A 144,179-nucleotide genomic window follows, 5' to 3' on the forward strand; every position below is an offset into this window, starting at 1 on the left:
AAATGCATCTTGTTTACATATGCACTTAAGAATTCATAGGATCCATTTACTAGTGTAAACATGCACTTGGCAAATCCATTACTTGTTGCCTTTAAACTTAAACCGAATTCTTAGGACCGACATACTGAATACTTGTATGTGATTGCAGGGGGCAGTCCATGGACAGACTACATTTTCTATTCAGAAAAAGAAATTCACTTTTCAACTCTTTATAAGAATATGTTGTTGCCAAGCAATTTACAACAAAGGCATAAATATATGATATCCTAAAATTTTCTGACAAATCAACTGGTATCATAAACAAGGTAGCCAATCAGGTGTTATTTATCAAAATTCATGGGTAGGTTTTGATTGGTCAAAACTCTTCGGATACCATGTCTTTCCCGTGTCATAGATTGTCCCAAGTATATACATGTAATTAGTAAATCCCACCCTCATCCCCACACAAAAAAACAAATAAATAAATAAGAAAAACAAGTATATAAAAAGGAAACTTGGTTATTCTAGTACATCAGACAAACCGGCTAATTTTCATTGATGAAGTGAAGAGTAAGATTCATTTCAAATTTAATGAAAATAGTGAACAGTGTACAAGTACTTTTGAAAACAAGCTAGGCAGTTCTATGGGATTTCTGTTGTACAACTACAGCATATGTATATTTCAATATGGTATGTCTCCAAACTGATTCAAATTTGTGATAATATTAATTCTGTTTACACTTAAAAATAAATTTTGCACAAGAAAACGAGAGGGGGAAATATAATAGTATGGGAAAATGATCATGTTTTCAACCATTTTTCGAGATAAGTATTAAGCAATCCCCATGCGTTTAGTAACCCAAGCATATATTTAATTCAAATTATAGGTTTTATCCTGAATTGTCAGAACCGATAGAGAGAAGGTGTGGTACAGTCTATAAAAACAGAGGAAAGTGCAAAACAAATGTAAAAATTGTCTGAACCATGATTTGCTTAACTGTTTGAACCATGATTCCTGGTAATGATGCATGCCTGGAATATGTGCTGAAATGTTTAAACATTCAATAACCATAGTTAAGCAAGATTACTTGTAGTGGAAATGTGGAATGCAGAGGTAAAGACTAAGCATACATCAGAGTGCTCCAGAACCTAAATTGTATCAAAACAAAACCACAAGGTTGTATCCTACATCAATATATAGTTACATACAAAGAAATGTATGATGGGCACCAAGTCAAACAAACATGGATTGCATTAGTAGCATTACAGCCCCATCGTGTTATGATTCCCCACGACCTCCCAAAACACAATAAATTTTGCTTTTTCTCAATTCTCATCAATCACGAATCTACCATCTAGATTTCTTCTTAAAATGTAGGCCCAGAGGCCAAATTTCAAATGAACCATATATTGGATTCTTAAGACTTTGTTGTTACAGTCCCCCAATGTACGCTCTGGATGGTCAATATAATCTTATACGTGCCTGCTACAAATAAAGCAACAGAAAGATGGGCTAAACACAATATTTTGTATGCACTTTCACTCATCAGCCCCGCAAGAAATATCAAAGACATATTTATGAGTAATTTCAGACACAAATGAAGAAGAACTATAGACCAAACAGATGAACGATGACAATTTCTACTCGGTGCATGGAAATCCTGAGTAAATCCATATAGATCTTGAATTACGCTTATAGTTATAATATAGGAGGACAGGTATTAATCAAGTGAAACACGGAATAATCAGAAGTCGCGACTCATTCATTGGCATCATATCAAGGATGCATTACTGGAAAACTGAAGTTAAACATAAATAAAATCACATTCCGATTGATAATGTCGTAAAAAGCATCAAAACAACCAAATGCATCAAAAAACTTGAAACAGATTACCATCTACTGTTCATCCTTGCTGCCTAAAGAAAACACCAAGAAAGAGAGGGGGTAAAATGAAACAGAAGAAAAAACGACCCTGAAGGTCGAAAGTGCAACAAGCAGTTCTCAAGTTCTACTTGGATCGCTGCCTCATCTTTCGGCGTTTCCTCTTCAATCTCCTCATGCGCTTCTTCTTCCACTGTAAATAAAAATGCGCAATGGAATGAATGACGACCGGATCGATTGCTATCCCGAACGAATAGCAGATAATTAATGGAAAATAATCTAAGTAAAAATAAAGTAGAAAAATAGATATATGGAGATTGAATGGTTGAATGAGAAAGGAGAGACTTCGAACAGACTCGTTCTTACCTTAGCCCTCATGGTTAGTGTAGCAAAAACCCTTTCTGCAGCTATTCACCAATCCAAGAAAGAAACCCAAGACAGGGCAGGAGAAAAAGAGGGCGTTGCAATGATTTATATCTCGTCATCTCCAACCCTAACAATTAGCTGGAGGAGGTCGTGAGTTCGAACTTTTGTCCCTCCTTTCCCGCTCGTGAAGCTAGGAGTGTCCACGGTTCGGTGGCATATTTTTCAAACCGAACCGGTACCATCGGTTTTTGTATCAATTCAAATCGAAACAAGCGGTTAATCGGTTCAACGGTTAAATCAATTAACTGGTTTTCGGTTTTTGATTTTTTTTATTTTTTCATTTTTATTAAAAAATGTTTTTTGTCTTAAATGAGAAAAATAACAAAGGAAAAAACCTTATTCAAGCCAAATAGGTATCATTAGACATTCATAATTTAAACAAATTTTATATCAATTATTTTAACTAAAAAAATCATTTACCTGCAAGTCTACCACTATTGAAGTAAGGGAGAAGAAAACCAATGCCCAAAGATTCAGGTTCGGAGAATGAGAAGAATGGGGGAGAAAGAAAACCCGATGACGGCGATTGGAGAGGAGAAATGGTTTGGTTCTGTCTAAGAAGAAGAAAGAAGACTATAAGAGGCCAGAGGCGATGGCGACAGAGAGAAATAGATAACCGGCGGACCAGACGACGGCAACGGAGGAGAAGAAAGAAGAGGCAACAGCGACTGCGTCGAGAGAGGAAGGGGCGGCTTACTTGCTAGGGTTTATGGCAAGTGGCTTCTGCTGTTCAAACAAGAAGAAATAATTCAAGAGGAGTTTGTTTTGGGGTTCCAATGAATGAAAAACATTCATTTTGTTGGGCTTGGGCCGAGAGAGAGGGGCACCGGGGGCTGGGCTGGGTTGGGCCGCTGGGGTGGGGAAACATATTAAAATAAAATAAAAATATATAATATATAAAAAATTATCGATTTAATTAATCGCTGGTTTTTTGATAGGTTAACCAGAAATCAAATCGATCATTTGGTTTTTTAAAAAAACTAAACTAAAATCGAACCAACCGGTTCGATTAACCAAATTTTTTGGTTCGGATCAATTTTCAGTTTTTGGTTTCTTATGGACACCTCTATTGAAGCATACACGCAAACAGAAAGAGGCCCTTGTAAGATACGTGGTTTCGAACTTTCAACCTGAGGCCCTTGTAAGGTTATCATGGGCCGGGCCTGGGACTATAGGCTTTGGGCATTTGTCATTAAAATTATTTTTAATGACATATAATGCATGTATAAAAGTGAAAATTTATGGTATCGGAAGAGTTTTCACCAATTAAAGCATATGGTGAATATCATTGGATTGGTCACTTCTTCTATGATGCCGCCATACCAGTTGATTGGCATAAATAATTTTGACATTTTGAAATGTTATTTTATTTTGGCCCTTCATGAAAAATTGGATTTCCACCCTCGTAGGGCTGTAAATGGATTATGATACATTCCGATCCTATTTTGTATAATTCGGATCACCCTTATTTGGATCTTTAGATCGAATAATAGAATGATTTGAATCATCCCCTCCAGTTCGAGAAGATTCGATCCAATATATATTATATAGTTATAAATAAATATATATAATACATATATATGTTATTTATTTATTTATATATATATATATATATATTATATTTTTATAAATTTGTTATATTAATTTCTTTTATAAAGCATGTATATATATGACATAAATAATTATAAATACTTGTATTTTTTTGTTTTCACTTTATTTAAATTAGTATATTTTATTCTTCTTTTAATAATTTATTAATTTTTAAAGAAAACAAGTCGGATCGAATCGGATCCAAAGATTCGACTCACCAATATGATTTGAATCCAAATCGAGTCCTATCAAATCTGATTTGATCAATTCAAATCAAGTTCTATCAGATCCGATCAGATCTTCGAATTGAGTCAAAACTAGCATGAACATTGTTGAATTGGATTCAAATATACTCTGATTCGAATCTGATCCAATCCGTTTGCATCCCTACCCTTGTCGAACTGTTAATGTATGTCGAATATCAACTTTTCATAAATAATCAATGAAATGCAGAGAGAGAGGCTTTAGCAGGGATTCGATGGGGAGACCCCTTTGTCTCCTTTCCTTTTCATTATAGCTTCTCAAGTTCTCTCAACAACCATCTCCAAAGCTTTAGAATTGAGAAATTAAAAAAGGGGTTCAACTATGATATCGAAAAAAAATGATATCTGAAAAAATTTTTACCAGTCAACTGGTATCTTAAACATGGCATCCAATCAGGTATTATTTATCAAAATTCATGGGTGGGTTTTGATCGGTCAAAACTCTTCCCATACCATATCTTTCCCGTATCATAGATTTTCCCATTAAAAGTATTAAAATTTTCAAATAAGCCCCACCCATTCAAACTTTTTTTTTCTTTATTGATGATTGTATCCTATTAAATCTGAAGTTTATTTCAATCGTAATACCCAAGATGATTGCTCCAAATCAAGGAGATTAGTGTTGCTTCGAAATAATTGGGGTTGAATGTAGTTGGGGAGTCAAGATTTTTCTTTTGGGGGGCAAGTTAAACAAAAAATGATACAAGGAATAAAAGAGGTAGGGTATGGAGAAAAATGGCCTGAGAAGGTTTGGATCTATTAGTATCTTATACTTTGGGGCTAGTGCTACTTTGGTCCCCAAACTTTAGGGATGCAAATAGATCGGATCAAATTCGAATCAGGGTATATTCGAATATGATTTGACACTGCTTATGTCAGATCCGATCTGGTCGGATCTGATAGGACTCTATATGAATTCGAATCCTAACATATATATACATATTTTTTATAAGAAAATATAACAAGTTTATAAAAATACAATATAAATAATATATTCATAAATAAATAACATATATATGTATTATATATATATATATATATATATTTATAAATATATAACACATCGGACCAGACAGGGGTGACCCTAATTTGAACCAATTTATGATTGGACCATAGGATCCAATTTGAAGATCCAACCAGGGGTTATCCGAATTCGACCAGATGGGATCGGATCGGGGGGATTGGATCCCCGATTCGATCCGATCCATTTGCACTCCTACCAAACTCTAAAATGCGACAGTTCAATACCTGGACTTTCAAGATGTGTCAATCCATTACCTACCATTAACCAGTTGTTAAGTAGTCGTTAAGTGGCATTTGAAAAAAGACACAAAATGCTCTTCGAGTGTCATCTAATTTTTTTTTTCAAACATCCAAATGTTGATAAAAAATTAACAAATTGGATGGTTGATAAAGAAAATTAGATGACACTCGAAGGTCATTTGTGTCTTTTCGAGTGCCACTTAATGGCTAGTTAACAGATGGTTAACGGTAGGTATTGGATTGACACACTTTGAAAGTTTGGATATTGAACTGTCGTATTTTAAAGTTCGGGGACCAAAATGGCATTAGGCCCAAAATACAAGGTACTAATCAGGAATTTGCCCTTTTCAGGGAGGAGGGATGAGGACGCACTTTATTATGTTTTTTACCATACAAATAATGGTTTTAACAAAAGATTTTTGGGGGGAGGGAGGCAAGGACAACCACCAATATACTTGGCTCTGCCCTTCCTTTAATGGAGTCCGGATCTCCTATTCACATAACATCGATCACAGTCACACATGGAGAATATTTGTTCTCCTACATAGTATTCTGCAGGGGGAAATGTTCCCAATTCACGAGGATAATGTAACGTGAGTAGACGTGGGGAAGAGTTCTCATAGGCAGGACATCCCGTCCCTTTAATGCTTTTACAAAAGGTTTTTGGGGGGTCCAGGGAGGTAAGGACAACCACCAATATACTTGTCTCCGCCCCTGGCCGAATGTTTAGATGGGAAGAAAGAAAAAAAAAATAGTACGTTGTGGAGATGTTGAAGACCATTTCCATTAAAGAGGTAGTCACAGCCACCCCTTCCCATCTTATGAACCATTTAAAAAATAAAAATCCCCCACCATTCGAACCGTTTGGTTCAATAATTACTTAACTGTTGATCTTCTTAATCTGTCCCATATGATCCATTCACCATCTCACTAAATTGAGGTTCATTGATCCATTAAGGTTTTATTTATTTATTTATTTATTTAACTTTTGGTCTATAGTGGCCCATGCTCGGTTTAGCCTATAAGGCAGTTGGATGATCCATTAAGGTTTATTTATTTATTTATTATTTATTGGCACTATTTTGGTCTATTTTTTGGATGTCATTATGATTGACCCATTGAGATCTCTTGTTGGCCCATTTTCAATTTGACCCATGTTGGCCTATTGACAGTTCAAAAATCAATCCATAGTCTCTCTCTGGAAGAAACAACAGCTCATCATCTCATGTCACTAGTCATTTACTACTTTCCCTGCCATCGTTTTAGATAGCAGGTTACATCATTATCACATCCGACTTGGAGGATGTTTATCAAATACATGGAGATCAAATGCTTATCAAATACATGCAGATTTTTTTTCTCCATGAGTTTGAGGGGTGTGTTAGGGAATTGAGATGATTCAATTGTTATGATAAGTACCAAGTACCAAAGAGAATAGAGTCTAAATTGATTTAGGACGTCCGCTTTATAAACATTGTTGTATTTATGAGATCCAAGTAATGCAGTATTCATAATGTTCTGAGTTCTAACTTCAGACGAAAAAACCCCATTTTGTCTAGTATTTGGAACGTCATTGTATCATTTACACCGAAATTCCCTACTTACATTATTACAAGTATTACTCTAAATTCTAAAATCTCATACTGACCCAAGTCAAAAGGACCCATCATCCAATGATGGTCCTGGTCATCTGGTTCTTGGGTGGGGACCTTGGGGTTGGGGTAGGTGAAACGTTGTTCTAACTTTTAATTCTTCGCTGCCCCCCCTCACCACACCATTCCATCAACCCATGAGGCTCAGTTTGGTACAAATGCAAATACGTATAGCGTAAATACATATAAAATATAAGGTTTTGTATTCTATATATTCGCACTTGTACTCCTTTCAACTTCAGCCTCATTCACAAAGTATATATAGGGAATTTCTCGATTAGTGTCTTGTACTTTGGGCCTAGTGCCATTTTGGTCACCAAAATGCGACAATTCACTACCCGAACTTTCAAAACATAATAATCCAGTACCTACTAATAATTAGCCGTTAAATGGCATTTGAAAAAGATACAAATGTCCTTCGAGTGTCATCTAATTTTTTTTATCAACCATCCAAACATTGACAAAAAATTAATAGCCTCAAATTCTTGTCTCTTCTGTTCAATAAAGTTGGGATCACCGGAATGCTCACTCAAATGTGACACCAACTTTCTTGAATGGAAAAGGTAAGGATTTGGGACAGTTAATTTTTTGTTAACGTTTAAGTGGTTGATAAAGAAAATTAAATAACACTTGAAGGGCATTTGTGTCTTTTTCAAATGCTACTTAACAGTTAGTTAACAACTATTTAACGACAGGTACTGAATTGTCACATTTTAAAAGTTTGGATATTGAATTGTCGCATTTTAAAATTCAGGGGCCAAAATGACATTAGACCCAAAATACATGGTACTAATCGGGAATTTTCCTTAAATAAAAAAAATGAGAAAAGTACCGAGCCAATACTGAAGGGCTTAGCAAACATAATATTAACACCAGAATTATTAAACATGGTGCTATCCAATGTGATTTTGTATTGTCACTTCTAAAAAGCAAAATAAAACTAACTGGTTTGAAAATATATTGATTCTTAAAATAAAAAAATACAGAAAATATGTTATTTGTTATGTATGTATTTTTTGTTTTCAAAAATCAAAACTGAAACAAAAAAATGCATTATTGAAATCCTCATTAATTTGTAGAATGTGTTTTCATATGATTATTTAATATCATATTACATAAATCATACAATCTTTATATTTCACAAATTGTTTTTGTTTTAAAAAAACATTTTTTTTTTTATGGTTTCAACAGCATGTATCGCTTTCAGAACAAAACCATCTTGTTTTAGTTTTTAAAAACAAAACCACATTTCAACATGTTTTGTTCTTTTACTGATGTGACAATTTAAAAAAAAAACATATGAAAATAAAAAACATTCATATTGTAGAACACCTCCCATGACTTATAAACAAGAAATTCGAGAACATTTTTTGGTTCCAATGTCAATTAATGAACAACACTACCCAATCAAAGCCGTGCATTTCTCTTTCTTTCTGGTTGATTAACATGTTTAAGATACCGGTTGAGTGGTCACAACTGGATTAATTTTTTTTTTCTTTTTTTTTTTCCAGTATCAAAACCCTTAAAATGAATAGTGGAGGGTGGAGTCAAGTTTCATATCGTTAATCATTATTCTGGTATGGAAGGATTAACATCTTTTATTTTTTAACCCGTGAGCATGCAATTAATGTACCAAATTCATGCATGAATATAGGTAATAATATATGAGTGCTCATTCATTTGGGAGGGCTTTTGGAACATAAATAAAATGATTTTTTAGGGTAAAAAGTTTAACCCCATTTTAGTTTTATAAGAATCTACAATGCATTATGAAGAAATCTGGAATTTACGGTGCATGGACCAAGAAGAGACCTCTTCTCTCCCATGTCCCACCCAAGGTCATGGCTCCCCCCTCCCCCCAATGTATTAAAAGTGAATGTTGATGGAGCCATGGGTCCACTTTACTCTGGTATTGGAGTTATTATCAGAGAGAAAATTTTTACATGGTCAGAACCATGAACATTGAACGTAGTACCTCAGTACATATCAAAGCTTTAGCTTTCCTTGAGGGTATTAACGTGGCCATTGAATTATAGATCTCTTCCTAGAAGTGTAAATCGGGTCGGGCCGTCTGTGGCCCGACATGATTTTGGACCGGCCTGATATGTTATGGCACGACGACTAACGGGCTGTGCCAGGCCCGGCACGAAGGTCCGTGTCGTGTTGGGCCAGGGGTTCGAGGCCCATGGGCCAACACAACACAGTACGAAGCACGATCCGCCACGGCACAATTCGCCCGGAAATATAGCTGTTGGGCCCCCCTCCCAAAGGGGCCCAATGGCTAGTTTCAACTTTTGGGGGTGGGTTTACAGAAATACCCCCAACAGCTATAAACAGCCATATTAGGGGGTATTTCTGTATTTTGCTTATGGGGGGTTGAAAAAATGACATAAATGCCCCCCCAACAGCTATATACCAACTAGTTTAGGGGGTCATTTTGAGTAAAGTTATAAGTAACTTTATAATGACCAAAATACCCCTCTCAATAACTAAATAACAGATAGTTTTTTGGGCAATTGAATTATGCTCAATTCCTATAAATAGCCCCATCCTCCACCATTCTCATCACACCAATTCAACAATTCTTTTAATTCTCTATCTCTCTCTCTCTCTCTCTCTCATACTCATACATTCTCAATTATCTGCAATCTGAGAAATTCTGATTAGTTGATTGTCTGATTCACCATTCTCCAATTCTCAAGTCTCAACTTTATCGAAGTTTCGACTTTCAACAAGAATAAGGCTTGTTCAACCAGCTTAAGTATCTCAATTCGGGAGGCTTGAACATTGAAAGGCTTCAACCATTGAAATCAAGTTTGGATTTTGAACTAGCAATCCGGATAAGTCGAATTAGATTAATTTTTATCTTTTTATAATTAAAAAAAAATGGCCGCCCCTTCTCAAAACCGATCCCCCAACATGTTCACCATTGATGACATTCAATCACATCACGATAGTATTAGTGTTAACATTGATGTTGATGCGTTTGATGTTGATGGAAGTGGAACTTTCACCCCCGGCAGTAGTTATACTAGGGGAAAAAGGAGGGCTTCTAAGCTGAGTAGCCTAGTTTGGAAAGTTTTCAAAGTAGAGGATATTGAGGGGAAGGGTAAAATGGTCATTTACCAAAAATGTAGGAAAGGCTTTAGTTATTGTAGCAAGGGTGGTACGGGTCATTTGAGCAGACATCTGCTCACACATGAGCGAGAGCAAGATGAAGGGAGAGAAACAACCCAAACATAGATTGGGAGGGAGACTAATTTTGGTACTTTTAGATATTCACAAGAAAAAAAATGAGATAAGAACTTGCTAAGTATATCGTATATGCAGAACAACCATTTATGTTAGCTGAAGATCCAAAGCTAGAAAAATGGTTGCGTAGTTCTGTAAACCCACAATATAAAAAAGTTTATAGGAATGCTATAAGAATTGATATTTTAAAAATTTTTTATTCATATAAACAAAATTTAATATCTTTGTTACCAAATCTTAATTCTAAAGTTGCAATTACTTTGAATGTTTGGACATCCAAATTTAATATTAGTTATATTTGTGTTATCGGCCATTTCATTGATGAAAATTGGCTTTTGAATAAAAGAATTTTAAGTTTTACTAGGCTTGAATGGCCACATAGTGGCCCAACTATTGCTGCAAGTATTTTAAATACTTTGCATGCTTAAAGAATTGTTTTCTATTAGTTTTGATAATGCTAGCAATAATGATTCTGCAATAAATATTTTAAAATCTCAATTAAAACCATGCTTAAATGGTAAATTATTTCATATTAAATGTATATGTCACATCTTAAATTTATATATTCAAGATGCATTGAATATTATTTCAAATCATATTTCAAAAATTAGAAATTGTATTATATATATAAAGTTTAGGGGCAAGAAAACAAGAATTTAAAGATTTATGCCAAAATTATGGTTTAAAATATAAACATTTTATATTAGATGTAAAGCATAGGTGGAGTATGTTAGAAAGTTGTATATCTCATAAACAAATTCTTTTTGAATTTTATAATTTAAAAATGCCTAATGATATGGTATTTGAGGAAGACTAGGAAATGGCAATCTGTATAAGAGATTTTTTAAAACATTTTTATGATGCAACAAATGAATGATCTGGAATTTATTATCCAACTAATTGTAATTTACCATATCAATTAATGGTAATTAGTGATTGTTTTGCTAAATATAGAAATAATCCATAATTTCAATGTATTGTTGAAATTATGGAAAATAAATTTAAAAAATATTGGGAGAACATTTCTCCTTTTTATTGTTTAGCTACAATATTAGACCCTAGGATTAGGAAAGATGGTTTAGATATTTTACTTGAAACATATTATGAAAATATAAATATTGATATAGGAAATAAAAAAGATGAAATTAATAATTTATTATTTGAAATGTATAGTTTGTATGAATATGAAATTAATAATTTATGAAATGTACCTTTTTATTCTTCTCCTTCTGACTTTAAGCCCAGTAGTAGAAGAAAAAAGCTTTTTTATTTAATAAGTAGAATGTAGAAATCTGCTAGTTCTACAACAAGTCATTTACTGAACTTAATTTTTATTTGCAATCAAAATTTTCTAATTTAAGTGAAGTATCAAATAATTTTGATATTTTAGCCTGATGGAGTGAACACTTGAAAAATTATCTGGTTCTCGCCGCTATGACACGTGATCTACTAACCCCTCCAGTGTCTACAGTTCTATCGGAGTCTTGTTTTAGTGTAGGTACCAGGGTGCTGGATGATAAAAGAAGCTGCATGAACGATGAGAGTATAGAGATGTGCATCTGCTTCAAGGATTGGCTAGGTGCAGAAGATAGATTACAAGACAAGGGAGGGCATGATACAACACCGGACATTTCACCCGAAGCAGATGATGAAAGTCATGAATGATGATTCATGAATTTGACTACTTGTAGAAATTTTCATATTTTCAAATTATTGTAAAACTTTTAAATTTTATTTAATTTATTTGATATATATATATATATTTTAATTTTTTAACAATGTAATTTTGTGTTTTCAATTTGTAACCATATTGTATTTTTTATATTTTATTAATTTATTCCATTTTTATATTTCATTCATCCAAGTATGCAACGATCCAATCATTGTATTTTTAATTCACTAATTTGTACCATTCAAATTTAAATGAAATAAAATTCCTATTTTTCTTCCAATTTGTTATTCCATCATTCTTATTTCAATTTGGTTAAGTATTTTTTTTCCAGTTATGTATTAAATAACTTAAATTTCTCATTTATTAAATTTTTTAAATAGTTCATGATTCTCAAAGTTCATAGGAAAGTTGAATATTTTAGTTTTACAATTTTACTTACAAAAGAAATAAAAAATTAAAAAAAAAAAAACAATGCAACTCGGTTCAGCGTAGGCCTAAGGCCCGCCCTGTGGCCCAGCCCGGCACGATCCAAGCCCACGGCACAGCCTACAATCCGGCCTGGCCCACGTGTTGGCATGGCACAGCACGGGCCTGCTTAGGCCTGGGCCGTGGGCCATGCCGGGCTAACACCCAAAAGATAGTCCGGGCCGCCCACTTTACACCTCTATCTCTTCCATAGTTTTAGAAGGAGATGCGCAAAAGATAGCCTCTCACCTATTGAACCCTCCTTAGTGGTTCCCTGGCGCATTCACCACTTGATGGCTGAGTGCAGGAGTCTTTTACAAATGTTATCTCTTTTTTTCTCTCTCATTTGTTTGTACAGTGTGGCTCATACAATTGCAAAAAGGGCTTGTTCTTTGTCTAGGCCAAATACTTTGTCTATCCCACCTGATTTTCTACTACCTGTACTATTGAAAGATGCAATGAGATGATTCAGTCTATAGGCTTTTCAAAAAAAAAGGGCTTTCCGACCTACGCCTCATATGGGAAGAAATTGTATTTGGCAAAAATAAAAAAAAACTCAATATGAACTTTCCAATGCCCAAATCACTGCTATAATAAAAATTAATCTGAATAACTTTTCTGAAATAGATCACTTAATTGTTCTAGATAAAAACATTATATATTTTTGTTAGACAGTTTTGTATGCCCTTAGCTTCAATCAGAATGATGTACTTTATGAATTTATTGTAAATGAATAAAGATACATATTTGATTCATGTCCCCTTGGTATGTTTCTGTGTAATACCCTTAAACTGGACACTTAATGAGACTCGTGTTAGTTTAGAATGTTCACAGCCAGTGGGTCGGTCTGGAGAGACCTATCATGACAAGGCTGACACTGTAGTGCCACCAAGTCGGTTGGGGTGGCCTGTCTCAGCTGCCGGGGTGAGACCCTAGGCACATACAGTGTAGGATTAATTGAATCTTTGAACTGGACTAGATTTTCAGTATTGCCCTGGACCTTGGAGATTGATGGGCAAAACTGGAAAGTTACACCCGACCCCTAGACTCGATTATGATACTGCACTAGGTGTTGGATTGGGCTATCTTTGATGTACCAATCAGTGAGATCCTTAGCGGGGGTCAAAACCTGGGTATGTTGGGACAGTCCGAGAATTCATTTGAGTGGGTGATCATAGTGACAGGATCAGCCCCTTTGTCGGACAAAGGTAATGATCATGGATGCACTCTCACTGATGGAAACCAAGACTGCCGGCAGCCGATTTCAACCGTTGAGATTTGTTTTGCAAAATATATTTTATATAAGATATAAAAGTATATATATGGTTTCTAAAATGTTTGCAATAAGGTTTTAATTCTCGGGATCCATATGAGTGGAGAGTGCAACACTGTTCCTTGCAGCCGAGGGAGAGGTCCTCTCTTGTCGGGCAGTGTATGATCATTATGGGCTGAGAGGTTAAGTGTAAGACCATTGAGGATAATACCTGATGGGCTAATCTTGCATCTGCCCACAGTCCCTGGGTGTTACAAGGTGGCTTGGCCCAGGGACCTCTTAGGGTAAGTGTTGGGCCCGTAGAGCCCATTTGATGGGTTTCAGGGGGTGCACTGTCTTTAACAGTGTATTCGGCCAGGCCTTGTAACAAAGGCTGGGCCGAACCCATGTGGCTGATGTGTAGATCAATGCTTGGGTCCCACACCATACAAGGAAGCCCAACTGGGCAGCAGTTAAGAGGGTTAAGTGAGCACATAAGCTTAATGGGCCTAAAACCCATTTCGAACTGGGCTGTTTATTTAATTAATAAAGGGGCGAAATCTGAAGTGGATCAGCTAATAGGATTGGGCTTAAAACCTATTCACTTAGAGAGTCCAAGATCTAAATCTTATTTAGATCTGGAAACCTCCTAATCAGATTAGGAGATGGCTGATCTGATCTCCAGATAAGATAAGGATTATCCCTTATCACTTAAAGGGACTTCTAACCCAAATGTGATTTGGATTAGCAACTCCTAATCCGATTAGGAGCTGATCCCTTTAAGATTATAAAAGAAGAAGGGGGCGGCAGCCTAAAACACACATAGATCATCAGGTTTTCTTTAGTGCTGAAATCAAGAAGAGAGAATTCTGCTCCCTGCAAATACTCTCTTGCCGCCTCCCTGTTCTTGCCGCCCTGTTTGCCAGTTCGATCTCCACTTGTGGGAGAAGTCAAGATTGGATCTTGACATCAGTCCTTTGAGAAAGGATTGAAAGGAAGTTGTGCTCACGTACCATCTTGCTGACTCTTGCGAAGGACAGAGTTCTTGGAGAAGAACACTGCTGATTCTGCTCCACCTGTACTGCGCCATCTTCAGTGGGAGCAGTTTTTGGATCATTCCTTGGGCGTGAACACCTTCGTTGGGAGATATTACTTCTCCGTATCAGGTATAATCCTTCCCACTCCTTTTTGGTTCAGATCTGGTTCAGTTTATGGTTCTGAATTGATCATTGAAAATATGATTTTCTAAATGGGGAATACGATTCCCAGTTGAAGGGAGAGAAAAATTTTTGAAATTCGCCCCTTATTCCGCAATCTTTTGGGCGTCCATAGGATGGATCTCTCATCCCTTCAATTTTAACAAAACGTTATAGATAGGCCATTTATTGCTATAAACGTTTATTTGTTCAATCTTACTTTAAATGTTTCTTGCTTTTTTTTTTTGTTTGGTTAGGCATTATTTTAAATGTTTTTTTACTTTCTTATCTTTTTTTGGTAAGAAACAGGAGGAGCTATACAAGATAAGGGTAACTCAGCCCCAAAACGTTTTTTACTTTCTTTTCTTATCTTAAATGTTTTTTTACTTTCTTTTTTTATCTTTTTTTTTTTTTTTATAATAAACAGGAAGAACTATATAAGACAAGGGTAACTCAACCCCAAAAAGTTTTTTACTTTCTACCTCAGATTAATACCCCATAAAAATATATCACATAATTAAATGATCTATTATGTGGTAAACGACAATGCCCCATATCAATACCCATGAAACCAAACACTCTCATTATTCATACCATGAATAAAAGAGATGGAAAGATGCTCAAAATCAAACATTAATAATAATATAATAGTTTTAATTAACATCAATAATAAAAGTAATGACAAGTGACAACATCTGCATATTTCTGGCACTGTTGCAAAATTGCAATAAAACATAAAAACTATGGATCGAATTCGAGGCGGCCTTATTTCTTGGGGGTGGAATCTGGTCCCCTCTCTCTGACATGTCCCCTCCTGTTACAGGTTCTCAAAACATCCCGATCGACACTAGAATCCACTACCATACAAAAAGCATCAGATTCTTCTTCTATCTTAAGGTATGAAGATTGAAGGTCCCTCATCCCCACAACACATTAGAATCCACTACCATCCAATTCAACAAAGTCTCTAAAATACTAACCGTCATGAACAAAAGGCATTTGCTTATGACGCCGCGGCCAACTTAGCGCCAGGTTGGACGGCGACAGTGTATGTCCGGCTTTCAGTGAAATGGGATGTGTTCCTTAGACAGGGCGCCTCACACTGAACTCACAGGCATATCTTATTATGTATTGGAAACATTTTCAAAAACATATAAATACGAGAAATAATATCAATGCACGATGGAATATACCTGTGAGATCTTTGTGGGGCGCCCAACTGTGTGAGGAGCAGATCCTGTCTTGCTTCCAATATCTTGTTTTCGTCTTTATATTAAAATATATGTTTATTGAGTTTGCATGCATCAACCTTGCCTTTATTTTCTTCAGTTTTTTTTTTGTTCTTAATTTAAAACTCCACACCGATTACACTGATTAGTGAATTTGCTAGCATCATCATTTGAGTGATGAAATCATTCACCATTTTATTTTTCTAATTTCAATTATAATATATAATAACCACAGATTAAGCAATATATAATATATAATCTCAAAAATCCCATAGGTTAGGTGATACAACTGTTTCACTGATTCAACTTTCTAAATCTTCCAAACGCACCTTGATTGGTGAATCTTCGTGGACTGTGACATGGGCAGCCCATCGGCCATTTAGACCAAAATAATTGGTTAAATAAAACCACGATTCTCTACTTACGTTCAGAACAATACTCTATTTACGTTATATAAGTTGTTAATTTTTTTTTCCTTTGTCTTAGTCGCAGCCCATATGAACGAAGTCCAAAAAGCACGTATGGGCTTGGAACGATAGTGGAAGGCCTCATGAGGTCATTGAGGTACGTATCCACTATCCAGTGTGCAGTGTCCACGCACTATTGCAACTTCGCAAGAGATTCGCTGAATCAGCGTCTTTTTGCTTCAAACGTCAATCCCATTATCTTTTTTTTGCTCGCTAATTAAAGATAATGCCTAGTATGGCGACAAAGTGTTTTAAGTTTAACCTTCCCCGGGTTTCCCCCCTACTCTCCCTACCCCGGCACCCGTGCGAGGTCCCTCTTATTTACCTTTCTCCAGCCTTCTCTCTCTCTCTCTCTCTCTCTCTCTCTGAGTTCTAAATCTCATTCTTTCAATCTAATTCCTATTTCTTCATCCACAGAAAAAAGAAGATACCATTGTATATACTTTTACAGATAAAGCATTAAGAAAACCTAGGACAAGGGGGACAGAACACAAGCAACGACCCCCATATTAATTTGATCCTGAAACGTGAAACTAATTTGCAGACACAAGGTAAACTATGGGAACAGGTGCTTCCAAGAACCCTGACAGCTCTCACGGCGGCGACCGAGATGATTGCCTGGACCATGATGGTGGTCAACTCTACATCAGTCTGAAAATGGAGAATTTCAAACTCAAAGGCGAACTCATCCCTCACATTTATGGCTCCGTCCCCCTTGTCGGCTCTTGGGATTGCTCTAAAGCTGTAATCAATTCCCATTACCTAATTCGATTCGGTTCAATTGAACTCAAGCATCTATTTTTTCTTAATATACTCCTTTCTATCTTTATTTCAAATTCATTGATTTTCTTTTTGTTTTCCCCCTTTATTGTGGATATGTTCAGCTTTCGATGGAACGAGAGTCCAAGTCGATGTGGGAATTGAGCTTTGTTGTCCCCCCTAATCACGGTAATGATGTTTATATTTCTGCTGCAAGTTTTTTTCTTAAACGAAAAATTTTATGTTCAGGAGTTTGGTTTGGGCTTAATGTTCTGTTTGACTCTCTGGTACCATTATAGAAACTTTGGATTTCAAGTTCCTTTTGAAGCCAAAGCACAGTAATGTCCCTTGTATTGTTGAGGAGGGTCCGAACAGGCTCCTCACAAGGGGAACCTTGCAAGGTGATGCTAGGCTGGCTTTATTTAGGCTTAATGGTGATGAGGTGCTTGAGTATCGTGTGTTCATCAAAGCTGATAGGGTCTCACCATTTGATCTCGCGGCTAGTTGGAGAGCTTATAAGGAGAACCTTCAGCCTTCAACTGTTCGTGGAATTCCTGATGTTAGCATCAATGCAGCACCGGATACTGGTGTTGAGGTATGAAATAGGTTCTCTTTGCTCACAGTTAAGCGTTTGAAGTTGTTACATTGGGATGGGATCTGCATACTCCATGCAAGAAAGCCTATATTAATTATCAAACTACAAGAGGTGAAAGACAATTAGGGGCATTTGAAACTGTGTCCAATGAACCCATCTGAAAGTTTTATTTTGACATTTGGAATCATACTTTCATAATATAAAATTTTACGTTACAGGAATTGCTACTAAAAATAGAAATAAGTTGTTTAAGGATTTCTATAAATGAACTTACTTCTTCATTTTGTTAACAATCCCATATTGATTATGATTGATGTCCACTTTAGTTGATGTATCAATCAAATACACCTTAGATGATGGACCCATGCTAAGGCTTCACTGTTTCTAATTACTCGTAATTAGCTTACACCACTAACTTCCATTTTTCTTTTCTTTTAGAATGGCTCTCCAGTAACTTTGGAGCTTGATTTAGAACATTATGTCATTCCGGCTCCCGTGACTTCTGCAAACTCAGCCCTGGTTTATGCTGCTAATATGACGGAGAATCCGAGATCATTAACTTGTGGTGGAACCTGGTCCAATAGTTATGGCTCAAGTAGTGCTTCGTATTCCAATAAGGCTGGTAGTGCCTTGGTTGATCAATCTCAAAGTAAAAAGGTTTACCTTTGTAGCTTTTCCTGGAAATTTGTAAGCTATATTAATGGAATATATAACATGTTCTATCAACTGATTTTATTAGATATTCTTGGTATACTTTTTTTTTTGATAGGAAACAGTAACTTTCATTAGATAATTGAAAAGATTAAAGGCTTACCACCCACAAAATGGATGGAAAAAGAAAATCAAAAACTTACAAACAGGCCTAAAACAAAGCCTCCCTAGTAACTCCTTGCTTAGCTAAAGTGTCAGCCATTCCATTTGCTGACCTTCTTACCCAATTAAAGTGCACCCCAATCTCCCTTGCTAAGCTAATAGTCTCTCTTAGAGGCTCTCTAAGAGACCACACTCCCAGGTTTCCAGTTAGCATCCACCCTATTACCAGCTTGGAGTCTCCTTCCACTTCTAATTGCTGCATGCCCCATTGTTTCATCAGTTTCAAACCTTGAAGTAAGGCCATTACTTCTGCCCTTAATGAATCTCCCACCCCAATTGGGCCCGAGTAAAGGGCCAAAACTTTTTCTTCCTTGTTTCTGTACACACCCCCAACTCCCAACTGACCTGGATTACCCAAGGAGCTTCCATCAAAGTTTAGCTTCACCTTGAACTGAGGCAGTGGTACCCAACAATCTCGTACCAAAGGGGAGGAAGGTGAGGTATAGCTATAACACCCCAATTTCTAATTAAGTTCGCTGAGGAGAAATCCTTGAAGAGATGATGTACTTTCAGCCAGTACATAACCTTGATGGTGACAACCTCCACAAGTGCTTCCTTGGATTTTTCTTGCCCTATGAAGATCCTATTGTTTCTCTCTTCTCAAATTGACCATAGGATGGCAGCTCTTGTTATTCTCCACATTGGTTGTTGGAAGAAGCTAGAGTCAAAAAGATTCAACACACCCGAGGGGGGGTTCCATTTGTAACCAAACAAAGAAGAGAACCAATTCCACAAATAATAAGAAAAAGGACAAGAAATCAAAAGATGAGTTGCCGTGTCACAATTTCTTAAGCAAAGGTAACAGACATGTGGGGAAAGGCACCAATCTAGCTTTTTTCTTTGAAGTACATCCATAGTATTGATTTTTTGAAGAGCCACTTCCCAACAAAAAGACCTAACTTTTGGCGGCACAGGAGAATACCGGATTTCTTTAGCAGGAAAAGAGAAACACTTAATGAATCATGATCTTTAATGATACTGAATGCAACAAAAGTTCCTGCAATTTGATGCATCTATAAATCGATTGTTTAAACTTTATTTATTTATTTATTCATTGTTGTAACCGCAAACTTTTGTAGGCAATAATACCATTTTATTGTAGAAGAAACCTGATATAAAACTGTATATATTTTAAATAAGATAACACATTTTTGAATGTGTAATGAATAAAAAGTCATCAGGAAAACTTCCAAGTTTTGTAGTCTTGAGGAGCTTTCTAGATGATTTTGCTATCCAAATGGTTGAGCATGCACAGGGAAACAGGATCTGTCATTCATTGATCAAGGTTTTGTTTCTCTAAATTGGATATTTGGATCAAGCAAGTTTTTTTTTTTTTTTTTTAACTTGATATTAGAGCATAGCAGAGGAAAAAAATGTTAAAAAAAGACACGTATGCTGGATTTATGGCCCAAGCAAAAAGGAAGAAGCAAAAGGAAAAAAAAAATAGAGAAGAAATGAAGAACAGCAAAACAAGGAATGAAAGAAGAAGGAACCAAAATCTGCTGCCCCCTGTCTTTACACAGTATGTGCAAAAACAAGGCTACAGATAAATCGCTCCACAGTTCAACACAGCCAGTCAATCATGTTAGTGTGAAAGACAAAAAAGGAAGCAGCACCATCACAGATAGCCAGCAAAAACACCAACACACCAAAATAAAGTGGAGAGCAAAACATTCAAATCCACCATGAAAGCATACCACTCTTCAAACCAACTGACCAACATGGGTTAACCCACAATAGCTAATCTCACTTTTTCCCTTTACCACCTCTCCCCTTACCTCAACAACTTTTGGATGAACTCTTCTCATATTCTTTTTCTCAGTTTTCCCCCAGACACCTTCAATGTAGTCCTGGAGTTTTTCCTTGAACATCTTCTGGTGGTCTATAGCTCCATCACATACTGACTGGCAACGATAAGAACTTCCATGTTCTGAGATTGAGAATCTTTGGATTTAGCAAATTGCCTATTTTTCTAAAGCAAAATAATTTGCCACTTCTTTTGTAACTTCTTTTGTATCTTTTGTTGGCACTGTTTTTATTTTGTTGATCTTATGCATTATGCAGTTGATATTATTAATTGGCTTTGTCATATAGGAAACAGAGGTCATGGTCACAGATTCTTCCAAAATTTATTCTACTTCTGGTATGGTTGAATCAAAGTCAGTTGGAACATTTTCACCATTGCAAAAGCAAGATGGTCAGAGGGGACTCTTTGTCGATAGGGGTGTAGGATCTCCTAGGCTTGTGAAATCAACTAGTGCAACTACCTTTGCTACTGAATTAAAGCTGGATACTGAATCCAAGGTTGGTGTACTGCTGATGGGTGTCGCTGGTTCTATTTCTTTTTCCTTTCAGTACTTCTTTTTGATAATATTGGATTCAATTGTTATATCTTCTTATTAAAGTCACCTCCGTTCCCCATGATGGTTCTTATATTTTGTTATTTTCTAAATTGTTAGAATGCCATGCCAGCAGCTGCTGGAGCTGTTGCAGCCGCAGCTGTAGCTGATCAGATGCTTGGGCCAAAGGAGGATAGACATTTGGCAATAGTTCTGGTATTTTTCCTTTATGACTGATTAGCCAGTTCTCTTCAGTAGTTTGATGCTTTCTTTCCTTGTCATTTCTCTTTTGTATCCTTTCATTAAGTGACAGACTTAATAAGTGGAAAAATATGGTGCTATATCCCTTAGGGGTTAAAGGAGGCTAGGCATTTGGCAGTAGTTGTGGCATTTTTTCTGAATGTACGATTAACAATAGTTGCTCATTGAGAATTATGCCACTTGCTGTCATGTGGAGCCTTTGGAAGAAGAGGAATTGGAGGATCATTGGAGCATTTTGAAAATTGCTTTCATAGAATTTGCGAAGCGCCTCTTTTTTGTTATGGATTTTGCATTAGTCTAAAGGAGTTTAAGACATGAATAAGATTTTGTTTTCATAGGAATTATTAGGAAATTGTATGAATTGAAGTAATTTTATTTTGTTGTATTTGCAAGTTTGTTTTGTCTTTTCTCTTGGGTGACTTCTGCTCACCTTCCTTGTGACATTCTTTTTCTTTTAATAAATTTTATTTTATTACCAAAAAAATTATTTTATTGGAGCTCTTTGTGCCCTCCTCTTTTGTATGTCACTTGTATTTATAATTAATGAAATCTTTGATTAAAAAACATAGTTCCTCAGTAGCTTAATGCCCTTTTCCTTCTCTTTTTATTTCTTTTGCTGAGTAGACGACTTGGTGAGAATGGAAAAAATTGATGTTAGTGTGCCTTTCAAAAGGATTTGAAACTGGGATTTTAGAAGCATTCGGCATGTTGATCTTGTACTTCATGAGTGGACTCCTGAAATCCAATAGGACACGACTTAATTTAATATTTTAGTGAAAAATTGATATTGAGCTTGCTGTTTAGTCCGTCTATCTTTGAATGGCACACAAAGAGAGGAAGAATTATGTGGAAGTGCATACGAGCAGCTTTGTTGTGAACAGTTTGGGAAGAAAGGAACACAAGAATTTTTTGTGAAAAAGAAAGGAGCTTTTCGGAAGTTAAAGAATGCATTCTGACAAGGGCAATTCAGAGGCTGAAAACTCTGAATCCCTTTGATGCATACACTTTTGATGACCTATGGAGAAGCTGGTTAGAAGTGGCTAATACTTCTTCCAGGAAGGACAAACATGTGGTTGAATGGATGCCACCAGGGGAGGAGTTTATTAAGTTGAATTTTGATGGAAGTAGCCGAGGTAATCCAGGACCTTCAGGCATAGGAGGAGTGCTGAGAAACAAAGATAGTAGAATTATATCTTTGTACTCCGGTCTTGCAGGTGTGGGAGACTCTTTAAGGACTGAATTACTTGCTGTTGTACAAGTAATTCAGCTTGCAAATCAGCTAGGCATAGAGCATTTGATTATTGAAGGGGACTCCCAGGTGATAGTGGGTTGGTTGGAGGATCCAAACTCTGTGATCTGGGGTTTTAGAGATCTTCTCAAAAAGGGTAAATGGATAACAAGGAATATGACAATCAGAGTTCAGTGGGTAGGCAGATCAGCAAACTCAATAGCTGATTCACTTGCAAAACAGGGGGTTCTTCAGGCTACTTTATTTTGGGCTTCTGTGTAATTTCTTTTGTACTTATCTGTAACAAGTCGTAAAGGAAAGGTCGCATCTCGTGCCTTTCCATGGGTTGCATGTAACTCTTATTTGCTGGCTTAATAAAATCTTACTCATTTGTCAAAAAAACAAAAGAAAAATTGATATTGAGCTATCCACAATAAAAGTTTGCATAGAAATATATTGTATGAACCAAATTATTGAGTTGTTTTCTGAAGATGGATAGTTCTAACAAGTTGTTTATATTTTAGGTTGGCTTACCAGCTCGTGGCAAGACTTTTACTTCAGCTAAGCTCACAAGATACCTCCGCTGGTTGGGTCATGACACAAAACACTTCAATGTTGGGAAGGTGATTCATTGCTATTTGCTGTTTGTTTTTCTAGCATAGTTATGCATCCTTCACCTTATTGCTTCAGTCAGGACTATAGTAAAGTCTGATATGACTCAACTCTTGGTTGTAACAGTATCGTCGCCTCAAGCATGGAACAAATCAGGTATGCTTAAATATCTATACTTTATCATCACAAAATAACTACGTATTTGTTAAAGTGCACATTCTTATGAGGATTTGAGTTTCTTAGAGGAACTTGAATTTCATACTTTTGCTAAAAACTTAAATCAAAGTAGTTGTTAGCATGTATATAATCTAATAAAATAAGTTTTCATTGATTTAAAAAGGAGGAAAAGATCATGCATTACCTCTTAGTTGAAAATATGGCAAAGAGGAAAGAGACAGAGGGTTTGGGTTTTAATTATGTCTATTTTAGGTATCTAAGAGGAAATTGTAATATGCAGTAGAATGAAAATAAGTAGGAGAGTTTTAGGTTTTCCGACGACGATGGTGCTCTCGGCAGCGGGAGGTTTTTCTGGCGGTGAGTTTTAGGTTTTAAGCGTTTCTGGTGGTGTGACTGTGGAAGGGGTGTGTCCAGATGTTTTGTAGGGGGTTCGCAGAGAGATCTTTGAAGGGGAGAAGGAGATGGGAGGCGGAAAACTGGTATTATGGGGGGGGAGAGCAGATGTGAGAGTTAGGGAAAAATTTCCTTATAGTAAGGCTACTGCAGCAATAGGAGGAGACTTCAATGCTATATTATCAGTTGAAGAAAAGAATGTCAGAAGTAGAAGGACTAGAGGTATGAACCTTTTTGCCGATTTTGTTAACAAATTTGACCTGCTTGATCTTCCTTTAGTGGGTGGTTCCTTCACTTGGACAAACAATCAAGAATCCTCTAGTTAGATTGGATAGGTTCTTGGTTTCTTCAAACTGGGATGGATTTCTTCCCGAATTTCAGACAGGTGATCTTACCTTGACCAGTGTCTGACCATGCACCAATTCAGTTGATTAGTGGTGAACGAGAAAAGGTGAAAACCCCTTTTAAATTTGAAAGTGGTTGGTTTGAAGAAGTAGAAGTTCAGGACTGTTATCAGTCTTGAACCCTAATGGATTTCAGGATCGAAAATAAGAAGAAAGGTAAGAGGAAAGAAGAGGAAGAGGGAGGAGAAGCAGTAGAACACAAGAGTTGAAAGGAGGAGCAGAAGCTTAATGTTTTGCCGCCGCCACTTTAATTAATATTTATAGGGTATGCTCATTACATGAAAGGACAGATCTGCCCTTAGTCTTTACATAACAAATAGAGCAAAAAATAAAACTGAAATAAATAACTGAAACAACTAAATGACCAATAGCTAACCCTAGGCAGACTAGAACATCTTCTACCCTACGAACACAGTGGGACCGTAGCTGTGGGGCCCACATCAGTGTTCTCTACACTCCCCCTCAAGTTGGGAATAAATGTTTATCATTCCCAACTTGGATAGATTTGCCTCTAGCTTCTTCCGTGGTACAGCTTTGGTGAGGATATCTGCTAGCTGCATGTTGGAGGTGATGTATGGGAGACACACTTCTTGTGATGAGACCCTCTCTCGTACAAAGTGTCGATCAACTTCAATATGTTTAGTCCTGTCATGCTGCACTGGGTTGTGTGCTATATTAATAGCCGCTTGATTATCACAATACAACATCAGGGGCTTCTCATACTCAATACCCAACTCCTCAAGTAGTGATCTCAACCAAAGAATTTCAGCCACTCCATTTGCCATTGACCTGTACTCAGCTTCAGCACTGGATCGGGAGACAACACTCTGTTTCTTACTCCTCCAAGAGACCAGGTTACCTCCCATAAGAGCACAATATCCAGAGGTAGACCTTCTGTCATCAACACTCCCAGCCCAATCGGCATCCGTATAGACTTCCACCTTCATGTGGTCATTGTTCTTGAACAGTATACCTCTACCCGGGCATCTCTTCAAGTATGCTAGTATTCTTTCTGCTGCTAGAAGGTGCGTGGTTCTAGGAGAATGCATGTACTGACTGACAACATTAACGACATAACTAATATCTGGCCGGGTGAGGCATAGATATAGGAGCTTTCCCACTAACCGCTGGAACATAACTTTGTCTTCAAGCAGCTCCCCACTCTCTGCACTAATCCTGTGGTTTTGTTCAATGGGTGTATCTGCAGGTTTGACACCCAGCTTTCCAGTTTCAGCCAAGAGATCTAAAACATATTTCCTCTGAGAGACAAAGATCCCCTGTTTAGATCTAGCAACCTCAATACCCAAAAAATACCGTAGTGTACCCAGATCTTTCACCTCAAACTCTTGATGAAGGAGCTGTTTGAGGGACTCAATCTCATGGTTGTCATCTCCTGTCACCACAATATCATCAACATATACTGCAAGTAGTGTCAGTGACGACTCCACCCTCTTGATGAACAGTGTATGATCTGATTGGGCCTGTACATAACCGAACTTCCCAAGGGCTAGTCTGAATCTGTCGAACCAAGCTCTAGGTGACTGCTTCAAACCATACAATGCCTTATTGAGCCGGCAAACCTTCTTACCTGCCTCTGTATCATAGAATCCAGGAGGCAACTGCATGTAAACCTCTTCCTGCAAGTCCCCATTCAGGAAGGCATTCTTAACATCCAATTGGTACAAAGGTCAAGTGTAGCTTGCTGCAAGAGATAATAGAACCCGAATGGTGGTCATCTTGGCTACCGGGGCAAATGTCTCCAAGTAATCTATACCATAAGTCTGAGTGAACCCTTTTGCAACTAGCCGAGCTTTGTACCTCTCAATGGAACCATCCGCATTGTGCTTCACAGTAAATACCCACCTACATCCAACTGGTTTCTTTCCTTTGGGCAAGTCAACTAGCTCCTAGGTATTATTTTTCAACAGGGCATCCATTTCAACGTGCATTGCACCTCTCCATTTCGGGACTGATAGGGCTTCTTGCACTGTTCTCGGAATAGGGACATCAGCAACGGAGGTGAGATAGGACCTGTAGGAGGGAGATAGGCGATCATAGGACAAAAACTAGGAGATGCAGTGGGCTGTAGATGTGGTGCAATGCCGTTTTCCTTTACGGAGGGCAATGGGAAGGTCAAGGTCATCTGCAGAGGGTGAGGTAGCAACAATGGAAGGAGTCTCTGTGGGCCCTGGGACTGTGATATCTGGACTTGGAGCCGCAGAAGAGGTTGGAGCTGGCCGGGACTGCTGATGACCGAGATCAACCTGCCTGCATCGCCTGTGATAGACTCTCAACTCCTGATCCCTCTGACCACCCTCGCTACTGCAGCCCTCATCACCAATTGGAATAGGTAAGGGAACAGCCCCAAAAGTATTAACTCTGTCCTCACTGCACTCCCCCTGAAGAAAAGGACCCAAATCTCCACGCTCACTACTCTCCCCCTGAGGAGAGACCCGAGAATAGTAGGGTGTCTCCTCAAAGAAAGTGACATCCATGGATACAAACTTCTTCCCTGAGATAGGATCATAACAACAATAACCCTTTTAAGTTTGTGCATAACCAAGAAAGTTGCATTTGGAGGCCTTGGGTTCAAACTTGGAGTGATGGGGACCGAGAAGCTGAACAAAACAGGTACAACCAAATGTCTTGAGGGGAATAGTGAACAACTCCTCATTGGGGTATAGAAGGGAAAAAGGAGGTTTCATATCAAGAACCCGGGAAGGAATCCGATTAATAAGATATACCGCCGTAAGGATAACATCACCCCAGAAGCGAATAGGGACATTGGAGGTAAACATAATACTTCTAGCCACCTCCAAGATGTGCTTATTCTTCCTTTCTGCAACCCCATTCTGCTGAGGTGTATGAGGGCAAGTGCTCTGGTGGATAACCCCATGATTAAGGAGGTACGATGCCAATGGCTTAGAAAAGTATTTATTTGCATTATCAAATCTAAGCACTTTGATCCTGGCATCAAACTGGGTTAGGATCATTTGGTGGAAGTTTTGGGTCAGGGCAGGCACCTCATCTCGTGAACGCATAAGATAAACCCAAGAAAACCGGGTGTGGTCATCAACAAATAACAAAAAATACCTGTACCCACCCATAGAAGGAATGTGATATGGCCCCCAAACATCAGTATGCATAATATCAAAAGAACTATTACTCCTTTTATTACTCAATGAATAAGAGTTTCTACAATGTTTAGCAAACTCACAACTTTCACACTTCAACTGAGATGACTCAACAGACTCAAACAAAGTAGGAAACAGACTCTTCAAGGACCGAAAAGATAAATGACCCAATCGGTTATGCCAAAGCATAACCGGACTCACAACCTGAGAAACAAGTAACTTCTTATCCACTGACTCTTCCTGACGAGAACTCTCCCCGAGCAGATAGATCCCATTCGTCTCACGGCCAGTCCCAATCACCTTCTTCGTCTCCAGGTCTTGAAAAACACATCGGTCAGGAAAGAAAATTACTGAGCAGTTCAAATGTTTGGTAATACTACTAACGGAAAGGAGGTTAGTATCCAGTTTAGGAACATGCAAGACAGAGGACAAGGATATAGTATCCGACAGTTTGATGTCACCCTTGCCAGAAATAGGGACAAGAGAGCCATCAGCTATAGATACTTTATCCCTACCAAAAGATAAATAATAAGTAGTAAACAAAGAGGGCAAGCTAGTCATATGGTTGGATGCACCTGAATCTATTACCCAACAAGGTTCAGTAGTACCTGGAGCGGAGGCATGGTAGGCTGAGGCTCGAGTACCTGAGTGTGCAAAGGTCGATGTGGCCGGGGCTGACGATGACTGCGGTAACTGAGCTGAACTGCCAACTTCCTTCTCCAATTGTATTAGAGCAGCCCGAACTGCAGCTAAGGTCTCTAATGGTGTGCCTCTTGTGCCAGACGAGGATGCTGAATCAGTAGTCATAGCCACATGAGCATTACCCTTTTTATTTCTCAAATTTGCCGGGACCAAATGTGGATGCAACTTCCAACATGTTTCTTTTGTGTGTTTAGGTTTCTTGTAATGCTCACACACCACATCCCTTTTATCTTCCTTCTTTCTGTCCCTCTCTGAATCACCCTTTGTTTTGGGTTTGACAACTACCAAGGCAGGTGTAAGCGGTTGAGGTTGCATCATGACTTTCCTCTTGGTCTCTTCACTGTGCACTAAGGAGTATGCCTGAGAGAGGGTCACACTATCTTTGGTCAAAATCTGCTGCCTCACAGTATCATATTCTGAATTCAGGCCTGTTAGGAACTCAAACACTCTGTTTGTCTCGATGTGCTTTCTATGTATCTGAGCATCTTTGGGACTCTCCCACTCGAGAGTCTCTAAGTGATCAATCTCATGCCACAGGGACTTCAAGGTAGAGAAGTAGACCGACACCGGTTTCTCTCCTTGTTTAAGGGAATTCACCTCACATTTCAATTCATATGCTTTGACAACATTAAGGGGTTGGGAGTAAGTCTCTTTCATCACATTCCATATCTCCTTGGCTGTCTTTGCCCATAAGTAATTTCGGCTGATATGGGGCTGCATAGAATTACAGAGCCATGTCATAACCAAGTAGTTTTCTTGGACCCATTTGGTATACATAGGGTCTCCCTTGGAAGGTTCTGCCACATCTCCCAAGAGATACCCTACTTTGCTCTTCCCCCAATAGCCATCATGGCTGATTGGCCCCGCTCCAAATAGTTTGATCCATCAAACTTTACGGTTGTAATCTGAAAACCTGTCTCAAAACCACCACCATAACTGCTGTTCCCAAAACTGCCTTCTGCCGAATTCTTAAACTCCATTTCGGTCAAGAACCAGAAGTCTCAAAATTAGGGTTACTACAGTCAAAACCAGCACTAGGACTACCAGCCACAATCACAAAATCAGTATAGAACCAATTTGTACTCACAGTAGATGTGCATGAAACATGTATAAAACTGATCTGAAATCAATAGCCACACACAACAGCAACAGTCCGAACTGTTTTCACCCCTTTAGAAGTGTTCAAAACCCCAAAAGAAAACTGAAAAACAGTTTGAAGAACAATCTGATATGCTGAAGCCAATTTGAGGTTTTAATCAGTCCTAAAAGCTGTACACTCCAGACAGTACCGTACGGATAAGGTTTGTATTAGGGTTAATATGAAACCCTAAAACTGATCAATGTTGAGGAGAACTATTAGGGTTTGCCGCAGGGATAAGATCACAAGGTTCAGTTCAATACTAGGGTTTGGCGCAGGGATAAGACAAAACCCTAGAGAATAGAGAGATAAAACCCTAGAGTGGTTCGGCCACCCTTGCTGGATAGGTCCAACCTATCTTCTCTGATATTACTTCTCTCAGAAAATAAAAGACTTACAATAGGATGCAGTTCGCTGCCTACCAAGGTTACCCGAACCCTAGCCTTCTCTGATTCTTCCTGATCACCAACTCGCTGCAACTGTGGCACTTCTTCAAACAATTGCTAATCCTCTGTGTTTGCTGAAATAGAGCTGTCGAATGAGAGAAGAAGAAGAAGAAGAAAAAGATATGAGATGGGCGGCAGAATTAGTTCTCAGCCAGCCCTAATCTATTATATATAACAACATTACATAATGTTACATAAATAGACCAGAATGCCCCTGATTAGTGGAGGGACACCTAGTCAAATAAACACTAAATAAGATTAGGCCCAGTAACTAAGGCCCAATAACTAATGACTTAAGACCCAACAAGGATAAACATACAAATTAAGACAGCCGAACCAACACTCCCCCTCAAGCTAAGCATGGATGTCAATCATGTTTAGCTTGCCAAGTAAGTCCAAGAATTTCACTGTAGCTAGCCCTTTAGTCAGAACATCTGCAATCTGCATCTCGGAGGGAGTATAAGGGATGCAGAGTTCTCCTGAGACGATTCTTTCTCTGACAAAGTGACGGTCTATCTCAATATGTTTAGTTCTATCATGTTGCACTGGGTTATTTGCAATGTTGATGGCAGCCTTGTTGTCATAGTACAACCTGAGAGGACACTCAATCTTTATTCCAAGTTCACCAAGCAGGATCTTAAGCCATAAAAGTTCAGCAACACCATGAGCCATAGCTCGATATTCGGCCTCTGCACTAGATCTAGCAACCACATTCTGTTTTTTACTCCTCCAAATAACTAAATTTCCTCCAACAAAGGTGCAGTACCCAGAAGTAGACTTCCTGTCCCCAACTGAGCCAGCCCAATCTGCATCAGTATATCCTTCAACTTCAATTTTACTGTTTTTTCTGAACAGAATCCCTTTCCCCGGGCAAGACTTCAAATATCTGAGGATCCTTTCCACAATTTTCATGTGAGGGATTTTAGGAGTGTGCATGAACTGACTGACAACATGTACAGCATAAGCAATGTCAGGGCGAGTGAGGGACAGGTAAATCAACTTCCCCACCAGCTTTTGGTATCTTTCCTTATCAAGGTAGTCCTCTCCTACTGACTTCTGTAGACCATGATTCTGTTCTATTGGAGTATCTGCTGTCCTACACTCCATCATGCCTGTTTCTTGAAGAAGATCAATGATGTATTTCCGCTGACATATATAGATGCCCTCTTTGGATCTTGCAACTTCAATCCCAAGAAAGTATCTCAGTTGGCCCAGGTCTTTGATCTCAAATTCAGCAACCAAGACCTCCTTTAGTCTTTTAATCTCTTCCTGATCATCCCCTGTAATTACAATATCATCCACATATACAATAAGTGCTGTAAGTTTGCCATTTTTCTTCCTTATGAATAGGGTATGATCTCCCCCACTTTGAGTGTAACCCCCTTTCTTCATGGCCCCACATAGCTTCTCAAACCAAGCTCGAGGGGACTGCTTAAGGCCATATAGGGCTTTTCTCAGTCTACATACCTTCTTGCCAAACCCATAACCTGGTGGAGGATCCATGAAAACCTCTTCATGCAGGTCACCATTCAAGAAAGCATTCTTCACGTCCAACTGATGTAGCTCCCATGAGAAATTTGCAGCTAATGATAATAGAACTCGGATTGTGTTGAGTTTTGCCACCGGAGCAAAGGTTTCTTTGTAGTCAATCCTTTCTTTTTGAGTGAACCCTTTTGCTACCAGTCTAGCCTTGTACCTTTCAATGGACCCGTCCTCCCTATGCTTCACAGTGAACACCCACTTGCATTCAACAATGCCTTTCCCTTCTGGTAGATCCACTAATTCCCAAGTCCCTGCTTTCATTAAGGCCTTCATTTCTTCATCCATAGCCTCTTTCCATTTTGGGTCAGATACTGCCTCAAAATACCTAGTAGGAACATGCACAGAAGAGAGAGCAGACACAAAAGAACAATAACGGGGAGACAAATGTGAGTAAGACACAAAATCAGCAATGGGGTGTCTGATAGTACAAGAACGGGTAGACTTACGAAGGGCAATAGGAAGATCCAAGTCAGAGGAACTGATAGGATTACCTTGAGTTTCTGAGATAGGTTGATCTGAGTCCAATTGGTTGCTGTCATGAATTAGAGGGCCCTTCTTCCTTCTGTTGTAGGTGATTCTGATATCTCTTTGCAGCCTGCTTGAGTCTTCAGTAACATCTGCAACATCAGTAGTAGTGGCTGGTACAATGGGAGCCTCACTAGATTCATTCGGGATACTACAATTAGGTGGATCAGGAGGAGAAGATGGAAGGTCTGAGGTAGAGAGAGGCATAAAGAAAGGGGGAATAGAAGAATCCTCTTCAATCCCACTAGTCTCCCCCTGAAGAGGATTCTAGGAAGAATGAAAATAGGACTGAGACTCAAAGAATACCACATCCTTTGTAGCATATTTTTTCTTGGTGACTGGATCATAACACTTGTATCCCTTTTGAGTAGGAGAGTACCCCAAAAAGATTCCCTTTGTAGCCCTAGGATCCAATTTGGTCTTCTTCAGATCCTTGACATGTATAAAGCATACACACCCAAAGACTCTCGGTGGAAGAGAAAAATCAGGAAGATGAGGGCAAAGAACAGAGAAAGGAGTTTTCATCCCCAATACCTTGGATGGCATTCGATTTATCAGGTATGATGCAGTAAGGATTGCTTGAGACCAATAGTTTTTTGGAACTTTGTGCTGAAATAGTAAGGCTCGAGCAGTCTCCAATAGGTGCCTATTTTTGCGCTCAGCAACCCCATTCTGTTGGGGGGTACTAGCACAAGATGACTGATGAATCATTCCAGCATCCTCCATAAACAGATTCAAGGACCTTTCAAAGTATTCAACAGCATTATCTGACCTGAATTGTTTGATTTTCGTGCCAAACTGTGTTTCAATCAATTTGCAAAAAGTCATGATTACCCGCAACACTTCTTCTCGTGTTTTTAATAAGTAGATCCATGTGCATCGAGAATAGTGATCAATAAAACTGATAAAATATCGAAAGCCATCAACAGAAATAATGGGAGAGGGGCCCCAAACATCAGAGTGGACTAAGTCAAAAGAAGCTTGAATTTCATTACTTGAAGTTGAATAAACAGTTCTACATTGCTTTGATAGTTGACAGACTTCACAAAATAACTCTTGACTTGAAACACCTTTGAATAATTCTGGAAACAATACTTCCAATGATGAAAACGGTAAATGACCTAGCCTAGCATGCCACAGATGTAAACTAGCTATTGACTCCCCATTGGACTGACTACTAGTAGCAGATGTTTGTGTGAAAATTTGAGAGAAAAAATGAATTGATTGTATTGTCTTGGAAGGAGCATATACACAACTTTATATAGAATTACAGAGCTAATTTACAAGGTGATAAAATAGGAAACTAACTTTTCCTAAAAAACTAATTTCTATATCAGTGGGATTCTCCAATTAATATCCCATGATTCTAGGATATCCCATGATTCTAGGAAATTAAGTTTCCTAAACTGATGGACCTAAAATTATGGAGAATCAATCAGAGAGTCAATCTTCTACTTTCCAACACTCCCCCTCAAGCTGGTGAATATGCATCTTTCATTCCTAGCTTGGAGATAAGTCCTTGGAATGCCACACTGCAAAGCCCTTTTGTAAGCACATCTGCCAGTTGACCATTCGCTGAGACGTATGGAGTGCAAATTAATTCGCTATCCAGCTTTTCCTTTATGAAATGCCTATCTATCTCAATGTGCTTTGTCCTGTCATGTTGGACGGGATTGTGAGCAATGTTAATAGCTGACTTGTTGTCACAGAATAATCTCATTGGACCTTCCCATCTGATCTTTAGGTCTTCCAAAATTATCTTGAGCCATAGTAATTCACATACTCCCTGAGCCATTGCCCTGAATTCTGCCTCCGCACTTGATCTAGCTACCACATTCTGCTTCTTACTCCTCCATGTCACAAGATTTTCTCCAAGGAATGTACAGTAACCTGTAGTGGACCGCCTATCCATGGGAGAGCCTGCATAATTTGCATCGGTGTATGCCTCTAGGGTTAATCCAGTATTTCTTTTAAACAAGATTCCTTTGCCAGGATTAGCCTTTAGGTAATGTAGTATCCTATAGACCGCCTGTAGGTGAACCTCTTTCGGGTTGTGCATAAACTGGCTAGCCACGCTCACGGCATATGCTATGTTTGTTGTGTGGGCAAGATATATAAGTTTTCCTACTAATCTTTGGTACATTTCCCTATTCACGGCTGGATCTTCATTTGCTTCTCCCAATTTGTGATTTGGCTCAATCGGTGTGGATGATGGTTTGCATGCTAACTTTCCTATCTCTCTTAAAAGATCTGTTACATATTTCTGTTGTGAGATAAAGATGCCTTCTCTGGAATGAGCTATTTCAATCCCTAGAAAATACTTCAATCTCCCAAGTTCTTTTATTTCGAATTCTTTGACTAGGCATCTTCTCAAGGCTTCCTTCTCCTTTTCATCATTTCCTGTCACAATTATGTCATCGACATATACCAGAAGAGTCGTGACTCCCCCTATATCCGAATGCTTTATAAAGAGTGTATGATCTCCCTGACTTTGTTTGTATCCGATGGCAAGCATAACTTTAGTAAATCTTCCAAACCACGCCCTAGGTGATTGCTTGAGACCATATAGTGCTTTTTTCAACCTGCAAACTTTATTTCCTTTTAGATTTCCTTTGAAGCCCAGAGGAATATCCATGTATATCTCCTCCTCTAAATTACCGTGAAGAAAAGCATTCTTTACATCAAATTGCTCCAAGTACCAGTCGAAGTTAGCTGCTAGTGACAACAAAATTCTTACCGTATTCATCTTAGCCACTGGAGCGAATGTCTCCTGATAGTCAACACCATAGGTTTGTGTATATCCTTTTGCCACGAGTCTTGCCTTGTATCTTTCTAGAGAGCCGTCTGACTTGTACTTTATTGTGAAAACCCACTTGCAGCCCACGAGTTTCTTTCCTGGTGGTAGGTCAACAATTTTCCATGTTTAATTCTTATCTAGAGCCTGCATCTCTTCTCTCATAGCATCTTTCCATTTCTCATCAGATAATGCCTCAGATAAAGTATTAGGAATATGAATGGTGTGTAGACTAACTAGGAAACTCCTATGTGATGGTGAGAATTTTTTAAAGGACACAAAATTTGCTAAGGGATATAAGGGATGTTTAGTGCATTCTCTTGTGCCTTTCCTAAGGGCAATAGGAAGATCTTGGTCAGATGCTAATTCAGAAGAAATTTCTAGAACTGTATTTACCTCATTCTCAGGATTAGGAGTTGAATCTTGAACTTGCACAAGATTAGGATCCTGGTTTCTTCTTCTTGAATATACCTGCAATCTCATAGAGTCACAAAGTTCATCATTCTCTGTCATGGGTCTGGTATGAATGGGTGAAGAAGTTGGTTTGGTTTGAGGTGGTTCGATAGGTGCAGATACGGATTGAACTGGTATAGATGCTGAGTTTGGGTGTTGAGAAACTGTAGGTAGACCAAGCGGGAACAATTCTCTGTCCTTATCTTCAATGAATGACAAAGATTCCCCCTGAAGATAAGGTTGAGTGAAATATGGTGTTTTTTCTTCAAAAGTGACATCAATAGAGACAGAATTTTTTAGTAGGTGGGTGGTAACACTTATAACCCTTTTGGGTGGACGAATAACCCACAAAAATACACTTGATGGCTCTTGGATCTAACTTCCCTCTATTATGGGTATGAACATGGACAAAAGCAGTGCATCCAAAGATTCTTGGGGTGAGATTATTTGTTGTACGTAGATCGGGATAAAATTGAGAAAGTGTTTCCATTGGTGTTTTAAATCCCGAAACCCTTGAAGGTAATCGATTTATAATGTATGCGGTTGTAAGCACAGCTTCCCCCCAATAGGTTTTTGGAACATGCTGGTGGAAAAGTAAGGCTCGGGTTGCAGCTAGTAGATGGCCATTCTTCCTTTCTGCTACTCCGTTTTGTTGTGGAGTATTAATGCAGGAGGATTCATGGATAATCCCTTCTTTTTGAAAATATGGGGATAAAGTTTGGTTGAAATAATCCCGTGCATTATCCGATCTAAATCTTTTGATTCTGACCCCAAACTGATTTTCGATCATGTTATGGAAATTTGGGAGTACACTACTTACATCTGATTTAGATTTAAGAAGAAAGATCCAAGAGACCCTAGTGCAATCATCAATAAAAGAGACGAACCATCGTGAGCCAGACACATTTGGAACTGTGGAGGGTCCCCATATATCACTATGGATCAAAAAGAATGGGACTGAACTTCTCTTGTTACTGATTGGAAAGGGCACACGCTTGTGTTTTGCAAATTCACACACATCACAATGAAAATATTCAACACTCAATCCTTTAAACAAGGAGGGAAACATAGTTTTCAGAATTCCAAAAGATGGATGTCCTAGTCTAAAGTGATGAAGCCAAATGGTGTCTTTGTTGGATGATGAAAGGAATGACAGAGATAACTTATCCTGGACAATATTTGATTTGCATGATTCTTCAAGATAGTAGAGTCCATTCTTCTCCTTAGCAAGTCCAATCCTCTTCCTCGAATCCTGGTCCTGAAATATACAGTAAGAAGGATAGAAAAACACATTACAGTTCATGTCATGGGTGAGTTTTTGGATGGATATCAGGTTAGTGGACAATTTTGGAACATGAATGACACTTTTTAGTGTAAGTGATGGATTAATATGGATATCCCCAAGGCCAGCTACGGTAGTAAGGGAACCGTCTACAATGGCTATTTTTCGATTGCTTGGGCAGGGGGTGTAAGTGCTAAAATGTAGTGAGGAGTGAGTCATGTGATCTGTGGCTCCTGAGTCAATAACCCATAAATCCCTAATAGGTTCATCTGAGACATTTAGTCCATGAGGAATAGAAAACTTACCTGAGATTGCAAGAGAGCCTGTACCACTAGGTTTCTCCAACAATCCCAGAAGCCCCTTTAACTTTTCGATCTCCTCCTTATTGAACTCGGTCTTGTCTGGAGGTTTTTCTTGGCTCGACTGATTTGTGGTGAAGTTAGCTTGACTTCGACTCTTCTGTTGTCCTCCTCGGTAGCCCCATTCCCTATTTGATGGTTTACCATTCAGCTTCCAACACTTCTCTTTGGTGTGCCTTGGTTTCTTGCAATAGGTACACCAAAGAGACTCCTTGTTGTCCCGTGCAGAGGACAAACCTGTCTTCATTCCTTCCAGTATTTTCGGTTGTTCCATCCTTGTAGTCATGGCTGAACCTTCTAGTACTTGGGGTTCAAGCATAACCCCCCTATGGCTTTCTTCAGCACGAATCAGAGAAATAGTCTCATTTAGAGATGGTACCTCTTCTTTGCCGAGAATCTGGACTCTAACTTGATCAAATTCTGCATTGAGTCCTGCAAGAAAATCATAAACGTGATCTTTTTCGATAAAACTCTTTAGGATTGCTGCATCCACTGCACATTTAGTCTCAATGCACCGATAATGATCGAGTTCTTGCCACAGGTTCTGCAGTAAATTTGCATAGTCGGTAACTGTCTTGCTGCCTTGTTTAGTTGCTCTAGTCTTGACTTTGATTTCGTACACTTGTGCTGCATCACGTGCTTTTGAATATGTTTGTCGGACGGCATCCCAGATCTCTTTAGCCGTGGATAAAAACATACACGTGTCACTGATTTCAGGGTTCATTGAATTCCATAACCATGACATGATCATGGAGTTAGCTTCGTCTCATGCATCAAATCTTGGATCTCCTTCCTTCGGTCCCGTCCCTAAGAGATGGCTAAACTTTCCTTTTCCCTTTAAATATGTTCGAACAAACTGAGACCACTTCAAATAATTTTTCCCGTTCAACCTATATGCTGCCTGAATGTTTTGCAGGTCGCCAGATGCTTGATGTGAGGAAACTTCTTCCGATTGTGCAGTAGTATTTGATACGGTGGCTTCTGACATATTGGGTGGGCTTCAAGAAAGAGAGAAAAAAACAGACAATGAAGGTCTGAAAAACTTAGTAAGGATTGGCGATGAAGGCCTAAAGAATCTTTCAGCCAATGTAAAAAAAAAAAAGGTAACTATAATGCTCCACCAAACTGAAGAGTGGATCGAAACCACTCAAAATCAAAACTGATCCAAATGAAACCAAAGGGATTCAGTAAATTTGCTCTGGGCAACACCAGATCTAAGATTTCAGACTGATCTGATGTCTCTACAAAGAGATCCAAGAAAAAAAGGATGAATCCAATGGCGCAACAGTCCAGAAGAAGCAAAAATGTAGAGTTCAGATCTGTAGCCGATCTCGAAGAAGAATCAAGGACACTCAAGAACCTCCCAAATACTGTTTGAGAGTTCTTGAACGCAGCAGAGATGACCAAAGAGATACTATGTGTGGATTAGGTCGTAACCTGGCTCTGATACCATGTGAAAATTTGAGAGAAAAAATGAATTGATTGTATTGTCTTGGAAGGAGCATATACACAACTTTATATAGAATTACAAAGCTAATTTACAGGGTGATAAAATAGGAAACTAACTTTTCCTAAAAAACTAATTTCTATATCAGTGGGATTCTCCAATTAATATCCCATGATTCTAGGAAATTAAGTTTCCTAAACTGATGGACCTAAAATTATGGAGAATCAATCAGAGAGTCAATCTTCTACTTTCCAACAGTTTGTAATGCCGAATTGATATCTGCATCAAGGTAGTAGAGACCTCCACACTCATGACCGCTCCCAATCGTTCTCTTCGTCAATCTGTCCTGAAAGACGCAATGGGTAGGAAAAAAGGTTATGCTACAATTCAAATTTTTGGTAAGCTTTGAAACAGATAAGAGATTTGAAGAAAGATTGGGAACATGCAAGACAGATTTGAGTGAGAGGTCCTTGCTTAGGTCAACCACTCCCTTCCCAGAGATGGTAGAGAGAGAACCATCAGCAACCCTCATTTTATCTTGGCCAGACATTAAATGATAGGAAGAAAATAGGGAAGACATGTGTGTCATGTGGTCAGTTGCACCAGAATCAATAATCCAAGAGGCAGGATCAATAGTACTAGTTGCACTAAAGGTAGAGACAATACCTCCTGATCTGGCAAGGGAGGAGGATGGAAGAGAATTGGTCCTTAGACGGGCTAGGGCCCGGCTAAGTACCTCTACCTCATCGGCAGTAAAACCCAAGGACCTGGTTCCGGGGGAATTAGTAGTCTGTCCCATGGAAGAGGAAGTAGCTGTGGATGAGTGTTTTGAACCATCATCACTGTGACCCGTAGCCAGATTCACACTTGCAGATTGACCCTTCTGATGCTTCTTATCTTTCCTCAATGCAGCTGGCTTCAAATGCGGATGGAGAACCCAACAGGTCTCTTTCACATGCCTTTCCCCTCCACAGTAGGTGCACTTCAGATGTCTCTTGTCAGAGTGTCTGTTTCCCCTTTGATTTGTAGAGATTAAGGCCGAATCTTCCACAGACTGTTCAGCTAGTTTAGTTTGAGTATCAACCTGCATCTCTTTTCTTCTCACCTCTTCATTCCTCACAAGGTAGTAAACATGATGTAAGTCTGGCATTTCATCCCTTCCCAGAATTTGGGACCTTATGCTCTCATATATAGGATCTAGGCCAGCCAGAAATTTAAATGCTCTACCCTCTTCAACTTGTTTGTCATGCTTTTCCTTGTCTCTGGCATTCTCCCAATCAATAATAAGGTGGTGATCTAACTCTTCCCATAGTCCTTCTAGTGTAGCAAAATATGTTGCAACACTCATATCTCCTTGCCTCAAGGCAGCAATGTCTTGATTCAGTCTGTAAATTTTTGCATTATTCTTTTTCTGCCCATAGGTTTTAGAAACTTTTTCCCATATCTTGGCAGCCGTGGAGAAATGTTGAACAGTCCTAGCTACTCTTGGAGTCATTGAGGCAAGTAGCCCGGACATAACTGTAGCATTCTCCTTGCGCCAAGCTGCATATTCAGCACTCCCCACTTCGGGTTCCTTCTTCTGTCCGTCCAAGTAATCGGTGAGTTCCCGGGATGTGATGAACAACATGGCTGAGACAGACCATTCTCTGAAGTTGTACTCATCCAACAACACACTTGTGATCTGTAGGCTGTGCAGATTTGGATTCTCCAAATTAGGAGACCTCCCACAAGCCCTAACATTTCTAGAAGACACTTCCCTGGATATGGAAGACATCTTCTCCTACTCGTAAAGTCAAGACTGTAAACACGATATATAATGAACTGTTTCACACTTACGGAGCTTGCTGCACTGTAAACTCAGTCCTGAGAACCTGACACAGAGCTGAAACACCGAGTACTACACTGCACACTGTGCCCTAATTACTACTGTCGCAGATTATAATCTGTTGTGCTACCTTCTGTTGTGTTCTAATCACTGCTGCCGCAGCCTGCAACTTGCTGTGTTAGCTTCTACTGTGTGCTAAGCACTGCTATCTCAGGTTATACTCTCACCCACGAACAGTTCTAGGACTGCTGAGATTTGTCATTTCTCCTAGATCTGTTTTACACAGATCTATCTTAGTCGAATGGCTACAATCTGCTGTACTGTGTCTATTAGGGCAACAGCCTCTGGGTCTATCTCCCCTTGGGCCCTACAACCAAGGGAAACCCTAGATGTAGGTCCAGCTGTGTTCTGCGACCAACCCTAGGGTTTCTTTGCAGCAACCAAGAAAAAGAAGAGAGAGAGTTAATTGCGAGTAGAAGAAAAAGGCGGCTGCTGTAACCAGTCAAAAGATTAGTGCTCTGATACCATGTTTGCTGAAATAGAGCTGTCGAATGAGAGAAGAAGAAGAAGAAGAAAAAGATATGAGATGGGCGGCAGAATTAGTTCTCAGCCAGCCCTAATCTATTATATATAACAACATTACATAATGTTACATAAATAGACCAGAATGCCCCTAATTAGTGGAGGGACACCTAGTCAAATAAACACTAAATAAGATTAGGCCCAGTAACTAAGGCCCAATAACTAATGACTTAAGACCCAACAAGGATAAACATACAAATTAAGACAGCCGAACCAACACTCTGGAGATCTCCAAGAACCAGTCAACGAACTCTGCTTTCTCAGCTTCCAGCCTTAGATGGTTCTCATGTGGTTGGCTGGACTAGACTCACATGAGAAACCCTAGCTCTGATACCAAGTAGAAGTTCAGGACTGTTATCAGTCTTGAACCCTAATGGATTTCAGGATCGAAAATAAGAAGGTAAGAGGAAAGAAGAGGAAGAGGGAGGAGAAGCAGTAGAACACAAGAGTTGAAAGGAGGAGCAGAAGCTTAATGTTCTGCCGCCGCCACTTGAATTAATATTTATAGGTTATGCTCATTACATGAAAGGACAGATCTGCCCTTAGTCTTTACATAACAAATAGAGCAAAAAATAAGACTGAAATAAATAACTGAAACAACTAAATGACCAATAGCTAACCCTAGGCAGACTAGAACATCTTCTACCCTATGAACATAGTGGGACCGTAGCTGTGGGGCCCACATCAGTGTTCTCTACAGAAGATGCTAGCTTTTTTCCCTTGGTTAGGACTGCTTGGTGTGATTCTAAGGAGGGTGGGTCCAGCTCTTTCTTAATAGCAAAAAAGTTGAAAGCGGTCAAAGAAAAAGTCAAGATCTGGAAATTGGAGAAAAATTTAATAGCAGAAACAGAAAAAAAAGCTTTTTTGAATCTGATTGAAGATATTGATAGAGCTGAAGAGGTTAGGCCAATTTCGGAGGTGCTAAGGGAGAAGAGACTTCAATCCAAAGCTTTATTTGACAAGTTGGCAGTTAAAGAGGAGCTAAAATGGAGACAAAGGGCCAAAGTCACTTGGCTGAAAGTGGGGGATAAAAATTCCCAGTTTTTTCATAAAATGGCAATCGCCTGAAACAGAATTTCCTCCACTAGTAAACTGGTTTGGGAAGACAAAGTGGGGGAATCAGTTGCAGATATCAAGCTAATAACCACTTATTTTTATAAGAACTTGTATAAGGAGAACTGGACCCGCAGACCTCTTCCTTTTAAGCAGTTTAGTGAAGAAGATAAACCTTTCCTTGAAAGGCTTTTTACTGAGGAGGAAATTAAATCAGCAATCAGCTCTTCAGAGAATGAGAAATCACTAGGGCCGGATGGTTTTACAAATCTGTTCTATGTGAAATGTTGGAAGTTTGTGAAGTCTGATCTGCTTAATGTATTCCAAGCTTTTCACTCAAATGCCTCCTTGCAAAGAACTCTGAATAACACTTTTATTACCCTCATCCCAAAGGTAGCAGGAGCAGTGAACATTAAAGACTTCAGACCTATAAGTCTTTTGAACAGTTTTTATAAAATTTTAGCAAAAATATTGGCTGAAAGACTAAAGAAGGTGCTGAAAAATGTGATTTCTTGTAACCAGAGTGCTTTCGTCCTAGGGAGGCAAATGCTAGACTCAGTCCTAATTGCTAATGAATTGATTGACTCTAGGAAGAGAGAGGGGAAGTTGGATATTGAAAAGGCACATGATCGTGTAAATTAGAGATGTCTGGATTTTGTCCTGGATAAGATGAACTTTGGGCAGAAATGGAGGAACTGGGTGAAAGTTTGTATTTCTACTCCCAAATTTTCAGTGCTGGTTAATGGGCAGTTGGCTGGTTTCTTTGAGAGTTCCAGAGGGCTGAGACAAGGTGACTTCTTTCCCCCCTTCTGTTTATTTGTGTTACAGAAACCCTAACTCTTTTCAGCCTCAAAGCTGCTGAAGCTGGGTTGTGGGAAGATTTTGCTATCAGTCCGGCGGGGGGGGAGTAAACATTCTACAATTTGCAGATGACACACTTTGTTTTGCTGATGCTACTCTTGCCCAGTTGGAAATTCTTATTGGAATTCTCAGCTGGTTTGAAATAGTCACAGGGCTGAAAGTCAATTTGAGTAAAAGCCAAATTATTCCAGTCGGCCAGGTGAGAAATGTGGAGTGTGCCAGAGTTATGGCCTGTCAAGTGGGGTCTCTCCCTGTTACATATCTGGGTCTCCCCCTTGGTGCGCAATGTACCTCTTCCTCCATTTGGGATCCTGTAATTGAAAGAATGGAGAAGAAGCTGTCCTCTTGGAAGGCTAAGTACCCTTCTTTGGAGGTAGAGTTACACTGTTGAACAGTACACTTACTAATCTTCCCACTTATTTCTTGTCTTTATTCCCAATCCCTTCTAAAGTGGCCAAGAAGTTGGAGACTCTTCAAAAGAATTTTCTTTGGAAGGGTTGGGAGGATGAAAAGAAAATTCATTGTGTTGGTTGGGATCAGATTTGCCTCCCCATGGAGGAAGGTGGTTTAGGTTTGAGGAAAATCAAGGTCTTCAACTCGGCTCTCCTTGGTAAATAGCTGGAGATTTTCTCACGAAGGAGGTGCTTGGTGGTGGAACCTTATTGCATTCAAATTTGGAGTGATTAGGGGGAGTTGGAGTTTTCAAGATCCCTTCTCAAGTTGGGACTGTTCAATTTGGAAGGGTATCTTAAAAAGTTTCCCCTCCTTTGTGGACGGTCTAAATTTCAAAGTGGGTAAAGGTGATAGAATTTTCTTTTGGAAGGACCCTTGGTGTTTGGAGACTCCTCTGGCTGTTTCCTTCCCTCTCCTGTTTCAAGTTGCTGTAAATCAAGATGCTCTGATTGCTGATTATTATTCCCTCTCCTGAACTGCTTAACTTGTTTGACTGGGAATTGAAAGAGGTTGCAAGTCTTCTGGCAACTCTTCAAAATCAGATTATTGACATAATTCAGAGAATGAGTGGAGTTGGAAATGGAGCAAGAATGGGTGCTTTTCAGTTAACTCTTTGGCTTGCAAGTTAAGCAGTTCAGGTGTTGAGAACTTTCCAAATAAGCAGATTTGGACCTCTGTCAGTCCTAAAGTTAACTTTCCAGTTGGACTATGGCCATTAACAAATGCTTGTCCAAAGTGAATCTAGTGAGGAGAGGGGTTCCGATGTCTGGTATCTGTTGTGGGCTGTGTGAAACACATCCAAAATCCACTGATCATCTGTGTCTGCACTGTCCTGTAACAGCCGGGGTATGGGCTCATTTTCTCAAGGTGGTGGGACTCAATTGGGTCATGCCGAGAACTGTTAAAGAATTTTTTAGCTATTGGAAAATCAGAGGTTTGAAGGAAAGAGGAAAAGTGGTGTGGAAGACAATTCCTGCAGCTATTCTTTGGACCATTTGGTCTGAGAGGAACAACAGAGTGTTCTGTAACAAAAAGAAGAGTCCTGAAGAGATTGTGCAATGTGCAGTTGGCAAGCTTGCTTCCTGGATTGCTGTCAATCCATCTTTTAACCAAATGAGTGTATCTCATGTTCTGAGAACACAGTCAGTCTTGTGTCTGTAATGGTGATTGTTTCAGCCTTTCTTGGGCTGACTGCTGTTGTATTCTAGTTCTCTTTTTAATAAATTTACATTACCTTCTCAAAAAAAAAGTAGGAGAGTTAGTATGGATTAGGTCTGTGATATAGATATTTTGAGTTAAGAATTATAAATTGTCCATAGTTTTTTATTGGTTGTATCCATTGGTATACATATGATTTCTTTAGGTAGGAATGCTTGAATACTGGCTACATCTTGCTCCTTAACCTTGCCTTGACAATTAATTGGTCCATTATGATGTTTTATAGATAGACCTGATAATTGAAGGGGATTCCAATACCATATAATAGGTTGGCTGAGGGGTGAAATGGTGGATAGGGGAAGTCTCAAACACCAAATTAGAGAGGCCAGGTACCTGTCTCAGTGTTTTCAAGCAGTTTCTACATGGGTCCCTCAGTCTGCCAACTCTCTAGCTCATGTAGAGTAAATAGAGCATGTGGGGAAGTTATACTTTAGACCGAATGTAAAAGATCAATTTGTCTGCTAAGTAGATGTTGGTGAGTAGCAATGGGCTAGCTCCACAACACCCTGCTTATAGATATTATTATAAAGACAATATTATAAAGACATGTACACAGATGTGTAACTTACTGATAAAAAATATGATGTTAGCTCTAATAGAGTGTACTTTTTGTGATTCAGTCTGCTGATTTTTTTCGAGCTGACAATCCAGAAGGTATGGAGGCACGCAATGAGGTGAGTGCCCATTGAATGATCCTAAAGGTCATTATTTTCTATGTCCTGTCTATGTTTGCTTTTCCTTCAACTGAATTTTTTTGTTTCTATTTTAGGTAACATGTTACTCCCCTAGGCTTTTGGTCAAATACTAAGACCTCTTCTCAAGTTTACCTATTAACTTATACTTCCTTTGACTATGAGTGAACTACAGCAAGTTTGTTAATGGAAAAGATGGAACCAAGACAAATAATAAGTTTACCTATTAAATATAGTTTTACCATTTAAAATTTTATTTTGTTGTTTTGTTTTTTCTTAAACTGTTTTCAACTTTTCATTCCCACCTTTCATTTTGGCAGAAAAATTGTCCCTTTAAGAAGTATGACTGAGGGTATTTTTGACCAATATACAAGGATGTATCAAAAAGGGTAGAAGGACTTTTGAAAAGTTTTAAATGTCATGTAATGTAAACACTTTGCATCACTAAAACTGATGGCATCCTAGTGGAGGGGTGGAATAAATAACTTTAAGTCTCTAAGTTGCTATAAGGTGTAGGTTAATGGCTAAACTTAATGGGCGATCTAGTATTTGACCAAAATCCTAGGCAAGGTACAACTGTACAAGTAATTTACCCTTCTATTTTTGTCATTTTTTAGTACGTTTTCCGTTCCCTATTTCATATGACACACCTCTGCAGAGACTAGGCAATTGTTGATGCAGATATTCATATTGCCTCTTGAAGATCAGTTGATGAATAATGCTTTTCCTATGGTTGTAATCTGTTTATCATGTGGTCAACACCTAGTTCTGGGTGGTTGACAGTTGTATATCTTTAAGTTCAGTAATGAAAGTAACTGTTTCCAATAAAAAATTATTTTTCTACAGGCTTGTAAAGTTCCAAACTGGTAGATACTATTTACAGTTGATGAATAATTTATTGGCAAATGCAGAACATACCAGGGGGACATAGTTTTCAAGGCGCCAAGGCGAGGCTAGGCGACAGGGGGGGGTGTGCCTTGTTGCCTAGTCACCTAGGCGGGGCACCTAGGCAATGGATTTTTATTTTTATTTTTATTTTTTATGTAGAAAACATAGATCCTAGGGTAGTTCTCTAGGTTCCATAACCATATTTCCTTAACAATTATTCATAAGAAAAGTATAGAGTTCATGTTAAAGTATAGAAAATCAACATATTCATGAGAAGAAAAAGAAAGAAAAGAAAATTCAAAAAATATAGGGGCTGAACCCTTATTTTTGTTATAGGAAAAGAAGAAAAGAAAAAGTAGTAGTCGTAGAAAATGTGTTGATTTGACAAAATTTTAAGTTCTTCCTTATTGGTTCAGGTTTTAAAGTCTTTGAGGGTTCAATACAGCATTTAGCAATGTTTGTATTGATTGAACCCTAACAAATAAGAAAGTAATAAAAAGAAATTAGAATATAAAAACATAAAATGAATATTTTAGTTCAATAGTGCCTATTTTATAATTATAATGTCAAAAATAAAAAAGTATTTTATAATACATAGTACAAAACTGCTTGGTGATTAGGTGAGGTGAGGCTCAAAGGTTGCCTTGTCGCCTAGGCATCGCCTTGACAGCTATGCAGGGGGATGAAACCTCCATATTTTTATCTGATCAATCACATCTACACATTCTCCTATGCCAGAAATTGATCCAATTGAATGCTTTAGTTGTATGATCAATTGCTTTCTGCTATGTGGTTGTAAATATGGCAAATGGTCCACATAAATATCTAGAGAACAAATCACTACAATCATCTAATTTGGCCAACTTTTGGTATGAGTTTCTCTGCAGTTGTTTGATTTGGATGACAGATACCAAATATGAAATACCAGGGAGCTTATAAGAGGGTGGAGAGTTAGAAGGGATAATGTACCACTTACACATCTACAATTTGCAGATGATACGATTCTGTTTTGTGAAGGTGGGGATGTCAATTGGATTAAAAATTTGAAACTCTCTATACAACTCTTTGAATAGATGTCAAATCTTAGGGTGAATTTTGAAAAAAGTTGTATAGTTGGAGTCAATATGGGGAAAGGGGAGATGGGGGAGTTTGTAGATATTTTGGGATGTGTAGTGTCTAATTGGCCGTTAAACTACCTGGGCTTACCTTTGGGAGATAATCCTCAGAGAGATGATTTTTGGGTCCCTGTTGTGGAGAGATTTGAAAAGAGGCTGGCCAACTGGAAAAGAAATTATTTGTTCCTTGGAGGGAGAATCACCCTAATTAGGTCTATGTTGGCTAACCTTCCTGTATATTTTCTATCAGTTTTTAGGATACCGGTGAAGGTGGCCAATAGGTTGGAAAAGCTAATGAAGGATTTTCTGTGGGAGCCGGGGGAGGAGAAGAGGGACCATAGGGTCAAATGGGAGGTGGTTTGTAGAGTTAAAGAGGAGGGAGGGTTGGGTATTGGTAATATTAGGACTAGGAACTTGGCACTACTAGGAAAATGGTTATGGAGATTCTCACTGGAGAAAGATAGGTTGTGGGTTAAGGTGGTGGAAAGTATACATGGACTAGCAGATAATGGTTGGGATTTAGGAATTCTAGCAAGAGCCACAAGAGCTTCCCCTTGGAGAGCCATTCAAGCCATCTTGCCTTTATTCTCTCCATGGATCAGGTATGACTTGCATTTTGGTACCCTTATCAAATTCTGGGAACAAGTCTGGGTTGGGGACTTCCCTCTGAAAGATCAATTTCCAAACCTTTTTGCTTTGTCCTCCCTCAAGAATGAACCGATTTCTTCCTTTATTGCTCCTTCTAATTCACCCTTTGGGTTTGGTTGGAACATAAGATTGAGAAGAGGTGTTAGGGACACAGAGATTGCCTGTACCATAGCCTTACTTTCTATCCTTGAAGGGGTCTTTATTGATCCATCTAAAGCATATAGAAGAATCTGGACACTCACTCCCTCAGGCTCTTATACTTGTGCCTCCTTTTTCAAAGCACTATTACCCTCTCATCCCGCTGGCTTTTCTTTTCTTGTTAAAGAAGTGTGGTGTCGACCTATACCTCCTAAGGTTGGGAGTTTTTGTTGGTAAGCCTTCCTGTGAAGAGTTAATACAGGGGATCTACTCCAAAGGAAAAGACCCAACAACTGTTTGTCTCCTCATTGGTGTGTTCTCTATAAGTCTGATGGTGAGTCCGGATATCACTTGCTAATTTCTTGTCAGTTTGTTAAAGCTATTTGGGTATGGTTTACTTCTTTGTTTGGATGCAGGTGGACCCCCCCTTTGAATGTTCAAAGCTTGTTTTCTTCCATGCCTAATTGGCCAACTAAAAGGGCTAAAATCATGTGGAGGTGTGGTAGAGCTGCAGTATGTTGGACAGTGTGGGAGGAGAGGAACTCAAGGATCTTCTCAAGTAAAGAGAGAGGTATGGAAGAAATTATAGAGAGCATTCACATTAGAATGACACAATGGTTGAGAACACTGGAGCTGTTCAAAGTGTTTTCAGTTGGTGAGTTGTTAAGGAATTGGAAGGAGATTGCAGGTTCAGGCCTATGTAGAAAGTTATCAAAAACTTGCTGGAGTCCTCCACCTATTGGATTCACCAAACTGAATTTTGATGGTAGCAGCATAGGCAACCCAGGGCCTTCTGGAATTGGAGGTGTGATAAGGGATGGAACAGGGAACGTGTTAGCCATGTACTCTGGGCCGATTGGGGTGGGAGATTCATTGATGGCTGAGATTCTTGGAGCTATTGAAGGAATTCAAAGGGTCAAAGAAATGAAGATCAAAAAGGTGGTTATAGAAGGTGATTCTGCAATGGTAGTGAAATGGCTAACAGAGGACAGTGCTATGATGTGGAAATACAGCAATGAAAAGAGGAAACATAAATGGTTAACCAGGGACATGGAAATTCAATGTAATTGGATAAAGAGAAGTGCAAATGCATTGGCTGATGGTCTAGCTAGGTAAGGGGTAAATAGAGACACATTATTCTGGGCTGTTTTGTAATCACTACAAGATCAGAAAGTTCTTGGGTAACTGGAGTTAAGACCTTTTAGCTCCATCCCATTGTAATCTTGTTTTTATCATTAATAAAATTTCACTGTTACTGATAAAAAAAAACCAAATATGAAATATCTGCATGTGTCATATGTCCATGTAACAGGAAAAAACTTGTTAAATGTTGAATTTGGTTTTCTTTAGAAAGTTGTGTCTTTTGTTTTCTTTAGGCACTGAGATGATTACATTAGGTTTCATCTTACACCTGATTAACTTTTTCTTCTTTCACATAGTCTTAATGTATCACATGCCACTAGGTAGCAGCCCTGGCAATGGATGATATGATATCATGGATGCAAGAAGGCGGCCAGGTAAGGTGCTTATATTGATTTTATAAGATTCTTCATGACCTTATTTGCTTATAGTTGTTCTGATTGAATTGTAGGTTGGAATATTTGATGCCACAAACAGTAGCAGGGCACGGAGGAATATGCTAATGAAAATGGCTGAAGGGAAATGCAAGGTAGAATAACCTATCAAGGATTTTTCTAAGAATATTTAAGATACTTGTTAGGTGGATTTTATAGTTCATGGGGCATGCACAGGTGGAGGGATACCTGCTACCATATATTGTTTCCACTTGAGAAGATTTTCTACGCAGAAGTCAACCTGATGAATAACCACTACTGCTATCCAAAAAGGCCATGGCCCAATGCTGGTCCCAGCAATCTGGTCTTGGAAAGAGTGGATGCGGACCTAACCTCTGGCATTTTTAGCACAAAGTGGCCACCCTCAAACTTGAACCCTTGTTTTCATGCTTTCAGCCTGAGGTTTTATCATCCCATGAAGCAATAGTCATTGTTTTCTCTCTTGGTAAATTCCTGTCAACAGTGGTGCCTGGGAAAATATATGGAGTGGTTGACTGCATTCACTTGGCCTTTTTTTTTGAGGATCTCCTGGGTAGGACTTGTTGAGTGATGGTTGTTTTCATTCACGGCTTGTCTATTGTTGGTGGACTGCTTCTGCTTTTATAGTATATGTTTGGTTCCGTTTACGTTAACTGAGTAAAGGGTGCCACATGGGTGCCCCATCAGCAAATGCCTCATTAATTGCTTCTGTATGTATCGATGTTTGCAAAAGCAAACATCGGTTTCTGTGTGCCTCTCCCGTTTCAGGAAGCTTCATTTTGGAGCTTCCTGAAACGGGTAGGCGTTTATTGGTACTTTGCTGATGTGGTGCCTAATGGTGCCTATGTGTCATAAATACCCTCATTAATTGCTTTTCTCGGTTTTGCAGCTACACAAGTACAAAACGTTTACTCAATAAACGTAAACGGAACCAAACACCCCGATAATCTGGCTGGTTATGCCAACCTTAGATGTCTCTTTCAAAGTTTTGCCATGCATTTTCTGATATTTAGGTTTTACTTGGTTAGCAGGTCCTGTTTTTTCTTTTAAACCTAAACATGTAAGAATGCATATTTTTTATTTTTTTTTGAAAAAAGGGTAATCTTCATTCAAGAATCAAAAAAGGTGGTGGTGGTGGGGGGGTGTACAAACACCAAAAAGAACCCCAAACCAATTACAATGGTAAAAAATTAGCACTATACAAAGAATCTCTGTCCATCCCCAATTTTGAAAAGGAATTAATCAAAGAGTTCAGCTCCCTCGGGATCCATCTAAAAATAATCAGCTAAGGTCTTTTGAAATCTCCCAAGTCTCATTTTGCAGATGGGTGATTCTCCAAGGTCCCCTCTTACAATTACAGGCCGAACCAATCACATTCCTTCAGTTGTCTTTCACAAGCAGAGGATTGGTTCTTGAAATACTTATAACAAATGAACTAGCATCATAAAAGTGGGTGGTATTCGTTAATTTTTTTGTTTTTTTTTTTTGGGGGGGGGGTGATTGGTCAAAGTCATAGATTTTCCCTTTTGTATTTCTTCTAATTAACAATTAGAAAATCATTGTTAAGCTGCACAAAAAAGGGAAGACAAGTAGGAAGTAAGAAATAGAGGCCACTGAGCTGAAGTTAATTCTTAGACAATATTAGTAAGCTTGGTTTGCTTTTTTGCTTTTAATATCTTTCCTGAGATTAAAGTTTTCTTCATAGATTTTCATGGATGAGCAAATAAATTGACCTAATACATGTTTGTATTAACTGGATTGGGTCCTATATCCCTAACCATTTAAGTTTCAACAGAACAAAGGGAATGTATCTTCTTTGCATCTTGCCTATTCAGTTGATGTGAGTCATTGAATATAGTCTTTGCTCATCTGGTATCCTGGGAATGCCTTGTTAAATATCTCTGGTCAAGCTAGTTTTGGGCAAAAAGGTTTTGGATGTATAACTGTAATTTGATGATGGATATGACACTGAACAGAATGGAATAGCGAAACATGATTCATATGCCCAACCCATACAGTTGGGACAAGGCTTAGATAATGATGACGATGATGCATAACCAATGTTTTCAAACCGCCGTTGACCTGGACGGTCGGACCATTCAGACTGGGAACCATCTAGGCAATTGGTTCCATTTTACCCCAAACCCGGTCCCCGACCAAAAACCATTGAATTGGTCAATGACCCATTGAGTCGGGTGCTTGAACCGTTGACCCGTTCAACATTTTTGGCCGTTTTTATTTTATTTTTTAATTTTTGTCAGAATGGGCCATCCATTCAAACCGGATGGTTGAACCGTTGACCCGGAAATCAGTGGCTAGAATGGTTCTGGTTCCGGGTCGGTATTTAAAACATTGTGCATAACTGTAATTCCTGACTACACTTGGCCTTTTCCTTGTAGATAATATTTTTGGAAACGATATGCAATGATGAGCGGATTATTGAAAGAAACATACGTCTTAAAGTTCAACAAAGTCCTGACTATGCAGAAGAGTAAGTATCACATGTAGCTTTGTTCTCTTTGGCCGAGGCATTGCTTAACATGAAATAGTGAATGCTGCAGTTTGTGTTTGTGGTTCATTCTTATCTTAACATTGTGAATAATGCAACTGGTGGTATTTTGCAGGCCAGATTTTGAAGCTGGAATGCGAGACTTCAAAACACGACTAGCCAATTATGAGAAGGTACTTGCTTCAAACTTTCTAGTTATTTTTTATAGTTGTTGCTTCTGAGATTTCACTTGAACTTATGTTTGGTGCATTTCTTGTATCTGTGCTCAAAGTAATTTCTGCTTTTTCACCAGGTTTATGAGCCAGTGGAAGAAGGCTCATACATCAAGATGATCGATATGGCTAGTGGACATGGTGGGCAGTTACAAGTATGTCCTTTCTTTGTCTTCTCCCTGTTATACAGTGTAGACATCTATCTTTCTAATTATATTTTGCCAGAATCCTTTTATATTCATGATCTGGCTTTTGTTTAGTATATCTTCTGTTGCCATTTTATTTCTTCAAGTTTACTGTTCTCTTGATATTTTGATCCTAAATTTGATAATAGCAGATGGCCCAGTTATATATATTTTCTGTTGCATATCTTATCTTTTGACATATAACTACGTAGTGTAATCTCATTGATCTAGTATTTGGAAGTTAAATGCTTGAAAATTGAGACTTAAACAAATTGTGCTCATAATGGGAGATCTAGTGGCTCTATTTCTGTTTTTTTTTTTTTATTTTTTATTTTTTTTTTCTTTGGTCATTTCTCCATAACAAAAAAAAAAAGAAAAGAAAAGAAGAAAAAAAGACTTTAGCATAGGCTTCAAGGTAAATGGATGGATTTCATTTCCCAATTGGAAATTCTGTGGAGATGGCCCCTTGTGCAATTATCTATGCTTTCTGAGTATTTAGTTGTCCATCATTTTTCTGTGAGATATAAACACCCAATTTTGGAAGAAAATGGATGTTCTCCTTAATACGTTTAGTTCCTTAATTATTTTTAGGATTTAGGTTGCTTTTGTCAAAATGATATAGATTTTCTATGGGCTTCTGTTTAGATATGTTAAGCTAAGTTGTTCAGTTATGGTGTAAATTCAAATGAATTACATTTTAGGCTCAGTTGGGAAGAGTACAAATACAAATATGTACAGTGCAAATATGAGGTTTAGGAATACAAAATAATAGAAAATAGAAGGTTTTGCACTGTACATATTTGTATTTGTACTCTTCCCAAACTGAGCCTTAGACCTTTCAGCATGCTTCTTTTTTTAGATTGAAATTTCTTTTGGTTTGTTTTGCTGATATCATTGATTTCCAAGTGTATGTTGTTTTTTTAGTTTTTGTAATTATTAGCTTTTGGTGTAATATAATTGATCAATCTTGTCTGTTGATTCAGGTGAACAATATCAGTGGTTACCTTCCGGGAAGGATTGTCTTTTTCTTGGTATGTCAAAACATAGAAATTCAAGGCTGCAGGCTTTATTCGGAATCTTATTTATTTCTTTTATTCTTTGATTAGAATGGTGCATATTTGTGAACTGAAAAAAAAATCTGCGGTGGGTAAGTTGTATGATAAAAAATGTCATATAAATCCATGTTATTTTTGGTCCTCCTTTTACAATCATGAATACCAAAAACCAAAAAAAAAAGAACTTATCTACCTTTTAAGTGGATATGGAGCAAAAGAAGGATGCTGAAGTATATTTATAATGAAGCTGTTAAATCACTTAGACTAAGATGCCCGGCTAGAGTGCAAGATCTCCTTCAACTGAAATGTTAGCTGCTTCTATGATTTGCCATTTTCATTGTTGAAAATTGTTACCATGTTTCTCAAGGATGTGTCTTATTCTCTATTTCGTTACAGGTGAATACACATCTCACACCCCGCCCAATATTGCTTACTCGCCATGGAGAAAGTCGAGATAATGTTAGGGGCAGAATTGGGGGAGACACAGTTTTGAGGTGCAGTTTATTATACAATATGATAAGGGAATTATTTCAGTGGTTTAGTCATTTTACCAAAAGCACAAACATGTCAAGATGATTGAAATCTTCTTCATGCATTTCATACAGAAAATGCCAGGGCCTTGATTTTCTCAATGACCTTGATAGTATTTATAGGACTTCCTACACTGCAAGCAAGTTGCCATTGTTGAGAATGCCTATATTGTCTTTTAGTAATTGGATCCGAAAATATGCAATATGAAGATGTAGACACAAATAGCAAATAGAAAGTCATCCAACGTGGCAATCAAGATAATAAATAGGGATACACATTATCAGCCTTAACCCCTAGGACCCCCAGCAAGGGGTTTGTGGTTATTGTTTAAGCATTAGATGTAATGTTATAAACAAATGGAGAAATATCGAAGTTGTTTACTCCCAGTTTGTGTTTTCCGTTCAATCTTTTCTGTGCTTCTTGAAATATACTAAAAACTTCTACCTCTCTGAAAATATATAAATGACGGAACACCTTGAAACATTGATCTCTTACTAAGAGCAGGTTTTGTTCAATTCAATGGATCAATGGGCCACTAATATGCAATTAGATAAACTAAAATAATGTGATAATATTCTTTTTATCATTAATGAAAATAAAAAAGATCCATACCCTCTGAAATATAGAGAAGGCCAGAAGGGGATGAAGATACAGCACTACTGACAACATGTGAATAAAAACAAGCAAAATGCAGAAAAAAAGGAAAAAGACACCTTTATACAATAGCCACTGGGCCCCGATCTCATACAAAATCTGATCTCACAAATATGGAGAAAAAGTTACTGTTAGTACTAAATTATAAGAACAACACAGTACAGACACAATATTAATATATAAAGGTCATTCAAAATTTAAAAAAGATGTTTTGTGTTTCTTAAATCTTTGTTGATAGTTGATAGTTACAAGTGATATTGCTAGTAACCATTAAGGAAAATTAATGTCTCATTGCCATCTTTATACATGTCTGTTTCTAAATTATGCATGAAGCATATAGTGCAATAAGTGTGAAATGACCCCAAAAATAGGATATATGCAAGGATATATTCTCTCTAGTTCCCTACATCTTTTCTACTCTTGGTTCTTTATCTGTGAGATCCAATTGTTATTCAACTCTATTCCATGATCATGCTATTTTAACCTCCTTGTCTGCCTTTTCTCTGCCATTTGCTCATTATGTCCAATTATGTCTTCCTTATCTCTTTTCTGCCTTTAATTGTGGTTTCTCTCACAAGTGACCATTTTTCTTTTGATCCCCTTCAACCACTTTTCATGGTATATTCTTAGTTCCCCCATAAAGTTCTTCCCAAGTATTGATTTTGTATATTTTTTTTTTTTTCAAGCAGTGAAGCTGGACAACTTTATTCAAAAAAACTTGCCAACTTTGTGGAAAAGAGGCTAAAATCTGAACGGGCTGCTTCTGTAAGTTTCCTCATGTTTATTATATACATGCATATATATGTTTGTTTCCGTGTTTACTTTTTTTATTTATTAATTGGTTTGCCTTTCAAGGTTAGTTTTCATTGAAGCATAATATGTTTTGACCAGCTAGATTTCTCAAATCTTCTATAGATGCTCTGAATTAAATTGCTCTAGATTATTTCTCCTGTCATTTTTTAACACTCTTTGTTAAAGATCACCACTTATTAACCACTTCAAGCTTAAGAACATCTGATGGAGCCATGGAGGCTCTACCATCATGCGAATATTGCATGCTTATTAACAACTCCATGGGGATATCAAAAAACTCAAATGTAGACCTCTCTAAGCTTTCAGTAATATCTTCATGAGCCTTTTTCTTTTGATAAACTATCTACTTTTACCTCTGAATAGTCTGATGAAGGGAGCACTGCCAATGTGTTCTGTGCCATTAGGTCTGAGCTAAATTTCCCTTGGATTAAAACTGTTTTTTGAAGATAAAATGAAAATTCATTAAATGAGAGAAGGAAAGATTACAATCTAGCAGGTAATAAGGCATTACCCATAACCAAAAAAACACAAAAGAACTGCTAGGAACAGAATTAAAGTAAACTATCCAAATTACAAAGTTGATATCCCAAAAATATATATCCCAGGTTCCCAACTTGTCCCCCAAATCCTCCCTAGAGACTTAATTAAATTCTGGAGTTAATAGGACCCAGTCTGCAACCGACTTACTGACAGCTACCACAATATTGTCCAGATTCCAATATTTGTCTTCAAAGATTTTCTATTTCTTTCCTTCCATATGTTCCAGCAGATTGTGAACAGGATATATCTCCAAAGCATTCTTACTTTCTTGCTACCTCTTAACTTTGGCCATGTAGAAAAAATTTCTGCAGCAGATTCTGGCTGAAAGTTTGTGAACCTGAACATAGAAGTAAATATCCTCCAGAAAAACCCAACTATCTTGCATGAGGAGAATAGATGACCAACAGTTTCCTCCTGTTCTTTGCAGAGGAAACACATGTTAGCCATGCTGAAGCCCCTAGATTTCAGATGGTCCACAGTCAATATCCTGTCCATGGCCACAAGCCAAGGTCTTGTTAAAACTCTCTCCCTAAACCAAATCTCTATAACCACTTCCCTACCAAGGCCTTGTTAAAAATCTTCACTCTCCTAAATCCCAACCCACCCTTCCTAGGGATTAAAACTAGTCAAAACCCACAAGTTTAAATAGCTCCCTTGTCAGTTGAGGAGCCTCCCAGTCTGCAGTCATGCCCAAGTATCTAGCAACAAAAAGATGCATTTTATGATTCGAACAAAGTGACATTTCTTGAAAGAGAATTCTTTCATAGATTATCATAGGGATGTCTACCATGGGGAGGAAAGTTTCACCACCAAAAGTCTTATCTTCATATGATGGCTTTCTTCCAAACAGCCCTTAACCATGATTAATAATTCAAAGCCAAACCATATTGCAAGAATCTTAGATTTGGATATGGAAGGGAGGTATACTTTATTAGGTCTTCAATGTGGGCTCTTTTTTGTGCATGTACACGTACTATCTTATACTTCAATAAACTTTCTTATACTTGTCAAAAGAAACAAGAATTTTAGCTTTGATTTTGCTTTTGATTTATTTACAAGTTTCAACTTGATTGTTCACAATGCCTTTCAACTGTGCAAATACTGACAGATAGAACATAAGCAAATATACATGGAGGCAGTCAACCCACATGAGAGAAGTCCCAATCACCCTCATCATTCACTGTGTTAAGTTTTTAATTTGTGTGAACTCAAATGAGCTTGAGCTGCAGGGTTCAATTATTGTGGTTTCCCTTAGCAAAAAGTTGGTCAACTAGTCAATAGCATCATCACATGAAGAGTACTTTGTTGATTCCTCTGCAATACAATGACCAAAAAATTATTAATGAATAATTTGGAAATAATTCCCTTGGAAACAAAAAATAGATAAAGGAAATTTTGTTTGTTTATTAAACTAGCAGTTGGACCATGTAAAGGATTTTAGCATTTGAAGGTCAAAATATCTGCCACAGGCAGGTCTTATCCTCAGGAATTATGCTTATTAATCAAACTTTCTTATCAATAACTACTAGTATTGGTTATATTTCTTCCATTCATGACTTAAAAATGCTTTTAAAATGAAGGATTTTAGCATTTGAAGGTCAAAATATCTGCCACAGGCAGGTCTTATCCTCAGGAATTATGCTTATTAATCAAACTTTCTTATCAATAACTACTAGTATTGGTTATATCTCTTCCATTCATGACCTAAAAATGCTTTTAAAATGAAGGTGGACGCATCATCTAATTGCTGCTTTCATTTCCTTTTTCTAGATCTCCAAATTTTACCTGATAGAGAAAGGTCAAAACGTTTCTTTGTCAATTTATGTGCTTTGAAATCTCCAATAGACGGGGGAGCCACGGTATTGTTAATTCATGGTGATCTGCTTATAACAGTTTTATGTTCTTTTTGGTGGTTCAGATATGGACAAGCACACTGCAGAGAACAATTTTGACTGCAAGACCGATTGTTGGATTCCCAAAGGTAAGTGCTTAACTGCATGCTCATCATTCGAGATCACATCTGTGCCCCACAGAGTGCACCCCACGGGCACCCCACAGCACATCCCAACCCTGTATTGGGAACATCTCCCAGTGACAAGTATGGGAGATGTTTCCAATGCATGCTGAGATGTGCATGTGGGGCACGCTCTGTGGGGCGCAGATGTGAAGTCTCATCACTCCTTTGTTAATTGTGCATTCTGAAATGGCTAGGGAGAAAAATTAATTCCATTGATATATTTTCTAGATACAATGGCGTGCACTTGATGAGATAAATGCTGGAGTATGTGATGGAATGACATACGAGGAGATAAAGAAAAATATGCCAGAGGAATATGAGTATGTTCTATGTGCTTACACAAAATTCACTGTAAAATTTTCATTTTTTATGTGGAAATTGTTTCACTTATGTGTCACTCTAAAAATTTAAAGACAGGAACATCCATATCAGGTATCCTGTCTGAGAATATTATGGATCCTTTAATGCAGTGGGGCAGTTGAAAAATAATATAAAAAAGTTGGTTAGCTTTCGGAGGTTAAAAGGTGAGAAATCTAGAGTTTGTTTATATGAGGAAAGTTGCTGAGCTGTAAGGTTTTATTTGATGATTCTTAAGGGGCTATAGAGGCTTAATGAAGCAATAGGAATGAGCAGGATATAGGCCCTAACATGGACTTTTTTGGGCTTTCCTCAAGGGGCTTGGTACAAAGGTAGCTTGTAGAACTAGGACTGAAAGATGTAACATCACATTAACCATTTGAAATAATGCAATTGAGAACAAAATAAAGAAATTAAAAGTTTGACATGCTTGAATATGTTTGGTATGCTCTTTTTCATTTTATTTTTGCATTTTCACTTTGTTTTATATGTTACTAGCGGGGACCTATGCGATGCATGGGATTTGTTAAGTTAAAGATAAACAATAGGAACATGTAAGAGTATACAATTGTTTTATATAATAATTAATAATCATCTATATTTTATATACTACTTTTAATAATTTTTTACAATACAAAAATAATAATAATTAATTTTAGATGGGGTTGTTTATCAAACTTTGGGATGGCAATTTTCCCCATTTCCCCGATCCCTGTGGGGATCTGCCCCGAATGGGGTGGGGATGATTTCCCCCCTACGGGGATGGAGATGGGGAAATTTTCATCCCCATTGGTGGGGATGGGGAGAGCACTCCCTGCCCCGTGTGGACCCTGACCCCATGGGATCCCCGCTAATATATATGTATATATACACATATGTTTATATATGTATATATGTACACATACATATGTTAATATTTTTAAAAATATGGTTGAATATGTTTGAATCTTTTCCAATAGGATTGTAATTTTTAATTATTTTTTAAATAAAATAAAAAACAAAAACATAATGGTTGACATTATAAAGAATTACGGGGAGTGGGAATTTCTGTGGAGACGGGGATCAGGATAACTTTGTCCCTATTAGCAGAGATGGGGATAGGGATGTGGATGGGGATTTTCGTGGTGACGGGGATGGGGAAAGTTCCTTGTCCCCGCTCGTTGCCATTCCGAATCAAACTAATGAAACTGGCCAACCCGATTTCTAGTATTTCCAATTGGCTTTGGTTCAACAATTTCCTAACACTGGGTTGGATCAATTTATCTTTGGCCATTTATAAATTGACTAAAATCGAATGGTCCGACCATAGATATATATTAATATTTTTTAATACGGGAAAGTGGAAAAATTCAAATATTTCTTAGGCTAAAATAGTTTATATAATAAATTTAATTTTTAAATAATGCCATTGTTATTTTTTTTTTTAAATTTAAACATAATTTGTAAGTTTTAATTTTTGAACCAACCAACCAAACCGATATAACTTGAGTGACCAACCCCCAACTTGACCAAGTCGATTTGGTTGGCCAAACAACCTATAGCTGAACTGAACCAACCCGTGAACAATAGTTTAATATCCAATAATTATTAAAAATTTATAGCAAAAATACATAATAAATTAAATTTAAAAAGCTAAATAACAGTAGTTTAAACTCCAATAATTATTGAAAATTTTGTATTAAATAACAAAAGAAAAATAGAGTTATACATAATTATTGAAAATATATTTATCACAAAAAGCAATAATTAATTAATGAAATACAATAAATATTGTTTTTAGTATAGATAACTATATAATAATTAAAGATTAAGTCTTTAAAATCATTATTCATAAAGAATATTTTTTTTTGAGAGTTATTTTTGTAGAATTATTAATTGGTATAAATGAGATTAGTTATTTACAATATTATTTATTTATTGAAATAATATCATTATTTAAATTTTAAAATATTAATTACTTGTTGAATTTAATAACCCATAAAATTATAGTACTATTAATACATAATTTTGTTATTTTAACTATTTAAAATCTAGTTATGTTAAATATTTTGTTATTTAAAATATTAATCTATTTATTATAATTGAAAGTTATTCAGTAACTATTTAAAACATATTATTAATTGATTTAAAATATTAATTTTAATATTTTGTTATTTAAGATATTTAGTTATTGAAATATTTAAATAATATTTCATTTTTAATGTTATATTTTTATTATTTGAATAACATTGAATTTCGTGATGGATTTTGTAAAAATCTATAATTAGTAATAATATGAATATTATTAAATCGATTATAATTATTTTGTCTTTTAAATAAATATTTTAAAATTATTATATAATTTTGTTAGAATATTTAAATAATTCTTATTTTTTTTAATTCAATCTTTCTTTAGATAGATGTAGATAAAAAGTGGGGGAGAAGATAAATAAGAATTAGAGATAATTTAGGAGAGAAACTCTCTACTAAATTAGAGATAACTTAGGAGAAAGTTGGGGATAGTGGGGGAGATTGTTAAGGAGAAATTTTAGGATATTAGATTATTTAGGTTATTGGAACTTGTGTGAGAGAGAGAGAGATTTGTTTTGGGGAAAGTGGAGTTTCTAATTGGTAGTTTCGAAGATGACATGGATTAAAAAATTAAAAAATTCAAAAAAAGGAGAAAATTTCTAGACTTCCTTCTTTTAATATATATACATATAATTAAAGTTTGATTTTTTTTTTTAAATAGCCTTTGCACTTTTTTTGTGCCTTGTGGTTTTAAAACACTGCACATGGGTTTAGATGGAACTGCTGAGCAGCAGCCCTATCATCTCAGACAAGATCCTGATTAGCATTTTTATTTGGAAGGTAGGAGAACTTTCCTAAACAGTTGACCTGCTTTATATAGAATAGCTAACCAAAGAAAATATACTTGATTGAAAGTGGACGTACCAACCAAAAAAAAAAAAAGGAGCTAGAGGCACCCCCTCTGGCAGGCCTCTCCCTGGTTGTACCCCTTTTCCTTGTCTGCATTCTATGTTTTCTTTGCATCTACATTCGAAATTTGTCCATCATCATTTGACACTTTTATTCAGGCTCCAAATGTTTAATGGTTTTGAATATTGAAATTAATGCTTTTAGGTTTGGTTCACTATCTCGCTGGACCCCACATTTGTCCTACAATTTTGAATATGATCCTTTTCTTTGAATGCATTAGGATTTCGGGAGAAACACATGGAAGAGCTTTTGAAAGTTTTTCTTTATGAATAATGCTTTGCTAAATATGGCATTCTGCATGCCTACAATATTTTCAATCTTTGTTTTAGGTAATTATCATTACCTCAACTTTATTTTGTTCCAATAAAAAGACATGGCCTTCCATTTTAGGAGATATTTGGCATTGATGATGATTTTTTGAAAATCACTACCCCGTTGGAGCCACATCAGCAATAGAGGAATCGGCGTTGAATTTTCTGTTTGGTTGGCCGATTTTGGTGATTTTTAGGAAATCGGCCAAAAATCGATCATGAAATCAGCCCTTTTCAGAGATCACTTTTTTTTTCTGGTGATTTCCTGATTTTTAACTGGTTCCGATTTTTTGAGGATGACATGGCATTTTTTGATAAATAAATGAACTTTTTATTAATTTGGAAAAATTAGCACATACAAGCAGCCCTTGGAGAGGCGCGAGCTGCAGTCTCTCCACTAAAGAAGAAAACAAAAGCAATAAGTTACAGTTGTGCCCAATACAAAACATCCCTAGCTGCCCCTTGCTTGGCTAGACAGTCCGCCATAGCATTTGCTGATCTCCCCACCCATTGTATTCTTAGGTCCATGTTTCTTGTCAGCACCTTAAGCTTTTTAATTTCATTCCTGAAGCACCAACTTACCGACTCTGGGTCTTGCAACCAGCTTATTACAACCTTTGAGTCACCTTCAACTATTAGCTGGTTCACCCCTAATTGAGCTGCAAACTGTACACCTTGCAGGGCAGCAAATATTTCTGCTCTAGTAGAGTCTCCCACTCCTAAAGGACCTGAGAAGATAAATATCACATTCCCGACTTCATTCCTCAACCCCCACCTAACCCAGCTCGTGCCGATTTCTCCCACTCCTAACAGGCATCCAACATGGCATTGAATGATAACTCTAATACAAAAATAATCAGTCCTTTAAAATCATTACCAAACAGCCTCAAAGCCGATTTCTCAAAAATCAGCTTACATGGCATAAATGATACCAAACAACAATTTTTTGGTGATTTCTGGCTAATCGGCAAAAAAAAAAAAATCATCAACGATGCCAAACATTGCCTTAATTTACCAAAAAAAATACTTTTAGTTCAAAACTAAAGGGAACCTACTCTTTTTTTTATTCTTCCTATTTGTGATGACAAAAGAATCAAGAATATTTCCAAGCACAGTGTCGACTCCAAATATTTGTGGAAAATATTGGAAGCTTTTGATAAATTCACTGAGCCTTTTTACAGAAAGTGGGCATAGAGGATTATTTTTCAAAAAAATGGGGTAAAGAAAAAGTTAGGGTTTTGAATTTTTTGTGTTTGATACGGCAGAGGGTGGTCTTTGAAGGTCCAAGAAGAGATGTCTGGAATTGGTAGGGGAAACAAGTGTGGCCAGATCCCTGAGAGGGGCTGCACTAGATACCCTGCGGAGAGGGGTCAGGCCGGATGTAGTTTCTGTGATTTTCTCAGGTGGAGGGGGAGAGAGTGAGTCCTCTTTTACGTGGAATGAATGCTATTTATATTTTTCTCCTCTTCCGTTAAGTGCAAGGGTTTCTATAACCTTCTAGCAAGTAGCAACTATGGTTTCAGCTTGTCCATGCTCTTACACACAGGGGCAGAGCTAGGAATTTTTATTGAGGGGGGCCAAAAACTAGCAAGCATGGAGGGGGGGGGGGGGCATGTCTCCCCTCTGCCACCCCCTGGCTCTTCCCCTGAGAGAGAGAGAGAGAGAGTTCTTTTATGTGGAATGAGTGCTATTTATATTTTTCTCCTCTCTTCCTAAGTGGAAGGGTTTCTGTAACCTTCTAGCAACTATGATTTTTACCCGTCCATGCTCTTACACTATGGTATGGATTTTGGACGTGAGACATGAAGGATTCCACTGGACTTGTTTATTGTTTTGTCCGTCTCTGTCACTCGGGATTCTATGCTCTGTTCTCTAATTGCAGGTCCCGTAAGAAGGACAAACTGAGGTATCGTTATCCTCGCGGAGAATCTTACCTGGATGTTATCCAAAGGTTTGCAGCTTATTGGTTTTCAATTTCAATGGGTAGACATGTTGGTTCAAGTATTCTAATTCTGCTTCCCAGCTAATTCTGATAAATATATTTTAAAATATTAATGCAGACTAGAACCTGTAATTATTGAGCTTGAACGACAACGTGCACCTGTTGTAGTGATCTCTCACCAGGTTATACACATTGAATTAAATTGTAGCTTATTTTGAATTTTAATCAGTATTCGGCAGCCATATAACTGTACCATTTTGTTTCTATGTAGGCGGTACTGAGAGCATTATATGCATATTTTGCAGACAGGCCTTTAAAAGAAATTCCACATATTGAGGTAACCCGTACTGAAATGTTTTGGTGTTTTTTGTTCTGTTTAAAGACAAAAGGTGGGGATTGTTTCATATACATCGTGAAGCCACTAAATTTGGGTAATATCCATTGTTTGCATCCGTGAACATATCTAGTTTGGCATTGCCGATTTCTTTCATCCTGTGAACGTTTCTTGCAACATACTAGATGGAAGTTTAAAGAAAATCATATTACTAGGAAAAAAGGATTGGATGGTATTTGAGTACTTTGACCGCACATCATGATATATACTGTGGTCCTAACCAGCACAGTTTTTCCATTTTCAGGTACCACTTCATACCATAATTGAGATACAAATGGGAGTTAGTGGTGTCCAAGAGAAAAGATACAAGCTCATGGACTGACTTTGTTTCAAGACATCTATGTTTTGTTGCATAATGATACCGCAAACCCCGAAAGTCCAGGAGGCAATACCATAGCAGTTCTCTGTTCTTTTAATATTTTATTGATTGACAAGATGCTAGATTAGATAAAATGTATTTCACTGTTTCTATTCATCACAACCTTTTCCACAAGGGTTTTACACTGTTGAAATGAATACATTTTTTCTGATTTTAATATTAAATCATTCAAGAGGATTGATTTCTGTTGATATTTTAAATCTGAATGATTAATTGGCACAACTTATAGGATTTGGGATTAAATCATTTTCTAATTTTAGCCAAAATTCCAAGTATCAGTATCACAAGGAGGCAATTTTAAGAGACATGTTAATATATACGCTTAGGAATTGCTAGGACACGGTGGAAAAAAATTTAAGATACACACATGAATATGGTAGGGAAACCCAAATAAATCTTAAAAATACATCACTAAGTTTCACCGCTCAATTGGCCGTAAGCCTGTAAATAAGATAAAAGAATGGTAAATCTATTGTACATCAACTGTAATTTTATAAGTTATGATGGAAATAGGTAATCAATTATTGCTGCGTCTACATCATTTTAGTATGGGTACTAGAAAAGATCAATTCAATGCATGGGGCCGGTGTTAAAAAGATGCCATGTTATGTTACATTTCTTAATTGAATTGGCTGTGCCTGAGTTTGATTAGCTGTGCGTGAGCTTAATAGAAGTCTTATATTTAATTTTTATACTAGTGGAGACACGTGTGATGTACGAGATTTATTAAGAGAAAGTTAAATGATAAAAATGGTCATATATTAAAATATCCCTTATAGTTTTGTGGATTTACTAAAGTTTATTTTATCGTTAGCATTTTACTAAAACACTACTTATAATTTGCAATGGATTTAACCAATCTTCCATTAGATGATAGTGGAAAATGACAGTGTTGACCCTAATGTTCATTTAAATAAATTTAATCAAAAGAAAATAAAAATAAAACTACCATTTTTGCCCTTAATAAGACATGGACAACCACTCTATTGGTTACATTTGTTCAACTTTGTTTTTTATACAAAAAAAGTGTTAGGGGCATTTTTGGAATAAAAAATCATGGGCCTAAGGGCAAAACAAACACTCCTTAATGAAATCGTGGGCCTAAAGTCCCGACCTCGATTCTGAAATTAACCCCTATCCCTCGATCCCTGATGGGGATGGGTTCCCCATGGGGACCCGAATTCCCAAAATGTTTTCAGAATATAGTATTTTTTAAAATAAATAAAAATTTTAAATTATAAATAATGTTTTAAATATGTTTTGATATATATATATATATATATAATATAAATAATATAATAGTATATTTAATATAAATAACATTTAATACACACACATATATACATATATATATATATATGTGTGTGTGTGTGTGTGTGTGTGTGTGTGTGTGTGTATGTATATATATATATATATGGGGATTCCTATTAATCCTCATCCCCGCCCCCGCCCCCGCCTCGCCAAAACAATCCCCATCCCCAGCCCCATTGGGTCGGGGAAGTCAGGTCCCCATCAGAGATTGAAAAATTGTCATCCCTAAAAGTGTGTTCTAATAAACGACCCTAATAGAAACACATAAGAGTATACAATTGTTTTATATTTTTAACTTTTTAAATAATTAGTAATTATTCATATTTTATATACTACTTTTAACAAAATAATACAAAAATAACAATATTTAATTTTAGTTAGGTTTATTTATCAAACTGAAGAAACCAACCAACCCAATTAACTCGACTCGAGTTGGTTGGTTTTCTAGTATTTTAGGTTGGCTTTGGTTCAAAAATTTCCCAACTCAACCAAATTGGATCAGTTTCACTTTGGCCATTTGTAAACCGACCAAAATCGAATGATCTAACCATGTATATATATTAATATTTTATATTTTAAATATAATTTTTAATATGAAAAAGTGAGAATTTTCCCATATATCAGTCTAAAATGTTTTATATCATAAATCTAATTTTTAAATTTATTATTTAATAATTGCACTATAATTTTTAAAATAAAATAAAATTTTTAAGTTTAAATCTTTTGAATGGACTGACCAAACCAAAAAATTGACCCAAACCAATACAACTTGAGTGGGTCGGTTTTCACAAAAGGTTAGTCGGTTTCAGCTAACCAACTCCCTAACCTGATCAAGTCAATTTAGTTGGCCAAATAGCCTATGACCGCACCGAACCAACTCATGATCACTCATAATTTCAACTAAACTAATAGTCTTATCTCTAATAAATAGCAATAGTTTAATCTCCCATAAATATTGAAAATTTATAGCAAAAATACACAAATTTTGAAAATATATTAATAATGAAAACTACAATAACTACAAAAAATACAATAAGTACTAAAAATATATTAACTTAGTCAATAAATAGTATAATCTCAAATAATAGTTTAATCTCTACTAAATATTAATCAATAACTTATAGCAAAAACACAATAAATACAATAAGTACAATAAATTAAATATAAAATTTTCAATAATAGTAATTTAATCTTCAATAATTATTGAAAGTTTTCTATTAAATAACTTAACAAAATAAATTTATACATACTTATTTAAAATACATTTATCACAAAAGACAATAAATATTAATTTTAGTATATATAATTATATAATAAATATAGATTAAGATTTTAAAATTATTATTAATAAATATGATTTTTTTAAAGTTATTTTCTCGAATTATTACTTGATATAAGTGAAATTAATTATTTACAATATTATGTAAAAATATTAAATTATTATTAATTTCAATATTATGTTATAGTTATTTTTCTACTTTATATATATATAATTTTAAATTTATTACATAATTTATTTATTTTAACTATTTAAAATCTAGTTATGTTAAATATTTTGTTATTTAAATACTTAAATAACTATTTAAAATCTAGTTATGATAAATATTTATTTCATAATTTCGTTATTTTAACTATTTAAAATCTAGTTATGATAAATATTTTAATAATCTATAAAATATTTAAAATTTTATTATTTGAATTTTATTTATTTAAAGCTATTACATATTATTAAATATTTAGAAAACATTTAAATTGATAATCCAGAAAAACATAATTTAAATTGGTAGTACATAATCTTGTGATATATTTTGTAAAATTATAAAATTATTTTTTGTGTTTTTAATAAATATTTTAAAGTTATTTTATAATTTTGCTAAAATATTTAAATAATTCTTAAATTTTTTAATCCAAACTTTCTTTAGATAGACATAGATAAAAAGTATGGGAGAGGATAAATAGGAATTAGAGATAATTTTGGAGATAAATAGGAATTCGAGATAAATTAGAAGATAAATAGGAATTAAATATAATTTTGGAGAAAGTGGGGGAGGTAGTTTAGGAGTCAATTTAGGAGAATAGATTATTTAGGTTAGTGGGAAAGTGCATTTTATTGGTTGTTTCAAAAATGACATGGAATTAAAAAATAAAAAATTCAAAAAGAGGTAAAAATAGATAAATAACTTCTCTCAAAGGAGAGACATGCTGACATGGCATGACCAATTTTAATATATATATATATATATATATATATATATATATATATATATATATATATATATATATATATTCTACGTGAGACACCTCTTTATTACGGAGTGAAACTTTTAAACAATCTCCCAGGAGAGATTAGTGGAAACATAATCACTCATTTTTAATGCGGTTATTAAATGAATCACTGTTTTGTAGAAACATAATTCCACGTTATAGAGACTTCTTTGTTTAATGTTTACCGAGTGAAACTTTTAAACAGTCTCAAAAGTGAGATCTATAGAAACTTAATCACCCGTTTAATTCGGTTATTAAATGAGTCATTTTTTAGAATTCGTGGAGGTGGGTGTGCTTTTTTGGGTTTGTAGTATAAGAATAATTTATTACTTATAAATAATCAAATCAAGTATTATTAATAGGTTACATTTATTAATTATATTGTTAATAAAGCATACTATGATAATTATTTTATTTATGAATAAAGTATATAATTAATTATAACTTAACTATTTGATAAATATAACATGAATTATCAAAAACTTTTAGTAAAATTAAAACTAAACAAAATTGTTAATTTTAAAATTAATATTTATTAATTTAAAACCCACTTAACTTTAGGGGTGCTTATTTTCAGTGTGGCCCTATATTAGCACAACAAACTAGGAATGACAACAGGGTGGGAATTATATTCCATCCCCAACCCCGACCCCCAAATCACCCCCCATCCCCGTCCCTGATCCCTGGTGGGGAAAGGAGTCCCCCCTCCATCATCCCTGTCGGAGACCCGAATCCCCGACGAGATATGTATGCACACATCCTGGATCATACTATGAAGGACTGAGAGTCTGAGATAGAGAGATTGAGACTGATAGAGAGAGAGAGAGAGAGAGAGAGAGAGGACCATTGCAAGAGTTGAGGTTGGTGACAAGAGAGAGAGAGTGCGACAGGCGACGACGATGGCAGTCAGGGACGATAGACGAAGGTTGAAGCGACGACGGTCGGTGAGTGGCGACAATGACTCTTCTTTGAGTAGCTCTTCTTTGTCACTCGAGTATCTCTGTCCTCTGTCCGATGTGTGACGGGCGAGTGGCTACAACGATGACGGTCAGTGAATCGGTGATCAGCGACAAAGACGAAGGAAGAGTGGAAGACGAAGGCACGAAGCTAGGGACCTAGGGTTCAAAGATAGAGTTCTCTCTTCTCTCTGTCGAAGTGTTTTGTGTTTTATGTCGAGGGTTTTAATATTTCACTATTTTTTAAGTTTTAATCTTTTAAAAAAATGAATAATAATTATTATAGTTATATAATATTATATATATTAATCGGGGATGGGTCAGGGTGGGGATTGCATTCCCCATCCTCGTCCTCGAACCCGATCAGGGATTCAGGGGTAGCCCCATCCCCGACCCTGACCCCGACCCCGCCAAGGTACCCCTCCGTCCCCAACCCCGTCGGGTCGGGGAGCTTGGGTACCCATCAGGGACGGGGAAAATTGCCACCCCTACAACAAACTGCAAAGCTGTGCTTGGGCCCAACAATTCAAGTTTGGTCCAAGCCCCGTATGTCTTAGACATATTTATATTATTTATACATACTTATACTACATATGATATATGATGATTTATATTATAAAATGTATAAAATAATTTTATATACATATCATATGACATATAATATAAAATATTAAGCTCCGTTTGATTTACAATTGTAATCAGAATCGGAATAGGAATGATCTATTCCCAGAGTCTATTTGGTTCAAACAAGAAAGGAAAACGAGAATTAGAATTAGAAGGAATGGGATTTCATTCTTAAGAAAGGGACCGGAAATGGCTATTCTCTCAAATAAAAAAATGCCATTCCAACAGGAATGGGAATGAAATTCTAATTCCACACAACCAACAGTTGGGATTGGAATGGGCTATTCCTTTTCCAATTCCAGACCCCTATTATCGTGAATCAAACAGGGCCTTATATGTATTCACTATTTTATACATAAAATTCTTAGGCTCAAATTTAAGCCCGGTCCTATTCAGGCCTAGGCTATTAGCCCTTATTACAATTGTTAAGCTAGGCGAAGCCCATGTAAGATTGGGTACGAGCTTTATGTTTTTGGCCTAAAATCCAAGTCTAGCCCAAGCATGGGCCATAGCCTTATTACATGTGCTAAGCCCAGCTTGAAGCCAAGTAGCCAACTTGGCTCCACCCATGATCATCACTACTTAAATTTTGTGTATTTTAATTATAATTAATAAAATAAAACAAGTATAATCAATAAATGTAAGAACAATAAACTAAAAATTATAATTAATAAAAATAATAAATATATTTAAAAAAGAATTCGATGATATGGAAAAGATATGATATCAAAAAAATATATGACCAGTCAACTAGAATCATTAACGTGGTAGTCAATTAGGTGCTATTTATTAAAATTCATGGATAGGTTTTGATTCGATAAAACTCTTTTCATATCATATTTTTTCCGCATCATAGATTTTCCCTTTAAAAGTTTTGTTGTAAGGCTCTTTTGTTACAATTACTACTAACAAAATCCATGCGGTCCGACTAGTTATTTGTTATTTTTGGAGATTCCTCACACATGACGCCTCACACCGACCTCACAGGCACATCCCATGGTGCATTGGGAACATTTTCCGTACTTAAAACATGTGTTATTTACGGGAGATGTTCACAATGCACGGTGGAATGTACATGTAAGGTGTGAGTCGCCCTCTGTGAAGAGCAGATGCCAATTCTTATTTCTGATGGAGAAGTCAAAAAGTCTAATATGCACTTACAGTCTGTGAAGAACTCTTTTGATGATTTTCAACCTTAGGAATAATAGTAACTACCCCCACTTACATCACCGCTGCAACCAGTCATCACCAATAGAACTCCGGTGCAAGAAGAAAAAAATTTCGGCCCCACAAGGAAGGAGCTCCAAGCTCTCTACAAGAACAATAAAATTCTGGCAAATGTGACTGACGCTCTCAATTCAAGGTTCTCTCAAGAGTGTATGCATTCCTTCTAAGTAGAACCTTTCACGTTATTGTCTCTTTGTTGATTTTATCCTTTCTTATATTCTTCAGGGTTTTTTGATCATGTTGAAGGAGGAATAGAAGATGTTAGAGAACCGACAACTGTGTCTGAAACCCACATTCTTCAGCAGAATCACCATAGAAGACGGAGAACCGATCTCTGGGTCTCCCTAAAGCTTGTCGCAAAGCCTCACTTACCAGAAATTCATTAAAGATCAGGCCATTTCGATCGAGAATGAACCCCCAAATTCTTTACCTTTCACTCAGACTCTCTGGATTAGAGGAAGAAAAACCGCTAATAGGAACAAGATAATGAAGACCCCAAGATGGTAAAGGCTCATCAGCAGTGTCAAGACAATGCATAGATGCTGAGGAAGAGGGTTCAGATTCATCGTGGAATATGTTTGAATTTGACAGAGAATTCATGTGGAGTGGACTTCTTATGGGCTTTGGAGGGGTAATGAGTATCCTTATGTTCACCCACAAAGGGAGGAAATGGTTTTTTGTCCCCTTTTAAATTACAATACTTTCAGAGTTTTGAGATTTGTTGGCTCCATTCCATATAAAATAAAATGGTAACTTTTGTGACTGTGAGTACTGAGGAGATGATTGAAATGCATTTGTGTTTTGTAGCACAAAGTGGGCCCCTCTCAGTCTAACTTTGAGATTTGTTAGCAGTCAAAAATGGGCCAAATTTAAGCCCACAACCCCTTGTCACCAACTCACCATACCAAGACTTCACATCCGCTAGGACCGCTACCAATCTGCCACCATGGCCCATGGGTGCGACACTTTCTTGCATCCCCCGAATTAAACAAGGACAGAACATCTATGGAAATAAAATTCAAAACATCATGTAATCATGCTTTTTCTATTTCCTAGCTAGTGATGGGTTTTGGTTTTCCTTTCCAAAATCCAAATGATCACCAAAAGATATATAATAGTTGGATCCAAGTCTAAGGTTTAAAGTATCGATACTGGGCGTATCGGCCTGTATCGGTACTCTTATTTTGTTTTTTGTTTTTAATTTTTTTTGAATCTGGTTCAAGGGGCCCTACCCTTTGAACCATTTACCGACCTGAAATACCCCTTGTAGAGGCAATATCGAAAAGGCTCCAATATAATACGTATCAACTAATACGGACCGATACATATCAATACTTTAAACCTTGATTGGATCATCTATTCAAACTCTAATGGGATATTTTTTCTGACTTTTCAGAAACCGAGTTAAAACATACCTTGAAATTTTAAAATAAACTTAAATATACCTTTCATCTAGGAAAGTTCACATGTAAACTCATTTAAAACATTTTTAAAATCCAATTTTGTCCTTCTATCTCCTTTAATAGATTTTTTTTTTCTGTCAAATAAAAGATTCTTATTTCCTCGTCTTACAATAATCCTGAATGCATTATGCAAGAGAGATGTCAATGCTAATCCAAGTCAAGATACTCCCTTATCTTGGACATTCATGAATTTAATTGATTTGTGAGGTTTCAATTTGAGTATGCATGGATCATCATCTTTTATCTAAAATGTGTCACTACGAGAAATTGCTATCATCCACATGTTCTTGCACTTGTCCTTCCGAGACTCACATTTGAACTTAGAGCCAATACATCACTGAATTCTGTCTTTCAGTACTGTGCACCATTTTCCTGCTCTATATTTCTTGGATTTTAAAGAGAATTTTCTTTTTATGAGGTCCACTTCTACATCACTTTAGAACACTCATCAAGGAAAGCCACAAAAGCTTATGAGGTCCACCCACTAACAGATGAAACAGTCAATAAAAAAGTTTGGAAAAGCACGGACAGATTTAATACAGATTTCTGAATTTTATTACAGAGCTATAAACATTTAAAATATCAAAAACCCCATTTTATACATCAATGTCTATTCATGAATTAGCATCAATTTCGAACTAATACCTATCCTAACTATACTTTGGACCTAAAAATTTTAACCATAGACTGAACCATCATTCTCCCATAAAATTTATTTTCTATTTAATTCTTTTTAAAAATTTGAAAATATATAAAAGATAAAACAGTTAAATATTCTATGATTTTGTCGAAACTCTAATACAGAGACATTTTGCACTGTATATATGATTAAGTGGCCAAGTAGCCGACGGTTTGGATTGAACACATCATCCTGCAGAAATGTGACAGTTTGCCCAGGTAACTTTTTTATCCGGATACTATATATAAAATAGTAATACAAGTTTAGGAGGATTTAAGCTTTAAATGAGTTATATTAAGAATAGCCAGAAAGTCATTTTTTGGCTTAATAAAGTATAATGTGGTTTTTCAAGTTTTTTTCCAAGCATAGCTAAGTTTTTTATGTAGGGTATAGGCGATAATGACTGTTCAGCCCATCATTAGAATTCTTAGTCCCTCATCTCGGAATTGATGTCAATATACGGATAGGTATTGGTGTTTAGGGTGGGGATATTTAACATTTTGAATTATTTTACAGTGTAATTCAAAATTCTGCAGGGAGGTGCAGTGTATTTTTCCGTAAAATCAGAAGCCGTTGTGTAAAAGCCCTCCCAAAGAAGCACTTAAGCTTTGAATAAGTGCTACTTTCACCGACTTGCTTTGATGAAATTAATTAGCCTGTTTGGCTCATACAAGTGTATTTCTAGCTTTTCAGGGTTTTCACCAAACACTAGGGGTGAGCATTCAGTTTATACGGTTAAAAACCGAATTGAATAAAAACTGAACTAAAAAAATTAAAGCCAAACCGAAATAACCAAAACTGAAAATTTTGATTCGGTTTTCGGTTATTTCGGTTAAAATCAAATTTTAATAATATATACTTTATTATATATTATAACATATAATAGATATTATGTATAAAATATATATTATGAAATCAAAATTTACTATATTATATGTTACAGATTATATATTATATATTATATATTATATATTATATATTATATATTATATATAATAATAGAAATTCGGTTAACCAAATTTTTAATTCTAAAAATTGAATTAACTGAACCAATTTAACTAAAAATCGAAAAGACCAAACCGAACAAATCGAAACCAAAATTTTTGGTTTGGTTTTTCAGTTTTAACCGAATAGTGCTCACCCTTATCAAACACGGCTTCTAGCTTTCTGTGAGAGGCATACCTTGCAACACTTTGAAACTGATGTGTGAAAAACCTCCCAAACAGGCACTAAAAGAAGTTTCACCAAAAATCCATTTTTTAACTGAAAAATAGCTCACCGGGACTTTTTAGAATTTTCACCAATTATTACTTATAATCTGTTAGGGTGGGGTCCACCAAAGCCAAAAACAATTGCTTGAAATCCAAGGTTTTTAAAACCAGACCGGACAGGGTACCGTTTTGGGTCTGGTTCCTAGGTCGAATAATCCGACCGTTTGGTTCGAACAGATGGCTCACTTTGACAACAAAATAAAAAATTAAAAAATTAAAAAAAAAACCTAAATAAATGGCCAAAACTCGTTCCTAGGTCGAATGGTTCGACAGTTCGACTGCTCGGGGTTAGTGGTTTGCTCACTAGATCAACGGTTTTTGGCCAAATAGTGGTTTTGGGGTAAAATAGAACCAATCAGATAACTAATTCCTGATTTTCCAGTCCGATCCAGTTTTGAAAACATTGCTGAAATCTTTTCCAAAAGGTTAAGAAATTAACCCACATTGATAGCCTATATGCAGTGTTTGGTGAAAATTTTAGAAAGCCTAGTTTAGTTTTCTTTTAGCCTCCCAAATGGACCCTGATTAAATAACCTAATTATTAAGGAATGTAGTGTTTTCAAAACTAGATCGGACTGGACGGTCAGATTGGAAAATTTGGGAACTGGTCACTTGACCGGTTCAGTTTCACCCAAAACCACTTTTTAGCCAAAAGTATTGATTTAGTCAGCAAACTGCTGACTCAGGTGGTTGAACCATCAATCTGGATAATGATTTTTGACTATTATTTATTATATATTATTTTTTATTTATTTGTCAGAATGGACCATCTATTCAGTCCAAACAATCAAACCGTTCGACCCGAAAACCAAACCCCAGAACGATTCGTTATTCAGCCCGGTTTTAAAAACGTTTGAGCGAAGGTGTCTCCAAAGTGACTCAATCCACTGTTGTTAACAAGACTTCCAATACTCATAGTTGAAATATACATATATTCAAGTAGTATGGTGTGGTCTCGAGGACAATAAGTTAATAGTAGGCAGGGTTGGTAGAACGGTTCGAAAACATCAAATTGTATTGGTGCATTTGTGGACATTATAACTCTGGTATTTTGTTTTCTTTCTTATTACATCTTAAACCAGAAGAATTCATTAAACAAATCTACATCAAATTAAATTAATAAAAAAGAAAGAAAAAAAACTAAACCTAAGGAAATGAACAAAATATAGGTGAAAACCTGATAACCTAAGGAAAAGAGCAATTGATTGATCCCATTTATTAAGGTGAGAGAGAAAAGATGGAGGAGGAGATAGGTAGGAGCTCTATGGTATGGTGATAGGACCCTCGAAAGAATACGTGAATGTACATCCGTTGTTTTTTGTGTTGAACTGAAGTATTATTAATCTTGTGGCCGACCATATATGGGGGGTGCTCGGTTCTATCATGTCGTCGTCTTCAGCATGAAACATAACAATCACCCTGTACTGTACATAGTAGAATATCTGGAAATGGAATCCCTGTATATCCCATCCCTTTGCCTTGACCAACAACACTAAAAGACTAGCTACCTAGGAATAACTTGATGAACACGGGGTTTACGATTAATATTCCCCTCACCCGCACTATTTGATCATTTTTTATTTATTCGGCAAGGTTCGAAGGTATCCAGTCGATACATATCATATCCAGGGAGGCTCCCCGATAATATTTTAGGGTTCAACACAGGTCTTAAATCGATCTCTCTAAAACAATTTAAAAAACCAAACAAACCCCAATAAAAACATATCAGACTGCATCAATATCTTAAACCTTATTTCTAAATACTTCTTATGAGATACGGTAAACGTGTAAGGCCATTGTTATGGTCAATAACAATGAGCACTATAACATGCATGCAGCATGTTCCATCCAGTCCACATCCATAGATAATGGCCTGTCTGTCTGTCTGTCTGGTCATGACTCATGACTCAGTGGCTTTTGTTTTTACGTTAGTCATCAGAGCAGCCTGCCAGGGAGACAAACACTATCGTCTTTTCTTTAATTATATAATTGTTGAGGTGGACCTAACTGAACCTGAAAACCCACAATTTATCCGTGTGAACAAAACTACTTTTAGTCATCATTATTTGCACCCAACTTAGTATTGAATTTTTGAAAGCTTCTATTATCTTTCTTTCATCTTATTATTTGTCACTATTCTTTCCCTGATTTGACATTTAAATGATGGGTCTTGACTTCTCATAACATTTATACCTCAACTCCAAACAGGTCGTCTAGCTCCATATGTTTAACTATGTTCTTTTTTACTTTTTAATTTTCTTTTGAAAATTTTATTAATCTTAACAAGGCCTACCCCCAGTTATATTAAAATTTCAAAAAATATATATATATATATATATATATATATATATATATATCAGATGACTTGAAGATAACTTTTACAAATATTAACATATCAGATGACTCTTTAATAATAAACATATAAAATTCAAACCAAAATAATTAATATTGACTTTACATTAGTAGTATCGGATAGGATTGAGAATTTGAGATAGATTCATATTCGATCCGGTTAAACCGGAATGAATTTGAACCGCTTAACCGGATTTGATTCGTATTCCATTTCGACGCCGCATTGTTTGACACTGACTCTCTATATATACAGAGAGCCGGTCAACTCTCTTCCCGGAAATCCACATAAAAAGTCTTGGAATTAATTATAGGAGAATGGCCAAGCAACAATCGCGTCGACTCCTCCTACTATATTCATTCTACTGTTCAACACTTCAACCAAACGCGTTTTTGTTCGGGTTCGACCTCCTCCTCCTCTCTCTCCCTGCTCCCTATTCTACTTGGTGCCGCCCCGAGCCCAATCCGGACCAGTTTGGTCGGCCACCACGACTCTACCCTGCCACCCACGAAGGTTAATGTTAATGGGTCTCCAATCTCCTAAACTCGTTACCCTATCTTAACTTTCTCAATCTCAGTCAGTCTCATGGGTGTTTCTCATCACATTCACCTCCAATGAGATTTCTACTACTGCTTTCATGGCTTCTCACCCTCCATTCTCTCTCTATTTTCCTCGGGACCAGTAATTTATCCGTCTATGGCATATGCCTGGATGATCAGCGCTCCTCGTTGCTTCAATTGAACAGAAACCTTTCTTTCTCAACTCCTCTTCGTGCTAATGTTGCTTCAAAGCTTGCCTCTTGGGATGCAAGCATCGATTGCTGTCAGTGGGGCGGTGTCACCTGCGATGAAGAGACCGGACATGTCATCTCTCTCGACCTTAGCAGCGAATTCATTTCCAGTGGAATTGATAATTCCAGCAGTCTATTTGAACTTGCATATCTCCAGAGCTTGAATTTGGCATACAACGCCTTCAATAATGTTCGGATTCCGTCTGGGTTTGGCAGGCTCCTTAATTTGACTCATCTCAATCTCTCCAACTCGGGCTTCGCAGGTCAAATTCCAATCGACTTCTTACAACTGACGAGGTTGGTTTCTCTTGATCTCTCCACATTATTCACCGGAGGCACATCTTTGAAACTTGAAAATCCAGATCTCAGAGCGCTTGTCCACAACCTTACAAGGTTGACAACTCTCCGTCTCGATGGAGTAAACATTTCGGCACAGGGACCCGAATGGTGCCAAGCCTTATCATCTGCACTTCCAAACCTGCAAGTGCTGAGCTTGTCTAATTGCCATATTTCAGGGCCTCTGGATTGTTCCCTTACGGGTCTTACTTCTCTCGCTGACATTCGTCTCGACCTGAATAGTATCTCTAGTAATATACCGGAGTGCTTTGCAAATTTCATGAATTTGACCTCCCTGCGCCTCACTTCTTGTGGGTTGACTGGGGAATTCCCGCAGCAGATTTTCCGACTACCGAAATTGCAGTCCCTCGATGTATCACTCAACCAGAATCTCAGTGTTTCTTTGCCGCCGGAATTACCCAACTATGGATCCCTTCGGAGCTTGGTGCTTTCCAACACAAAATTCAGCGGTAAGTTACCGGATTCCATTGGCAATCTCAGGTTGTTGTCCAATTTACAGATTGTGAGTAGCAGTTTGTATGGATCAATTCCGTCTTCATTGATCAAACTTGCCCAACTTGTTTCTTTGGACATGTCGTCTAATTACTTGAACGGATCAATTCCATCGTTGGGTTCGCTTGAGAATCTCACCCAAATAAACCTTTCCAACAATCGTTTGGCAGGTCCTATTTCCTCCATTCAGTGGGACAGACTTGGAAAACTTGTTAATCTTGACTTGCGAAACAATTCGCTCAGTGGAAGAATTCCATATTCACTCTTTGCCCTCCCATCACTAAGGAAGTTACAGCTCTCCCACAATCAACTTGTTGGTCGACTCGACGAATCTTCCAATGGATATTTGGCTCCCTTAGATACCCTGGATCTCAGTAGCAATAAGTTGGAAGGGCCGGTTCCCAAATCAATTTTTGGACTCCAGCGTCTTAGTATCCTCACCTTATCTTCCAACAATTTCAATGGCACGATGCAACTCGAAATGATTCAGAATCTAAAGAACCTTACAAGCCTTGATCTTTCCTATAACAGATTGTTAGTCGAGACTAGTGTTGATAATTCTACCTCGACGTCGTTCTCTAATTACCCCCGGATTACAACGTTAAAGTTGGCCTCCTGCAACCTGACAGAATTCCCCGAATTCCTGAAAACAAATAAATCAACATTGACCTTTCTAGATCTTTCTAATAACCGAATTCGCGGGGTTGTGCCTTCTTGGATTTGGAATATAAGCGATAGATCTCTTGCTTATCTAAATCTTTCTTTCAACATGTTGGAGCATCTGCAGCGACCGTTGCCCGACCTTACTTCTAGTTCGTTGGCCACCATTGACCTTCATTCCAACCAGCTCCAAGGGCCAATTCCAACTCTTTCAACACCATCTGCCATCTATTTGGATTACTCAAACAACAGCTTTAACTCCACAATCCCCGTTAATATTTCTTTGTGCTTAAACTTCACCATTTTCTTCTCTCTTTCAAGCAATAAACTTACGGGAGAAATACCTGCGTCCATATGCAACGCTAGTTATCTCCAAGTCCTTGATTTGTCTGATAACAATTTGAGCGGCAGGGTTCCTTCTTGTTTGGCTCATTTAACCAGTGGGGCACTGAGGGTACTGAATCTGGGACAGAATAAACTTAATGCAAGTATACCTGAACAATTTCCTGTTGGATGTGGCCTGAGGACGTTGGATCTCAATGGGAACAGATTGGAAGGACAGGTACCACAAACTCTTGGGAATTGCAAAATGCTGGAGGTTTTAGACCTTGGGGACAACGAGATCAATGACACGTTTCCCATTTGGTTGGGGAACATGACCCAGTTGCGGGTCCTGGTTCTACGATCCAACAGATTCCATGGGCACATCATGGAAAATTCAGCATGTAATGACATCTTCCGGGTGCTGCAGATCATTGATCTGTCTTCTAATAATTTTACAGGTGCTCTGCCCGTGCAATGCTTTAGATGCTGGCATGGGATGATGGTCGATGATAAGGATGGGAAGAGTGCAACATTGAAATTCAAGTTTTTTGATTTCAACAATCAAGTGTACTATCAGGATACTGTGAATGTTACCAGTAAAGGTCTAGAAGTGCAATTGGCGAAAATCCTAACCATCTACACTTCTATTGATTTGTCAAACAATAGATTCGATGGGAACATTCCTCCAGTGATTGGAAACCTCACTGCACTCCGCCTGCTCAACTTATCACACAATGCTTTCACAGGTGAAATTCCATCCTCTTTGGGGAATTTAGCGCAGCTGGAGTCGTTAGATCTCTCTCATAACCATCTGAATGGGAATATCCCTGTGCAGTTGGTAGGCTTAAATTTTCTTGCAATCTTCAATTTGTCGTGGAACAATCTTATGGGCATGATACCCAGCAGCAATCAGTTCCAGACCTTCTCCAATGATTCTTACCAGGGAAACGAAGGATTATGCGGGCCCCCTTTGTCGAAAAAATGCCAAGATTCAACAATTCCTCAGTCACTGATGTCTGAGGCTGTATTTGATTGGAAATTCATACTGACTGGATTGGGCTTCGGAGGAGGAGCAGGACTGGTAATTGGACCGTTAATGTTTTGGAAGAAAGGGAGGAAGTGGTTTGACCAACACATTGATAGAGTCATTCTCATGATTTTACCTTCAGCAGGATTACTTTGCAACATGTGTGATGTTGAGAGAATCGAGGCAGAAGAGACGATAGAAATGGAGCTTACAGAGATGGCAGGGGACTTTGATGACGACGATGAAGAAGAGAAAGAATGTCGGAGACGGTACTGTGTGTTCTGTTCTAAACTAGACATCAGTCTGACCAAGGTCATCCACAATCCCAATTGCTCCTGCCATACCCATAATATCTTATCACAAAGTTCTCTGTAAATCCGAATTTGCCAAACCCTGGAATTGGATTTTGAGCGTATCCTTTTTTTTTCTTCTGGTATTGTATATAAACACAAAACTGAGCGCCCCATGAGAGAGTTGGGGTGAGGAAACAACTTGGAGCCCTATATGTATTAGTTTCTGTAATTATCTTTACAAAGTATACAAACTCTGCTCTGCATAATTTATGAATCCCTTGTTGAAGGATATAGTTGTAATATGTATAACATGACAAATTGACGTAGCGCGATGGGGTCATTCCTTGCTGGAAGGCAGGCAGCTCGGATGTCGGCAGTTTGGATGTCGGTCTGCTACGTGGCCGAGTTAAACTATAAAAACTGTAAAAAAGTAGAATCAGATGTCGCAGGGTATTTTATTCAGTGTGGGTATTTCGATGCTTAAGTTAGCGAAGAGTTTTTATGGAGAACTTGATTGTTTTTAATGTTATTAAGAGAGTTAAATCGCACGTACCTTGTGAGGCTGGAGGCGATGCCCTTATATAGATAAACTGGCGTGAGCCTCACAAAACGTGTCCAAGATCACCAGGCCACATAACTTGGAGTCCGTTCTGCACCTGAAGATGGACTCCGTATAAGCTGATAAGGCTTATCCGGGTCCCTCCGATCCAGGCAGGATAAGGATAAGATCCATTGATGCACGACTTGATCCCAAAGAGATCAGAAACAACTGGCTCGTATCTAGAAGGAGATTACGTGGTGCTTCAATAGGTCAGTGTATGATGAGATGCTCGAGCCTCGGTCTTAACTAAATGACCCGAGGTACCAAGATAACTTGGACTGCTGAGGTGTTACAAAGTCAATAGGTTGCTCTACGTGTCATCATATCACAAGCCGGGCCAAATTATCTCTCATCACAAACAACCCAAGAGAATAAAACACCGATATGAACAGTAGTAAATCAATGCCAAGAAATATAGTAAATTGAAATGCAGATATGTTAACAGAGAGAACAGAAAATGTAGCAAAATAAACCAGAGAAACCAAACCGTTTATGTTACCACGTGATAATGTAGCTACCAACAAATAAGCATCCTTTGCAAGAAATTGTGAAATTAAATCTGCAGAGAAAGTAAGAAGAAAACGAATTGCGTTTAAGCTGAGACATGACAAATACCACTCTCCTACAAAGAAATGAGCCCCCGATGGTTGGTTTGATGTATAAACTCACCCGAAACAACAGCGAACCTATATACCATACCATATGTACACCTACAGGCTACAGCGCACACATCAAGGAAGAGGAAATATGTAGTAATATAGGTAAAGAGCAGAACGTTGAACAACGGTTTTCTTCTCTGTGACTGTTGTGCTCCTGTAAAATCCAAGCTAGCTCTCTTCTATTAACCTATCCTCAAAACCTCTCTTAAGAAATTGGGAGAAAAACAATGAGGGTCCGTTTGGTTTGCAGTCAGAAATGGAATCGGAATGGTCCATTTTCATAATCTATTTAGTTCAGACAGGAATTAAAATCAGTAGGAATGGGATTTTATTTTCAAGGGAGAGACAAGGAATGGCCATTCCCTTAAATGGGGGAATGTCATTCCTGCAGGAATGGGAATAGGATTTCAATTCCTCCCAGCCAAACAGTTGAAATCAGAATAATACATTCCGATTCTGATTCCAAACCCCTATTCCTGCAAATCAAACGGAACCTTAAAAGGCTCAGTTTGAAAGGAGTACAAGTACAAATATGTAAAACGCAAAATCTTATATTTTGTATGTATTTATAATCTTTCCAAACTGAGCCTACAACAAAAAATGAAAATTAGTTCAAGACTACCTTCACATCACGATACAATACAGCAGGCGGGTACTCTAATTTTGTTAGCTCAGCTCAGCAGCATAGCTCCATACACACCTTTATTTTATTTCCAGTTCACACTGTCTGTAAGATATATGGTAACTAATAATGAGGTCAAATGGAATTTCTTTCCTAGTCCACCTGGAATTGTGCAATACTTTCAACACGTCAAATGAAGATATAACAATGAAAAAAAAAATACTCTGCATTTTGTCAAGAAACAGAATATTTAGCAGAAATAAAGAATGCTTTGAAAAGCATCAACAAACCATAGTTTTTAAAAGCGATCCGGAGACCGAACCAGGTCGAACAGTATGACTGTTTGATTCAAATGATTAACTGCGCGGGTCAGTGGTTTGCTAACTAAAATAAACGGTTTTTATAAAAAATTCAATTTTGGGGAAAACTAGAACCGATCACCTGATCGATTTCCGATTTTTTTGGTCCGACCATCTAGTCCGGTCGATTTTAAAAACCATGCAACAAACAAACAAAACACCAAATTCTGTAAAAAGTGAGAGAAGCATATTCAGTGACTCCTTCCATTATTGAGTATTGACAAAGAGACGCGGATAGGAAAGAATCCAAAGCCTCGGCTTACTTTGACAATAATCCCATGTTAGAATTGAAGTTTCAGCTGATGCTTCCTGCCAGGCATACAATTCTCCCCTAGAGATGGTGTCAATGCACTGGTTTTGGGCTGAACTCCATCCGAATTAAAATCAATTCGAATGGAATGGATGGACCAAAAAGACATATTGAGTTGGATCCATTCAGAGATTTAATGGTCTAAAATATTTATTGGATTGGAGTCAACCTGATTCATCCGTAATGTATTTATGTTGGATTGTGCCAGATTGAACCATTATCTGGGCCTTGATAGAAGATAAGAATACAGGTGTCAATATACCAGGTTTGGATTGCAACAAATCTAAATGAAAAGGATTGATTTGAATTGATTGGATGGGTCGGATATTAAATTGGACTGGCCCAAAATGGTCCAAACTATTTACCAAAGTGGATCCATTTGTAATGGATTCATATGGATCAGATTGAATTGGTCCAAATTCGGTCCAATTGACACTTCCTACGGCCCTACCTAGAGAGTAGAGAGTGCGGAACTGGCTTAAATTCACTTCCAAACCATGCAGCCTCATGCACACACATGCAAGACATGATATTTAATTATTTTTCACATTTTGTCTTGTTGGGTCCATGCAGAAACAGAATGCAATGCAAGTGTTTGAAACGAGACTAAATCAGCCCCTCACAAGATTGCCCCCCACAATGTCCCACAACACATCCCTGTCGTGTATTGGGAACATCTCCTGATGATAATCCCATAAATGATGATGTCATCATCGGGAGATGTTTCCAATACATAGCGGAGATGTGTTGTGGGACGTTGTGGGGGGCAATCTTGTGGGGGGCTGATTTGAACTCATTTGAAACACCAACACCCATGAAACCCTAAACAGAATACCTAAATTAAGGTGGTGTTTGGTATGGTTTGCGATTATGAAATAAATGGTGCCATGTCATCGCAAAATCAGCATTTGTCCCATCATAGGGTTTTGTATGCATAATTGTGCATAACTTTTGGTCTTGATTTACATGTATATCAACCATTGGGTGAATTTTCATTTTAACGCTTCCCCCAATAGCTAAGCATTTTTTAATGTTTCACTAAGGTGGCGCCTAGTGATGCTTAATTGCCAACAAATTATAAGAGAGCGTTTGTCAAGTATTGGTTCTCAGTTTTGAAAAATAAAATACAGACACTTATTTAATAATCGGAAGCCAAGCCAAACATATAGGGGTGAGCATTATTCAGTTAAAATTGAAGAACCAAAAATTTCGGTTTTTGTTTTTTAATTTGGATTTTTTGATTTTTGGGTAATTTGGTTCGGTTAGTTCGATTTTTAGGAATTTGGGTTTTTGGTATCAGTTTTTATAGTTAGAAATTCAATTAATTGAAAAAACTGAATTAACTGAAATTCATTATATAATATGTAATATATAATATATAATATGCTATATATTTATATATTAATATATTATATATAATGTATTAGAATGAAATTCAATTTCATAATATATAATATTTTTATATATTAATTAAATTTGGTTTTTAACCAAAAATTTCAATTCTGGTTATTTCAGCTTTCTTGTAATTCAGTTTTAGTTCAATTTTCATCTTTTTTTATTTCAAATTTTAAATTTCGATTTATTCAATTCAGTTTTTAACCGAATAAATCAAATGCTCACCCTACAAACATACAAGTTAAATAACATCAAGTGGTCAGCTGCCGCGGATTAGGTTCCGCGTAAACCACTTTTCCTTCCCTGCAACCCCCTTTCTAATTAATTTATGAATTAGGTGTGGGACTATAATAGATTAGTGGCATCGTCAAACAAATGGGTCTCATTTTTTCCATAAATTGGCTATTTTGACGAATGGTTCTTCTCAGCTTTGGTTTGGGTACATCTTAGATCTTACATGGAGGTGTTTTGTCCAAATCAGAAATCACACTAACATACAAAATTGGCGCAATGTTTTCCCGTTTTCCCTGTTCTTTCTAGTTTTTTTCCTTTTTTTAATTTCAGAAATTATTACATACTTCATAAAAGAAAAATAAAGCCTCTATCAGCAATTCTTTGTTTTTTGAAGAAAAAAAAAAAAAAAAACTTGTACCAAGAATCACTATCTTATTTTTCAATGTTGGACAAGTCATAATCAAACCGATTACATTTGAGGCAGATTATATATTCATTTCAACAAGAACCTCTCCAATAGTTTTGAAAAATCCTGGCATTACCTCCATTCCATCATTTGTCCCATCCCAAAAACGTTGGTCTAAATATATGAAAATTTCAGTCAAACATGTCATAAATGCCCACCCGCATTGCCCCCTGATTGAATTAGCCACTGTTATTAGAAGCCCGGATCTCCTACAAATCCTGTCGCCCAACGTTGGGAGTGCAAGTTGTATTGGTTAAAAGAAACCCAACAATGTTGGGCTTGAATTCCACGGGATTCAGTTTCACCGCTAGTAGCAAAATATAAGGATCTCAGTAGAGCTTAGTGAGGCGTGTGGGTAGATGTAGATCCGAACTCCTCAGTGAATGTGGTTAAACGCTATCACCATCGTCTTACATTTGGGTCAAGTTTTGGTCCGTTATAGGGTTGCATTTACTTAATTAAAAAATTTTAAATTATCTAAGTGAGTCTTTTTTTTCGATAAAAACCATTCTGTGGTTTTTCAAAACAACAATAGCACAGCCATATCAAGAATGTATTGGAGTAGACGAGAAAACCTAAAATCTTCCTCTAAATTCCAAACACCCCCCAACTCCACTCACAAACCTTTAGCAGCATGGTAGGTTGCACTTGATTACAATCTAAAATGTAAATGCGATATTATTTTATCACTTAATTACATTACACGTAAACTTGTATTGTCAAACAACTTAAAAGAGGGAAGATAGTGACTGAGATGTGACTTTTCAGTCATACTACGTATATGATTACAACCTGAAATTAAATGATTTCATTGTGGTTTACCTGTAAAAGTTAGAGCAGAAGTTCATATCTAGAATGAATCCATTACACCAGATAATAAAATATTAGGACGAAGTCAGCTTATGTTGTCAGTTCCACCTCAGACAGCTAACAAAAATGGAAACTAAGAAAACGTAAAGGGATGAATTGCAATTTACGCTTCAACTGGTGGAATTTCTTGTTGACTGAATTTATTAAGACTCTCAAATGGAGACAACTCTTGTAAAAGACGAGAAACACAGTATTCCTATTTTTTTTTTCTCCGAAAGAAACGGGCCTTTACAAAAATATTCTATATTTGTTATATCAAGAAGCTTATCCATACAAATGGTGGTGGACTAATGGATGTTCCAAGCAATTGGGCTTGTAAATGCGTGATACACGTATAGAGGGTAGTCCAATCATGTGATTTGGACAATATGAGAGAAAATTGGAAGCCTCAAACTTGGCCCAGACCCAGAGGATTGAATATTTCATGCTTGTGTAATTCATAGGCCAGGCCAGTTGGGACTTGGGAGATACGCAACTGACTTGGCTTGAGGCCTTGAAGCTTGAAGGCGTAAAAAAATAATGAAAAAAAAAAAAAAACTCTTTAAACCAATTAAGTCAGTCCCCTGCCCAAAAAAGAAATAAAATAAAGCCAGCCCACCATCGTTCCAAAGCTGATCAAAGTAAATTGATACGTTAATAAGAAGCCGTTGCGTAGGTACAAATCTTCCTGGGTCCAATTGACTTAAATATTAAGAAATTGAATTTAAAAAAATAACGACCTAAATTAAAACAACCTGCATGCTTGCTGGTCCCGGCGGGGCTCGAACCCGCGACCTTCGGCTCATAAGACCAACGCTCTAACCAACTGAGCTACGGGACCAACACGCACCGTTCACCTTCTTTCTCTTATATATAGGTTTAGTGGTTCAGCTCCGGTTCCTCTTTACATCGGAAATCAAAATGTGGATACATCCGTAACTTAACCATGATCACAGATGTAAGCTGTTTGATACAATAGTCTATTATTCCTCACAAGCTTTGGAGTTTCGACGCGTTCCATGGTACTCATCGATCCAAGTCTTAGACACAAAATAAAAAATTAAAAAAAAGGCAGATCATCACTTGGCAAAATAAAGAGTAAGCTAGCACCTTATCATAGAAGTAATTATCCGCACGAACAACTTAACAAGCTGATTCTGATTTACAAATGCGGCTTTCACACGTACAAGTACAAACGATGGGGGGTTGAGGTGAGAGAGAGAGAGAGAGAGAGAGGGGGGGGGGGTGTTATCTTTGCTAACAAGGACACAACTACTTAAGTCTACTACCACTAAATAAATAAGAAGGTCTAGGCTAGTAGTTCATAGACAGATGCGAGAAGATGGTATCAGTTCCTTGATAGTAAGAGGGTGGTGGCAAAGACGGAGTAGCTGGCGGAGGCGGTGGTGGTGGTGGCAAAGACGGAGTTGCTAAGGCTGCAGCTGACGAATACACCAAGTCTGGAGGAGAGAGGAGGGAAGTAGAAGAAGAAGAGGAAGAAGAGTCGTCGTGTAAGAAGTTCATCATGGCTTGATGCAACCATATTTGGGTCTTTAGAAACTTAACATAGTGAATGGCCTCCTCTAGCATGGAAACGGTGTCCATCTTGGTGCCTCCAGGTACTAAGCTCTGCAAGATCTTGAAGCGGTCGCTGATACGGTGCCTCCTCTGTCGGGCTGCTACACTTTGTGGGTCCGTCGACAGCTTCACTCCTTTGCTTCTCTTGCCACCTCTCTTCTTCTCCTTGGAGATGGCAGAAGCCATCGATGCGGTTGAAACAGGTGGGTTGGGTTTACAGGGGAAGCTGTCCATCCGTGGGTATATCTATTGTAGTTATTGGGGAGACACTTGTTGATGGTTATATATAGAGGAAGAAAAGAGTAATAAATATACATATTACATGCTCGGAGTCGGAGACAGACAGAGACAAAGACAGGGACAGAGAGGGAAAAATTAGTGATGGCGGTACGTTGGTTAATTTTGAACGAATGAATGAAAGAAAGAAGAATGAATAAACGAACAAAAGGGGGGGAGCTAACATCTATCTGATGCCTTGGCGCAGGATTCGGGTGTCTCACGTCTGGTATACGAAAGCCTAGGACTCTAGAGGACTACTCTGCTGCTATCAAGAGGTTCAAGGGTGAGATGAGAAGCAGCAGAGAGTAGAGGAACTAGAGTAGTAGAGGGGGTGTAGGCGGTACGGGATTCACCTGTGCAACTCTGGCTTTGCAGTTTGTACGGTCTTCTTTTTTGTGTTTTTTTGACTCATTTACGTATATGTGACCCACAACTAACAACCGTAAGGAATCGTCGGCAGCGGATTTTAAGATCTCATGTTTCTGCTTCTCAACACTCCCATTTGGCCATTTCTAGAGTGTTTTTGTTTTTGGGATTTTCCGGCAGGTTTCATTCAATTTCAATTTCAAGTTACTACTTACGGCAATTAATAAATACAATATAATAGTTCCGAAGCGGAAGAAACTCGTGCGGCGTACAATATAACCCAGTGAAGTTAGGAATTGTCTGATAAGATAGTTTATTAAGGTCAGTTACATTGGATCATGACTTCAAGTCGTATGATTAGGGCATTCAATTGACTTTAGTCGGTTCATGGGAGGTATTTCTTACGTGTTAAAGGGGAACGTCCATGATGAAAGGCCACTGCACGCTAATGAGAAGAGACTCTTATATACCGATGATGTAGGCATATGAATGCTAATAGGCAACCGTTGGGCCGGAACACACCCATGCACTATGGGCAACGGGATAGCTCATTCAAATTAGGCAAGGGGCTAGCATGGTGAAGGATCATACTTGAGCCAAGCTCGCATGCTAAGTCTCCCTTGAGTGTTGGTGGCGTAGTGCCGGTCTATACATTGTCCCTATGAGCATGTGTACACTCATGAGGAACCTTAATAGCCATGCTATTCATTAACCAAGGCTATCCCACAAGTAATGTTGGTACGGAAATACCAAGGTTAGGCATCTAAGGAATTCGACCACCCCTCCTCAAAAAGTACATTAAACTTTTGAAAGTCTAACCGAAAATAACATCACTTTTCCTAAAAATCTTATAGATGAAAATAACGATAATGTTCCTTAACATAAACCAACCAAGCGTAGATAAGATAAAATCTGTACGAGATAGTGATAATCTAATTCAGCTTTAAAAATATTAATATACAGAGACATGCATCTTATATTCAGGATATGCAGCCAAAAGGGCCTATGGAACTCAGGAGATCTTGTCATATTCATGTAGCTCTAGCTAGGATGACTAGATATTATCACTTGTATCAGGTAGCAGACTGTGCGGAGTCCGGCGCAGTGAATCCTTCCTTGGGCACATAGAAACCAAACAAGTGTAACACTTAGATGATTGAGATGACTAATCAAACAGATGAAGTGATCTTTCTTACGTTTTTTCTTTCCTTTTTGTTTAGAAAAGAAAAACGAATGATTCAGATCACCCAGTAGTTGTACTTGAGTTATGGAGATTCTGGATTCTAACCGGACCCTCCAGATGCTTGGATTCTTTTCTACTGCATTCCCTGCCATGGTTATCAGTGTATTGTAAGAGATCATTTAAGAGGAGACTGGAGTTATGGCTACGTACTGGGTTGGGCTTGGATTTGGGGTTTTCCTTTTTGGTTGACAAACAATAGATAGATTGGTTGCCCAGGCCCCCAGCAATATTTCCAAGTGTTGCTCTGGTTTACGAGAGTGAGAGAGAGCGATAGTGGGAGGGTGGATTGATGATGGGGGAGTTTTTTTCCTCTTTTTCATTTGTAGGGTTTCAAAGATCGAGGTAGATTTATGTCAAGAGCACTAAATCCAAAGAGTCCCACTCTTTGCCGGCTTTGCTGTACGGGTGGGGCAATGCCTTTTCCCTAGGTTATGCACTGTTTCTTGTGAAGTGATCAACTGTTCATCTCCTTGTTTCAAAAAAAACAGAGGAGAACTTTGAAAAGCACTTTAACGTCTCATCGTCATCCCTCTTTTCTCTTTTGCTTACGCGTATGTTTTCGGGGAAAAAATTCCTTTTTCAGACAGCAAATAAATTTAAATTTGGGAAAAGAAAAAGTTAACACTCCACTCGCAGCACAATTCCCCAAGAGACCCACCTTGTCACTCAGATTCTAACCCAACGGTGATGTGGTGTGTTTGTAACAAGTGAAAAGCATCCCTTTTTGATGTATCGTGGGTCACTTAATTTGTCAATGTTCCAAATTTGGGTGCTGGCAACTGGCAAGAGCTTGAAGCTTATAAGCACAAGGTTGCGTTTGGGATCAGTTTAAAAACATCATCAGTTTAGTTTACATGGATGATGTTTTACACTAACCGTTATTAGTTATTGTTGTATTTTTATCTTTTGAGTAATCGGTATAAAGTTTATTATTATTATTATACACTCTTTCCAAATGTAAATTAAACCAAAGCGATATAAATATTTACATCATTATTTATTTACATCGATTCCAAACGCAGTCTAAAACATTATTAATCCCGATACAAACATTTCGTGACCGCGGCAGGTCAGGTTGGAACCCAATTCGGTGGGATCATCTGAAAGAAATAACAAGTCAAAATATGAGGCAGGGATTTACATTTTTACAGCTTTGGGGTAAAACGAATTGGGGAGAGTAATGACCATGAGAGAAAAAAGAAGACAGAAAGGACGAGGGGGGAGCAAGTGCACATGCCACATGTGGGTGGCACCGGTTTTCTCGAAACCCTAATTAGTCGCTTGCTTGTCAACTGAAAATTACCTACTTTACCTGTCCTTACATCAATCACTGCTGCTGCTGCATTTTGCTGATGCTGACGAGGTGTGAGATTAATTAGAATGGCAAGTGAAGAGACTCATCATCACTATTCACTCATACGGGTTTGCTACTTTGGATGCTATTTCTGATTCCTGTTCCAAGTAACCCTCCCCCAAACCCAAACTCAAAGGTATCAAAGGTCGCAGCTTCTGGAGTGGGTTAGTGGGTTACTAGTATTTGAGGCCTGCCGACACGCTCTGTTAATGCCATTTTGAGCCAAGCACCATACTCTAAATGCAGCATAACTAACCGCCTCTTCACTGTCAGCTCCATTATTAATTTATAGCTTGTTCAACCATTCAAATTTTGTGGTGCTTATTATTCAGTTATTCTCCTCCCTCCTTTATCTCTTCTTCTTCTTCTTCATTGCACCGGCGACTCATTGGTTAGTTGCAACTTGCAAGAGAATCGTCCGGGACGATTAGGTGCAAGTAGCTAGGATTTGACTAATTACAACACGATGCATCATATCTGGACATTTTAAGTTAGATTCATGATTAGATTAAGACTAGACTAGACTTGACGACAATATGGGTTATTAGCATCTTACTGGAACCAAAAACACCGTTATCAAGAGAAAATCTCTCGAGTGATAGTTAAATGGAATTTGGACAAACACAGTTGTCAGGGTTTGATTGATCTCTCTTCTGTAAAAGCTTTTTGATTTGAGTCGGAGTGGGAGACACTTCGGTAGGTCCGGTCACCGGTCCAGGCAATTTTCATTCCACAAGAAATTTGATAAAACATAAAAGAAAAGATTTGGGATTGCTTACCATATATTTTTTCTCAAGTCTAACTGGAGATAGGGGCCAAATAGCCGGCTGCATGCATCAACTCAAGAGTACGAATTACAGAAACACGCCATCTAATATTTGATTAATATATTTGTGTAAACTCATACACAGTTCAATTAATATATATAAAAGAAGAAACAAAAAAAAAAAGGAGAGAGAGTTTTGACTGATTAGTCAAGGGTAATTCCCTAGACAGACAGTAGATTTTTGAATCGAGCGGAAGTGGAAGTGGATGTGGAAGTGAGGGACAGAGGGAGGGAGTAGGGAGTGGGGTGCCACGACTCACCGTCACCCAGACAGAGATGGCTTTCGCCTTTCAGTCTATGCCGACTTGCCGAGAGAGAGAGAGAGAGAGAGAGAGAGAGAGAGCATATTCGTGGGAATGAGGAATCCTGCGACGCGCGTACAGATGAGATGTGTGTGAGAAGAGTGAAGTGAGAAGTGAGAAGAAGAATCGACATTCGACACATCGTCATCATCATCAATCTATCTATCTAGATATCTAATATTCCTTCTCCCAAAATCAGGATTCAGGAGTGAGTCAGGCATTGGTGCAACACGTGAAGGTGGTGGCTTCTTTACTCCACTCTTTTTCACGGATGTATAATGTGAATGTATGCAACAATGTATAAAATAAATGAAAATCAGTCTCTAGTCTCCGGACTCCGGTGCCGTGGCAGCCGTGAATATCGATTTTGATCTTTGAGGAGTGAAGAGAAAACCACCCACCATTGGCATTCCAGCTGGTGTCTGGTCCGTCTATTCCGTCTGTCTTCCGTCTTCACCACGAGACTCGAGAAGTAGACAGTACGATGGAAGGCGTAGTACGTAGATAAAGAAGTGGAGCTATAAGCTATTTGTCTCACCCGCACGTATGGGTATTTCTGCTGGGGCTGCCCTTTTCTGATTTTGAATCCCTTTACTTTTTTACCTTCCATTCCAGTTCCGGCTCTATCGGTTTATCCCTGTCCCCTGGCTGCTGGGTCGGTTCTCCCCGATTGATCGAACCGATTGTATTTCTCGATTTTGTCTCCATAATAATGGTATCCGTTCTTTCTTTTTTATTATTTTTATTATATTTATGTTCGAAAGAATAAATTTCAAGCTAACTTATAAGATTATTTTGGTTAAAAAACTTATTTTATTATTAAACACAAATAATTTACTATTTTATAAATGTCAGTATAATTAGGACCAATTATCCCAATTTAATCACGACGATATCATCCATCTTTCCTCGTTATTAGTTGAAAAAAAAAACACTTAAATCCATTTTACTTAAAAGTGAAATTAAAAATAATTTCAATATAAAAGAAAATTTGATAGAAATTCTTAACATTACAAGTAAAAATGGTAAAAGTTTAGTTATATATTTAATCCAAGTAGAAACACCAGTTCCACAGTTCCACTGCTACCCGGAATTTCTCTGTGCTGATATTGGAATTTCGGTATCCCAAGTGAAACCCTTCGTTACGGTATGCTAATGGAATTTCTCTCTGCTGAATCTGCTGATATTGGAGACTGGAGAGGGTTCAAGTTCCGTTGGCCTACTTTTTTCCCTGGGTCTCTGAATGAAGGCAGTTTTCAAGTCACTAAGGCCATGAAGTTCTCTCATCAGGTTCCCATACGAGGCACTAGGAGTTTTCTTCTATTAAATCTCACTACTTTGTGACAAGATGAGATGGAGGAAAAAAAAATAATCTGGTTATCATACTCTAATTTTCCCAAGTTCTAAGTGATTCTTAAATGGCTTCCATTTTCATTAACACAAGTGGTGAGTAAGACATTTTGAAGGAATCAAAATCGGGGCGAAGTATGGTGGTATGAAAGAAACCAAACTGTGGACACCCCAAGATATTGTCAATTCCAATGACAATATCCTTACCAAACATATTTATTATGAACAATGACTGCTTTTAATAAAAACGCCCCTACAACTGCAAAACATGATATACATGGTAAGTGACTTGTCAAAGGTAAATTATTATATAGAAAAAAAAATTTACAAAAGGTAAACTTTTTAATTAAAAGTTTATTGAAAAAAAAGACCTCTTTAAAATAAACAAAATTTATGGATAATAATATATGTAATTTAATAAAATAAAATAATAAATAAATAATCATGGACATCGAGCAATAAAGTGAAAGAGGGAGAGATGACTTTTTTCATTGTATTTTTGTTTTATATAGTGGAATAATTGTAAATAGTTAAATAATAATTAATTTAATTTAACAAATAAATAAATTTATAAAATAAATGAGATAAATAGACAATCAAGTGAGATAATAAATATATATGCTTCTATAGCAACAATAATTTGTTAGATTATTAAATTATTAACTAATTAAATAATTTAGTAAAGTAAGTAAATAAATAAATAAAACTTTATGTACTATCAACACTTGGTAAATGCTATCTCAAATTATTAAATTAATTAATTTAGTGATGTTAATGGGTTGAGCTGAACTACTGCGCTACCGAGCCCATGAACAAGCTTAGCTCGATTAGTGGACAGGCTTGGCCTGTAGACCAACCCGGAAAATGGCATGACCCATGCCCGTGTGGGCTCAAAATAATATACAATTTTAAGATCTGCTTTAATTTTTTGCATATTTTTTAATTAATGTTGGTTTTTTTTCAAAATTTTTAAAAAGCTTGGCTTAGCCCGGTTCGTGGCCCGACTTTGCCTAAGACTTAGCCCATAGACCAGCCAAGCCCGTGGAATGGCACATGCCCGCGTGGGCTCAGGCCGTATATTATACACAATAGTTACATAATGTACAAATATATATAATTTTATTATACTATTTCATTTATTATTTCATATATAAACAATTGTACATATCAAAATTCATATAAAATAAAATTTTAAGACCTCTTTTTATTTTTATCTATTTTTAATTTATAAAAACATGGCTTAGCCCTATTTGTGGCCCAATAATATATGTATGTATGTATGTATGTATGTATATATATATATATATATATATATATATATATATATATATATATATAATTTTAGTTTCAATTTTATACATCAAAATTCATATAAAATAAAATTTTAAGATCTTCTTTAATTTGTTTGTCTATTTATTTTAATTTATGTTAAAATTTTCATTATTTTTTCAAAGTTTTAAAAAACATGGCTTAGCCTGGTTTGTGGTCCATCCTGGCTTAAGACTTGGCCCATAGCACAGCACGACCTGTGCAGACTCGGGTTGTATATTATATACGATAGTTATTTGATATATAATTTTATTTTACTATTGCATATGTAAACAATTGTATACATCAAAATTCATATAAAAGAAAACTTCAAGGTCTTTTTATTTTTATCTATTTTCTAATTTATGTTAAAATTTTCATTATTTTTTTTTAATTTTTAAAAAACATGGATTAGCCCAACTCGTGGCTCGGCCTAGCCTGAAACTTGGCCCGCGAACCAACCTGGTCCGCGACACGACACAAGCTTATGTAGGTTTGTGTCAAGGGCTGTGCCAGGCCAACCCCCTAAAGTATCCTAGGGGAAGGAAGCGTGGCCTGCATGGCACGACCCAACACAACCCAATTGTAAATAAAATGAGAGATAAAGACAATTTTTAACAAATATGAAAGAGATAGAAGTTTAGTGGCATCTTTGTAAATACTTGCATATTTAGTATCAACTATGAAAGAGGAAAAGGAGAAAGGACAAATTATGATTTTTTTTTTTGTTTTATTGAGTTGCATCCTTGTAATTAATTAAATTTGTAATGGTAATGGTTAAAAGCATGAAAAGGGAAAGATCATAAGATTTCATTTAGGTTATATAAAAAAAGATTACATTTGGCAAATGCATAACAATGGGCCCTACAACCTTTTGCTTTTAGCTTATATATAAGATTCCAAAGAATTGGTATAAAAAGCTTATGTTTCTTCGTCGACTCTTTTCAAAATTTGACTGCAAAAGGCCTGGAACTGTTAAGTTGATTGATATATAATAGAATCATAGATTGAGTGGATCCGATCTGATTTCAGAAGATCCCAATACAATAAAAATATAGGTCCTGTTTAGCTTGTGGGAATAGGATCTGGAATCGAAATCAAAATGATCAATTACAATTCCAACTAATTGGTTTTGTAGAATTGAAATCTCATTCTCATTCTTAGTGGAATAGCATTCCCTCATTTGAGAGAAGGGTCATTTCCTCCCTCTCCCTTGGGAATGAGATTTCATTTCAGCTGATTCTAATTTCAATTCCGATTCTCGTTTGAACCAAACAAATTACCGGGATAGATCATCCCTATTTTGATTCCAAAAGATTCTAGGATCCTTGGTTATAATTGGAATTGAAATTAGAGTGATTTAGCCCCTTAATCTAGGGAACGAACATTCCCTCAAATGTGAGAATGCTATTCAAGCAGAAATGGCAAATGGGAATGGCATTGCAATTCTGCCCAACCAAACAGTTGAAATTGGAATGACTAATTCCAATTCTAGACCCCTATTCCTGTGAACCAAACGGATCCCTAATTTCAAATCCGATCCCGCTTCCAACCACAAACCAAACGGACCCAATTTTGATATCTAACCATCTGGCTTTTTTCTTATAATATTCATAGAGTGTTATAATCATTATTCGGATAATAATTTGTTAGAAGCATCCAACATAAGGGGAGAATAAAAGACTAGATGATCTTTAACAATATTAAAAGCCTCAATACTGTTCAAATCTATACTTATATGTTAAAATGGAATGTGCCAAGCTGGCACTTTCCTGCTTTTTAGTTTATTCTCAAAGGCAATTATCTTTTTTCTGGTCTTTCTCTCTCTCTCTTTCTTCTTTTCCATTAACTCTTTTAACAATCTCTCCTCATTAATTATGTCATTAACTCTCATTCAATAACTCATTCCACTAATTCTCTCATCTCCATTACCCCATTACATTATATAAAATTCATTAATATATATATATATATATATATATATTAGATATACTTGCATTAAATTGTAATTAATAGTAAATATTGTTATATTGATGTTGATATATTCAATGATATATTATTGTGTTAAATAATCTACTTCCATTTAAAGTTAACCATAACAAAAATAATTTAGTAAGTTACTTAAATAAAATAAAAATAATTATTAATTATTGCTATTGATGAAAAATTTTTCATTAATATAATAAAACAAAGTTAATTAATAAAAGGAATAAGATAAATTATAAAGTAATATCGTTTTAAAATTAATATAAAACTATAACAAAATTATCTAACAAATATTAGTTTTATAATTAAATTTTACTAATTTAAAACCAACTTAAGCTCCACTAAAAAATAAAAATTTATATAGTTAATTAAATTTCATAGGGAATTTAAATTTAATAAAAACTTTTGATACTTAATTAAATTTGATTTTTACTAATTTCAAAAAATAATAAAAATATTAATTTTAAATCTAGTTTAATTATTTTAAAATCAATTCAATTATGCAAATACCTCCTTGGGTTTTCTATTAAAACTCCCTGATGTTTTGACCTTAACAAGAACCTCCTCTACTGTTTTGAAAAAAATGTGGAAATACCATCTTTTCATAAGCATTCCAAATAAAAAATGTTGATGCAATGTATTAGTTTTACTTCACTTCACCCTTTTACCTTACTTTGTCTAATAAGTGTAAGGAGAATTATTCTTTCAAAGTTGTTTGACAAAATAAATTAGTGGAGGGTAAAGCCGAAACCTTAAATTGTGTATAATAAATCGATAGTCCATTAACAATGATAAGGGTATTTTGGTAAATTCAATGCCTTTGTTACTGAAAAGTAAGGGAAATGAGGTATTTGCACTTTTTTCTCAAAACTATAGGGGATACCTTTGTTAGGGTCAAAATACAAAGGTGGTTTATACAATTGTTATAAGAGGGTATTTTTTATAAATTTATCTAAAAATAATAATAAACCAATAAAAATTAATAAAAATACTTTTCAAAAGAATTAATAAAAATTAGCATTAAGATACAAAAATAATACAAATTTACCTAGAAAATAAAAAATTAGCCACTCTCACTAAAACACAACTTAAATTATAATTAGATAAATTAGACATAACCCAAAAAATAATAATTGAATTAAATTGGAATGAAACATATGCATCGCACGGGTCCTGACTGGTTATATCGGTATTTAACTTAATATTCAGAATATTAGAATCATTCCATAAGTAAAGAACCATATAATTGGTGATACAAAAAGAGAGTCAGGAGACAGAATGATTAGAGAAATCTGATTAACTTCTGTCCTCACCTTTTTGTTTTTATACTTGTCAGAAAAAAGAATTTATTTTTTGCTACTCTTGAATTCGAGCACTACCTTCCAAGTTTCAAGCATCTAAAATTTTATTAATTCAACCATTTTTATTTTTCTCCAAAATGCCGTTAATAATTTTAAAATTATTTGTAAGTTATATGCCAATAAATAACAATTGACAGTATGATCCATGGGGACATTAGTGGGGGGAATGACTGTCAGAGATTTTCTAAATTCAGATACACTTCGAATTTGAACTTACACAACTCTTTCATGAAGCTGATACAGAGCAAATAAAACAAATTCCATTAACTAAGCAGTCACAACTCTTAGCAATAGCATGCAGCCATGCACCAAAGAATCGCATAAACAAGGCCCCGTTTGGCACATTTTTCTCTATGGGCTATCGGCTGTTTAAAAGAGTTGCATAAATAAGGTCCCGTTTGGCACATCTTTCTGCCTGGGTTATCAGTTGTTTAAAAGCCTAGCAGCGTGTGTTTTCATATTTTCCCATTTGATTAGAAAAAGATCTAACCATAAAAAAATGTCGTCCTGAAAAGATGTGTAAAGTCCTTTTAAGGTTATTTTCGAGAAATTCCAAATGGTTGACTTTTTTCATTGTATCTTCACATAGAAAGATGCATCTTAACCAAATTATTTTCAGGCTGCTAAGATTAGAGGTGGCAATTAGACGGGTTGGGTTGGGTTCGGTTTAGATTGAGTTTCAACCCAACTCATCTAACCCGCCAACCCATTAATGACCTAATTAGATATAATTAAATGAATTGGATTCAACCCAAACCCACCTGAACCCAATCCAACCCACCTGGACCCAAGCTTTTTTCCACTAGGATGTCCAAGAGCGTTTTAACCACAACCAGTCTCCCTCAACTGAAAAGGTGAAGAGAAATTTGAACCGTGAATGGGAGAAATTGGGACCCTCCTGGCTTAGAAGGGTTTGCTATTCCTTTCGAAGTGAATAGCCATCCAAGCTCATTCAGGAAGGGAAGAACATCCTCCCTGGACTGTGGCCGCCCTAAATCCTGAAACTTATCTTCTGTAACGATGCAAGCTGTTCTAGAAACTTGATCAAACTCTGACTCAGCCCCTCAAAACTGAGGACCACATGCTTGCATCTGCCTCAAATAGCATGCAGTTGATTAGATTCATTGCCTCTACAAGAAAACCAGCACACAGATCAGTCATGCATGAGTAGTGTTCAATCTCTGGCTCAATATGATAATCTTCTTTCATTGTATAAAACCATCTCTCTCCCCACTGACTATTCCACAATGGTTGCTGGCAGACAATACACCTGTAAAGGTGACATTGTTTGGATCAACACCCACATCATCTCATCAAACAACTTCAATGCTCCAAGTCCATAACCATTTGTAGCATAACCAACCAAAATTGAGTTCCATGGGACTTCATCAGATTTCACCATCTGATCAAACAATTCCCGTCCATCTTTAATGTTACCACACTATGGCTGTCAAGGATCAAGCATGTATTAAACATGTTTAGAGAGGCTATTATTTTCTAAGAAAACAGCTCCTTTTCTTCATTTTATAGAAGAGTTTAAGATTAGAATAAACCTGATATTGCACAAAAATTCCCACAGAAAGAAAGAAAAGAAAAATAAAAAATAGATGTAAGCAATGGCTGATCACATGGTGTGGGGTTCTCAACTGCATGAAAACAAATCAGCAATATATTCTTTTGTTGTTAACATGGAAAGTTTTATAGTGGATGGATCTTGGGATCTGACTGGTTGGATCCCTCAGCCCACTCCTGCAAATCTAATGAATACTTCAATCTCAGATTTTATAGTGGATGGATCTTGGGATCAAATAGCCCTCCAATCTCATTTTAGTAGGGAGACCCTTGGGGGATTTGGACTGCTCATTCATCTAGAAAATTCTCTACCAAACAGGCTTATGTGTAGGATTAGCAAAATCAGTTATCCTCAATCTCTTCCATCCAGAAGAAATGTTTTAAGTTTATTTGGAAGCTTCCCATTCCCCCTCGTTTCCAAGGGGTGCCCTTTTGAATTAGCCTGCATTTTTCAGTTGATCACCCGAAAAAGGAAAGCAAATGAACTAGTTATATGTTACAATGAACCAATGGTTAAAAGTGATGGCACCTAAAGCAATGGATTAGATGCTGACTACAGGCCAAGCAGCTTGGAATTTTTCTGCTACCCGGCTACCCCCACTGCAGAGGGAAAGAAGAAGGCAGAAACCAAAAAGAAGGCTTCCACTGCCTGGAAAACTCTCAATCAGTGGAAGTTCCTCACTAGATGTAGATGGAAGTAAACCCTGCTTCTCAACCCACTGGCGAGCAGACAAGGTTAAAGATACAGAGAGAGAGTTTGAGTACCTAAGATGGAAGCCTAAATCGCCGTATACTTGTATTGATCGAGTGGTCTCTGCTAAAACCTAGAGTTCCCTCTTCGTTCTCATTCATCTCCAGTCTCCACTTCTCTGCATGTTGTCTCTGAGACTGACTCTATGCTCCTTAATGGGTTTGATGGTTAACCATCACCCAACCCGCCCAATCCATTAAAGCCCATCCTTATTGGGTTAACCGACCCACAACGATCCGGAAATTAATAAATGGGTTCAACCCATTAATAATTGGGTGGGTTGGGCGGATTCAGCGGGCTGGGTAAAAAATTGCTGCTCCTAATTAACATCTCAATGCAAAAATTCACCCAAATCAATTCTCAATGTTTGTTTGACATGAACAAACATGGTACTGGTACAGTAGGCAGCGCGTGGCAGAAAATAAAAAAATAGGACGAAGAAAAAATGGACCGTAGCAACGTTTATGTGTAGTAATCGACATGTAGCCTACATAGTGTACAAGTTCTGGAGTAGTTTTGCCACCTGGAAATAGAGAGCTGATGTAGACATGGACACAGGGTCTTGACAAATCGGGAGGGTCATTGTTAAACTTTGATATTTCAGGGTAACGAGTAATAACCGGGCTTACATTGAACTCAGAGAAATCAATATCATCCATTATGGCATTGTGTACTGTTTTGTCTGGAAAACGAATCAATAATACTAACCCCAATTGCTTTGTGAAGATGTCCTGAAGCCCCAGTGGTTTGTCAAGTAATAGAGGGTGCTTATATACTTTTGTACTACATCTACATGATGATGAGAAATCATCCATATATTGTGGCCTACATCTACGTGCAAATGATATAATTTCTTTTTTTCATGGGGCCACCACACCCACACACCGGGGTGTCCGCAACTAGCCAGAGACCTGCCTCTATCAGTTGGTATCTACGGGAAAATGATTTAAGGATAATATGCGAATGGTAGGAGGCTAAACATAATATGCACTAATTTCATTTTACATGTATCCTCTGTTTGCTTTAATAACAAAGATAGAAGAAAAATAAAAAATGTCAAGCCCATAGAGCAAGCACGGACATGGTAGTAGACCCAAGCACTAGGGCGATGTAACAAACCTTCTTCAACCAGGGTTTAGAACCCATCATCTTGTTGTGGAAGAAATCAACGGCTATGAGATCCACAAGTCCCATGTATATCAAAACACCTGAAGACAGAGAACCCAGGAGCCCTTCCAGTATTAAGGCTTTAGGGCTGCTATCATCGTAACCAGTCATGTAGAATATCATCAGCCCCAAAACTATTCCCATTGGAGTTGTCACTGAAAACATGAAGCTCATGTAAGCGGTCGTTCCCATGCTGAAGCCCGCCTGTCCATCATCATCAAAAACAATTAATTCATCACACAAAATCATTGTTTCAGTTACATTCCCCATTTTTGAATATCATGATTCATTCTACCAATTTTCAACATGCTAGACTTGTAGACACAGTGCAACCATGGGGAGAGTTAAAAATAAAACGTGTAATGCACTTCATGCTATCCATTAAGTATGCACATCCAATCAAATGAGTAGTACAAGTATACATAGCACCCAAGTTGCTCATTAAAGCACACCAAAAGGTTAATACTACAAATTAAAACCAAGTTTTGCCGTTGCCTGATATGGAACTAGAGGGGGAACAAAAGCATATCGATCATCCATCCATTAAAAGAAGTTCTTTTATTTTTTCATATGGGATTTTCACCCAGGTCTGCTGGCACCGATCCTATCATCTGGCTGTGGTAGTACCTAGGTTCTTTAAATATATAGCAAGACGAATAGGTCAGATGTGGTTCTTTTCTATTTGACATATATGCTTGGCTAATAAACAATTGTCTTTACAAGTCAGTATATTTACTTAGAGGAGAGACTTTGCATATGAAATGAAGAAAAGAACTAGAGATGATTATTTAAACAAAACTAATGGGATTAGATGAATTTTAAGAGATGTCCATGGAATAGGTACAGTAAAGTTTCAGGAAATAATTATAAGTACCCATGAAAAGAGGTTAAGAAATCCATTTATCAAAAAAGAAAAGGTTAAGAAATCTATTTAAGTTCAGATACCAAGACAGGTTTTCTCATCCTGAGGCCAAAACCACTGTCAAATGAAGCTTTTGCTATGGGGCTAACCAGGTTATGCTCATATTGCTATTGCTTTTGCTACATAAAGAAAACAGGTCCTATAAACTGTCAATTGGTGACTGCTGCAGCCATGCAGCATCAATATGCCCATAACAGCAGCCCATCCTGGCATGTTGGACGCCATCATAGCTAGCTATTCTACAAACCAGTGTTTTTCAATAATTTTTAACAGTTCAACTTTCGAACCAATTAATTAGCCAACTTTCTAATACCGAAGGTATGATTAAGAGAAAGAAAAGAAGCAATATGCTTTTTAAAAATAAACATTCTTCTGAAGGGTGAAAATCATCTCATAGAAAATAATTTTTAAGAAAGAAAAGAGTGTCTTATAATTAATGCTTCTCTATTTACAGTAGATACTTCAATAAGTAACATGATCTTGCTGGATAGATATTCTAATATTTACAGATAAGATAATTTCAAGTTATTGCCATATCTATGTATTTTAGAAAAAACTTCATTAACAAAAAAAGGGATGACCACTGGCATTATGCAAACTTATATGCCAATTTAAAATACAATTTATCCAAGTGGACTATATATTAAGGGAAAAATACTAATCCAGCCTACAGGTGCATTCCATGTTGGCTTCTCATAGTACAGGGGACACCTTGCCACCTAGTTGCTTAGCATCACATAGACAATGAGTTTCTTTTAAACAAAAACCATGAATTCTAGGGTAACTCCCTATGTTCAATGGCAACCAGCAATCATCTTTCACTGGTAATTATCAATAAACTACATTACTAGTTTGAAGACTTCAAGGATTCAAGAGAGCATACACTGACATGTGTCTAATTATCAATATACTACATTCCCTACGTTCAATGGCGGCCAGCAATTTCCTCTATGTGGCTTTCATGGCAAACCACTGATGGCTTTGTAAACTAATGAAGCTTGACTTGATGGGCTTACAATTTTGGTCTTCAATAATTCCTCAAGTGAGGAAATTGTACCTTGTTCTGATTTACATTTGACACTTTGGACTGTAGTTAACATTTCTCACAATGCATTGAGGTTTTAGAACATCCTTCATTTTTTTCAATCTTACTTCAGTATCATATTTATCTAGTAATGATAGTATTGGTTAAAAAAGAAAAAAAAAACATTTACAGTTGTTTGACCTCTTATTTCTACCATTTCATCTTTACCTATGGTAAAAACTTAATTGGCATCTGAGTGATAAGAAAAGGGTTTTAGGTTGCATTTAGATCAGCAAAGAATTGGAATTATCAGAACTGTCATTTGGGTACTTTTAAAATAGTGAAGCAGAATTCAGAAAATCGAGTTCAGCCTTCAAATTTGATATCTTAGCGGAATGAGAGATGGCTAAGGAGGGGAGGCGGTCATCTTAATTCTGCAGAACAGAGACAGGAATGAAATCCAGTTCCAAATGCACTCTCCTGATCAAAATAGAGATGGAGAATCAAGAAAATATTCAATATTTGTTGGTATATTTTTCCCCACTCAATCTCGCTGTACCAAGTGGACAGAGATGACTTCTGTCCTTACAAACAGTCAAATTCTTGTTTGGCTAACATGTGTTGCCAAAATCACAGCTTGTACTTACCAAAACAATTAAACCAAGAGAGAGATCTTGGTACGTCAAAAAGACCTTGTTCCTTCCTCTTCTCCTCCCATCCCGACATTTTCTCTTCTCCAGACATCTATGTTATCATTAAGACATTAACACCCCCCCCCCCCTCTTCTCTTTCTCTCTTGTTTGGGTGTATGAGTGTGTGTTACAATCAAAATAATAATACATCGTCATTCTTTAAACTGTTCTACCAAAAGATAATAAACTGTATGTCTGTAATAGAAAAGTAGAAAATACATCCATAACACATCTACAGGATAGGTTACTGTTTGAATGGGCTACATGTCTACATACCCAATCCACAGGAGCTTTATATCCACCATTTTAAGATGCTTTTCCCAATATTGTGATTCTTTTTTTTATCAATTTCCCAATATTATGATTCAGAATTTAATTTAATGATACCAAATAATGATTTATTCTAGCATATGGCAAGAAGGTTATTTGTATGTTATTTTAAGAGCAACATCTGATGACTGTTAATCCTTAGCACTAAGCATAGAAGTTTCTAACTCAACCCCGTATTCGGTGGAAAGCTTTGTGTTGAGAGCAGAGGCTAAATAATTCTCAGATCACTCATATTTTACTTTATAAGTCTTGGATGCTTGCCAGTCGCCACATTTTTTTTTTTTTTTACTAATTACTAATACTACTGTTGTCTCAGTAATGAACTAAGCCGCAGCCGGCTTAGGGTCAGACCAGGACGCGTCTCCAAAGTAGAAAGTCATGATATGTGGCCCACGAAAATTGAGTGGACGAGGACCTGAACCAGTCTATAGTGTACCGCGGACTTTATGATTAACGGATTAACGATGATTCCGATGGAAGAATCAGCGGCTACAATGCTCCATCAGGATCAAGCCATCTAATTTTATTTGCTGATTCTAATTTTATTTATGACGATAGAAAGATTGTGGGCAATGGGTTCCTTTGCCTAACCTGTGCAATGCAGCCTCCAAGGCCCATCCCTTCGAAGATCTGGTGGAACGCCAAAGCAAGAACAAGAGGTCTAATGGTGCACTGGTTCTGAGACATCCCCAACGTCACTCCTATGATCACCGAGTGAAATACGATCCCAATTTCCAAAACCTGGGACACCAATCTCTGCTTTATCTTCGCCAATTCATCGGCGTGTTGGTCATGGCAACTCACCGGCATCGCTCCCATCTCTATTCCGCTATCCACCGATTTCTTCCCCACAGAAGAAGCCGTTACCGCTGGAGACTCTTCTTGGGTGCCAATAGGCGTGTAGTGGCTCGGCTTGTTATCGACGTGGGCACTGGCTGTCACGTCCACCAACAGAGCAAGTAAAGCCCCAATCAAGGTGACTAAGCCGGAGAAAGGGAAGTCCTTCCATGGGTGATGGCTGGCGACCTGGCAATCGGAGAGGGCATCAAACGCATCAGGGAGGACGTGGACCAGAGATGTGGAGAGGATTACCCCGGCAGCGAAGCATTTGATAACCAGGAGAATCTTCTCGTACGCGGGTTTCCCGTGAAATTGGCGAGCAAGAATCACCGGCAAAGATATACCTAAGACACTGGTGAGGAAGATCACGACGATGGATATGAGCTTGAGGGTCGTCGCCGCTCGACTATCTCGGCACAAGAGCTCACGGGCAGTGTCGCTCTCGCACCGAGCCATCGATTGATGCGGAGATTAGGAGGGAGGGTAGAGAACACAGACAAAGAGAGAAGAGAGGGAGGGAGAGAGAAAATAAGGAGAAGCGCGTAGGGAAGTGTTATATCTCCTCCCCCGTCCTTTGTGTGGACTTTTTGTTGAGCTCCTTGTGGACTGCTCATAACTATTTCTATTTGTTCAGTCTCTTAAATGCGTGAATGGCTGATGAGTGATGAATCAGAAATTCAGAAACCTACTCGCGACTACTCGCGAGTAGTAGTAAAGATCTACTCGACTCTCTCTTCTGTATAAATTTACACGTGTTGTTATTCGAGCGTTCGTGTAAATCAGCCCCCACCAGACTGCGCCCCACAACGTCTGCACATCCCCGCCGTCTATTGGGAGATGATGATATCATTATTTTTTATACATATTTTCAATACACGGCGGTGATGCACTGTGGGAAGTTGTGGACGCAGTTTTGTGGGGCTGATTTGATGTCAAATTGAGAAACTCACATCATATTCTCGTAAGGCTAAGGAGATTGGAGAATCATGTATGTGACGCGAAACGCTTTTACACGTGTAAATGTGAAGGATATAATCGTCTTTCCAAACGAGGGTGTTTTTGTAAAGACGAATGATTTCGTCTAGGTTTTAACCTCTCATCGCGAGAGTAGTTTTCTTATTAAAAATTTAGGTTAATCGGATAATTAAAGCCTTAAAGGACGAGATGGTGAGCGACAGAAACAGCCACCAGTGAGCACGGAGCAGTGGACAGACGTGGATGAATTTGAAATTTGGGTAGGGGCCCCACAAATTGCAGCTTTGACACGGCCAACATCGTCCGTTTCCATTCAGCATCGAGATTGGTGTGACTAGTCTTGTTTTCCACTTTCCACCCTCTTTCTCTTTCTCCTTCATCTTTTCTTTATTTATTGACTATTGATTAATTTTAAAATTTAATTATGATAAATAAATAAATGTACATTTAATGAGTAGTATGGTTTTTAAAATTGAATGGGACAATGAATCGGTTCGATTCCCAGTTAGAATGGTCAAATCATTCAAACCGAATGAATGGCCTGTTCTGACAAAAAAATGACTAAACTATTGAATGATTCAAACGGTTCAACTGTAAGAATGAGTGATTTATTGACTAAATCAATGACTTTTGGTGAAATAACCATTTTGGAGTAAAACGAAATTGATCACTCCTCAATTTTTTCAATCCAACCGTCCGATACGATCCAATGTTAAAAACCATGATGAATAATAACAGACGAATGTCCATGTTTTAGTCGGATAGGGACTTTGCGGGATTATAAAGATGAGGGTGTTCACCAAGATTCTCAAAAGACTCTGCCCTCCTGACAGAGATAAGTCTCCTTCTCTATGTGTCGGACTTCGCTTCCTTGCGAGGTCTTCGATGGGGCGGCTACATGTGTATTAACGTGGTCTACGGTGTAAATCGGGCCGTGTCGCTCGTGGCTCGGTACGACAGTTCGTGGGCCGTGTCAGTCCCGTCATGATCATGCAGGCTGTGTTGGGCCTGGGGTTTTAGGTCTATGGGCCAGTACGGCTCAGCCCACAACCCGATTTAGCCCGTGGCATAGCCTGGCACGACCCATATATATATTTTATATATTTATATAATATTATATAAATTATAATTATATAATAATATATAATTTATAATATATTAATAAAATAAATAAATTTTTTAATTTTATTATACTAATTTATTTAATTATTATATATAAGTAATTGTATACACAAAATTCATATAAAATTAAAATTTTTAAGTTTTTTGTCATTTTTTTTTAAATAAATAACTTTGGCCTGATGCACGGCCCAACCAGGCCCAAGACTCGATTCACGGGCCAGCCTGACTCGCGGCACAACACGGCACGAGCCTGCATGGGCCTGGGCCATGAGCCGTGCCGGGCTGACACCCAAAATTTTCACCGGAAAAGGCGGCACAACCCATAACGGCCCGCACTTTACACGAACCATCCACGGGCCGTACCATGCCAACCCGGCACGGCCCACTTTACTCCTCTAACGTGGTCCGAGAATATATTTATATATAAACTCTACGCTGATACGACATGCTAGTGATCTAATACACAGAAAAGCAATTAGATTGTAGACCTTTCACCATTAAATAAATCAAAATGGATTATTTTTCAAAGAATGTCATTTTTTGTTTTTTTTTTTAATCACTAAAGAAATGGTTCAATCTTATAATTAATTGATTTATTCAATTGGGTTATTTTGGGTGGAGAATGTATAATGAAGAGATAACGAATTGAGCATTACAGATCAATAAATAAAAATTAAAGGATATATAGATGAAGTGGGAAGCTCCCACTTCGGTTCGGATTCGGAATGAGACTTGATGAAAGAAGATTTGGCCCGACCTTGCAAATTACGCCACGTGGCAGAAAACAAGTAGCTTGGCACTTAAAACAGCGTACCGAGGGTACAAACACCAAAGGGAAGAGACCAGCGGTCCAAACTCCCCTCGAGGAGACAAACTCCATAAGAGGAGCCCGAACTCCCTACTTAGAGCCCGAACTCCCTACAAGGGACCCGAACTCCCTACTTAGAGCCCGAACTCCCTACAAGGGGCCCGAACTCCCTACTTAGAGCTCGAACTCCCTACGAGGAGCCCGAACCCTCCCTTTTGGCCCCGAGTCACACAAAGCAGAGACCCGAACAGGCCCGTCTTATGACAGTTCGGGACACCCCCCCCTATCCGAACTTAAGACTTCGCCTCCAGAGCATCGAACTGGACGAACCACACCGTACCTGACACCGAAGGAGTCCGTATCCAGGGGCGGCGCACCTGACTGACTTGGGATCTGACGTTTGACGGCCGCACTTCAACGGCCACCTGCCACCACCATCTCTAGTTACAGAGACGACTCCGACAAAAAGAGCAGTGACGGTTCTGCCCCAGCAGAGGCAATGACGCCCGAACTGGCAGAAGCACGGAAATAATCATTCCCGACCTTACAGAAGTCTAGGAGTGAGTGCGCGAGGTGGTTATAAAAGGCTCTCCACCCCCCCAAAGAGGAGGTATGCAAACTTTGCGCTATCTGGTTTTATCTTGCCTTTGAAGGATTCTAACTTAAGCTTTGGAGCCTTTACACCGGGTTCTCCCCGGAGCTTCCTCATCTCCTCCGTTTCAGGTTCCCTGCTACTCAGTTCAGAGGCAAGGTCGTTGACAGCTAAGGCTAGCCGAATTGCGCATCATCAATTGGTGCCGTCTGTGGGATACGCTTCAAAAAGCCTCCCTCCAAACTCTCATAACCCCTTTTCTTCAAAAAACCCAACACTCATGGCCTCCTCCAAAAACGCCGGACGTGGCACGGAGACAAACACCACCGGGGAACAACTTCAAGTCCCCGTGGTGTGCGTTGGACAGTTCACCACCCCCCTTTCGATGCATGGGATCCCCAGCTTGAATGCGCCACAAGTAGTGGCGCCCGTAAACCTTCCTGCCATGAGCATCCCCTTTCCTCCCCCTATTGAGACAACCTTTACTGAACCGACTGCCGTCCCCTTGGCAACCAGCCAAAACCAGTTGGACGACCTGATGTAGTGCATGCGGGCAATGCAAGCCCAAATGCAACAGTTCCAGCAACACCAGCTTCACCAGCACCAAGTGCTGCACAACATCTCCCAGTATCACTATCAACAGCAGTTCCCCCAATTGCCACTGAATCAACCACTACTTCCACCTCACCACCCTGCTCCGAGGCCGATCAAGGCCTCCCCGCAGGATGGACGCCCCCACCAAGGAAAGGCCTCCCGGCCCCAGAACCCCCCTAACAGCAGGCCTCGTTCCCAGGCCGAAGAGATAAAAAAATCATCCCTGCCTCGCAGCTCGCAGGCGGGTCGGGAACCTCGCCCGCGAAATCAGCGCCTCGGCGCTCCAAGCCCGAGTTCCCTCTCACGGAAAACCGATTCGGCGCCCTGGCGGCAAACTACCAGCATTCCGGGCCCATCGAGCTCGGCAACACGGAGGCCAGCAGTGCTAGTACAAGGCCCACTCAACAACGAAGGCGCGGCGAAGTCGTCAAACCGCCACCGTGTCTTGTCAGAGCTCAGAGGCAAAGAAGAGACGAGCTCGGACAAGGTAGGAGCTGCCCCGATTCTCTCAGTTCCTTCCCCCCTCGCATCAGAACTCCTGGCGGTCCCCTTGCCCAGAGATTTCAAGCTCCCACCTCTGGACAAGTATGACGGGTCCTTCGACCCCAACGACCACGTTGACGCTTTCCAGTCTCAAATGCACCTCGCCAGGGCCAGCGTATCGTGCATGTGTGTGGCCTTCACCACCACCTTTAGGGGGGTAGCCCACACTTGGTACAGGAACCTGGCCCTCGGGTCGATAAAATGCTGGGCCCAGTTCGTGCAGGTCTTCACCGCACACTTTGTCACCAGCAAACGATGCCCCAGAACAGAGGAACGCATCTTCGGAGTAGTCCAAAGGGAAGGAGAATCGATCCGGGGCTACATCAAGCGATTCAATGAAGCATGCTTGTAGATACCGCGGTTGGACCCCGCGGTGCAGCTCGCGGCAGCCAAAAGAGGGTTAACGCACAAAGAGTTCAAATGGCACATGGTAGCTAACCAGCCCGCTATCGTGGTCGAATTCCTTAAGATCGCGGACAAGTTCATGAGGACAGAGGAAGAAATCAACCAACGAACCGAAGGCGGGGACGAGAAAAGAAAGAGGGAAGGCGAGCCCTCCAACCCAGTCGACAGGAAAAACCCGGCCCGGGAGCCAAAGCCGAACCAGTCGTTCCGAGCTCCCTAACAGCTCGGACGGATTACACGCTGTTAAACACAAGGCGGACCGAGATCTTAATGACGATCAAGGACGCCCCATACGTGAAGTGGCCACCTCGCCTAAAGGGAAAACCGAGCGAGAGAAATAAGAACTTGTATTGTAGTTTCCATAGAGACCATGGTCATAGTACCGAGCAATGTAATAATCTCCGGAACGAGATAGAGGGACTCATCCGTCGCGGATACTTAAGAAATTTTGTACAACACAACGATAATAACAACAAAGAAGGTCGGCGAGGGGAGCACGAAAAGGATGCCCCCGAATCTAGCAGCAGACCTGCCGAACCGTTGCAGTGACAGCCTCCGGAAGAGAGGCTAGTTCGGGGAACCATCCACGTAATTGTGGGAGGTTCGGTGGTAGCAGGGTGTACCTTGGTAGCAGCCCGGACTTCAGTTCGCGAAGCGGCCCTCGAGGAACGGAACCCCCCAAAAAGACCAAAGACCGAAGAATCAATCTTCTCCACGAAAGACGACGCACGAGGGGTCCACTACCCCCACGACGACGCGCTTGTCATTAAACTAAGGATCAGCGACTTCGAGGTCAGACGCGTAATCGTAGATTCGGGCAGCTCAGCGGACATCCTCTTTAAATCAGCATTTGACCAGCTACAGTTATAGAGGAGCGAGTTGAAGCCCTCGAACACTCCTCTGGTGGGTTTCAGCGGAGAGGAAGTCAGGCCCCTCGGAAAAATAATAGTACCTGTGGAAGTCGGCACATGGCCTTGTGTGGTCAGACTCAACCACGATTTCCTGGTGGTCGCGACCCCCTCCCCATACAATGCCATAATAGGGCGGCCAATCACGCATATCCTACGGGCGGTGGTCTCCACCTACTATTTGGCCATGAAGTTCCCTACAGACTTCGGTGTGGGGGTAGCGCGGGGCGACCAGCTCGAGTCCCGCAAGTGTTATGTTGCCGCCCTGAAGGGAAAAACCAAGGTGGCCGGCGACCTCGAACTGGAGCGGCCTGCGGAGCAAGGCGAGGAACGAGCTTCGCCCACAGAGGAAACGGTCGCAGTCCCGACTTCGGCTACGGACCCAGGTCGCACACTTCAGATCAGTGCTTCCGTCGAGGAACCCCTTACGAACCGAACTGGTGAGTTTTTTACTTCAAAATTTAGATATTTTTGCCTGGTCTGCAGCCAACATGCCCGGCATTAGCCCCAACCTGATAACTCATAAACTTAATACTGACCCTGTAGTCAGACCCATTAGACAGAAGAAATGCAACTTAGCCCCAGAACGCTGGAGGGCGGTCGACGATGAGGCTGAGAAGCTCCTCGTAGCAGACTTCATAAGGAAAGTCCATTACCCGAGCTGGGTAGCCAACCCAGTGCTGGTAAAAAAGGCGAACGGCAAGTGGCGCATGTGCGTCGACTACACCGACCTGAACCGAGCTTGCCCGAAAGATTGCTTCCCCCTCCCCATAATTGACCGCCTAGTGGACGCGACCTTGGGACATGAGTTGCTAAGCTTCTTGGACGCCTACTCAGGCTACAACCAAATCCGGATGGACCAGTCCGATGAGGAAAAAACCAGCTTCATAACCGAGTTTGGCCTGTAGTGCTACAAGGTCATGCCCTTCGGATTAAAAAATGTCGGGGCGACCTTCCAAAGACTTGTAAATAGGCTGTTTCGACCCCTGATTGGCACGAAGATAGAATGTTATGTAGATGACATGGTCGTCAAGACACAGTTTTCATAAGAATTAATACAAAACTTAGATTCTGTCTTCCAAATCCTGCGTCAGTTTAGCATGAAATTGAACCCCAACAAATGCGTCTTCGGCGTCACCTCGGGCAAATTCCTAGGGTACATTGTCAATCAGCACAGTATTGAGGCCAACCCGGACAAAATAAAAGCCATCCTAGATATGAGACCACCCCGGAAAGTAAAAGAAGTTCAGAGGCTAAACGGTTGTATAGTCGCTCTAAGCCGCTTCATGTCCAAATCAGTAGACCGCTGCCTACCTTTCTTCAAAGCAATCAAAGGCAAAGGGTTCGAGTGGACCCAAGACTGTCAGCTTGCGTTTGATGAGCTAAAAGGTTACCTCGCTAGTGTGCCAACCTTAGCCCGGCCCGAGGAGGGTGAGGTCTTAGAACTGTACCTCTCGGCAAGCGACGAGGTGGTCAGTTCGGTACTAATAAAAGAAACAGACCGGGTCCAGCGACCCATCTATTATGTTAGTAAAATTTTGCAGGGAGCAGAGACAAGGTACCCGCAGATAGAAAAGCTAGCATATGCACTGGTGATAGCAGCTTGGAAACTCCACCCGTACTTCCAGGCTCACACCGTCATCGTCTTGACTGACAAACCTCTGAGACAAGTTTTACTCAAACCCGAGGTTTCCGGTCGACTAACGAAATGGGCCATCGAACTCAGCGAGTACGACCTCCAGTACAAGCCAAGAACTGCTATCAAGGCCCAAGCCTTGGCAGATTTTATCGCCGAGGGCACGTTTAGCCTTGAAGCCCCTGAGCCGGTCGAGCCCGAGATCCCCAGTTCGGGCGAGCTCGGAGCTCCCAAGCAAATAGAGTTTGAACCCTGTGAAGTAGCAGCCAGTGTAGCGTTTCTCCTGGTTAGACCAAACGCGAACTGGGATGAGGAGCCCTGGATCCTTCATGTAGATGGCTCCTCGAACCAGTAGGGCAGCAGGGCTGGAATAGTGCTACGCGGCCCGAGCGGAACAAAGTTGGAATACACACTACGCTTTGAGTTCGCGGCATCCAACAACGAGGCGGAGTACGAGGCACTGATAGCCGGGCTGAACCTAGCACAGAAGGTCAGAGCAAAGCACATTGTTATCTGCAGTGATTCCCAGCTCGTGGTCAACCAAGTTACAGGCGAGTACGAAGCACGCGAGCTCACTATGATTGCATACTTGGCAAAAGTAAAGGAGGCTCAGCTAAACTTCCAGTCACACTTCATCAGGCAAATCCCGAGGTCAGAGAACACTGAGGCCGACGCCCTATCCCGGCTAGCCAGCACGAGTCACAACGCCAAGAGAACCGTGTACATAGAGGACTTACCTCGGCCCAGCATTCTCGATGGGGTAAAAGAGGTCGCTTCCGTCTTTGAAGCAGAGCCAAGCTGGATCGACCCACTCGCGAGCTTCCTACTAGATGGAACCCTCCCTGTGGACCGCAATGCAACCAAGAGGGTGCAGCGCCAGGCAGCCAAATACGTCATAATAGACGAACGGTTGTACCGACGATCCTACACGCTCCCCTACCTGCGATGCTTGCAACCTGCTGAAGCCGAGCTCGTACTCCGCGACACTCATGAAGGCTTGTGCGGTGGACACCTGGGGGGTAGAGCCCTCGCTCAAAAGGCACTTCGACAAGGATACTACTGGCCAACGGTGAAGACAGAAGCCGTCGAGCTCGTCAGAAAATTCGACAAGTGTTAGAAGCATGCCAACATCCACCATCAGCCTGCTGCCAACCTCAAGTACCTCACCGGTCCATGGCCCTTTGCACAATGGGGCATCGACCTTCTGGGGTCATTCCCGCCAGCAACAGGTGGGAGAAAATTCCTAGTGGTGGCAGTAGATTACTTCACAAAGTGGATAGAAGCTGAACCTCTGGCAACAGTTATAGCCCGAAACATACAGAACTTCTTTTGGAAGAACATAGTATGTCGCTTCGGGCTACCCCGGATACTGATCTCCGATAACGGCAAATAGTTCGAGGATATCAAGTTCCAATAATGGTGCCAAAGTATGGGAATTAGTCAGAACTTCACGTCAGTTTTACACCCGCAGGCAAACGGTCAAACATAAGTAATGAACAGAGCCATCCTCCACGGACTGAAAGCACGACTAGACCGAGCTAAAGGGTTGTGGGCGGACGAGCTACCAAGTGTTCTATGGGCTCACCGAACCACGGAAAAAACCGCCACAGGAGAGACCCCCTTTAACCTCACCTACGGTACCGAAGCGGTAATCCCGGCGGAAATCGAAGTACCTACACTGCGACTAGAACCATATGACGAGCAGGCAAACGGAGACGAGTTACGCACCAACCTCGACCTACTGGACGAAGTGAGAGACCTTGCGCACATCCGAACTGCGGCCTACCAGCAAAAGGTAGCTCGGTAGTATAACGCCAGAGTAAAGAAGAAGGGCTTCCGCGTCAGCGACCTAGTTCTCCGTAAGATCATGGTACCCGAACCCGGCGTAGGAAAACTCGGACCAAATTGGGAAGGACTCTACAGAGTAAAGAAAGCACTCGGGGGGGCATACGAGCTCGAAACCTTAGAGGGAAAGCAAGTACCCCGACCATGGAGCATTGTCAACCTAAGGCGATACTACCAATAGACCGCCAAGCAAAGTGGATAAAATCACCACCAAAACAGGCCGCGCAAGTGCGGTAGCCTGGACAAGAAACAGATCGGACGTATGATCAGTTCGGCAAATATGCTTAGTTCGGGAGAAAGAACAACGAACACTTAAGCAAAAGTCATTCCATTTCAAAAGTAAGGTAGTGCAAAAAAAAAAATTACAAGCCCGGAGCTATTTCTTCATTATCAGAAAGCACTTCAACAATACCCGAAGGCCCCGCCTCGCCCTCGGAGTCTGGCTCAGCGTCAGCAGCATTGGCGATCTCCTGAGTTATGCGCGAAGTGGATATGGCGCTAATATCGAGCTCGGGGTATGTATTCCGGATCATCCACCGGCTTAGTTTAAAACCCCTCCTGTATGAATCCACCATCAGATTATCAAAGCCCGGCGAAGCAATGTACTCGTCGATAGCCTTCTTCTTGCCATCTTCGATACCTTGAGAAAAGATCTGCGTCCTCTCCCTGATGTCCTCCTGAAGATACTCGACCTGATGCTGTAGATCCAGCCTCAAGTCCGCCATGTGCTTCACCACCACTCCCATGGCCTCGGCATCCCTCTGAGACCTCGCCTGCCTGATCCGTGAAAAACGAGCAGTCTCTTCGGCAGCACGAGCAGCCTCCTCGGCAGCGCGACGAGCCTCTTCGGCAGCTCGCGCCTGCCTCGAGCTCCTCTCCACCTGAGCCGCCAAGGCGTGAATAGAAGAATTCACCTACCAAAAGGGACCGAGTGATCAAAAGAACCAACAAAACAAAAACCGAAGAGCTCTAAAGAAAGGAGAACACTTACCACCATGGCATGGGTAACGGCACGGCAGGCCACTTGATGCAGAGGGAAATCAGTCCACGCCGCGACCTCCTCGGGAAAAATAGCCTCCTTACTCTTTTGAAGAGCATGGGTTGGCGACAGCACACTCCTGAAATCCCCCGGGGCCCCCGAGCCCGAGGTTCTAGCTCGCGTATGAGCAGACCCGGAGTAAGCAGGAGCACCGGAGTATGTAGGAGCCCATGTGTAGGTAGTCTCAGGATAAGGACCCCGTGCCGGCTCCTGCATTGGAGGGACCATCTCGGGCTCCCTGGGCATATCTTCTTGCTGATAGTCCGACACCTTGGGCTCCGCATCCCGGGGCACCTCGGCGTGAGTTCGCTTGGCAACCCGCTTTCTCCTCTTCATACCTTGAAACAAGTGCCCACCCCAGGTCCCTCAAGAATCCATCGCACCTGCGAAAAGAAGTTCGCCATCAGTAAAAAGCAAGAAAAACAGCAAGATAAGAATCTCTAAGTAAAGAACCTACCCGAACTCAGGCCGGCCGCAATAAGCTTGGCCTCCGTCAGATACTGTTGACACTTCAGCCCAAGCCGCGCCCATTGCCGGAGGCCCTTCGCCGTCTCTTTGTCAAGCGTGACCCCAGAGTCAGGAGTGGCCATCCCCCACCCGGTCTGAAACGGCCACCCCAGCACACTTCGCACCCCGAAATAGTCTCGTTTCCATGCTGGGACCTTGTTGGGGAGCTCATGTAAAAGCTTAATGCCCGGGCGAGGAGATAGGTAATAAGCCCGCCTACGCCCGGGGAGAGGACCCGCTTGCTTCTTAAGCATCAATATTGAAGAAAAAATCTCCAAGTCCAATGGAAAGCTCTCTTCGCAAAATAAGGAGATTGTCCCCACCAAGTTTCGAATAGAATTCAGGTGAAGCTGGCCGACCGTCACGCCGAAGTGGTTCAAGACTTCGACAAAGAGGGGATGGAAAGGCAATCACAGCCCCGCGACGAGCTGCTCCCGGAATATCACGATCTCATCAGGACCGTGTTCCCAAGGAAAGCTACCCGAAGGTATGAAATAAGCGTACTCCCCGGGCAAGTTATAGTAAGTAATGAGGGATTGGAGCCCCTCGGGCGTCATGGTCGAAGGACCGAACTTGTCTAACATCCGACCCCAACGAGAGGTGGACGCCAAACTACCCGAAGCACCACGGCCTACGAGCTCGAACTCTTCCTCGAGCTCTACCTCTGGCTCACTAGGGCTATCGGGGGATGCAACTCGGTTCGTAGAACCTGCATCAGACCCGCTGAAAGGACTATCTGAGCCATCCGAGCTCGACATCGGGAGTGAGATGAGATCCAGGAAAGTACTCGCCCGGACAAAGGCTGTAGACCACAGGAGCTCGGACGAGCGGAAGACCTTGAGCGCGAACTGGATGCGAGCTGAAACTCAGACGCGAGCTCGAGAGAAATACAGAAGTGACAACAACTGGGGTCCCCCCCGCTATTTATACTCACAGTGACCGAAAGGCAACGGCTTAGATCAAAGCCAATCCGACGGCCTACAGCCGCACTGACCGCACGTCCCCCGAGACCAAGACGTGATTGGCGCACGTCTTTCTGAAACTGACAGAGCGCCGGCACACATCTTTTCGAAACTGACGGAACGCCAACGCACGTCTCCTCAGTAAAAACGGCAGCGGCACGTCTTTTTCAAAATTTGAAAAGACGCCCGCTATCGCGCCCCCCAAGTGGCGCGCTTTTTGAAATTTCGAAATAAAGCGTGCGCCGCCCCATCTATCAGCGTTTTGGTAGGCCGGCGCGCTTCCCGCCTAAAGGACGCTCGAAGAAGCCCAAGGAACCCTAACAACGCACCTCGCGCCGGCAGAACCAAAATTCAAATCTAGCTGACACCTTGCGAACTCCCCGCGCCAGGGCAAGACCCTTAGCACAAGGAGTGGGGGGCAATTGATGAAGGAAGATTTGGCCCGACCTCGCAAATCACGCCACGTGGCAGAAAACAAGTAGCTTGGCACTTAAAACAGCGTACCGAGGGTACAAACACCAAAGGGAAGAGACCAGCGGTCCGAACTCCCCTCAAGGAGACCGAACTCCCCTCGAGGAGACAAACTCCATAAGAGGAGTCCAAACTCCCTACAAGGGACCCGAATTCCCTAGTTAGAGCCCGAACTCCCTACAAGGGGCCCGAACTCCCTACTTAGAGCTCGAACTCCCTACGAGGAGCCCGAACCCTCCCTTTTGGCCCCGAGTCACACAAAGCAGAGACCCGAACTAGCCCGTCCTATGACAGTTCGGGACACCCCCCCTATTCGAACTCAAGACTTCGCTTCACGCACCGCTCCAGGCACTTCGCCTCCAGAGCATCGAACTGGACGAACCACACCGTACCTGACACCAAAGGAGTCCGTATCCAGGGGCAGCGCACCTGACTGACTTGGGATTTGACGTTTGACGGCCGCATTTCAACGGCCACCTACCACCGTCACCTGCCACCGCCATCTCCAGTTACAGAGACGACTCCGACAAAAAGAGCAGTGACGGTTCTGCCCCAGCAGAGGCAATGACGCCCGAACTGGCAGAAGCGCGAGGTGGTTATAAAAGGCTCTCCACCCCCCTAAAGAGGAGGTATGCAAACTTTGCGCTATCTGGTTTTATCTTGCTTTTGAAGGATTCTAACTTAAGCTTCGGAGCCTTTACACTGGGTTCTCCCCAGAGCTTCCTCATCTCCTCCGTTTCAGGTTCCCTGCTACTCAGTTCAGAGACAAAGTCATTAACAGCTAAGGCCAACCGGATTGCACATCATCAAGACTGATGGTCAAATCAATGGGCCAGCTCAGAGATGAGATTCCGCCCCCGCTTTGGTTCTGTCTCACTTATGACCACAGCCAATATATGCATCAACCATGTTTTGATTAAACATTCTAAAATCTGAATGGCCCCCACACGATTCCTTACTCACGTTTTTCCATTAGATGGCTTTAATTCAGCTAAAAAGTTCAAACCACGCTTATTACCCGGTCAATAGGAGTGCTGTTATGATTGAAACTTCCGGGAACTTGTATCGGTTTGACACAACTTTGTAGAGCTTAAAATCATATATTTGTATTAATATAGATATATTTGCATTTATAATTTTTTCAAACTGAGCCATATATATATATATATTTATTAACTAATGGATAAGTTAATAATCAAATTTTATTGTTAATTAATTAAAAGTATTCAAAGTTATTGTTAATATTTAAAATTTTACTAATAATATTTTCACTTAATAGTGATTTATAAAAAATAATTATTATTAATTTAATATGAACAAATATTTTTTAATAAATTTAATTTTATTAATCATTTGTAGTAATTTTAATAACTGTTATTATTTTCATTATTTTTAAATACAATTTTGATTGATTTTAAATAAATAAAAATAATTACAAAAGCTAACACTTTTACTAATTTCACTAATAATTAACAATTATATAGGAATGGCAATAGGGAAGGTTCGGGATGGGGCACCTCATCCTTGTCCCCGCCCCTTAGTCAAGACACTCTATACCATCCCCGCCCTGTCCCTAGTGTCGGACGAGTTCAAGGCAAAGCACCCACTCCCCATTAGGGATGAAGAATCCTCAAATTTCCTCACCTCATCCTCAATGTTGGCGAGTTCAGGGCAAGGCACCCACTCCTCATCAAAGATGGGGAATTATCAAATTTCCCCACCCCGTATTGTCACATGGTAAAAATCGTTGACTTGGTTAAGAACCATTCGACTCGGCCAGTTTGATTATTGACCCATTCAACTTAGCTAATTGGGTCGTGGGTTGCACACTCAAAGCATGCAAACTTTCAGAGGCCATAACTTTGCATGTCCGATTGGGGTGCTTTTTTATTTTGGGTCACTTTTTGAGATCTATGCATCCCAAGGTGCCTCAAGCGCCTTGCCCCACTATTTTTGTGAAAAAAAACCCTTTTTTGACCTCAAATTGCAATTTTAATATTTCTATAAATAAAAAATATAAAAAACTAATTTTAAAAACATAAATTAAATATAAAATAATACATATGAGATATCTAAAACATATTTATACATTATTTTTTGATAAAAATATATATTTGTACACACACAATATGTATATATACATATATACTTAATACATATATATACACTGACATGACACGGTCTGAACCATTCGACTGGGCTGATCAAACTGATGACCTAGGACCTGGAGGTAAAAATCATTTGGCCTCCAGATTGGTTTTTAAAACATTGGGCTTAGCTATTTCTAACAACCATAAAGAAAAAGGGATTTGCTTTTAAGTTCGGCTTTGGTCAAGGCAATGCCCGTTCGAGTAGATTTTACAACCTTGCATTGAGAGTATCTCCCTACTTATGTACTTTATTTCATGGGGAGATATTCCCAATGCAATGTTGTAAAAGGCAATTGGAACGGTGTGGGCACAGACTTGCCCCAACGGAAGCCAATCTCTTTGCTTTTATAATGTTTAGCCAAGTGCCACCACTTTCCCTCACTTTCTCCTAAATTGTCTCTAATTCCTATTTATCTCCGAAATTATCTCTAACTCCTACTTATCTCTTAAATTATCTCTAATTTAATAGAGAGATTCTCTCCTAAACCATCTTTAATTCCTGATGTAGGGTGATTTGGCCCGATCTAGTAATAGGGGGACACATAGACACGACTAACTATCTGGATGATAGCTCATTCCGACATAACAAGTCTGCAACGAATCGAGCTCGGATAACCAAACCACCTCGGGGCAAGTCCACCTCGGGACAAGTTCACCTTGGTGCACGATCGCATCAGGACCACTTCGGTCTCAAGGCACTTCAGCATTCGTACCAAGTCGGATCCAAAGGGCACTAGCTCGGGTAATACTAACCGGCCACAACATGGCAACCCCGAAGATCTCGCCACTAGATTCCACACCTTACGGGATCACGCCTCGTAACAGCTAGCATTATCTCCCCCGTCCGGTTCGAGCAGAACTGATGAATCTCATCAGTTGGCAACGTTATCCCCAATTAACGCGAAAACGGACCTCATCGTAATGAGGATCTCGGAATTGCTCCGCGAAGCCCACGAAGGCTCCACTATATAAAGGCTCCACCCCCCGAGGGTGAAAGGTACGTGCAATCTCTGCTCTCTAGCTCTTGCATTCTAAGCTATTACCAGATCGCAACCTAGTACTAACTTAAGCATCGGAGTGACCTCGTTGGGTAAGCATCCCCGGGTTCTCTGATTCGCTTTTTGAAGATCAACCGTCTGTGGCTCGTATCGGATGTCGTACTCGCTGAGTTCGATGGACCACTTTGTTAGTTTGCCAGATACCTCGGGCTTGAGTAAGATTTGCCTCAGAGGTTTGTTGGTGAGAACAATGACGGTGTGGGCTTGGAAGTGCAGACGAAGCTTCTGAGCTGCTATGACCAGCGCGTACGCCAGTTTCTCGATCTCCGGGTACCTTGTTTCGGCATCCTGCAAAACTTTACTGACATAGTAGATAGGTCGTTGGACCCGATCTACCTCTTTTATCAGTACCGAGCTGACTACCTCATCACTCGGGGAGAGGTACAACTTCAAAACATCTCCCTCCTCGGGTCAGGTTAGAACCGGGATGCTAGCTAAGTAATTTTTTAGCTCGTCGAAGGCGAGCTGACATTCTTCGGAACATTCAAAATCCTTACTTTTTTTAATTGCCTTGAAAAAAGGCAGGCAGCGATGTTCCAACTTCGACATGAAGTGGCTCAAAGCAGCTATACGACTGTTCAGCCTCTGAACTTCCTTCAATTTATGATGTGGCTTCATATCTAGGATGGCCTTTATTTTTTCAGGGTTGGCTTCGATCCCATGTCGATTAACTATGTAACCCAGGAATTTACCCGAGGTGACACCGAAGACACACTTGTTAGGGTTTAACTTCATATTATATTTGCACAAAATTTCAAAAACACAATGTAAATTATTTATTAAACAATTTGAAAATTGGGTTTTGACGACCTTGTCGTCTACATAGCACTCAACCTTGTTGCTGATCAACGGCTCAAAGATTCTGTTTACAAGGACATGACTTTGTAACAGTACAATCCTAGTTCAGTTATGAATGCCATTTTTTCCTCGTCGGCAGGGTCCATCTTGATCTGGTTATATCCTGAGTACACGTCCAAGAAACTCAGCAACTCGTGCCCTGAGGTCGCATCCACTAGACGATCGATCTTAGGGAGTGGGAAACAGTCCTTCGGGCAAGCCCGATTCAGGTCAGTATAATCGATACACATGCACCATTTACCGTTGGCCTTTTTACCAGAATGGGGTTAGCAACCCAGCTCGGGTAATGGACCTCCCTGATGAAATCAGTTGCGAGGAGCTTCCCGACCTCCTCATTGACTATCCTCCAGCGCTCCGGGGCGAGGTTGTGTTTCTTCTGTCTAACGGGCCTGACTACAGGATCAATATTTAACTTATGAGTTATTATCTTTGCATATACCAGGCATCTCTGCCACGGACCATGCGAATATATCTAATTTTTTAATTAAAAAACTTACCAACTGAGAACAGAGAGGTTCCTCGACTGATGCACCAATTTGGAGAGTTCTAACTGGATCTTCTATTGAAACAGGGACGTGTATTGTCTCTTCTGTCGGTGTAGCTCGCTCCTCGGTGTACTCTGTAGGTCGCTCTAGCTCGAGGTCATCCGCTACCTTGGCTTTCCCTTTGAGGGGGGCGACATAGCATATGCGAGACTCGAGCTGGTTGCCTCGCGTTACCCCCACTCCGAAGTCCGTGGGGAACTTCATAGCCAAATAATAGGTGGAACCACTGCACGAAGTGCGTGGGTGATGGGCCAACCTACAATGGCATTGTACGGGGAGGGAGTCGCGACCACTAGAAAAGTGTGCTCGAATCTTGCGATGTTAGGCCACGTGTCAACCTCCACAGGTACTGAAATTCGCCCAAGGGTACTGACTTCTGCTTCGTTGAATCCTACTAGAGGAGTACTTGTGGGCTTGATGTCGCTTTCCTAGAGTTGGAGCTTGTCAACGGCGTCCTTGAACAAGATGTCATCCGAGCTCCCTGAATCCACTAGGGCACACTTAACTTCAAAATCGTTGATCCTCATCTTTATGACTAGCACTTCATAATGGGGGTATTGAACCCCGTGCGCGTCGTCTTCTGTGAAGAATAAGGGATCTTCGAGCATTGGTCGCTTGGGAGGATTTTGTTCTTCTCGTTCTAGTTCACGAACCGAGGACTTCCCTACTACCGAGGTGCAGCCCGCGACAATAGACCCACCAGTAATCATATGGATTACCCCGCAGATTGGTCTCTCTTCGGGCAGCTGTCTCTGCGGCTGCTCAGTCTGTCGCCGCGGAGATTTTGACAATTTTTGGTATTGTGACCGTAATCTCTATGGAAATGACAGTATACATTTTTGTTTCTTGTGTTTGGATCTCCCTTCAACCAGGGTGGCCACTTCACATAAGAGGCGTCCTTGATCACCATTAGAATCTCTCCCCGCTTCGCGTTGAGGGGGGTGTAGTTCGTCCTTTCAACCGGAGGAGTTCGAGAACGCTAATCCGACTTGTTCCCTCCCCTGGTTGGTGACTTGCTCTTTTTTCGCTTGTTGTCCCCGTTGTTCGAGGTGTCACCTTCTCGTTTCCTCTTCTCCGCTGGATTCTCACTTTTCTGTTTCATCACCTCTTCTGTCCCGATGAACTGATCAACGAGCTTGAGAAACTCAGTGATATCTTTGGGCTTGTTGGCTACCACGTGCCACTTGAACTCCCTGTGAGTGATACTTCTCTCCACTGTTGTGAGCCTTACAGTGGGAACCAGATCGGGAATTTGTAGACAAGTGTCGTTGAAGCGTTTGATGTAGCTTCGAATCGACTCCCCTTCCCTCTGGACTATGTTGAGGAGGCTTTCCTGTGACCTCGGACACTTCTTGTTGGTGATGAAGTGCGAGGTGAACATTTGCACGAACTGCGCCCAACTCTTGATCGTCTCGGGTGCGAGGTTCCTATACCACGTGCGAGATACTCCTTTGAAGGTCATAGAAAAGGCAACACACATGCAAGATTCATCATCCCTAGCTAGGTGCATCTATGACTGGAAGGAGTCTACGTGATCATTTGGGTCGAATCACCCGTCGTACTTATCCAGCGGCGATACTTTGAAGTCCTTCAACATTGGGGTGGCCAGGAGCTCGGACGACAAAGGAAATGGCACAAAGAGGAGGGGAGCGGTCTTCGTGGTTTCCGAGCTCGCCTCCTCTTTACCTTTAGGCTGTTCGGGCTGGCTTGGAACTGTTGCTCGGCATGCCTTACGACGCCGCTTCTGCTGCTTCTTGACAGGTTCTGCATTTATGCTACTAACTTCGGTGTGATCGAGTACGATCCGGACACAGGGTTGTTTGGACTGCTGGTGCTGGCTGTTGTGGACGGAGGGGCCTTGCCTGGAGTCCGCGACCACCCCGAACCGATTCCCCATGAACGAACCTTCTTGACGCGATGGCCTAGGTGAGACGGCCTTAGCAGGCTGAGTATCTCCAGATTTGTTGATGTTCTCCGAAGCAGGAGGAGTAATCTATCTGTTCCTCCTGCCGCGAGACAAGACTTGGCTCCCAAGGGGATGTGGAACCAGGGAAATCTGTCCTCGGCGAGGAGGGCAAGTGTTCTGATGGCGGGATCTGCTTTGCTGTGGGGCCGGATTCCGAGGTGGAACCGGCTGTTGATTCTACAGTAGTGGAGGGAACTGTTGTTGATATTGCTGCTGGTAAAAGTGGTGCAGGACCTGATGCTGGTATTGCTGGAATTGCTGGACCTGTTGCATTTGAACCTGAATCGTCTGCACGCAGTGTACTAGGCATCAAGCTGATTTTGCCCGACTGCAGGGAGATTACAGAGGGTTCAACAAAGGTTGTACCCACCATAGGAGGGAGTGGGGCATTCACTGGTGCTATGACCAGAGGTACGTTCAATGTTGGAATCCCATATGCAGATAGAGGCACAGTGAACTGTCCGATGCACACGGCTGGGACCTGAGGTTGCCCCTGGAGACGTTCATTTCAACATTCTGTCCGGCGTTACTGGAGGATGCCATGGATGCTTTTCGAGGAAAAAGACTTCTTGTACCGTATCCCACAGACGGCGCCCAATGGTGTAGCGCAATCCGGCTACTCCCAGCTGGAGATTATCTGGCTTTCAGTAGACGACGAACCCGGTTGATTTGCAAAATGCGAATCAGAGAACCCGGGGTTTCTTACTCGGCGAGGTCAGTCTGATGCTTAAGTTAGTACTTGGTTGCGAGCTGGTAATAGCTTAGAATGCAAGAGAGCTAGAGAGTAGAGATTACGCGTATCTTTCATCCCCGCGGGGTGGAGCCTTTATATAGTGGAGCCTTCGTAGGTTTCGTGGAGTAGTTCCGGGATCCTTGTTACGACGAGGTCCGTTTCTGCGTTAATTGGGGATAACGCTGCCAACTGATGAGATTCATCACTTTCGCCCGAATCGGACGAGGGAGATAATGCTAAATGTTACGAGGCGTGATCCTATAAGGTGTGGAATCTGGTGGCGAGATCTTCGGGGTTGCCACGCTGTGGCCGGTCAGTGTTACCCGAGCTAGTGCCCTTTGGATCCGACCTGGTACAAATGCCGAAGTGCCTTGGGACCGAGGTGGTCCTGATGCAATCATGCACCGAGGTGAACTCGTCCCGAGGTGGACTTGCCCCGAGGTGGTTTGGTTATCCGAGCTCGATTCGTTGCGACTTGTTATGTCGGACTGAGCTGTCATCCTGCTAGTTAGGTCGTGTCTACGTGTCCCCCTATTACTAGGTCGGGCCAAATCACCCTACATCAATTCCTATTATCCTCTCCCCCACTTTTTATCCGCATCTATCTATAGAAAGTGTCAATTAAAAAATTTCTAAATAATTTAAATACTATAATGAAATTATATACTAACTTAAAAATATTTATCCAAAACATAAAAATAATTATAATAGATTTAATAATGTTCATATTATTAATATTTTTTTATTTTTACAAAATTCATCATGAAATTATGTAGTAATAATATAAATTATAATTTTACAAATTATTCAATTTAAACGTTATTAAAATAATAAAAATTTAACATTAAAAAATAAAGCATTACTTAAATATTTCAATAACTAAATATCTTAAATAACGAAACATTAAAAATAGCTAAATGATTATATAACAAAATATTAATATTGCATAATAACTTTAAAACAAATAAAATTCAAATAATGAAAATTTTAAATATTTTACATATTATTTAAATATTTTTATATACTAACTTAAAAATATTTATTCAAAACATAAAAATAATTATAATATATTTAATAATATTCATATTATTAATAATTCTATATTTTTACAAAATTCATCATGAAATTATGTAGTAATAATATGAAATATAATTTTAAAAATTATTCAATTTAAACGTTATTCAAATAATAAAAATTTAACATTAAAAAATAAAGAATTATTTAAATATTTCAATAACTAAATATCTTAAATAACAAAACGTTAAAAATAGCTAAATAATTACATAAACAATATTTAATATTGCATAATAAGTTTAAAACAAATAAAATTCAAACAATGAAAATTTTAAATATTTTAAATATTATTTAAATATTTAAATTACAAAATATTTAACATTACTAAATTTAAAATAGTTAAAATAACAAAATAATGTAATAAATTTAAAAAATTTCTTAAAAGTAGAAAATGGTTATAGTAGATTTCATAATATTCATATTAATAATAATTTAATATTTTTCAAATTAAAAAACGAAATATGTACTAATAGTACTAATTATAATTTTACAGATTTTTAAATTTTACAAATAATTAATATTTTAAAAATTTAAATAACTAAATAATATTGTAAATAACTAATTTCACTTATATCAATTAATAATCAAAGAAAATAACTTTCAAAAAAATTAATATTGATTGGTATTAATTTTACGATAATAGTGTCTATTCTTTATATATTTATATGTGCTAAAATTAATATTTATTGTATTTTCATTTATTTATTTTTTGAGAAATATATTTTAAATAATTATTTATAAATCTATTTTTATTTTTTTTTGTTAGAAAATTGTCAATTATTATTGGATATTGAACAACTACTATATAACTTTTGAAATTTATTTTATTGTATTTTTGTTATAAATTTAGTTTTAGTAATTATGTACTTTTTATAATTTATTGATTAATATTTATTAGAGACTTAACTATTATTTTATATTACACGATTTATTGACTAACTTAATATATTTTTCAGTTTGTATTGTATTTTTGTAATTATTTTATTTTCATTGTATATTTATTTTCAATAATTATGTATTTTTGCTATAAATTTTCAATAATTATTGGAGATTAAACTATTAATTTAGTTAAATTTAGGAGTGTTCAACGATTGGCTCAGTTCGGTTGTAAGTTGTTTTGCCTACCAAACCGACTTGGTCAAGTCAGGAGTTTGTCACACAAAAAGTGACCAACTATTAGTGAAAACCCGTCAACCTGGGTTTTATTGGTTTGGGTCAATTTTTGGTTTGGTTTATTTGTTCAAAAGATTTAAGCTTAAAAAATTAATTTAAATTTAATAGATTATAGTGGTATTATTAAAAAATAAATTAAAAATAATTAAATTTATGATATAAAATATTTTAGATTAAGGCCCTGCTTGCCTTTTGGTAAGTTACTTACCTGAGTAAATGCAGTTACTTGGGTAAGTTTTCCTATGAAACACTTACCCAGGTAAATGCATTTTCCCATTTTATTTTATTTCTCATGTAAATAAGGCAATGGCCATTTTAGCCATAAAATTCCATTATTAAAAGGGATATTTTTGTCCCGTTCAAGTATTGACAACTTCCCCCTAGGTGGAAAAGTTATTTACCCACCTAGGAGATGGGTATCGCTTTCTCGGGTAAGTGATACCCGGGAAAATAAAATTTCCCTGGTCTCCACATAAATCTGAAAAAAGAACATGTGATTCTTGGTCAATGGGAACCAAAATCTCATTGACCAACTTTCCCCCCTCTTAAAATCCGAAGAAAGAATGCCCCCTAATAAAGTTGGTGAAACAGAGCCAATCAGAAATACTAGAAAACCCAACTCGAGTGGAGTTCTATCGAACTGGTTATTAAAAAGGTAATCTATAAAACAATTATATACACTTAATGTATTTCTATTATTTAACTTTCGCTTAATAAAGCCCGTGCATCGCATGGGTCCCCGCTAGTATATATATATATATATATATATATATATATATATAGTAAGCTAGTCCATGTTAGAGGGTTTCTCCTTATTCTAAATCCTCTTCCTAATTTCCTGGTTTTTTAAAATTGTTTCGTATTGTCACTAAAATTTTAATAATTAATTATAATAATTTTATATTATACTATAATAATTTTAATTTAAAAATGATTAGCATAATATAACCTATATACAAATGAAAGTTTGAAGCTCAATAGCTAAGAAAGAAAATAAATTTTTTATACTATTCTACACGTAAAAGAGTAGAAATACATTGCATGGGTCCAGGGGTAGAGCCAGGAATTTTTTATGAGGGGGCCAAAACTTATGGATGTGCCATGGGGGGGACCATTGGGTGGGATGTGAGGGGAGGGAGGAAACTTCCATGGAAAAATGCATCAAATGTGGGGATTTCTGGACCATAGGGGGGCCATGGCTCCCCAAGGTTCCCCCTTGGCTCCGCCCCTACACAAGTTACCACCACTAGTACCTCTATATATGTGCTTATCTTTGTCATCAATTGATGGGGCAAAGACATGGTGATGGTGCTTGATGTTTTTATGCCTTACCAATTAGGAATTCATCTTAGGCCCCGTTTGTTTTTCAGTAAATTATTTTCCTAGGTAAATGCAATTAACTGGGTAACTTTTTCCTGGGAAACACTTACCCAGGTAAGTTCATTTACCCATGTTCTTTTATTTCCTAGGTGAATAAGGTAATGTCAATTTTATCCATAAAAATCCATTATTAAAAGGGGCATTTTTGTCATATTCAAGTGTTAGCAACTTTCCACCAAGGTGGGAAAGTTATTTACCCCCCTAGAAGATAGGTATGATACCTAAGAAAATAAACTTTCCCTGGTCCCCACATTAATTTGAAAAATTATCATGGGATTCTTGGTCAATGGGAACCAAAATCCTATTGACCAACTTTCCCCCCTCAAAATCCAAAAAAAAGAACATCCCCTTAAAGTAAGCCCGTAATTTTGGTTTGAACATGAAAGCCTTTAGAATATTATAGGGCTACAATTTCATTTAATAAAACATTTCTATAACATGTACATAACCCCCCCCCCCCCCCCAAAAAAAAAAAAAAAAGAATTCAATTAGATTAAAAATGGTGGCCTAATTTGAATGCACAATAACTCCTTTTACATCAAGTTCTTTGAACAAATCCCATACATTGAACAGTCCCGACTAGTGACTAATATAGGGGATGTTTGGAACCGTGGCCGTTTTCAAAAAAAAAATGGTGCCACGTTGGATCCACATAGGCGTTTCAACAAACGCCCATGTATCTCATTGTTTGGTTCAGCCGATTATTAAAAAATTGGGACCCCACCAATGCATGACTGGCAAACTATTTCCCCCAACGGTTGACTGATGTGTATCCTATGTGGTGTTTACCTGTCAGCATATACATGAAAAATGCTGATGAAAATCACCTTATCAAATAGCATAGTGTTGCTCACTGCCTCTGTGACATAAGCATTTTTTTTTTGTGTGTGTGAAAAACGGGTCTTGGAAGTATGGGCATTTTTTCTTGAAAATCGGTCCCAAAAAGCATCCATGCTTCCAAACACTATGATAGAAAGGGGAAAATGAAACGGAATTTGTTCCTCACAAAGTACACCTCATACTAACCTTACAACACATCCTAGACGTCAATTGAGATCATCTCCCATGAATCACAATATACAAGTAAAGGAGATGCCCGTTAGTGAATGGTCAGTGTTGGATCCTTAGGGCTCAGTTTGGAAAGAATACATATTACAAATATGTACAATATAAATGCATACCAATTAATACAAAATACAGATTTGCACCCTACATATTTGTATTCCTACCAAACTGAGCCTAAAAGGTATTCCCTATCCCACTGAACCCACCCAAATTGTCACTCCCATCTAATCTAATTATGCTCCTAAGCATTCGTGCATGAAACATGATTTATTTTAAACGAAATGGGCCATTAAAATTGATACCTCCACAGTTTGCCTAAAATAAAATAGATATGTGAATCCCTGTTTCACATATTAGGTTTTTATTGGGTTAAATCCAACCTAATATTAGCATGTTGTCCCGATTATGGGCTTTTTCTAAGAAAATTATAATAGTATGACTAATTAGGCCCATGGACCAGAAGGGTCATTTGAAATGGATCCAGTCGAACCTTAACTGGCCTATTAACATGCAATGAAAATTTTGAGAAGGCGGTACTAATTAGTAATTACTAAACATTTGGAAGGTCAGGAAAATGGACTAAGAAAGAGTTGGACTCCGCCCTACCCAGCTACCCTAGTTCTATAGGTTGGTGAAGGAAGGACGAACATGATTGGTGTTGTTTATGGGCCTAAACCCAATCTTGCTGAGAGCTACCTGGATTTAGAAATCGCAATTAATATCGTAATACCTCCCTCCAAAGCATCTGATGAGAAGAATTTTGAGTCTAGTTCCGTTCAGTTTAAAATACAAACAATTATATGTCTATGTATATTTTCATCAAGTTCAATTCATAATTATTGTCCACACCATGGGACTGAAGCGTGGTGGCCCATCCATGGTTGGGCTACAGATAAGCCCAATGTCCTTGGAAATAGCCGAAGGGTCCAATATGGCAATATCTACTCATCCGGGGCGATAGTTATGATAAAGGGAAAATGATTACAAGAATTCAAACAGAAAACTGTTTTATATTTTAGCATGAAAGAATGCAATATTTTTTGCACCTCCTATAGAAAAACGGCCCAAATTATACAAAAAATCATAGCCTAAGGGTTTTGCTTGGGCCTTTGCAGGAATGTGTTTGATAATTGCTTTTTCTAGTATGTTGTTCATCAACATTTTGCTTTTTCTAGTTTACTCTTTTAGGCCATGCCATGTTTCCATCAATCACAACTTAGGGTTATATACTGACAATTACAACCAGCTTTGACCGAATCCAACCCAGATTTTTGGTTTGTTCTGACGCCTGCTCCTCCACACATACATTGTGAAAACAGATGGCATAAATGATAATAAACTCCTAAATCCCATATTTTCTTAACCACCCATTACCAATTTTCAGTTTCCAAAGGAAAAATTATTTGGCCAAGGAATTTATTTCCATCATTTTCATATAGAAATTAGGGGTTGCCCTGATGCACAGTGGAACTAACTCTTTCTCCTTCAAATGTTCCAAAGATGGATAATTTTGGCAAGAAATATTTTGAATGGATCTGATTCTGATGGGCCCCTTAGCTCATGGTAACTCTTTTAACCTCCTAGAATTCGGTGGGAAATTTGGAGAATTTCTTGTGTGCCGAGGCCCAGCTTATTGCAAGTTATTCCCTTCCCTCCATCCTTGTAAGGTTGAGGTTGATAAATCTCTTGGTTTGCAATTGCAGTCTGCAGAGATGAGAGAACCAAAGACTTTTCAATTGTCAAGTGAAAACGATGTTCCAGGGGTCTGTGTTGTTCAGGTATTTGGGATTGGGTGAGCAGCATTGATGATTGATTGAAGAAGAGATGGGCTTCTCATTGAAAATTATATTTAGTAGTGGAATTTAGTTAATTAACAAGGATGGGCACACCACACAGGATGCCTCCACAAATTAAACGCTTTTACTTATTCGATGATATCTGAATATTACTCAATTAACAGTAGTTCACGGAAAGGTTATTGGGTTTACGTCTTATGTAAGTAATTTTCAGACCGACTTAATTATTATTTCTTTATGATATTGTTGCAATATTCAAAGTAATCAACTTCAATCTGATGGAGCTCGGGTTTAGCTGGGTATATTCTATCTGAATTTCCAATCTGATCCATTTCGACAAACAATACACGTACGGAAGACCAACACCATTCAATACTCAATAGTCTTTTTCTTTTCTACGGTGTTTGTTTTAATACTATGAAGTATGAGCGCTTTAATATCATTTGTCAATTAATTTATATATATATATATAAGTAAAGGCAACCACGCTTAGATGACCCTTTTGTGATCTGAACCACACAAGGAGTACATTCACCGTAGGGCCAGTAGAGCAAGAACCATACCATATCCATTCTGGGGTCTTTTCGAGTTTTAGATATTCTGGACCACCTACATGATGACTAGTTACTTCAGTCTAATCGTGTAAAGTGTTAAAGACCAAAAAGGCCATACAACCAAAAGGAGGCTCTGGGCCACACTTTACCTGTAAAAGCCCATAGACATATTGTTATTTCGCCTATCCTTGGAGAATGACGACAACCATTTAATGGGTTCACCATCTAGATTTAATGCGTTGATTATCAGTTTCAAAAAATGGTTCAGAATTAAGTGTTCGTTTGGTTTACAGGAATAGGGATTTGGAATCATGACCGAATCCCCTTGACCAGGGAGTTGGTTTCAAAAATTTTTAAGATGAGATTATCTCCTTTGAAGTGCCACTCCTTGACCCGGGAGTTGTAATATTTTTCCGTTCTTTATTGGTTTTAGGATAACAGACTAAGGTGTATTGTTGCCTTATACCTAGGTTTGCACACCACTCTTTGAACTTGGAGTTGTGAAATTGGCGGTCATTGTTAGTGACAAGCATGTGTGGAATGCTAAAGCGATAGATAATGTTTTTCCAAAAGGAACTTTGGATCATCCTTGCTATAATGGTTGTCAAGGTTTCAATTTCTACCCACTTTGTAAAGAAATCAACTACCACAATTAGGTGTCTTCTGTTCCCCGTAGCTAGAGGGAAAGGTCCAAGTATGTCCATCCCCCATTTACCAAAGGGCCAAGGGCTATTGAGAGCCGTTAGAGTTAAGACAAGTTGATGGAAAATGTTAGAATGTCGTTGGCATCGGTCATATTTTTGAACTAGCTAAATGGCATCCTTATGAATGAAAGGCTAGAAGTATCCTTGTCTCAGCGTCTTTTGTGCAAGAGCTTTGCCCCAAAATGGTTGCCATAGAGGCCTTCATGGATTTCTCTCAACATATATTCACCCTCATCTTGACGTAGGTATATAAGGTAGGGTAGAGTAATGATCTCCTGTACAACTTATCCTCTAATATAACATATCTTGCCGATTGTCGTTTGATCCTTTGTGCTTCATTCTTATCCAGTGGTAGATGCTCGTGTTGTAAGAGGCAAGTATATGATCCATCTAGCAAGGCTCAACTTGAATTGGGCACACATGGTCTCCTTTTATGTTGGGCCATGCCAAGTTCTTTATTTATACGGGGCGGCTTAGGCCGACCTCGAGGAGCTAGCTAACTTGGGGAGGGCGTTGGCTTGGGAGTTCTTGGCTCGAGGTACTTGGTGCAAAGTGAAGTGATGGAACTATTTGACTAACTCTTGGACTTTGTTTAGGTACTTGTCCATGTTAGGTTATTTGGCCTCGTATTCCCCATTCACCTAATTCATGACCAACTGAGAATTATTGAAAACTTCAATGTGTTCGGCTCCGAGGTCTTTAGCTAATTGGAGTCCTGCAAGCAAGGCTTCATATTCGATTTCATTGTTGGAGGTAAAGAAGTCGAACTGAAGCACATATTCCAATTTGTTATCGTTTGGAGTCACTAGGATGAGGTCCACTCCCCATTGTAATGGAGGATTTGTCCACATGTGAAGTCCAAGAGGGTAGAGGTTCTTCCTACTTGGAAGCACTATTGCGATTGAACGTGCATTCAATCAGAAAATTTACTCGCGCTCGTGCCTTAGTTGCAGGCCTCAACTGGTAATGGAGGTCAAAATCTGACAGCTCTATAGCCCATTTGGTCAGTCGACCCAAGGTCTCTGACTTCTGCAGTATCTGATTCAAAGGTTGATTGGTCAAGACTGTGATAGTGTAGCTTTGAAAATAGGGTCTTAATTACCTGGTCTTGGTGTCGTGGAGGACCTTACTAACATAATATACTAGTTTTTGCAACCCTTCTTCTTCTCGGACTAATACTGAACTGATCGCTTTGTCTCCAACTGAAAGGTACAAGAATAGGATCTCTCCCAGTTTAGGTCGAGTGAGCAATGGTGGTGAGGCTAAGTATGCTTTCAACTCGTCAAGGTCTTTCTAGAAGTCCTCCATCCACTGAAAGTCTTTTAACTTTTTGATGGCCCGGAAGAATGGTAGTGTTGGACAGTTTTGTATGCCCTTAGCTTCAATCTGATCTGATGTACTTTTGATATTTAGTGTAAATAAATAAAGTGCATGTTTGATTCATGTTGGACACTTATTGAGATTCGTGTTAGTTTTAAATGTTCACAGCCATTGGATAAGTCTGGGGAGATTTATCATGCCAAGGCTGATATTGGTGTGCCGCCAAGTGTTGGGATGGCTTGACTCGGCCACCAGGGTAAGACCCAAGGCACATGCAGTATGTGATTACTCGAATCCTTGAACTGGACCAGATTTCCAGTATTGCCCTGGACCCTAGAGATAGATGGGCAAAACTGGAAAGTTACACTTGACCCCTAGACTCGATTATGATACTTCACTAGGTGTCGGATCGGGCTATCTTTGATCTGCCAATCAGTGAGATCCTTAGCGGGGGTCAAAACTTGGGCATGTTGGGGCAGTTTGAGAATTCATCTGAGTGGGTGATCATAATGACAGGATCAGCCCCTTTGTCGGACAACGGTAATGATCAGGAATGCACTCTCTCTGATGGAAACCAAACTGCCGACAGTTGATTTCAATCGTTAGAATTTTGTTTTGCAAAATTTATATATGAAATATATATATATATATATATATATATATATATATATATATATATATATATGTATACGGTTTCAAAATGTTTGCAAATGGTTTTAATTCCCAGGATCCATGTGAGTGGAGAGTGCAGCACTGTTCCTTGCAGCCGAGGGAGAGGTCCTCTCTTGTCGGGCAGTGCTTGATCATTATGGGCTAAGAGGTTAAGTGTAAGGCCATTTAGGATAATACCTGATGGGCTAATCTTGCACCTGCCTACAGTCCCTGGTTTTTTATAAGATGGCTTGGCCCAGGGACCACTTAATGTAAGTGTTGGGCCCATAGGGTTCATGTGATGGGCTCAGGGGTTCACTAGGCTTCTCAGTGAATTCGGCTAGGCCTTGTAATGAAGGCTAGGCCAAACCCATGTGGCTGGTGTGTAGATCAATGCTTAGGTCCCACGCCATACAAAAAAGCCCAACTGGGCAGCAGATTGGAAACTAGTTAAGCACTGAACACTTAATGGGCCAAAAGCCCATTTCGAACTGGGCTGATATGATCACCAACTTAAGGGGCGGATCTGAGATTAAGGTTAGCAAAAGGGTTGGGCCTTTAACCTAATCCACTCTAGGAGACCAAATTCAAATCAGATTTGAATCTAGTAACCTCTTGATAAGATCAGGAGTTAACTAACCTAATATGCAGATAGGATTAAGATCATCCCCTATCCAGATGCTGATTTGGATTGGGATAACTCCTAATTAGGAGGCTTCTTAATCAAGAAGAAAGGAGGAGAAACCCTAAGAGAAAATAATCAGAATTCGAACCTAGGGTTTGTGTGCAAGAAATTAACCTGCAAATTGAGATTGGATCTCATACACACTCCAGAGAGAAGAGAAGCAATTTCAGCCATCTTCATCTCAGGAATTCTCCTCTAGTCGCCGCCATTCTCTGAAAAGATTGGATCTTTGAAGGAAAGACATCAAGAAATCAGTTCTTGATATCAGTTTTGAAAAAGAACTGAAAAAATTTGGTGCGTAGAGTTTCCAGAGGATTCTTGCGATGGATTCGGTGTGTAGGACGCACTCTGTTGGTTCCGTTCCACATATTGCTATGTCATATTCAGCAGGAGCGGATCTTGGTGTCCTCTTTGGGCGTGAACACCAACTTTGGGAGATACTGCTTCTCTGGATCAGGTATAATTCCTTCCTTGTCTTTTGGTTCAGATCTGCTTCGGTTATGGTTGAAGTTGGATCATTGAATATTGTATTCTAAATTTAGGGAATATAATTCCCAGTTGGAAGAAGGTAGGAAATTTTTGAAATTCGCCCACCCATTCCGCAACCTTTTTGGCGTCCATATGATGGATCTTACCATTCTTTCAGGTAGACACCTATCAGCTGATTTAGACATGAATCCACTGAGGGCTGCAATTCGGACGGTGAGCTTCTAAGTCTCCTTGATCGACTATGGCAGCTCTATGTCAAGGATAGCTTATATTTTCTCGGGATTGTCTTCGATGCCCGTTGAGGGACTACAATGCCAAGGAATTTTTTTGAGGTGACCCCAAAGGCACACTTAGTGGGGTACAATTTCATATTATACTTCCTTAACACACCAAATGTTTTGTTGAGGTTAGTAATATGTTGCCTTGCTTTGAGGCTCTTCACAATCATGTCATCGACATAGGCCTCGATGTTTTAGCCAATATGTTTAAAAATTTCATTCACCAGCCTCTGGTATGTGGCCCTGACGTTCTTCAATCTGAAAGGCATCTCTTTGTAGCAGTAGGTCCCGTACTCAATGATGAAAAATGTCTCCTCTTCATCATCAAGGTGCAATCTTATTTGATAGTACCAGGAATTTCAGGAGTTCATATCCTGTTGTAGCATTGACCAAGTGATCTATTTGTGGCAAAGGAAAGTTATCTTTGGGAAAGGACTTGTTGAGACCTATTAAGTCAATGTATATCCCCCATTTCCCATTCGCTTTCTTAATCATGACCACATTAGATAGCCATTTAGGACAATGTACCTCTCTAATAAAATCAGTGTTGAGTAACTTGTCCAGCTTATAGTTCGGGTCCACGCTTAGCTTGTGAGTAATGACCGAGTGGTTAATTCCTAGCATATCAACAGCAGACCAAGCAAATACATCGACTTGGCTTTGAGAAAGCTTATTAGTTCAGAAAGTTTGTCCTAAGGGAGGAGATACCTGACCTGTATTGTTTTTTCAGGGTCGACCTCGTCTATGGGAATTGAGATGAGATCTTCCACTAAATGGCCTTGGCTAGAGAGTTCGTCCCTGAGGTTGAGCCCTTCTACTATTAGGGCTTTCTTTATTTTTTCCTTTTAGCGATGCAACACAACATTGTCTGGTTGTTTGCTGATTTCCCCTAACAAGTCCTACGCCATGCTCTGTGGGAAAACTTCATGGTGAGATGATATGATGAGATGATGGCCTTGAGTGTATGGAGAGTCGGCTGACCAATGATTGTTTTAAAATGTGAGCCAACCTTCACGACTAAAAACTCAGTCATCCGAGTGACGTGCCAAGGTATGTCCCTACAGTGATGGGTAAGGCTATTCTTCTATTTGGTCTCACGTCTACTTTGGAAAATCCAATTAATGGCACATCGATAGGTTGTAGCCGGTCTCGGGTCAGTTGTATCTTCTTGAATGCCTCATAGAATAGGACGTTGGCTGAAGAATCGTTGTCTATGAGGATTCTTTTCACTTTGTAGTTGGTGATTATCATTGAAATTACCAATGCATTGTCATGGGGTATGGAGACCCCTCTCTCAAGGTTCAACTATCGAGCATAGGCCTTTTTGGCTGAGGTGGTCTCACCCTGAGGCCGAGCCACTAACGACGATATCTCACCGCTATCATAGTCTTTCAAATGTCCCTGTTAGATGAGGGTCTTAATCTCATTTTTGAGATTGTAGAAATATTTAGTGTCATGGCCTATGCCACGTTGGAACTTACAATATTTTTTGGGTTTTCCCCTTCTAGGGTTCCTTTTTAACTTAGTAGGCCATTTCATGTACTCCTACTTCCCTACTTGCATTAGTATATGAGTTCGAGAGGCGTTTAACAGAGTGTATTTATCAAATGATGACATTGGTGGCTTTTTCTCATTATTCTTGCTATTCTCGACATTGGCCAATCCGTTTTTGTCTTCCTTTTCTTATCACTAGGGCCAACTTCTAGGTTTTGTAGACGCTTATTGGCCTTGGCTTCCTCAATCACTATGTATTTTTACATCCTTTTAAGAAATTTTGCTTTGTTCTTACATGGCATTTTGGAGATAAACTAGCTAAGGGGTCCTGAGTGAAGGCCACTGATGGCGACAGCCATAGACATCGAGGGGTCAAGGTCTATAACCTTGAGTTCCTCCTAGTTAAATCTCTTCATATAGGCCTGAAGGCTGTCCCTAGGCTTCTACTTGATAGATATTAGGGAGATGACGATTTTCTGACAAAAAAAGGTCTACAAAGTAGTCCCAAGAGTTAATGGATCGAGAGGGGGGGGGGGGGGAGAACTATTTGCGGGCTGCTGCCTTGAAGGTAGCTTGCAAGACCCTACACATCAGGGCATCAGAACTATTTGCAGGCTCCTGATCCGTACTTCCATCGTACGTCTCTAGTGTGGGTGCCTTGAATTTGGCAGGGAGTGACTCTGAGGTGATGGAGCCAGTGACAACCTTCATCCGATTGGATGATGTAAGCTAACTAGTGGAGGCATCACTCTTGCCCTCCTTGACCTATTTGATTTCATCCTAGATAGCGTCGATCTATGCTTGGAGGTCCTCGAGGCGTCGGTCGATTTGAGGCATCGGGGTCTCAGCTTAGTCATGAGGCTCTCTCACTCGGGAGAGGTCAGCACGGTTCTCGAAGTATTCTGATTCAATCGGATCCTAAGCTCTACGAACACAACGATCATTAAGGTGATCACGAAGGTTTGAAACTAGTGGGGGAGAAGTGTGGTGTCGGCCAGCTCTCGATGAATGAGGGGGACTGTAGTAGCCTGAATGCCCGCCGTCATCCCTATTATGGTTGGAGGCTTCGCAATCGGCATGGCGATCCTTGCGGTCATCTCGAGGGTTACGAACGTGGGAACCAGGGTGATTCACACTTCGGTTGGGGGAAGGCGGGTGGTATTGGAGTGATGCTTGCTCGACCGATGACTACTACTGTTGGACTCTGAGGGGTCACTGCCAACGCATCTGCCTAGACGCTAGCTCACTAAGATAGGGGCAAATCTTTTGCCCTGTTGTTCCTGGCCCCTGATGGGGCAACCACCTTGTGGAAGGCCTCATGTCGAGTGTTGCAACTCATCTAGTTGTTGGGCCAAGTTGTCTAGTCGTTGGAGTACTATGTTAAACTGCTCATGTGTGATCGAGTTTCTGCATTTGGGATATTTCTTGGTTATCAGCCATTGTTAGAAATATTAAGGAGTTTCTTAAAGTTTGTTAAGGGGAAGATGTTAAGTCTTTCCCATAGACGACACTGATTGTTGCTACCAAGTTTGGAGCTGAGGGTGATAAAGTAATTTTCGAGGTTTGAGGGCTTCAGGTCCCACCTACTAAGAGTAAAAGGCACTAGAGACCTTGAGAGTATTCTAAAGGATGAGGACTCCGATGATCAAGTTAATCAAAAACTCAGAATAAGCTAAGGTCACTACAAGAGAATAAATGATGGCTCTAATTATATATGCATATTATACCTTTAGTTGTAATGCCCTTTTTATAGTGGGAGTCACCCAAGAGATAAATAATGAAGGACGAATAACCGTGCTATAGATTGCAATTATGTAAGGGGAATTAGAAAGGCATTGACCAACCACAATCCCTTTATCAACGACCTAGGACTGGGAGTAAATGTGTTAGGATCATGCATTTGCATTAAATGCTCTGCAATCGTTCAGGGCAGGAATTACCCCGTTGCCCTTTGGGGAATTTTCAACCGGCAAAAGTACTCATACCAATGCCACATTGTCACGGGGGTAATCGTTGGGGCCCCGTGCGACACTCGAAATGGGCGAGTAAGCCTACGAAACAAAGCAAACACACACACAAAGGCAACAAGATGGCACACGAATTAGCAAAAGGCTACTTGTATTGCATTAATCAGTGGTAAGCACAAGCACATAATACAGTGTCGAGGGGATCTCGTGCTTAACCTTTACATGCTTATGAGCTCACTCGACTACCTACCTCCCCTCAAAGAGTATGTTAAGCTTTTGGAGGAGTGACAATAGGAAACATCAAAATGATGAAAAAGCATACTAAGTAATTACAATAACGCCATTGGCGGTCCCCCTTACAAAATACAAGCAAAGCCCACCCATGACACACATGTTGACACCATGAAGGCATGCGGTTGGCACTCGGATGGCTCAGTGTAGGTGCTTGATGGCGCGATGAAGGAGTCACCTGTGACATTCTCCCCCACTCAATTCGATCTACGTCCTCGGAGATCGGCTTCGGCTGGTCCCTTAAAGTCACTGTTGCGGAAGGAGGGTTCTTCTGCTGCTCCCCGAACCGGCTGTCGTCCAAGGCCGAGGTGTATATTTTGGTGGCATGGTCGGGTTGGCTCATTCTGTTGGGGTTTCCTATGGCTAAGTCCTTTCCTGGCAGCCTCAAGGTATGTTAGTGACTGGTTCTGTTTGGCTAAGGGGTAGGTTTGGGCCAGGTAAGGGTCAAAATGGTGTCTTGGATTATTAAGGTGTGGATTCCCATGCATTTTTCCCCAAGGGTATCTCACCGGGCTACTACGGGAACTAGTTGTAGGGATGATGTGAATGTGGTCCCTAGATGGCTTGGGTGGCACTCGCTCTCCCCGGTGGTTGTGGTAGTAGATGTGGGCAAGGTTTGACACGGCCTTGGGTCTTCTTCTGTTGGGCCCACCAATTGCGGGCACTTGCGGCTTCTGCTGCAAAGTCGACTTCTGCTGATGTGGTTGGCGCTGAAGCTGATGCTGCTGCTGGTGTTGACTTGGGTGCTGGCATTGGTGTTGGCGCTGAAAATGGAACTGTCTTGGGGGTGACTTCTTCCTGGTGACGACTTCCCAACCAGTTCCAGTGTCGATGAGAGGTACTTGACAGGGGTTCTTCCTTGTTGATGCAGAGCTGTCTTCATGATTGATAGTTTCTTGGTACAACTGCAAGGCTGAAAGCTGCTTCCCAAGTATCTGCAAGGTCGATGAGACAGGAACCATGCAAGGGGAGTGTTCGTCCAGAATAAGCAAACTGTTGATGTGTGGCATAAGTGCTGCTTCCGCCTGCTTGAGGAACTCCACTCCAAGAACCACCTGAAAATCATCCAAGGGAACCACAGATAGATTGATGGGTCCTTTCCATGGTCCAACTCGGAGTTCTACTCCATGGGTCGTGCCCTCTACTGCTTTGGCCCCGGAGTTGACAGCCTTGACCCACCCAGTTTGTTTGGTGGTGGTCAAGCCGAGTCGCTTTGCCTCCGCAAGCGAAATGAAGTTATGGGTGGCCCCAATGTCCACCAAGGCTTGGGTCGGCCTCCCGCCGAGGGTGATGTCTACATAACTCAGCCCCTTGTGGGCTTTGGTGGGCCGCTTTGATGTGGCCTCTTTCTTGACCATGACATTGATGAGTTGGAGGGCGCCTACTCTGGGCGCCGCTGTGGGTTTCTCCTCATCACTCTCTTCACTATCGCTGAGTTTGGCGATGAGGGCAGTTATTTTCTTTCGGGTTGGACAGTCACTTGTCCAATGCTTCCCGTTGCAAAGGTAACACGGCGTAGGAGGAGGTTTCCTAGTGGATTGGTGGCCCTGGTAGCTTGGGCCTCCTTGTGGCTTCTTCCCTTGTTGGTAAGTGTAAGGATTGTTCGCGGGCACTGGCTTCTCCTTTGTAGGGGTTGATTGTGGATCTCCCCCACTCAAACTCATGGTACCTGGGCTGGATGGTCTTTGCACATCTTCCTTAGGTGTTCTCAGATCAACAAGTTGTTCAGCTATGGCCATGGCAGTGGCGAGGTCCTCAACCCCACGTCGCTGGAGTTCGAGTTCGGCCCATGGCCTGAGACCGTCCATAAAATTGAACAGAAGATACTTGTCTGACATGTCAGTGATCTCCAACGTCAAGGCCGAAACTCCTTGACATAGTCATGTAGTGATTCTTGGTGTCTGAGATTCTTCATTCTTCGGCGCGCCAAGTACTCCACATTTTCTGGGTAGAACTGTCGCTTGATCTCACGCTTGAATCCAACCCAAGTGTCGATGGTACGGGTTCCACGTTCAATGTCTTGGCAACACCTACGCCACCATAACATTGCGATATCAGTCAAATACATAGCAGCTGTACGTACCTGAGTTTGGTTGTCAATGATGCCAATGGCAGAGAAATATTGCTCCAATTGCCACAAGAAGTTGTCGAGCTCCCTAGCATCCCGGGCACCCGAATAGGGTGTTGGCTCTCGGATCTTGATGTTCATGGAAGCTAGGGTGGAGGGAGTGCTTGGTGTGTTGGCCACTGCCCTCTTTAGGAGAGTCATCTCATCTCTCATCTCATCCAATTGCGCTTGGAATCCGTCTAGCAAGCCCTGCAGGTTGTTTTGGGAAGGCCCAGCTCCCGAATTCTGCATGGTGGTGTGCATGTCTCTGAGGGCGCCATTGAAACGTCCTTCTAGTTCCACCACTGCATTCTCAACCGTCTCTAGGTTGAGGTGGAGTTCATCAACCCGATCTCGGGTGTCTCCCACTGTCACCTCGCAACGTAGGAGGCGCATGTCCACGGTAGCTAGTTGGTCGACTGATTTGTCGTGCTTGCTAGCTTTGGTTGTACGCCCCTTTGGGGCTTGTGTCTTGGTAGGTTCGTCAAGTGGAGCTTCGTCAGTGTCGTGGGCTTCAATCCGCCCATGTGGTGTGTCATCGGAAATGCCCCGATTGTTCTTCATTGGGTTGATGTAGGGACGAAGACGGTCCAGAGTACTCGTAGGAGCACCTGCTCTGATACCAACTGTCACGGGGGTAATCGTTGGGGCCCCGTGCGGCACTCGAAATGGGCGAGTAAGCCTACGAAACAAAGCAAACACACACACAAAGGCAACAAGATGGCACACGAATTAGCAAAAGGCTACTTGTATTGCATTAATCAGTGGTAAGCACAAGCACACAGTACAGTGTCGAGGGGATCTCGTGCTTAACCTTTACACGCTTATGAGCTCACTCGACTACCTACCTCCCCTCAAAGAGTACGTTAAGCTTTTGGGGGAGTGACAATAGGAAACATCAAAATGATGAAAAAGCATACTAAGTAATTACAATAACGCCATTGGCGGTCCCCCTTACAAAATACAAGCAAAGCCCACCCATGACACACATGTTGACACCATGAAGGCATGCGGTTGGCACTCGGATGGCTCAGTGTAGGTGCTTGATAGCGCGACGAAGGAGTCACCTGTGACAACATGTCAGGGTTTGATAAATCGACTAAATACCTACATGACTTACTATGGCTGTCATGAGATGAGTTGTCAGAGAGTAAACCCAGATGCATATTCTTTCTTGATCTGAAAATTTTCAGATCTTCATCTCCAAAATAAAGCGACCCACCCATAACTTCCTCCTCTAGAGGGATTGGAATCGGAATTGAAATATGGCGAAGGGTCTGCTATCTAGTTGGGCCTTTTAAGTTGCGTTTGGACCAGGGTGGAATTTAGAATTAATTAGGGACTGAATTCTTTGCCTCCCTAGACTCCATCGTTTGGCTGCTTTTATGCAGCAGAATTAAGTATGAGAAATGCAGGGTTTAAACATTCTAAATTTGGGGGTTTTAGTGAAATAGAAATTTCACGGAGGGGATGATCACATTTTAATAATTCAAATTCACTTCTGTAAAAGCAAAGCAAAAAAAATGGCAGTCCAAAAGGGCCAGAAATGGCCCACTGGCAACTCTTGTTTCGAGCCGAATTGAACGTCCCCTTTCCTTTCTGAATTCTCAATCAAGGATCCCAAAACAATTTCTACATGTAGATTAACAAATCATCATATGAAACCCTCCAAAAGAAACTATGACTCTAATCTATACCCATGTCAAAGAAGATTACCAAGGATGATAATATTTGTTTTAATTGCTCATGATTTCCCAACTATGTCTGATTGATTGTCGGGCAAAGTCTCATGTTTCTCCTTATATTGATTCTTTTTTTTTTCTTTTTTCTCTATTATCTTCCATTCTTCATTCTAATTAATCATCCTTCAAATATCTTTTTCCGATTTGATTTTACTTCTTAAGAAGAATTGGCCTAATGTGTGTTTTTTTTTTTTATGATAAGATTTTTCAATAGTACGGATAGATTTACCATAAGCGAGATTGATTCATTTTTTAGACTCATTAACTCACCTCCTAGTCGAATTGAATAAAACAAAATTTTAAAAACCAAACCTGAAAAAATGAAAACTGAACTGAAACGAATCATAGAAAAACCGAAATAGTCAAAGTCGAAAATTTTTGTTTTATTTTTTAATTACAATCGAAATAGTCGAAGTTCGGTTAATTTGATTTTTCAATCAACTGGATTTCTAATTCTAAAAACAGACACCAAAGGCAAAATATTCAAAAATCAAATTAACTGAACCGCATTAACCAAAACCCGAAAGACCAAACCGAAAAACCGAAACCAAAACTTTCGATTCGGTTTTTCAATTTTAACCAAATAATTCTTACCCCTGAAATCTTCTACTTTCTAACTTATTTCCTTCCTTTGTTGTTCTTCCTCCACCATCCAAATAGTAGTCACATCATCCCAGCATCTCCTCCTAACATTAGATTGTGCGGCCACCATTCTCTCTACGAATTCCTTTCCTGCTCTAACACACTTAAACTGATTCATCTAATGTTTCTTGATTCTTCAAGTAAGAAGATCCTGTAATGCAGTATGAGCATCAATTCTTCTAATGGGAATTCATTTCCAAAACATTTCTTAAACATAGATCACAACATCATCTTTCTTTCTTAAGTCCCTCTTCCTTTTG

The 144,179-nt window shown here is 39.2% G+C and overlaps 4 protein-coding genes, 1 long non-coding RNA gene and 1 other non-coding gene across 7 annotated transcripts in view; 2 read left to right on the top strand and 4 right to left on the bottom strand.

Moving 5' to 3' along the window:
* Nucleotides 1–1,721: 1,721 nt before the first annotated feature.
* Nucleotides 1,722–2,366, bottom strand: LOC104594953 (uncharacterized). Its single transcript, XR_734809.2, has 2 exons — nucleotides 2,228–2,366; nucleotides 1,722–2,054 (listed from the first exon to the last, which is right to left on the bottom strand). It is a non-coding gene; the product is annotated as an uncharacterized LOC104594953 (long non-coding RNA).
* Nucleotides 2,367–16,966: 14,600 nt separating this feature from the next.
* F2KP (fructose-2,6-bisphosphatase) lies at nucleotides 16,967–64,146 on the top strand. Of its 2 annotated transcripts, none has more exons than XM_088898045.1 (23): nucleotides 16,967–17,332; nucleotides 17,473–17,536; nucleotides 17,647–17,942; nucleotides 18,381–18,599; nucleotides 20,910–21,119; nucleotides 21,275–21,370; nucleotides 23,168–23,266; nucleotides 23,382–23,411; nucleotides 44,664–44,717; nucleotides 48,988–49,041; nucleotides 49,116–49,193; nucleotides 51,477–51,568; nucleotides 51,702–51,759; nucleotides 51,879–51,953; nucleotides 52,967–53,014; nucleotides 53,435–53,532; nucleotides 54,913–54,988; nucleotides 57,495–57,557; nucleotides 57,822–57,913; nucleotides 63,123–63,191; nucleotides 63,301–63,364; nucleotides 63,454–63,519; nucleotides 63,821–64,146. In XM_088898045.1, exons 1-23 carry the CDS (start codon nucleotides 17,147–17,149, stop codon nucleotides 63,896–63,898), a joined length of 2,265 nt encoding a protein of 754 aa, XP_088754171.1. In that variant the 5' UTR covers nucleotides 16,967–17,146; the 3' UTR covers nucleotides 63,899–64,146. The 2 variants fall into 2 exon arrangements, with proteins under 2 accessions (XP_088754171.1, XP_088754170.1); XM_088898044.1 differs by having other exon boundaries at nucleotides 16,998–17,332; nucleotides 54,910–54,988.
* Nucleotides 64,147–76,424: 12,278 nt separating this feature from the next.
* LOC104597320 (receptor-like protein 7) lies at nucleotides 76,425–80,333 on the top strand. The gene has a single exon (XM_010258798.3). The coding sequence runs from the start codon at nucleotides 76,716–76,718 to the stop codon at nucleotides 80,124–80,126; it is 3,411 nt and encodes a 1,136-aa protein (XP_010257100.1). The 5' UTR covers nucleotides 76,425–76,715; the 3' UTR covers nucleotides 80,127–80,333.
* A 5,973-nt stretch (nucleotides 80,334–86,306) lies between these two features.
* TRNAI-UAU (transfer RNA isoleucine (anticodon UAU)) lies at nucleotides 86,307–86,380 on the bottom strand. The gene has a single exon. It is a non-coding gene; the product is annotated as a tRNA-Ile (tRNA).
* A 14,380-nt stretch (nucleotides 86,381–100,760) lies between these two features.
* ZIP6 (ZIP metal ion transporter family) lies at nucleotides 100,761–105,404 on the bottom strand. The gene is made up of 2 exons (XM_010258797.3): nucleotides 104,542–105,404; nucleotides 100,761–101,186 (listed from the first exon to the last, which is right to left on the bottom strand). Exons 1-2 carry the CDS (start codon nucleotides 105,244–105,246, stop codon nucleotides 100,872–100,874), a joined length of 1,020 nt encoding a protein of 339 aa, XP_010257099.1. The 5' UTR covers nucleotides 105,247–105,404; the 3' UTR covers nucleotides 100,761–100,871.
* Nucleotides 105,405–139,312: 33,908 nt separating this feature from the next.
* LOC148801920 (uncharacterized) overlaps nucleotides 139,313–144,179 on the bottom strand; it is a 6,510-nt gene continuing 1,643 nt past the window's right edge. Inside the window, exon 2 of the mRNA XM_088899172.1 lies at nucleotides 139,313–142,602. Coding sequence (XP_088755298.1) covers nucleotides 139,626–141,266 — 1,641 coding nt within the window. The 5' untranslated portion in view covers nucleotides 141,267–142,602 and the 3' untranslated portion in view covers nucleotides 139,313–139,625. The remainder of the gene's footprint in view (nucleotides 142,603–144,179) is intronic.

Source organism: Nelumbo nucifera, chromosome 2 (genome assembly GCF_055504915.1).
Source record: "Nelumbo nucifera cultivar China Antique chromosome 2, China Antique-T2T, whole genome shotgun sequence".
NCBI classification, from domain to species: domain Eukaryota; kingdom Viridiplantae; phylum Streptophyta; class Magnoliopsida; order Proteales; family Nelumbonaceae; genus Nelumbo; species Nelumbo nucifera.

What these genes read in the sequence shown, in the direction of transcription:
- F2KP (XM_088898044.1), top strand. Translation starts at nt 17,147, where the DNA reads ATGGGAACAGGTGCTTCCAAGAACCCTGACAGCTCTCACGGCGGCGAC. An exon ending in ATCAATCTCAAAGTAAAAAG is followed by an intron (nt 18,600 to 20,909) that starts GTTTACCTTTGT and finishes TTTGTCATATAG; the next exon opens with GAAACAGAGGTCATGGTCAC. An exon ending in GACATTTGGCAATAGTTCTG is followed by an intron (nt 21,371 to 23,167) that starts GTATTTTTCCTT and finishes TTTATATTTTAG; the next exon opens with GTTGGCTTACCAGCTCGTGG.
- LOC104597320 (XM_010258798.3), top strand. Translation starts at nt 76,716, where the DNA reads ATGAGATTTCTACTACTGCTTTCATGGCTTCTCACCCTCCATTCTCTC.
- ZIP6 (XM_010258797.3), bottom strand. Translation starts at nt 105,246, where the DNA reads ATGGCTCGGTGCGAGAGCGACACTGCCCGTGAGCTCTTGTGCCGAGAT. An exon ending in TTGGAGGCTGCATTGCACAG is followed by an intron (nt 101,187 to 104,541) that starts GTTAGGCAAAGG and finishes GATGATGGACAG; the next exon opens with GCGGGCTTCAGCATGGGAAC.